The following is a 143,774-nucleotide window of genomic DNA, read 5'->3' on the forward strand; positions in this document are numbered from 1 at the left end:
AGGTTGCTTTGGCTGCTCTAGGTCTCCTGAGATCTTGTATGGATTTTAGTACTTTCTGCCAAACAAACAGAACAACCGTGATCTGGGGGGAGGCTGCAGGCAGGGGGAGTAGCATTGAGTTCTAACCCTTACTTAGTACAGAAGAGCTTAGGGTAGCTGGAGCCCCAATGTAAGGTATGAAGATGGTGAGTGCCCCAAAGGAATCCACAGGAACACTGATGGGAAGAATTCATATCCAGGCAGTGGTGGCGCACGCCTTTAATCCCAGCACTCAGGACGCAGACGCAGGAGGATTTCTGAGTTCAAGGCCAGTCTGGTGTACAGAGTGAGTTCCAGGACAGGCAAGGATACACAGAGAAACCCTGTCTCAAAAATCAAAACAAAACTAAGTCCAAGAGGAAGAACACACATTGACCTGCATATGGTGGTCCTGCCTGGGATGGTGAGGGACAATTAGAATCACTGAGGACTTTAGTGACATGCCTTTTAAGGATAACAGATACGAAAGATTGCTGGCGTTTAGCTGTAACTTAGAGACTAACTCTAAAGAAGAGATTTAATATTAACCACGCGTGTGCACTGCCTTCTCTCTTACACTCTTGATAGTAAGACACCAGCTGATCAGGCATGGACAGATTGGGGTGGAAAGCTGAACAGGCCTGACAGTTGGCTTAACCGTTTATGATGGAGCCTGGACAAGGCCACCCCCGACTCCCATTTCTAAAGCACAGGGGAAATACTGAAGCGATTCCTTTACCCTGGTTTCCTTCAAGACGGCAGCAAAGGAAGCAGCCAGCTTTCGGTTAAGGTGAGGAGCTCAGGACAGGGCTCAGGGTGGGACAGTTTCCTCACCGTGAATTCCTGTTCCAGCAGGCACAGAAGAAAGACGTGAGAAAGGAGTGAGTGGAAGACCGAACGCTGTCATCAGTGAAGAGAGAAGGTGGCTTCACAGCCACATTAGCTTCCATAGAACAGGAGTAGAAGAGCTCGCTGCAGGGAATCGGGGACCTTAAGGACCTGTGGTGTCAGGTTGAGCACCATGGAAACAGACCTCCTGCCTGTGTGTGTGTCAGATCCCCTGGAACTGAATCTGCTGCCACCTGGGTGCTGGGAATTAAACCCGGGTCCTCTGGAAGAGCAGCCCGTGCCTTGAAGTGCTGAACCACCTTTCCCGCCCCTGAAAATAGCATTTAAGGAAGATACGTGTGAGACAGCAGAGGGAGAGAACTGACTCCTGCAAGTTGTCCTTTGTCTTTCCTGTTAAAGGGACACCTTCAGACACTACCTTAAAGCAGAGCAAAGAAGAAAAAGGATTACACAGGAGTGTGAACAGCAAAAGGGATGCTCACTTGGGACCATTTCAAAAGCGTTGGCCACTGTGATGGTTTGTATATGCTTGGTCCGGGGAATGGCACTGTTTGGAGATGTGGCCTTGTTAAAGGAACTGTGTCACTATGTCTGTGGGCTTTAAAACCCTCATCCTAACTGCCTGGAAGCCAGTCTTCTAGCAGACTTCCATGAAGATGTAGAACTCTCAGTTCCTCCAGTACCATGTCTGCCTGCCTAGATGCTGCCATGCTTCCACCTTGATAATAATGGACTGAACCTCTGAACCTGTAAGCCAGCCCCAATTAAGTGTTGTTCTTATGAAAGTTGCCCTGGGCTGGAGAGATGGCTCAGTGGTTAAGAGCACTGATTTCTCTTCCAAACATCCTGAGTTCAATTCCCAGCAACCACATGGTGGCTCACAACCGTCTGTAATGGAATCCGATGCTCTGATGCACTCTTCTAGTATGTATCTGAAGACAGTTGCACTGTACTCATATAAATAACAAATAAACAAATCTTAAAAAAAAAAAAAAAGAGTCGCTTTGGTCATGGTGTCTGCTCACAGCAGTAAAACCTTAATTAAAACTTAAGTAAAGGGGCCTAGCAAACACAGAAGTGGGAGCTCACAGTCAGCTATTGGATGGATCACAGGGCTCCCAATGGAGGAGCTAGAGAAAGTACTCAAGGAGCTAAAGGGATCTGCAACCCTATAGGTGGAACAACATGATGAACTAACCAGTACCCCGGAGCTCATGTCTCTAGCTGCATATGTATCAAAAGATGGCCTAGTCGGCCATCACTGGAAAGAGAGGCCCATTGGACTTGCAAACTTTATATGCCCCAGTACAGGGGAATGCCAGGGCCAAAAAGTGGGAGTGGGTGGGTAGAGGAGTGGGGGGTAGGGTATGGGGGGCTTTTGGGATAGCATTGGAAATGTAAATGAGGAAAATACCTAATAAAAAAAAAACAAAACCAAAAAAAACTTAAGTAAAACAGTAACTAACTATAACACAATAACTAACACCTACATTAGTAGTCATTCTCTCTCTCTCTCTCTCTCTCTCTCTCTCTCTCTCTCTCTCTCTTACACACACACACACACACACACACACACACACTTATAGACAACTGAGTTAGGCATTCTGACTCTCCTGTTGACAACTCTCAAATTTTGAAATTATGGTCTGGTGTGTGTGTGTGTGTGTGTGTGTGTGTGTGTGTGGTATGCACATGCATGTGTATTTTTATGAGTGTCTGGAGTGTCTGAAGACAGCCACAGTGTACTTAGGTGGGTGGGTATGTTCATGAATACACTGCAGAGAGTACTGTGCTCTGTCACTGTCTGCTTTAGTCCTCTGGATAGACTATGGTCCACAAGCCCCACCCTCCCTCCTGCCTCTCACCCACTCAGCATAAGCACCTGAATTACAGACACGTGCACAATCAAGCCTAGCTGCTGCTGCTTTTCTTTCTCCCTCTCTTGTTTGTTTTTCCAATACCAGGTCTCACTGTGCAGCCCTGGCTGGCCTGGGACTTGCTTTGTAGATTTCTGCCTCTGCTCCTCAGCTGCTAAGATTAAGGTGTCTGCCACCATGCCTGGCTTCTCTGGCTATTTAAGTAGATGGTGAAGATTCCGTATTAGTTCCTCATACTCATGCAAGTCCTGTTACCTACTGAGCCATCTCTCCAGCCCAGCTTGTATTGTTTTTAGGATTTATTTTTATTTTTATTTATTTTTAAGATGTATTTATTTATTATATCTAAGTACACTGTGGCTGTCTTCAGACACTCCAGAAAAAGGGCGTCAGATCTCATTATGATAGTTGTGAGCCACCATGTGGTTGCTGAGATTTGAACTCAGGACCTTCAGAAGAGCAGTCAGTGTTCTTAATGGCTGAGCCATCTCTCCAGCCCTAGGATTTATTTTTAATTGTGCCTGTCTCTGTGGGTGTGTTCATATGAGAGCAGGTGTCCACTGAGCCACTGAGACCAGAGGTATCAGGTGCTCTTGGAGCTGAACTCTTGGGCAGTGTGAGCCACAGGTCATAGGAGCTGAACTCAGATCCTCTAAGCCATTTCTCTACTTCCCTCACCCATCTACCACATTTGCATTTTAACTGCTGGTTTTACTAATTTTGTGGGTTTCACCCAAATTCTAGTTTTGGAGGGTTTTGTTTTTTTCCCCTTGTGTTCTGCATGCTTAGCATAAACAGAATGAAAGAATTTCCCTCAGGCAAGCTTTGTAGTTTGCTGGGGGTCAACCATGTCAGAACAAGATACAGGCTTTCTTTTTTTCTTTTTGTTTTTTAAGTCAGGGCATAGCCTTGCTGTCCTGAATCTTGCTTTGTAGCCCTGGCTGGCCTCGAACTCACAGAGGTCTGCCTGCTGAGTACTGGGAGTAAAGTGATGCACCATCACTACCCAGGAGAGGCCATAGGCTTTTCTAAAACAACTGCTTCTCTCTTTCCGAGAAAGCCATCAGTATAGACCACGTCCCTGAAATCTAGTTAACTGCAGCTATCAGATCATCCAAGGCCTTGCCCTATCTAACCAGCTCCCTGAATCTAAGCAACCAGAGGGCTGGGCCAAGCTACCGGAAGGCAGCCCTGAGCAATGCCAGTCCCTTGTATTTGGAAGAACGTTGAATTTGATTTTTGACCATGGTGCTTTAGCAATTTAGCTCAGTATTTTACAGTGCTTATACCAACCATGTTTTAGATGCCCGTGCTCAATGGTCCTGTGACAGTCCTCCTGATAACCTTTCTATCAGAGGTTTACAGTGTCTGGGAATTGGAGGAGTGCAACACAGACCCTCCTGCATTAAAGCAGCTCCTACTCGGAGTGGCCACTGGCCGCTGGAAATTTGATTTAGGACTCAATTTACTGTTAAGGCCCATTGTTCTGTGTACAAAGAACAATGACCCAGGCTCCTTTTCCTTCTTCTTAAGCACTCTAGATTTCATACTATTAGAATGTCCCTCATTTTCAGTTCATTTACTTTCTCTGAATAGCAAACACACTTAGTCATTAGGGACAAAAATAAACACCCCACTATTTTGATTTTTTTTTCTGTGTTGGGCGGGGGTGGGGAGGTGGGCTGCTGGAGAGTGAATCCAAGCCCTGCTGGTGTAAAGCATGAACCTCAACTTTCAAGCTATGCTCCCAGCCATACAACTCCGAAACGCTGAGAAGTTTCTTCCCACTGTATGACTAAAATTTAATTAAAAAAAAAAAACAAACTATTCATTCTTCTCAACTTATACCAAATGGGGTTTTTTTGTTATTATTATTATTATTATTATTATTTTAGATTTATTTATTTATTTTTTCTATGTAAATACACTGTAGCTGTCTTCAGGCACTCCAGAAGAGGGAGTCAGATCTTGTTACGGATGGTTGTGAGCCATGGGTTGCTGAGAACTGAACTCAGGACCTTCAGAAGAGCAGTCAGTGCTCTTAACCGCTGAGCCATCTCTCCAGCCCCTTATTATTTTATTTAGTAGTAGTCGCAATAGTGTGTGTATACATGTGGAGTACTTGTGCCGTGGCTTATGTGTGAAAGTGAGAGGACACCTTTTGGAAGTGGGTTCTCTACACCTTGTTTTTGAAGCAAGGCCCCTCTCTGTGATGGTTTGACTGAGCTGTCCCTCACATTCTGGACATTTGTGTACTTGGCCCCCAGTTGCTGGCTGTTTGGGGAGGCTTAGGAGGTATGGCCTTGCTAGAAGAAATGTCACTGAGGGCAGGCTTTGAGAATTTAAAGACTGGTTGTTTCCAGTTAATTCTCTCTGCTATTTGCAGTTTGAGGTGTGAGCTCTCAGCTGGTCCTGCTGTCATGCCTGGAGCTTGCCACCACAGTTCCCTGTGATGTGATGTGATGTGATGTGATGGTGACAAACACCTATCTCTCTGAAACAGTAAGCCCCGGATAAAACCTTTCTATGCATTGCCTTGTCATGGTGTTCATCACAGCAATAGAAAAGGAACAGACACTGAGCAGGGATGGGTTACTGTTGCTGTAAAGAACCTGACCATGTGTCTTTTCTTTCTTTTCTTTTCTCTCTTTCTTTCTTTCCTTCTTTCTTTCTTATGTTTCCTTTTTCCCTTTTTGTTTTGTTTTGTTTGGAATACGGAAGGCTTTGGAACTTTGGACTGGATAAGTGGTTGGACACTGTAAGCAGAACTTGGTGCTTCATCCTGGTAGGGACATGGAAGACAACAGAGCTTGGAGCAATGCAAACTGTGGAGGCCCCACTCAGGAGGTTTCAAAGGGAAAGAATATCTATCAGGAAACACAGTTAGAGATCTGTCTTGTGCCATCTTGGCAAAGAATGCGGCTGCTTTCTGCCTGTGTCCTCAGGGCTTGCCTGAGGCTAGACTACAAAATAATGGATTAATTTCTATGGCAGAAGACATTTTGTTTTTTGTTTGTTGGTTTTTGGTTTTTTCCAGACAGGGTTTCTCTGTGTAGCCCTGACTATCCTGGCACTCACTATGTAGACCAGGCTAGCCTTGAACTTAGAAATCCACCTGCCTCTACCTCCCAAGTGCTGGAATTAAAGGCGTGAGCCACCACCTCCCGGTGGCAGAAGACATTTCAAGATGGCCTAATATTGACTCTGCTGTGCTGTTATTATAGTAAACACTCTTATGCAGGCCTACAGCGGAAAAGAGAAGTGGGCCAGAAACACAAGCTGTACAGTTTGAAGAGAAAAAAAAAGCACGAGGAAATTTAATGTTGCAGCTAAGGCTTGTGCTGAAAGAGATCAACCAGCTCTGTAGTGAAATAAAGCCGCCATTCTCAACCTTCCTGGACCTTCTAACACAGTTCATGTTGTCGTGACCCTCAACCATAAAATCATTTTTGTTGCCACTTCCTAACTGTAGTTTTGCTAGTTATAAATCACAATGTGAATATTTTTGAAAACAGAGGTTTGCTAAAGGGGTCGTGACCCCTGGAATGAAGGGAAGCCTGTACTCAAGGCAAGACTATACCTGGCTAGGCTGCCAACTTGAGGAAAGACCTAAGCAACTGTCTGCTCCTACAAAGGAACACCAAACTTCAGCAAGTGTCATTTTATAAGGGCTACACATCTAGCCCAAGTTGGCAGCTGAAACTGGTAATGTTGTCAATGTGTCCTGAAGGATACACGAGTCAAAGGGTTGTAGGATCTTCCTCCATGGTCTCAGAGAATCACGGAGACCAATGTGTGGCAGATGAGTCCCTGCATGGAGTAGCCTGAGAACTCATTGCATGAAGCTTTGGAAGGGAAGCCTGGTTTGCATTCTCCAGTGAGACCTCAGGCTATCAGTCCCCTCTCTGTTCAACCAGGAGGGAGGTCTTGAGGAGGCAAGGCAAGTGGTACAACCTCATACTTCTGTTTTCTCTTATGTGAAATAAGTTTTTACTTTTGATGGGATATGCAACAAGCTGACTGTAAAATTAATAACATAAGATACCTTAACATGTGTAACACCTCTGTTTTAGTTAGGGTTTCATTGCTGTGAAGACATCATGATCAAGGAGAGTCTTATAAAGGAAAACATTTCATTGGGCCTGGCTTACAGATTTAGAGGTTGAGTCCATTATCATCATGGCGGGTGGGCAGCATGGCAGCATGCAGGCAGACATGGTGTTGGAGGAGCTGAGGGTTCTACATCTTGATACACAGGCAGCAGCAGCAGACTATGCCACATGCTAGGCATGGCTTGAACATATAGGACTTCAAAGCCAGCCTCCACAGTGACACACTTTCTCCAACAAGGCTACACCTACACCAACAAGGCCATAGCCCCCAACAGTATTACTCCATATGGCCAGTCATTTCAACACACGAGTCTATGGGGGACCATTCCTATTCAAACCACCACAGCCTCAGATAAGTCTTTAACACACACACACACACACACACACACACACACACACACACACACAGAGTGATGGCTATTCCTGGTTCTCAACTTGATTGTATCTGGAATGAACCAGAAATGGAGGGCACACCTGTGTTCCAAATCTTGAGGCTAGAAGACAGGTTTCTGACCTGGATCTTGACATGGAGATCTTGAGGCCATGAAAATCTTAGGCCCAGGCAAGGTAGTACACGCCTTTAATTCCAGGAGACTGAGGCAAGCAGATCTCTGAGTTCAAGGTCAGCCTGGGACAAAGCAAGTCCCAGATCCAGGTGTGGTGGCACACAATTTTACTCTGGGCCACACCTTCTGCTGGAGGCCTACATAAAGACATTGGAAGAAGGAAAATTTTTTCTCCTTCACTTACTTGCAGTTACTTGCCAGCCCATCTGTTGGAACCTACTTCTACAGAAGACCAGCTGAAACAACTAGCCTCATGGGACTGAGCAACTACTAGGTTCTTGGACTTCCCATTCACAGCTGCCCATTGTTGGGTTAGTTGGACTGCAGACTCTAAGTCATCACAATAAATTCCCTTAAACTATAGGGACATTCCATAAATTCTGTGACTCTAGAGAACCATAAGACACATACATGCACCCACACACGCACTTTAGTTGTGGATCTCTTGTGTCTCTGCCTAGACTGGCCTCCAACTCCCAATATTCAACTCAGTCTCAAGTAAAAGAGTGCAGGCTGTAACATTGTATCTAATTACATTTTTCATTTCCCTTTCCCATTGCCTTTGTTGTTGTTGCTGCTGCTGCTGCTGTTTGAGACAAGGTTTCTCTTTGTAGCCCCAGCTGTCCTGGAACGTGTTCTTTACACCAGGCTCAAATTAGAAGATCTGTCTGCCATTGCCTCCAAAGTGCTGGGATTAAAGGTCTACGTCCCCATGCTTGGCTACTATTCCTAGTAATAGTTTCTTTTTCTCTAAAACAAATATCTTCGGTGTGTAAGTGTCTTGCCTGCATGTGTGTATGTGTACACTGTACGTGTCTGGTGCCCATGGAGGCCAGGAGGAGGAACTGGATTCCTTGAAACTGCAATTACACATTATGGGCTGCTGTGCAGGTGTTGAGGAATCAAACCCAGGTCCTCTGGAAGACCAGCCAGTGCTTTTAACCTCCAAGACATCTCTCCAGCCCTCCCTTTCTATACTTGATCTTAACCAAAAAACTTAGAATCACTTTAACCTCTTTCTTCCATTCCCTTTTCTCTTCGTCCCCATTTTCCTCTTTTGTTATGAACAAATCCAGGGCCACCAGTATCCTAGGTAAACGTTTTACCAACCGAGGTACATCTTCAGCCTCTGAGGGGTTGGGGGGGGGTATTGTTTATTTTGTTTTGCTTGTGTATGACTATCAGAGGATGATACCATGTGAGTCCCTGAGATTGAACACAGACTCTCAGTCTTGAGCAGATGCCTTACCAGCTCAGCCACTGGCCTTGATACCATTATTAACAATCATTTCTGGCAGCAGAATTAGCTCACGAAGCTATACTACTTATTAAAGCATACAGAGCAAACCACAATTCAAGCAGAGAAGCTGGTTTCAGAGCTCCTATTTTCTAAGCCCCACCACAAATGTTAGGCTACCCCAGGCAACTGCTTTGAGATAAGAGCTATAAACCTTTCTGACTATGTATTGTCCTACCCAACAAACAGTATACTGCCATCAGACAATGCCTGGCAGCAGAGTGCAAATGAAATTAGTTTTCCAAGGGCTTCCTAACTTCCAAAGAACACAGAGAGACATAACATCAGAGTTATGGGTCATGTAAATTGCATTTAACTCATAAAACTGATTATCACTTTGGCTTCTGACGTAGATTTCTAAATCAGTCCTCTTAAATTAACAGTGAGTAATCTGTTGTTTCTTGAAGTAACAGAAGACGTCAGAGTATTCTCGTGACTCGCTTATCAGAAACCATCCAGGTCACTCAGGAAAGTTAAAATGCTGACCTACATCCAGTGACACACACAGCCACTGAAATAAAATAGGGTGTTTTGAATTTCTCACGCTTGGAGTTGAAACTAGGATCTAGTCCCCTGTTTGCTATGCATCCTGTCTCCAGGGAGATGTGGGCCTGCCTGATGGCCAGTGCTTGGGACACAGGGCACCAAAAGACTGGAAGGCCATGTGACCCTATTGATCTGGTGTGTATAAATAAATACATAATAAAAGTATTCCTTATCCAAAGTGAAACCCCACCCAAGTAAAGGAATTACATCTATAAAATAAAGGGATACTCTCTTTACATATTCATTTCAGAGGGAACAGCCTTTAATCTGAACTTTATACTTGGCACAGAACTGTTTTAACAACCTTTACTTTTTACTATAAAAGGCTACTAATTATCTATGATATATGTGTGTATGTGTACATACATGTGTGTATACATGGAGATCAGAGGAAAACCTTCGGGAGTAAGTTCTAAATGTTACCTGTCACACAACACACCCTACACTTCATAGTCTCAGGTTGCCCACGATGACCTTCATTGACCTTTGCAGCTAAGGATGACCCTCAACTCCTGGCTCTCCTGTTGTTATCTCTCAGGTAGAGAGATAACTCATGCATCGATATCCCTATCAGATATTTTTTATTTGCTGGGCTTTTTTGCAGAAATGAGGAGCCAACCTGGGACTTGCACAGGCTAAGCAAGCAATGTTTTACCTCTGAGCTGTACACACTGACCTCCTGTTTCAAGATATGACTGTTTTACTCAAAATAGATGTATTATTTTGTTTCTATAGGATAGGGAATATTCTAGACATCTTCTTTAGTAATAAAACTCTGCATTATCCCCCTCCCCCATCAACAGGGTCTTGCTATATAGTCTAGGCTAGTCTTAACTTCTGGGACTGTCCTGTTTTATATTGCTATAACAAATGGTCCAAGATGGAGGGGCTGAGATCTAGTAAGGACATTCTTGCTGTGAGATCTCCTAATAGAATAAGGAAGTCTCAAGAACAAGAGGGAGGGAGTGGGGAACTGAACTTGCTCCTGTAGAAGGAACTCTTCTTCATAATGGCATTCATCCAGTTGCTTTACCCATAAGATCTAATCACCTCATTTGGCCCCATCTGCTAATACTGTTAAATCTGGACGTAAGCATTCAAACCAGAGCTCTTATTAGCTGAGTTTTTTTCTCAATTATTATTGGTCATATTTACTTATGTGACTGACTGACTACATGTGATTTAATAAAAATCACCAGTGATTTTATGCTTACCTATTTTTGGGTGACTTCCCTTTATCTTTGTTTTTTTGAGACAGAGTTTCTCTGTGTAGCCCTGGCTGTCCGGGGACTCACTCTGTAGACCAGGCTGACACTGAACTCAGAAATCCGCCTGCCTCTGCCTCACAAGTACTGGGATTAAAGGCATGCGCCACCACTGCCTGGCTACCTTTATCTATAAATTTATTCAATCTTTTCTATCTATTGGCACAAAGGCAAGTAGGTTTGAATCAATGGATCAGAATGACCTAAGTGTAAATGTAATTATGATTTTAATCTCCAGGTTCTCTATTTAATATTTCCACTGGCACTACCTGTGGATTTGTGTATGAGTAACCTGACTTGGCAGAATAACCCAAACCCCAAACCTCAAACATAATTAAATATGCTGTTCTCATTAGATAGTCATCATTCTGATAGTTCCCTACTATGTTGTCTATTTTAACCCGGTACAATTTTCAAGTTTCTACTGTGTTCATTAAAAGCTAACATTGTTCTTTCCATTTGAATACACATGGCTACATAGTTTCAATTAACGTTGCTGAATCCTTCCTGCTGTAAATGTTGGATTAGGCTATAGTCCAGTATCCTACCACTCAGAGATGTCAACATTCCTCACTTGAACTTCTGCAACCTCCTGCCCTCCTACTCCACTGAAACTGGGCAACGGAAAATCTTAAATAACCCTTCAGACCCTTTCTCCACTAATGACTGTACTTGGGTCTCACATGCAATTCCTGTCAAAACTCGGTTTTTTTTTCTTCCCACATTTATAATATTTTCTAAAAAGGAATTAACTCTCCAGATTATCTCTCCCAATGTCTTTGATAAAAAGTCAGACAACATGAGGTTGGAGTTTACCAACATCATTCCATTTGCTAACACTAGAAGCTCTTTTTCATCTTATTCCAGAAATATGACAACCACTCTGTATTAGACCGAACACCCCACTCTTAAATGACCTGATACTTCTAATTCTCTCCTTTTTGACCAGTCCTCTTTGCCTTTTCTGCTCATGTCCACTCTCCCTAGCACTTCTCTAGGTATTCTGCTTAACTTCCATCTCTTATACAGTGCAACATTTCAATTGTGTCTATAATAAAGGCTCCCAAGCTCACACCAAAGGGCTCTACAGTTCGTCATTTCCAGGGGACCACCTGAATTTGGGTTTCTCTCTTTTGAAAGGGGAGGCGCTCTCATCATCCAGGCTGAACTAGAATGTTCTAAAATGCATGGCAATCTTTCTGCTTTTTACTCCCTGTGCCCTCAGTGCCAGGATTACAGGCATATACCATCACATATGTCTAGGGGTTTTTGGAGGGGGAGGATGGGAGTGAGTATCACTATTGTTGAGAGTTAGGGTCTTTTTTTGTTTGTTTTGTTTTTGGGTTTTTTTGAGACAGAGTGTCTCTATACAGCCCTGGCTGTCCTGGAACTCACTCTGTAGACCAGGCTGGCCTCGAACTCAGAAATCCACCTGCCTCTGCCTCCCGAGGGCTAGGATTAAAGGTGTGCACCACCACGCCCAGCTGGGAGTTAGGGTCTTACTGTGTAGACTTGGCTGGCCTCCTGCCTTGGCTTCCCCAGTCCTGGGATTATATGCATGCATCAACATGCTGAATTTCTTAGTAAGATTGTGCTTGTTTCTGCCAAACCATCTATCTTCTTCTTTGCAATCCACTAAATAATCTTTTAAAACATCTCTCGCTGTGTGGTGGAATTCTACTGTAATTCCAGCAATAGGGAGGCAGCGTTGGGATGACTGGGAGGTCTGGGCTACATAGTTAGACCATGAATCAAATAAAACTAGCAGCCTATCATATGTACTTAGTCATATGTATATGACATTATGGGTACGATATTCAATATTGTCCCTATTTAAAATGTTTCTAGAATGAAGGGTAAGTTCTAATTCCTTCTCAATCCCTCCCTAATAGAACTTTTTATTTAATCTCCTTTGCAAACATGCCTCTAGAGTGGAAAGGGAAAGGCCACTCCCAGTTCTCCAGCCCACCCATTTCTGCCCTTTCTTTCATCTGCTTCCTTTGTCAGAATCCTGTTTCCCTGGAACATAGACCCTAGATTCACTCTGAACTGTTTCCTGGGAACTTTTCTCTCAGATGAAGTTATTTCTTCCTTCTACTTGGTTCCTTGCAGCATTTACCTTGTTATCTGCCAACAATTTGGTTATTTTATGAACATTCCATTTCTCCTGCTAGACTGTAAACAAAATGTCAAATGGTGTGTTCATGTGGGCAAGAGCCTCCTTGGGAAGTTGCTGTAGTCTAAATGGATCAAAAGTGTTAGAGACTGAGCACAGTGGATCATAACTTCACATCCCAGAACTCTAGAGGTCAAGACTGACATGAATTCAAGGCCAGCACGGGCAATATATTAACTTCCTATCTCAAAAAAGGAAAAGGAAAGCCGGGCGTGGTGGCGCACGCCTTTAATCCCAGCACTTGGGAGGCAGAGGCAGGCGGATTTCTGAGTTCGAGGCCAGCCTGGTCTACAAAGTGAGTGCCAGGACAGCCAGGGCTACACAGAGAAACCCTGTCTCGAAAAAAACCAAAAAAAAAAAAAAAAAAAAAAAGGAAAAGGAAAGGGGGAGAGAGGGATGGAGAGGGAGGAGGTAAGAGAAAGCTAAGACATGCCAAGAAAACTAGGGGAAACAAAACCCAGAAACTGAGCTCCCAGTTCCCGACTTGTAATACTCTCTACCTCTGAACCCTTCTGGCCTTACCAAACCTGCAAGGGCTCTTCCTTTCTTTCTGCCTTGGTGATTTATTAATTACTGTACCGATTACAAGATAAATGGAGTGAAAGAATGTGAAGGGGAGAGGGTTCAGGGTCTTACTTTAAAAGATCTTATGTTGAAGGGGCATCATAAATAGGGTACATACAAGACTGTAACCTCAAGCCCCTTAAGTTGAGGCAGGAGACTTGCTATTTGGAGGTCAGTTTCAGCTACAGAGAAGTGCCCTGTCTGCCTGTCCCTCCCCTTCATTGTGCTGAGTCTGGAGTTGCAAAGATTTAGCAGACTAGGACTGACTGCTAGTGCTAAAATGGCCTTTGTTTTTTTCCTTTTTCCAGACAGGGTCTCACTATGTCTAGAAACCAGGCTAACTTCGAACTCAAGAGATCCATCAGCTTCTGCCTTCTTATGCTGGGGTTAAAGGCATGCACCACCTCAACTAGCTAGAAAAAGGATTTTAAACATAAGGGGGCGGAGGAGGCTACATCTGTCATTTTACTTTGGTGGCGCACGCCTTTAATCCCAGCACTTGGGAGGCAGAAGCAGGCGGATTTCTGAGTTCGAGGCCAGCCTGATCTACAGAGTGAGTTCCAGGACAGACAGGGCTATACAGAGAAACCCTGTCTCGAAAAACTGAAGAAAAACAAAACAAAACAAACAAGAATAGAGAGAAACCCTGGTGTAATGGCACATGCCTTTAACAGGAGCACCTAGGAGACAGGCAGAGTTCAAGGCTAGCCTGGTATATAAGGGAATTCCAGGACAGCTTGGGCTGCACAGAGAAAGCCTTTCTGGAGAAACAAAAGAATAAAAAAATAAGAATGACTTCAAACGAGGAATGCAGAGGATTAAAGAGATGTGCCTTTAAGTCATGTAACTTCAGCAACACTGGCCCCGCTTTAATAGGGCTGGGTCTGACTGCATCAACCCTTTTTGAAAATGAAGACAAAGAAAGAAAAGCCACATTAAAAAAAAAATCTACTGCACCATATTGCAACATGCGAACACTGAGGAACATTCTGGTACGATCAAAGCCTCAGTAACCACACCAGACTGGTTCTTGCTGGCCACGGGGAACTCATTTTCATAACGGAGCTCCGCATCCCATGGAGAGGCGGGTACCTCTCCCTCGGAATACAGTCCCCGGGCATAGTCTACAGTTGTTACATAAACTAGTGCACCGAGAAAGCCCCGTGATGGCGCCCACCCTCCTCTCCTAAAATACTGGAGTCGGTAAGCCGAGGACCCAGGACGGTCCCGAAGGCTGCCGTCAGCATGGACTAGCTGCCGGCTCACAAAGCGGATCGTTGGCTGCTAGCGTGGCGCGCAGGCGCCGCAAAGGCGAGGGCGCGATCCGCTGGGCCGCGCGCCCTCTGCCCCGCCTCTGAAGCTAGCAGCCCGCAGGGGAACGGCGGCAGCGCGAGGGCGGGAAGCGAGCGCCGGGCCAGCACCTGCCAGGCCCGGTGGTCCCGCCCTTCGGCCCCCCAACTGCGCAAGGCTGTCCTTCCCCTTCCGCCCCTCCCACATTCCCCGGCGGCACAGGCCCCACCCCCGTCGTGCGGCCGACCGGCCGTCTGTGACGTCAGCAGCCCCCGCCCCCTGAGTATAAATACTGGCGTCTCTGGCACCGCCTTCCCACACTCTCTGGCTCAACTCTCGCCGCTGTGTTTCCGTTTTTCTCCCTGGTTGTCTCCTGCTCTGCTCTTCTCATCCTTCTCGCTCTGCTGCTCTGCGGAGTGACGAGGCTGAATCCTCTTCCCACCCAGTTCGCGCCTTTCGTCTTTTTCTCGCGCCGCTCCATTTCTCCAGTTCGGCTGCCGCCGCCACTGCTGCTCAGCTGGTGTCGGTGCCGCGCGTTTCCCCCACGTCCTCCCCGCAGCCTATGGCCCAGGCCGCCTTGGGTATTTCTGCTCAAGGTAACCACATCCCTCTTTAAAAATTCCGCCGAAAAAGAGAAGACGCTTTACCCGACTCTTTGGGCCGTTATCTCACGTGAGTACCGGACTTAGGGGCGCGGGAGGGTCCGGCGCCTGGGCTGGGCCACGCCGCCCTCGGTGTCCCCGCAGTGCCCCGCAGCCGGCGGCCTCGAACATGGCGGCCGGCGGCGTGTGTGGCGGCTGCCGGTGGCCCGGGCGGCGACCGGCGCCTCGCGACCCAGGGCGGCAGCCGGCAGCCGCGGTTGAGCGAGGGGGCGTGTGCGCGTGGGGCCGCGCTCGGGGGCAGGCTGGCGGTGGTCGCTGTTCCCTCTCGGCGGCATGCGGCCCCCACCCCACTCCCGTGGTGCATTGCTGTTTCCGGGGAGGGGGTCCGGCGGCAGCCTGGAGGGCTGGGGGTCCCATCGCCCTCTCCCTGTCTCAGTGCCTGCAGGGGGTTGTGGTGCGGAGTGGACGGGCTGCGGCGGCCCGGGCTCCGGGTTATGAATGGAGCGGGGCGGGCCTCGAGCCGGCATCTGGTGACAGCTGGGAGGAGGCTGGATTCTTGCGGGCGGGAGAGGGGGTGCGGAGTGCGCGCTCCCCCTCTGGCGGTGGAAAGTTGACCTCACTCGGGGCCGGCGGCGGGGAAGCCCCGGTGTCAAGTAGCAAGCCAATAGGCCTTTGGCCCTTTCTGGAAACCTCGGCGCTGCTGACCCGCCCCTGCGGCTCTCCTGATTGGGCCAAGTCGCTTTCACTTACCCCAGTCACCTCCTGAAGCCTGGAGATTAGTCACCATGGCTTCGTTTTCTGGTCCTCGCTGTGATCGCGGGGCAGAAAGAGGGCAAAGGGTAGGTTGATGCGGCTTATCGAGGACTCGGTTGGCTGCCAGCGGTTAGTTTTGTCTAAACGTTTTATGGTATTAAGTATCATGAACGTGTTGTTACTGGCTAAACGAAGCAAGCAGTCGGGGACACTGTTTACAGCCTCAGGTTGTTTGAACAGATTGAACTCAGTTTTGTGGTGGATATCTTAGGTTGTTCTTGTCCTGTGGTGTTTTACCATTAATATATGCTCAGCTTGGGTGAGAGCTGATTAACTTCCTCAGGAAAGGACTATGTGAACTAGGCCCGACAGGAAAGCAAGCTTGGTACCAATAAGCCCTGAGGAATTCACAATAAGTAGGAAAGGGTGTTTACATAAAATTGTAAGTTATAAAGATAAATGGAGTAATTAATTTATTTCTCTAAGGTATGATGCCCAACAATGAACTCAGAGTGGTACCTTCAATTTAGATTCCACAGCTAACATTTTACTCTACTTACCTTCCAGCCATCTTACTAATTCTGCATTACGGACATCAAAATGCTTCATAGCTCTAACTTGAATATTTCCATACATTAAATACAGTTCCATACTCTAATTTTTAGAAATTGGCAGTAAAATTCTCATTATTTATTTGTACTGTTTGATTAGTTTTTGTTGTTTGTTTGAGACAGGACCTCACTTGGTAGCCCAGACTTGAGTCTGATTTACCTTCCTCATCAGCCTGGTGCTAGGATTCCAGGCTCAGGACAAGTCTGGCTTGTATTTAGTACGTTTTAACAAAGTGATGCCAGGTGTTGTACACCTTAATTCCAGGAAGTTTTTGAAGCTAGCTATGGTCACATAAAGCAAAATCCTGTGTGCAAAGAAAGGAGAAAGAACTTTATAATCTAAATCTCTGTCAAGACAGAACATTAACACCCTCATCTAGCCTTCCTTTTTTTTTTTTTTTAAATCAAGGGACTTAAATGGAATCAATTGATATGCATGCTTTTGTGCAAAAGGCTTTTATTTAGCATATTTTTATATGTTAATAAATTGTTTCTGAGTAGTCCATTGTGTGTATATGTATATGCCCTATTTTAAAAAACATTGCTGGGCAGTTGTACATTCCTTTAATCCCAACACTTGGGGCAAGGCAGATCTGTGAGTTTGAGGACAGCCAGGGCTGTACAGAGAAATCCTGTCTAAAAAACAAAAAACAATTTTTTTTTTTTTTTTTGGAAAATCTGCAAAGATAGTAGAAACATTTGTAAAGATAATGCCAAGAGGAAAACAATTTTGAGGAGTGTCAAGGTAGAGCTAGATTTGTGGTTGGTCAAGTGCTTGCCTAGAATCTCCAGCCCTGGGTTTGATTTCCAGCACCCTATAAACCAGGTGAGAAGCACTCCTGAGATCCTAATCCTCAAATTGATTGTAATCCCAGCACTTGGGAAATGGAGGCAGGATTTCACCTCTTTGGCCACAGAAGTGTTTAGGGCCAACCAGCCTAAGGCTGCATGACCTTTCTGCCCATCTCCACCTCCTTCCCAATTTACACAGGTTATTCTAAAGGAGAGTAATTTTTCTTTCCTCTTTTTTCTTTTTTTCTTTTTCGCATATTCTAGACAGTTTCAAAACTGCACAACTATCCTGTAACTCACTCTGTAGTTCCAGCCTGGAACTCAAAGATCTGACTGCCTCTGCCTTTCAAGTGCTGGGATTCAAAGTGTGAGCCACCACTGCTTGGCTAGGAATTTGTTTTTCAGTATTGCCTTTCATCCACATTTCACGTACCCCTTCCTTTATACTATCTCCTCCAGATAAACATTTACATTTACCCTGTATGTAAATGTCCTTCTTACACTGCACCACTTTTTGTATGTATTAAGATATCTTCAAAATCAGGGAGCCTTCATTTCCTAGTAGTATCTGTGTTAAATGAAAAGGTTTAGTTATCACTGAAGAACATTAGTTGGTGTCTAAAGTTTAATGCCCTCAGTGTTTCACAGAATTGATCTTGGATTGCCATAAGCAGCAAATAATGGCTGTGAATAAAACAGGGGGAATGTCTTATCCACGATAATTGTTACATTCCTTAGGAGAGGTAAGAATGAGCTAATTTTCAGCATGATATAGGTTTGGTTTTGTTTTGTTTGAGACAGGGTTTCTCTATGTAGCCCTGGCTGTCCTGGTAGACCAGGCTGGCCTCGAACTCAGAAATCCGCCTGCCTCCTGAGTGCTGGGATTAAAGGCATACGCCAGCACCACCCGACCATGATTTAGTTTTTAAAAATTAGGTGTTTGAGGAAGTAGAAGGTTTTATAGATTAAAACATGGGAATTTAGTTTGTTTGGTCAAATGCCTGCATCCATGATGGCCATGAGTTCAATATATAGTACAGTAACAAAGTTGCTAGGTCAGTATATTGTTTAGAATCTGAATGTCATAGTTTTCACAAGTTGTTTTGAGATATCATCTCATAGAGCCTAGACTAGTTTTCAACTCCTAATGTAGGTGAGGCTGGTGTTCAACTCCTGATCTTTCTGCTGTTATTTCTCAAGTGCTGGAGATTACAGACCTGGGTCACACACATCAGTTATCAGCAACCCTGAATGCTTTTAACAGTGGTCAGTTTTCCTCACTAGGTAGAACATTTTTGCTTTGTTTAAAGTTTAAAGTTGCCTAGATCCTGTTTAAGTAGGTAATAGAGTACTTCTGAGAACCTACAAACTCTTGACCTTGTATATAGTTTCTAGTTTAGTATCTGGTTCCCTTTTTTCTACCCCCTTCTTAGGAAATATAATCAGGATGTAGTACTTTAAAGTAGTAACTACTGAAGCACAAATGATATATTTAGGTTGTATATATAGCACTTTGTAAATTTTAACCCCACTCAGTTAAACCATTATTGAAATGACCATTTCTAAAGCACTAAATTTAGAACTTTTTTTTTTTTGTAATATGATAAGCTTCACACTCATTTGCTTCTGGTGATAGTAAAATGAAATAAGTCTAGAGGGACTAGATATAAGGAGAAAAGCTATATAGACTTGCTCAGGGCTTTCCCAATTACTTTCCTTTTGGAGACAGGGGCTAATGTCTCCTAAGTTGGCCTCAGGCTCTTGTTTTTTTATAAAGCATGACCTTGAACTCTTAGTTCCTAGTTTGTTTACACAAATCCTGGAATTACAAAATATGTGTACTACCAGGTCTAACTCTTTAGTATTGTAGTAGGAATTTGCAGCAAAGGATAGTATGAACTTGACCAAATAGTTCCAAGATTTGTGCTAGATATTTGAAGTTTTTTTTTGTCATTTTGACCTTGCTATGTAACCTAGGCTGACCTTGAATTTAAATATTCTGCTTAGCCTTCTAAGTGCAGAGATTACAAGTATTTGGTACCATAAACAACTGGAATGTCACTTTAATAGAACATTATTAAATAAGCTAAAACTTACTTAAATCAACCTGTTTGAATTACAGCCTAATTTTTAAAACACAGAACTTTCTATTTTTCTTTATTTCTTTAGGGCGAACTTTCTGACCGAGTATACAACTACCCAGAAGGCCTAGGAGAAGTGCTGTATAGAGAGCAGTTCGACTTCAACGCTGAGCCACCTTGGGAACCTAGCTGATGATAGGGGGTTCCATCTCCTAACTTGTCCATGTAAGTGTCTTCACATCTGAGGAGGTAGGAATACAATTGAAACGCTGCTTCAGTGCTTCTCAGAACTTGGAACTCTGTCTCCTCTTCAGATTCTTAAAATTAATAAATTAAACAGGTTGGATAACAAGTGTAAGGTTATTTGTAAGGTAAGATTATATGTACTTACCAACAATAGAATCACTATAGCTTTGACTTGAATGCATAATGAATAGCACTATATTTAGTGTACTTCAGATGTTTTATTGAGGTCTGGAGGCAAGGCTCAGTGGTTATGAGCACTTGTGTTCTCAGCACCCCCCATGTTTGGTTGTTCACAACTGCCTATAACTGCTTAAGAGGATCTGACATCCCATCTTGACTTCCTGTCACCTGCATTACACATGTACGTTCTCATAAGCAGAGATGGACATACGTCCAGAGTTGAGTTGAAGTAAAAATAAAATCTCCCTCTCTCTTTTTTTTTAAAAGATTTATTTATTGTTATATCAGACACACCAAAAGAGGGCATCAGATCTCATTATGGATGGTTGTTGAGCCACCATGTGGATGCTCTGATTTGAACTCAGGACCTTTGGAAGAGCAGTCAGTGCTCTTAACCGCCATCTCACCAGCCCCAAAATCTCTTTTTAATTTTTGTTTTTTGGTTTTTTTGGTTTTGTTTTGTTTTTGAAGTGTCTCAAGTCAGTTTGCCTGTTGTGTTATCTTTCTTTTTTTCTTTTTAATTTTCATATATTCTAGATGGATTCTCTATCATTGGGAGATACATATTATACACATACAAAGGATATATTGTTAAATTTCTATAAAAATTTATTTATTAATGTATGTGAGTACACTGTAGCTGTACAGATGGTTGTGAGCCTTCATGTAGCAGTTAGGAATTGAATTTTTAGGACCTCTGTTCCCTCCACTCAACCCCGCTCAGTCCCTGCTTGCTCCGACCCAAAGATTTATAAATTATACATAAGTATACACTGTAGCTGTCTTCAGACACACCAGAAGAGGGTGTCAGATCTCATTACGGGTAGTTGTGAGCCACCATGTGGTTGCTGGGATTTGAACTCAGGACCTTAGGAAAAGCAGTCAGTGTTCTTACCTGCTGAGCCATCTCGCCAGCCCCAGTCCAGGTTTTAATATAATTTGGAGAGTGGATTTTGACTCTAGAATATAATTTCTCATATTCAATTACCTATTAATAGGTATAAGTATTGGCTGAATGAGAAAAGACTCAGACTTTGTAAATTGAATCTAGGGCTTCCTCAACACTATATATGTGCTGCATTGAGTTAACATTCCTCAGCATCAAAGATATTTTAGAAAATATTCCGTGTGTGTGTGTGTGTGTGTGAGTGTAGGATTTAGTGCTCTGCTTCTACCATGTGGGTTCCAGGTATCAGATCCCAGTCTTCAGGCTTGGCAAGAAGTGCTTTACCTGTGATACCATCTTGCCAGCCTCCTGGTAAAGCAAAAGATTCTGCCATTCTGTTTGGTAAGGCTATATCTTAGCATATGAGTGTGAAAACAATTTTAGTTCATTTTCCTAGTAATGAATATCCTGCTGGTCAAATGTTTTGCCTTTTTTTTTTTTTTTAAAGAGTTGTATATTTTATAATTGGTTTCATCTATTAAACTTGTAGAAACCAATGGTTTGAAAGATACTTGAGACTCCCAGCATACCACATTCCAGATAGTCAAGGATATCTTTTGACTACTTGATATTCTGTGCCTGGATTATTTTAAAACGCTGTGCAAACTATAATTTTCTCAGCAAGCTGGCTTAAGTTTGAGAGGCCTGTCTATCTACTTATTTGTTTGTTTATTATTTTTTAGAGAGTGGTTTTCTAACTAGTTCTGGCTGGCTTAGAACTGACTATATAAAGCAGGCTAGATTTGTGCTCTCAGATCCATGGTGCTATGCCACCATTTCCAGCTAGTAATCTAGTGCTGGGACAATGGAGATAAGAATCGTGGGGCTCATTGACTAGCCAGGCTAGCCTGAATGGAGAAGCTCCAGGTTCAGTGAGAGGTTCTCTTTGAAAATGTGGATGATTCTTGAGAAATAACACTTGAAATTTACTTCTGGACTCTATGTGTACACACATGACCTGCACATACAAATAATAGTTACATTGTAAAAAGTTAAAAATTCCATCTCCATGTTTCATGGAATTGAAATTTGGAATTTTGAGACTTAAATGGGTTTTACATGGGAATAAACAGCAGTATTAGAAAAAAAAAAAATCTCAGATGGGGCAGTTTCAAGTTACTCCTCAGCTTTAGTATAGTCAATAAGTATTCCTTTTAAGAAGAGTAAAATCAAGCCAGGTGGTGGTGGTTCATGCCTTTAATCTCAAAGTGCCTGGTAGGCAGAGGTAGGTGGATCTTTGAGTATTGAGGCCAGCCTGGTGGCAAAGATGGGGGTAGGGGGCAGTTATCTTAGGAAAACAGTAGATCATAGTAGTGTTTCTTATTTTGGCTATAATATAGATTCTGTTGAATAAAAATAGTTCCAAAGCCATGCAATGTATAGAGCCCAAGCATTAGGGACATAGTGGGTCAGGAACTCATGGCTTGTCTGGGCCACATGAGACCCTGACCCATTTGTTTCATGTTAACCAGTTGGGGTTTAGTTTTTACACGTGTGAGCTGGTACACGTATCACTGCACACTTAACAGAGGTTGGTGGACAGCTTGTGGAAGCCAAGCTTTCTTCCCCAATGTGAATCCTAGGTATTGAACTCAGGTTTCCAGGGTTGCATGGCAAGTACCTTTTCCTGGTGAGTCATATTCTCACTTTATTAAAAGATTTTTATAACAGATTTTAGTTAAGGTAGGGATGAGTAGAAATGACAGGTGTTCCAGGGAAGAGGAGAGACATACTCAAGTATGGGTATATACTTTTCAGAGGGTAGTAGCTATAAGGTTGAGAAAACTTTTTTTTTTTTTTTTAAATAGCCTTAGCCAACCAGGAACTCACTATGTGCACCAGGCTGGCCTGGAACTTAAAGCTCACAAAGATCAGCCTGCCTCTGCCTCTCAAGAGCAGGGATTAAAGGCCTATTCCACCAGACTTGGCAGTTTAAGAATCCACAGTTAAAGATAAACCTAACTCAATTTTTTTGCTTCATTAAGTATTGGACTTTGTATATTATTATTGGGGTACATTAGAGGACTGTTTTATGGCACCTGTTCTTTTGCTAATATTTACATTTGTTTATTGAGGGTTGGGTGTGTGTGTCTGTCTGTCTGTCTGGACATATACCACAGACTGGACAACCTGTAGGAGTTAGTTCCACCTTCCACCATGTAGGTCCTTGGAATTGAGCTCATGTTTTAGGCCTGCCCCGAGTTCAAACTAATTTGAGAGAAAAACTTAATCTGAATTTGTGCTGAGTTGAAGCTATTTTTATTCTGTTTAGTGTTAATGTTCTTGAGTTTTGTTTAGAAATAATATTATTACAGTGCACTAACTTAATCTCTTGTAGAGTGTTACATAATATCTAACTTGTACTACCTGATCTTAATAAATCCAGACATACATTGTTTCAAGGGTTTCCATTAGAATAATAAATATAGTGCCTTAGAAATACAGCCTCTTTTTATATGATAGTTGTGTCACTGGAATGGGAGTGAAGAATCATAGGATTAATATGCTGAACAATAACTGGAGAACTTTTGGAAGAACTTAAAACATTATCCTTATGGAAACCCTTGCTATTTGACTGTATGAACTGCATTTGAGCTGTCTGTCTCCAGTACTCTATTTGTATTTTTGTGCAGGTGTTAGTCTCTAGGATTGGACATGGGGTGGGTTTTCTTTTCTCCCTCTCCCTGGCATTTATTCATTTATTTATAATAAAAGTCAGGGTCTCACTATTGTATGCACTGGAAATCACTGCAATACTGCCTCAGCCTTGTAAGCATTGGAGTTACAGGCATATACTATTATTACACTTGGTTTCAGGATAAGGTTTTGAATCAACAGTCAATTTTTGAGCTAGTTCATTCCATTAAGTAATTTTTTGTTGTTGTTAATGTAATCGTGACTAACCTGGAACTTGCTGTATAGACCAAAACTAGCTTCAAACTCCTGGAGATCCACTTGTTAGGTATGTACTACCACACCCATGCTTTGCTCTGATAGTAGTGTGTGTGGCTTTATTGCTTGAGTAATTTTGAATGTCTATTCATGACATTCTATGGAGTTGTATTTACTTTTTAGTTTTTTGAAACACAGTTTAATTTTGGATTCCCTGTTGTCCTAGAACTGCTCTGGAAGAATTACTGTGAATGGAGTAGCATTAATAGACTTAAAACAGCTGTTGCTATGCTTTATCCCTCAGATTCCCTGTGGCTATGGTTACCTGTATGAGACATGTAAGATCATTCAGCAGCACTGAGTGGACTCTGGTTCCAAAAAATGGGGAAGGAATATTAGAGCAGAGGGTGTGTTGGGGAGTGCCTGGGTTAATTTGGATGGATACGATCAATATGAATTATATACATATGTGAGACTGTCAGAAAATAAATGAAACATGGGTTTGTTGTGCTTTTAGGCTATTGGGCATGGTGACACAGACCTTTATCCCAGTACTAAGGAGGCAAGGCCAGGTGGATTTGAGTTGGAAGCCATCTTGGTCTTAATAACAAGTTCCAGGCCAACCAGGGCTACATAGTGAGATTCCACTGTAGAGTGTGTGTGTGTGTGTGTGTGTGTGTGTGTGTGTGTGTGTTAGTTATATGAACTGTTAACAAAAGCTGTAACAAAGCACTATTCCCCTAAATTCCCTCAGGTTTTTTGACTATGAGGGGTTTTCAGTTGAATATTCTAGTTGGGTGTTTTAAGATCAACATTTTTAGGATACAGCGCTGTATGACATTGTCCTGTAGACTGAAACCATTATTAGCTGTATGTTGTAAGTTAAATTTTTTTATTTGGTTTTGGTTTTTTGGTTTTCGAGACAGGGTTTCTCTGTGTAGCCCTTGCTGTCCTGGAACTCACTTTGTAGACCAGGCTGGCCTCGAACTCAGAAATCCGCCTGCCTCTGCCTCCCAAGTGCTGGAATTAAAGGCATGGGCCACCACGCCCCATGTAAGTTAAATTTTTAATTTCTTGCTCATTACTGCAAAGATCTGTCATTAAATTGTTAAAAAAAAATATTTACTTCGGACTGGTTCAATGAATGGTTGAGTTGACAAGTGTTTAATCCCTGGAAGCCATATAGGATGGAGGAAACAAACTGACTTTGTAGAGTCTCCTCTGATGTCTACATGCCTACAGGGGCATATGCACACACAATAATGAGTAGAATAAAAGTGTATAGTTTCCCTTTTTGCTCTTTGTTTTTGAGCCCAGGTTATCTCTGTATTTGTACAGCTGCCTATCCTGTGTATGTAGATCAGGGTGGCCTCAAAATCACAGTGATTCACCTGCTTTGCTCTCTCTCCTGAGATTAAAGATGTGTGCCACCATATCTGGCTCTGTATTTTCTTAGCTCAGTATCATAACATGTCAAATTTGGTGTAAATAGAGTAGGTTGATATTTTCTACTATATTCTACATGGAAACCATAATAATCCTGAGATGGTCTTTTAAAAATTAATGATTTTTATCCCCTTAACTCCTGGAGTATATATGAATACATAATGGGAAAACAAGTAAAAGACTTAAGCTATTGCCATTTGAAATCCTCTGGTCCTAGTTATGTACCCTAGACTCTGGGACATCTTACCTAGTTTACCATTTAGTAGGATAGTGTCACTTGTACCAGATTATAGAGTCGCACACATCCAAACGGAAGGTCTACAATGCATGAGTATAATATGGTTGTAAAAGTCCTTTCATTTGGTCATTGAGATATTTTAATATTTGGTGCTTGGGAGATATGGTGCTCAGAAGTTTAGAATATATGTTGCTCGTGCAGATGACCTGATTTCAGTTTCCAGAAAGCATCTGTGGCTGGTTGCTCACAGTCACCTACAGCTCCAGCTCCAGGGCATCCCAGTGCCCTTTCCTAGCCTTCCCAGACACCTATGTTTATGCACAGACAGCTATACAATACACATAGGTAAAATTAATTCAGGGGGTGAGAGGTGAGGGCAACCGGGCTATTGCCCCTTTTTGCGGGGAATTCAAATTTAATTTTCAGTAACCATGCCAAGGTGCATTTATACCAACCTACATCTCCAGTTCCAGGGGATCCAGTGCCCTCTTCTGGCTTCCATAGGCATAGGTACATGTAGATGCATACAAACAATACAAACATAGACACATAATTTTAACTATGTAGTCCAGGTTGGCATTGAAGAGATCAGCCTGTCTCTGCCTCTCAAGTGCTGAAACTAAAGGTGTGTACTGCCAGTCTTTGCAAAACATAAATCTTTTAACAAAGTTTCTAAATGTTTATTGTGAATCATCTTATATTTTAAAGTAAGCTGTGTTCATTTCTTAATCTCTTCTTTCATATCTTCTGTTCATTCTTGTCCTTTTTTTAATGTTTCATGGAAATGTTTTTGTCTAGACACAGTGAGTTGTTTCATCCATAAAAAATGTTTTTAAATTGTGATTATTAGCTTTCCAGTTACTGTCTGTTGAGGCAAACCCTGTTCTGGATATCATGAGTGCTCTATCTATGGAGGTGGTTTCTGGTGCATTAATGGCGAAAGTACTGTTAATCTTTTTAGCACTCATTGGATATCCCAGCTACCTCCTTTATTTAGTATGTAGCTTCTTGGTGCCTTTTTCCTCCTGGAGGTCCTTATAGTGCAACCATCCTCTAGAAGCTGCTTCTAGTGGTTTTAGTCAGTTACTTCCAAACTTATCTTGTGTGGTAACATTTTTCTGTTGGCAAAAGGAATGCAGAGAGGAGCTTAGACACTCTTGTACATTTTTGAAGCTGAGTGTTGAGCCATCTAATGCTTACATGAAATACAGTAGAAATGCTTGTGTTAGGCATCTTTACAGAAACTATAGTATACATTTCAAAATATATTTTCATTTTTAGTGAGTAAGGGTCCTGTTGAGAAGTGATTGGCTTTATTAAGGTTGGGTTTCCTGTTTAGGTGTTTGAAACAATACTCTAAACCTTTCAGCTCTCCCTGTTCTACTTCCAGGGAGGTCTTCACTTCAGAAACCCAAGACTCATATTCATCCAGCTTGGTGTCAAGTGGGCTGTTGCTGCCAGGATTATCTTGTGATTGTATGAAAGATGTATCAGTTTCTTCTGAAGTGCAATCAACTCTAGAAGCCTTTGTAGCAGGTGTGTACCAAGACAAGTGCACAGCTGCCAGCAGCCATGACTCTAGAAGCCTTTGTAGCAGGTGTGTACCAAGGCAAGTGCGCAGCTGCCAGCAGCCATGACTCTAGAAGCCTTTGTAGCAGTTGTGTACCAAGGCAAGTGCGCAGCTGCCAGCAGCCATTACTCTAGAAGCCTTTGTAGCAGGTGTGTACCAAGGCAAGTGCACAGCTGCCAGCAGCCATTACTCTAGAAGCCTTTGTAGCAGGTGTGTACCAAGGCAAGTGCGCAGCTGCCAGCAGCCATGACTCTTGGGAGTGAGCATGAGGATTCAGCCACCTCGTGTAAGACTCCAGGGAACAATGTGTGGTTCTTTGGAGCCATTGTTTCTTTTGGCCACTTCTTCATGGAAAATGTATTATCAAAATCAAAACACCAATGTACAGGTGTAAATAAGAAATGTTACAGGTTTTTTTTTTTCCCAGCCATGAATTCAAAAGGAAATTCTTTACAACAGTAGTGTTGGGATTTCAGCAACACTAAATGAGCTTTTAGTCATACATTAATAGGTATTTAGTTGCTAAAAGTAGCTTTCAATATGGTGGAAAATAGAGAATACTTTTTAGAAATTGTTTTTTACTTTTGAGTTTCACTGTACCCTGTGCTCACTTTTAACATTCGGAACGGTCTTCCTGTCTTAGACTTTGTCCATGGCTGGGATTTTACAGGCCTGTACCACCACATCCAAGACAGTCTGTTTTTAGTGAAGAGAACTGAGAGGTTTGGAAACCAGCCCCTTGTGGATTAACTTGACGCTCTTCTCTCTCCCTCCCCCTCCCCTTTCCTCCTCTCCTTTGTTTGGTTGGTTGTTTGGAGTTTAGTTTTTGTATTTCTTTTCCTTCGATAGCTTTGACTGTCCTAAAACTCAGTATGTAAAACAGGCTGGCTTTGAACTCAGAGATCTGCCTGTCTCTGCCTCCTCCCATTGCTGAGATTAAAGGCATATTCTATCATACCTGGGTTTATTAATACCTCTTTTTTTTAAGATTTATTTATTTGTTTTATGTATGATCTATATGAGTACACTGTAACTGTCTTCAGACAGACCAGAAGAGGGCATCAGATCTCATCACAGCTGGTTGTGAGCTACCATGTGGTTGCTGGGAATTGAACTCAGGACCTCTGGAAGAGCAGTCAGTGCTCTTAACCTCTGAGCCATCTCTCCAGCCCCCTATTAATACCTCTTAAAAACAAAATATGTCTTTACTAGCAGTTAAGCAAAAATTTTGTCGTCTTTATGTATTTTTTTTCTAAAATGAAGAAAATTGCTTGGCAAGTAAAGTTGCAGTGTTGCAGCCAAGCTTCTCAACCTGAATTCAATGTCCAGAATCCATGTGGTAGAGAGAACTGACTCCTTCAAGTTGTCCTTGAACCTCCACACAAATACACACAAAAGAAGGTATTTTTTAAAAACTAAAAATTGAAATCAAGGAGTCCTGGAGTCTTTATTATACTTTTTAGGGGTTCCTTCAGTGAAAATAAGGTATAGTGGAGGTAGGAAAGGCAAAGGGTCAAGCTACCACGACTCTGCTTAACCCCTTTCCAATTGTTTGAAATACTGTGCTACCAAATTACTCTGAGTGTCTCAGGCTATCAAACTTAGAGCCAGCAGTCAACTTAAGGTTCCAGTGCTGCCTCTCCTTAGTACTGGGATTATGGTGTGTATTGCCAGGCCCTGTTGTTTGTTTGTGTCTGAGCCTCAGGCAAGCTAGATGAGCACTGTACCAGTTGAGCTATATCTCAGTTCTGCATCCCTCCCTCCAAGCCCAGTGACACTTTGAGTTTGTTGGCTTAGAGGACTATGGAAAACTGGTCTCCTGAGGATATATGTTGCATATTCTTTATCAAATCAAGTTTTTCTGGATCTAGCATGTACCTTTTAACTGTGTCAGTTACTTGTGTGGTAAGGCTGCAGGGCCTTATAACAGTTTTAAGATTGTAGAAGGTAGATTTGTTTTTGGTTTGTTTTGTTTTGGGTTTGGCCTTGGTTTGTGTGTGTGTGTGTGTGTGTGTTTGATTTCATGTAGCCGTGTCTAACCTTGAACTCACTGTATAACTGGGGAAAGAGCTTAAGCTTCTTGTCCTTCTGCCTTGGCTCCACAAGGGCTAGAATTACAGGCTCTTCAGCACCCAGTTTATGCTGTGCTGGGGAATCAAGCCAAGGCCTGGTGCTTCTTACTATGCTGAGAGCTTCAGTCTCCTGGGGAATGAACTTGACACCTACAGAGACTTTGTTGTATCACAATCTCTTACAAGAACTTTCTGTTATGGCTAGGGTTATGGAAGACAAATATGGAAGCCTTGATGCCAGGCTGCAAAAACAAAACATCAGTATTCTTAATATGAACTTTATTGTCCATATGTCCTTGACTCAGGTGTGGGCTTGTAATTTGTGGGGATCTCAGAAATGAAGATAAATACATCAAAACTTCTATAATACTGATTTAATTACTTTATTGTGCATCTTAGTGCAAGGAAATCAAATAGCATGTATCACATTACATTTGTTTTTGTGGATCTAGCTGTGTCATAATCGAAATGTATTTGAAATGTATTTTACCTTATTGGGGCAGGGTCTCCTTGAATAGATTAGGCTTCGGCCCTTGAATGCTCAGAGCTCAAGTTGCCTCTGCCTGAGTGCCAAGATTAAGGTTGTTTGCCAATATACCATCCTTGTAACAGTCTGTGTCAGGCAACCCTGTAGTTGCATCTAAAGCGACAATCCCATCTTACAGACGAGTGAACACTTTCCTAAGCACTCCTGGCTTCCTTCAGAGGCAGAGTACGCTTTGTTCGTATTAGTTCATTTTTATTCTTATCAACAGTACCATTCTTTGTCCACTGTTTTGGTTTGGTCAGTAAATATTTGAAATTTAAAAGGTGTTTGGTTGATTGGAATGATATTGGAGATTGATTGTTAAAGGGACATGAGAAAAATTACTTGTATGAATGGTAACAAGTATATATACTAATAGAGATACATATTGTTGCACATATGTTAAAAATTCATGGATAGTCCCATGATAATACTCTAGTAAAACTCATCCAATGAGCCTGTTGTTTTCACAAATACTGAGGATCTTTGAGCCATGATAAATTGAGGCTATTCTGTCTTTGAAAGGCAGAATGTTTACATTCAACATCAGTTACCTGTAGGGGTCCACAACCAACCCAAGAGACCCAAGTACTGCAATGTGTATAGTTTTTTTTTTTAAAGCCATGTAATGAGATTTATAAACAAAACCAAGTTTCAGATTATTTCAACTTCTAAATTCTTTCTTGTCCTTCAGTGCTGCAATTGTAGATATGCAATCCTACCAAACTTTTTAGGCTAAAGATCTTGATTATAGTTCTTTTAAAGGTGTTATGTGTATAAGCTTTTCTCTAGTGTATATATGTGCATGCCTTGTTCCTATAAAGGTCAGAAGAGAGCGAGCACTGGATCTTTAGAAACTGTAGTTGAGGATGGTTGTGAGCCACCATGTGGGTTCTGGTAGCCAAACCTGACTCCTTTTTTCTCCCCCTCCCCCAAAATGAATTTCCCTGTGTAGCAGTCATGGTGGTCTTGGAACTCCCTTTATAGACCACCAAGATGGCCTCAAAACTCCTCATTGCTGGGGTTAAAGTCATAATACTGGGCCAACTAAGAATAAAAGAGCTCTTAACTGCTGGGCCATCTCTCTAGCCTTTTAATTGTGTGTGTGTGCATGCGTGTTTTGGAAGGGGCTTATTAATAAATACAGCTGGCTGTTAAACAATCAAGTGATGTCAAATGTAATTGGAAGTTCTTTACCCCTACTTTTTATAATAATGACCTTGGCGTTCATCGTTTTCATTCTATTACTCTTGGTGCCTGATTGATTATATCCTTAAAATTGATGTTCTAGCTGGAGTTACACTGTTTAAAACAGGATCTATCCTAAATTCCAATCCTAGTTTAGCATCCTTTAGAGAATGTCTGTGATTTATATCCACTGTATATAATATGAATCTTATGGATAAACTCCTTGATAAGAAGAAAAACACTCTGTTTTAAGTCTCCATTATAGAACAAGATTTATTTTTTGAGCTGAATATAGTTGTTTTGGAAATGAATATCTTAGTGCCTTCCAAGTTGAAATTGAATGTTATTTCATGAAATTTCACAGTTACTACGACTTATTGACATTGTAAGTGGTTGATTTTGATGTAGCCAGAAAGCTAACATTGCTTAGGAGCCATTGAAATGGTATATATATTCAGGATAAAGGATCATCACTCAAGGTGGTCTCTAAAACAGGCAGTTGAAGGTGGGGTCCCAAAAGGAGCCAAGCACCTAAGAAAGTCTTGTCCATGTCTGTGTTATTTATTTTAATGTCTTTTGCATCTGTTGCATGAAAGTAAAATGAATCCTAAATGATATGATACAAGGCATATCTTTTAGATTTGTAACAAACGGAATTCTAACTATTGCATGGAAATACTCATTTAAACATTATTCAGAGCTGTGGGCACTTAAAACCAGGAGCCTCCTGGGATCTGTCATTGCTAGGCCAGTCTCTTAGGAACTGACAGGGTTATTTTCATAGGTCACTAGCTGAATTTTCCATATTCTTACTCTAGTTGCAGGTAAGCTATTTTAATTTGAAGTTAAGACCTAGAATAGCTGCAGATTGTCCCTTACCTGTCCCTCTTCCTTTACCTACTCTAGGGTGTTCTTGCTTGCCATGTGTGTACACATATGTTAAAACTGTCTCATTTTGTATAGTCTAGGCTAGCCTCAAATTCATGATAATCTCTTGCCTAAGCCCAAGTGCACCTCATAAGCTACCAAGTTAGCTATTAGAATACAAACATATGTACGTTTTTTGTTTTTTAAAGATTTATTTTATTTATATGAGTACACTGTAGCTGTCTTCAGATGCACCAGAAGAGGGCATCAGATCCCGTTACAGATGGTTGTGAGCCACCATGTGGTTGCTGGGAATTGAACTCAGGATCTCTGGAAGATCAGTCAGTGCTCTTAACTACTGAGCTATCTCTCCAGCCCCTATACTTACTTATATTTTTTATTTATTTGTTTGAGACATGCTCTCTACATAGCCTTGACTGTTGTGGAACTCACTGTGTCCACAAGTATCTATACTTAACTTTACAATGTTAGATCATGTGATCTATGTATGAGATTGTCTTTTTAGAAAGTTATATTGAGCTTACTTTAAATTTTTTATATGTTTGTTTTGTTTTGTTTTGGTGGTTTTTTGGAGTTGTTTTTTTGTTTTTGGTTTTTCGAGACAGGGTTTCTCTGTATAGCCCTGGCTGTCCTGGACCTCACTTTGTAGACCAGGCTGGCCTCAAACTCAGAAATCCCCCTGCCTCTGCCTCCCGAGTGCTAGGTTTCAAGGCGTGCGCCACCACGCCCGGCTATATCTGTATTTATTTATGTGGTAATTAGGGAGATAGGAATTTAAGTAACCAGCTAAACTCTTGACCTCCTGTGCTAGGAGTGCTGGGATTATATGCCTCTTTACCTGGCCTGCTTGTATGTGTAGACATGTGTTGCTACATAGATCAGAGGTCAACACTGGGTATCTTGCCAGTCACAGTCCATCTTACTTTTTGAGATAAGCTCTCTTACTAAATGCATAGCTCACCCATTATAGCTAGGTTAACTGTTTGTCCCGCTTTAGAATGGTATGCGTCCATTATCATGCCTGACTTTTCAGTGTGGATGCTGGAGATAAGAAGAACCCATGCTTACATAGCAAGTACATACTGACTAAACCATCTCCCCAACCTCCTCATTTAATTTACTTTTAAAATATCAAAAGTCCAGTGGCTTTGGAAGTGTTGAGTGATCACATAAATTCCTCACAGAATTGAATACTTGACAATTTTAGTGATTCACTCAATATATCCATGTTTTAATTACTGAAATAATGCTGAGTTTGATCGAACTTCTGTTTTGACAGTTTGTTGCATATTCTAAGGACCCAGACATAGGCTTGGTGGCCCGTCTCTTGTTTTTCCTGGTTTATGACTTTCGGCTTTGTGGAATACGGCTGAGATGAAAGGATTTATTGACGATGCGAACTACTCCGTTGGCCTGTTGGATGAAGGAACAAACCTTGGAAATGTTATTGATAACTATGTTTATGAACATACCCTGGTAAGTGTGCCATATTACTCAAGTATGATGTTGGTAATTTTCCAAAATTGAAAACATGGTTGGTTATGTTTCTCAGACACTGATTTGATTTAAAGAACTTGGTCGGGGTAACTCTTGCAGCTTTATTTTCATTTGTCCTTGCCAATATGTGTTGATAAAGTTTGATCAATTATACTAGTTACTATCTACTACCAGGAAACAAATCATAGAACCAGTTTATTGCTACTTTTAAATATTTATTTTCATTTTATTATAAGATTATTTCCATTTATGTGAACAGTGTAGCACAATTTTTCTTTGTGAAAGCCAGATTTCTTGTGTTTTCTAGGTTTCTTGAAGAGCTCTAAAGTTACTCTAGTTTTCAGTAAAAGTAGATTCTTGACCTTCAGTATACAAATATGACCACATCTCCTAGCAAACTTCACCTATTTCTCTACTTTATTATCAGCACTCTTGAGGAGGAGTGGCACTTGATGATGCTAGACACCACTAACAACAAAGCTCTTCATAGCATATTCTTAGGACACCTTTTTGTTTTTTAAAGATTTATTTTATTTATATGAGCACACTGTAGCTGTCTTCAGACACCAGAAGAGGCCATCAGATCCCATTACAGATGGCTTTGGGCCACCATGTGGTTGCTGGGAATGGAACTCAGGATCTCTGGAAGAGCTGTTAGTGCTCTAACCACTGAGCCATCTCTTCAGCCTGTTAGGATACTCTTAATTAAATTTTAACTTGCGTTTCTCATACCAGATAGAATTACTACTTACATCCATTCTATTTGACATTTAAAGTCATTGAATTTTTAGTGACAGTTTGTCCTCTACTCTTAACTACTTAATTAAGCATGGTGGGTATATTCTTTCCCATGTATCTTCTTCTCAGTGGTTTTTATTTTTATTTTTCTCTTTCATTATCATCAATAGACAGGAAAAAATGCATTTTTTGTGGGGGATCTTGGGAAGATCGTGAAGAAGCACAGTCAGTGGCAGAACGTGGTGGCTCAGATAAAGCCGTTCTACACGGTGAAGTGCAACTCCACTCCAGCTGTACTTGAGATCTTGGCAGCTCTTGGAACTGGGTTTGCTTGTTCCAGCAAAGTAAGTATTTCTCTTTTCCACTAAAAGCATTTTGAAATCACTAACTCCTAGACACCATTAAAACAAATACAAGAAGTTTGATGTTTGCATTTTAAAATAACTATTTAAATGGAGTCCTTTGCTACACTTAATCATAGGAAGTCTAAATTTTCAAGTGTATTGATAAAAGGGATGTTACCCTGGTGAAGTTTGGAGAAACATTTTTATCAATCAAGAATGTTTAAAAAAACATTATTTTTTTTATTTTAAAATTATTTTTTATCTGTGTGTTTGTATATATACCACATTGCTTACCTGCTACCGACAGAGGCCAAAAGCGGTTGTTGGAGTCCCTGGGAACAGAGTTACGGTTGATTGTACAGTTCCACGTAACTAGTGCTGGGAGTCAGACCTGGGTTCTGTGCAAGAGTAGCAATGTTGTTTATTGTTAGCTATGATAGTTGCAGCTTCTTTAATTCCAGCATTTTGGAGTTAGCTGCAGGTTCGAGAGTTCAAAGCTAGTCTTAGTGACATAATGAGTTTGAGCCAGCCTAGCATATGGGAACTCCCATTCTTAGGCGATCTACTCTTTTTCTCTTTGTACTTTTCTTTTGAGACAGCTCAGGATGGTTTTAAAACTCTAGGTAGCTTTCTGCTATTCTTATTCTACCTTCCGGGTGCTAGGGGTAGGTGCTACTACACCCTATTCGTACGGTTCTGTGACTCAACCCAGAGCTTAGAGAGGGTTTAACAATTGCGCTATAGCCCCAGTCCTGTTCTAAGAGACTTCTGACTGCAGTAAATATAACCTTTGAGATTGCTCCTATTGTGTCTTTTGTGAGGGTAGAAGACATGGCTCAGTAGTTAAGAGTGCATGCTCCTTTCCCCAGCACCCAGCAGGTCACAACCACCTACCTGTGACTCCAGCTCCAGGGCATCCAGTGTGCCTAGCTTCTGAGGTCACTTCTCCGGAGGGTGGGGGGGGTGGGTGGGGAGAACACACACAAATACACATATATAAGATTGTATTTTATTTTATTTTATTTTTTATTTATTTATTTATTTTTTTTTTTGGTTTTTCGAGACAGGGTTTCTCTGTATAGCCCTGGCTGTCCTGGAACTCACTCTAGACCAGGCTGGCCTCGAACTCAGAAATCCACCTGCCTCTGCCTCCCGAGTGCTGGGATTAAAGGCGTGTGCCACCACGCCCGGCCCTTTCTAGTCTTTTTTTTTTTTTTGAAGATTGTATTTTTAAAATTTACTGTATTTTTGTGTGGATTTTCACAAGTTTCAGTACACCTATGAAAGTCAGGACAGCTCTTTGATAGGTTCATTGTTAGGTCCAGGGGATTGAACTCAGGTAATCAGACTTGGCAACATTGTGCCCTTAGGCTGAGCTAGCTCACTGGTCCTATTTGTTTTTAAAACACAAGAGTAGGGAAGCATTACCAAAATATGAATTCTGTGACATAATATTGGTTTAATTAAAAGATTAAACTAATTTATGAAACAGTTTAGAAGGTATGTGCTCTTGGGTTCAGTCCTCAGCCTTTGGCAGGGGAAAAAAGGATAAAGTACTCAAAAAGTAATTAAAATTTTTCTGTTAAATGATTGTATTAATAAATCTTTTATAGAATGAAATGGCTTTAGTGCAAGAATTGGGTGTATCTCCAGAAAACATCATTTTCACAAGTCCTTGTAAGCAAGTGTCTCAGATAAAGTATGCAGCAAAAGTTGGAGTAAATATTATGACATGTGACAATGAGATTGAATTAAAGAAAATTGCAAGGAATCACCCAAATGCCAAGTAAGTGCATACCGAAGTACTTGAAAATGTTGTTGCTACTTAGCCCTAGTTTATCAAGCTATTGAAGGGGAGCAATAATGGCAGAGTTGGTATGTATTGTAACTTAACATTATTTGGAATTTTTGAGAAAGGTTGGCAGCATTTTACTTTCTGCCCACTTGTGATCATTTTTATGGAATTGAGATACACAGCGATACATTCTGGGATGTGACTTACTAGCTTATGGAACAATTCCATGGTGTGATCATCAAATTATGGTCAAAGCTCTGTTTGTTCCTAAAAGTTTATGTATGTTCCTAGAAGCTTGTGTATCTTCTGCCGGATTCAGTCAGCCTGATTTCTCAACTGTGGATTCTCAGCCTTCGGGGGTCAACTGACCCTTTCACAGGGGTCTCCTAAAAGCCCACTGGAAAACACATCTATTTACATTATGATCTATGACAGTTATGAAGTAGCATCAAAAATCATTTTATGGTTATGGTCACCACAACATGAGAAATTGTTGGAGCATTAGGAAGGTTGAAAGATAATGGTCTAACTTGGTGGCTTTAATGGTGTAGAAGCACTCATTACCCAGAAAACATTTGGATAAAGGTCTTAGGGGGAAAATTACAAGAAACACTTGTTTTTCCTCAAAGAAATATGCTCAATCTTCAGAAAACAGGCAAGGATTGGCTTCTTTGGCTCACTAGAAAACTCAAGGAACTTTGGTAATTTTAAAGGCCCTTATTACTATTTTATTGAAAGACATTGATGGCATTGCTGTTGAATTTTGGTAGATTCATGGACTGATGGACTTCATTTGGAAGTAATGTCATCTTTCATTCCAGAGCCCAACTGATACTCATGCTGCCACAACAGAGTTTTTAACTTGCTGCATTTTCCATAATCCCATCCTTGCAAGCTTCATGCCTTAGGCCCTAATTGCTAGTTTTTTCTCTATACAGGATTGTTTTTCATTAGGTTCACTTGATTCATCCATCGCTGGATTTGGGAATACTGGCAACATAATCAACATCCTTCCTACAGTCTTCAGGCTTCACATGTGCTGATGATGATGTAAACCAACTCTGCCCCAATCATCTTCCCCTTCTCTTAGGGTCTTACTACATATTGCAACAGAAGAGAATATTGGAGGTGAAGATGGTAACATGAAGTTTGGCACTACACTGAAGAATTGTAGGCATCTTTTGGAATGTGCCAAGGAACTTGATGTCCAAATAATTGGGGTTAAGTGAGTATAATGTTTTTTTAGCACAGAAAAGAATAAAAAACATGTTTCTTTTGTTGTTGTTGTTAGATAGGGTCTCTCTATGTGGTCTTGGAGTTAGCTCTGCAGCTGTGTAGATCAGGGTATCCTCAAACGCAGAAAGATCCACCTGCCTCTGCTTCCTGAATTACACTGTTATAAGTAAGGTTACATATTAGAGCCACAAAGTAATACAGGATAATTAAATCTGTTGGTTTTGATTTTGCAGTGCTAGGCATTGAACTCAAGCCTTTGCTTTATCAAGCTATACTACATACCCATCTCCCACACTGTCTTCCCTCTTATGGATTTTCTTTGTTGTTTTAAACAGTCTCACTGTGTGGTTCTGGTTGGACTGAACCTGAGTCTGCCTTACTTCCCACGTGTTGGGAGTGTTGCTGCATTGTGTGTGTCACCATCATCATTTGAATGACAGGAAATTCCTCCAAATTCTAATGCTTTTTAAGATGATGTTCAACCTATAAATTGTACAGATCATTTTGATGTTTCTAATGTTTTTTTGTTGTTTTTGTTTGCGTTTTTGTTTTGTTTTTGTCTCTTAATCTCTCAATGGCACTTCAGTAAGTCAGACTTTGGAGCTAAGTATGGTGATGCCTATAATCCCAGCATTCAGGGATTAGAGATGAGGATTATGAGTTTAAGGCCAGCTCTATCTACATGAGGTCTTGTCTCCAAAAGCAGGGTGGGGGCTGTAGGCTTTATCTTCCTTCCTTCCTTCCTTCCTTCCTTCCTTCCTTCCATCCATCCATCCATCCATCCATCCATCCATCCATCCATCCATCCATCCATGTGAAGAAACCAAGACACAGTTGGATGGTTTGGTGCTGGAGAGATGGCTCAGCGGGTAAGAGGACTGGCTGTTCTTTCAGAGCTTCTGAGTTCAATTCGCAGCAACCACATGGTGGCTCTCAACCATCTTAATGTGATTTGATGCCCTCTTCTGGTGTACATGAAGATAGAGCACTCATGTATATTGATTTGGTTTGGTTTGATTTGTTTAGGACAGGACCTTGCTCTCTAGAACTCTATTAGTCAGATGATTCAGGGTTCAGATGAAGGCGTTGTGATGCCATTTGTGTGATGGTGCTTGTTACTTTGTTACATACATAAAAGTAAGTCATATTTTAATCCGTGAACTATGACTGTTCTGTGTTAACTTTCTGTTGCTATCAGTTGGGAAGGAAAGGGTTTTTGGCTTATAGGTCCATCAAGGAAAGCTGAAATAGGGACTCAAGGCAAGAACCTGTATAGAGGAACTGAAGCAGAGACCACAGACCAATGTCTCCTGGCTTTCTCTCTGTGGCTTGCTCAGCCTACCTTACATGGTCCATATAAGTGACATTATTTATACTAGGCTTGGCTCTCCCATATCAATTAAAAGAATTGTGCCCCACAGATATGCGCATAGACCAATCTGATGAAGGCAATTTCTCACGTGAGGTTCCCTTTCCTAGGTAACTTGAGTTTATGTCAAGTTCAGGAAAAAAAAAAACCTAGCATGCTTTAGTAATTGATGCCTGACTTACTAAAATGCACTTTTGTTTAGAGTTACACTGTTTGTTTGTTTGTTTGTTTTTGGTTTTGGTTTTTCAAGACAGGGTTTCTCTGTATAGCCCTGGCTGTCCTGGAACTCACTTTGTAGACCAGGCTGGCCTCGAATCCACCAATCCACCTGCCTCTGCCTCCCGAGTGCTGGGATTAGACACTCTTGTACCAAATATTTGGTAAAGTTAAGAAGTATACTCAATAGTATCGTCATACTGAGTGATAATTGAAAGGAATTACTGAAAGTGCTTCAAAGCCATGCTTCTTTCAATTACTACCTTATTTCTTTCAGATTTCATGTTTCAAGTGCTTGCAAAGAATATCAAGTATATGTACATGCCCTGTCTGATGCTCGATGTGTGTTTGACATGGCTGTAAGTTCTTTAATTATTCTCCTGTTTTCAACCAGAGTATTAATTCATTTCAGAATAGTTTTTAACTAGTATGAACTAATTGTTGCCTAAAATTAGTATAGTACACACATAATTTGAAAAGGGTTTTTTTTAGATTTTTTATATATGTTTTGCTTGCATGCATGTATGTGCACCGTGTTTTATACCTGGTGCCCACAGAGGTCAGCTCCTGGAACTGCTGTAAAGTTGAGAACTGAACGCAGGTCCTCTGCAAGCAGCAAGGGCTCTTAACCACTGAGCCATATTTCTAGTCCTGCAATCCTGCATACCCGATTTTTATCATTTTATTCATTTGTTTATTTTATGTTTTTCCAAGCAGAGTTTGTCTGGGTAGCCTTGGCTGGCCTCAAACTCAGAGAACTGCCCACCTATGCCTCCCAGTCCTGGGATTAAAGATGTAGGTCACCACACCTGGCTTTTTGATTTTTATACTAGAAAGATTAAAGCTTCCATACAATAATAGTTTCAGTGGGCAAAAGGATGAAGTAGAAATTTAATGTCTTAAAAGAAAGCACAGGCAAGATCAAGGAGATAAAATAAATCCATAACATTTAATCTCTTCCTGATAGTAAGAATCAAAGAAGCTGAGTTTTGATAGCAGACATGTGCTAGTAACTTGAGTACTGAGAAAGCTGAGGCGAGAAGATAAGTTTGAGGCCAGCCTACATAAAGACTGTCTGGGGAAAAAGTGTACAGCTTGTCATAGAATAAGAAACAAAAAAAATTTAAAAAGAGAATCAAAGTTATTGTTATTACTAAAAGTCAGAAATATTTACCTAAGAAGATGAGATTTTTTTATTGTTTTTATACACATTGCAATTTGAAAAACTGAGGTTTTTTTTGGTCTCTAGGGAGAGTTTGGCTTTACAATGAACATGTTAGACATCGGTGGAGGCTTCACAGGAACTGAAATTCAGTTGGAAGAGGTAAATTTTTTTTCAGGGGTTGACTATATTGGGATAATCTGCTTTCTTTGCTACATGGTGTTTACCTAGATCAGAATTTTAATATGAGCATAAACTAAGGCCTCTAACATATCTGTCTTCAAAGTTCTAAGAAAATAAACAGGAAACTAGGCATAGTTACTTTGAACTAATATGAGCACTACCAAATCACAAAGCCACACGTTGATTTGCTGACGTGCTAAGCACCAAATTCACTCTCATAATCTAGGCAAATATTCAGCTACTGAGCTACACCCATAGCTCATAAAATGTATTGTTTTGAATTGTATTTTTTGTATTATATGTCTGTCACACATGAACCCCCAACTTAGTGACTACAATAGCAAGATGCATATCACTCCTGTCTCTATTCTGTGATGTCTAGAAGGGACCAATTGAAATTTTACTTTTCTGTTTGTACCAATTGAGTACAGTATTAGAATTGATTTTTTTTTTTTTTTAATTAATGCTGTTGTGACTGTTACCAAATAACAGTAAAAGCTTGCTTACTTGAAAATCCCTGCTTGGTTGGAATAGTTTTCTTGGGGAACTTTTAGTAGCTTTTCAACCTAGCATTCTATAATCCAGTACTGAAATTTAAATCTATAATTTGAATCTCATAGGTTAATCATGTTATCAGTCCTCTGTTGGATATTTACTTCCCTGAAGGATCTGGCATTCAGATAATTTCAGAACCTGGAAGCTACTATGTCTCTTCTGCATTTACACTTGCAGTCAACATTATTGCTAAGAAAGTTGTTGAAAATGATAAATTTTCCTCTGGAGGTAAGTAAGTTATAAAGTTTATACCTCATGTTTTAGATACAACTACACCACCTTGTGGTTTTTTTAAAAGCTTTTTTTATTGTGGTTTTGTTACATTCCTCTTGTACTGGGTGGAGAATCTACCTCTTACTTTACTAGAGTGCCAGAAAAATTCTTCAAATCTACCCTCAAGTCAAACCAACAGAAATTGGCCTGTGTCATTGTAGAAATAATGGCTTACATTAATAAAATCAATTATAATTTTCATTATGGAATAATCTTCCATAGAAAAGTTGGCTTTCGGGGCTGGAGAGATGGCTCAGTGGGTAAGAGCACCCGACTGCTCTTCCAAAGGTCCAGAGTTCAAATCCCAGCAACCACATGGTGGCTCACAACCATCCACAAAGAGATCTGGCACCCTCTTCTGGAGTGTCTGAAGACAGCTACAGTGTACTTACATATAATAAATAAATAAATCTTAAAAAAAAAAAAAAAGAAAAGTTGGCTTTCTCACTACTGTTCTTTTCTGATTTCCCTTTTTCCTTAGAATTCAGTCCAGGACCCCATTGCCTGGGGGTTTTTTCTCCTTTGCATTGTTTACTTTGATAGTTTTGAAGAGTAGGCTGTTTTGATTTGAGTTGATTCTTCATCTTGGTGGGGTGGGGTTCAGGAATTCCACTAGAGTTTTGGAATATTCTTACCAAATTAGGAAACACATAATAGTCTGTTCTAATATTGGTGGTTGTTATATTTGGGCTTGGGCAATGGGTACTTGACAAGTTTTGTATTATGGGGTTTGTTTTAAGATTTTTGAATCTTTATGTATACTTGTGAAAATGAGTATAAGTGCTAACAGGTTAGAGGTGTGGGATCCCTTGGTGCTGGAGTTCGAGGCAGTTGTGATCTGCTCGACGACAAGGGTAATAGAAGTTGAACTTTGGGTCCTCTTAACTGTGAGGCATCTTCCCAGGCCCCTGGGTTTTGCTCTTGTTTATTTAGAAACCAGGTCTTACTCTTGAAGTACAGGCTAGCTAGGAAGTCACTGTGTAGCTAAGTTTCTGTCTGTGTGATATGTTGGGACTGTAGATGTGGACCACAACAATAGGCCTCTGTATGCTTTATCTTCTGGTACATCAAGGTGTTTGGGGCCCATTGTTCTTTCCCAGTCTCAGTACTGGATTGAGTCATTTTCTCCATGGAGCCCTGACTTGTTTTCCTGGTGGGGAGAATTTAAAACCCAAGAAGGGAGTGTTGATTCTATTGAGAGTAGGATTCCTGTGTATCGAGTAAGGTGTGCTCATTTGTTGTTGTTTTAAATTCATCTTTTATTTATTTCAGTAGAAAAAAATGGGAGTGATGAGCCAGCCTTCGTGTATTACATGAATGATGGTGTTTATGGTTCTTTTGCGAGTAAGCTTTCTGAGGACTTAAATACCATTCCAGAGGTTCACAAGGCAAGTTTGTTTTTCCAAAATGTTTTTGGCAGTTTCAAAACAAACCAAAAAACCAAGCCTGCTGGGTGGCTGAGTGGGTAAGGCACTAAGCCATAGGGTCTACATGGCAACAAAAGAGAACTGATCCATGCAAGTTGTCCACTGATCTTCATTCATGCAGTCATGCATGCCTAAGCAAACACATATACATACCATACACCTTACAAATATACATACAGAGAAATGTAACTGAAATTTTTCTTTTTATCTGTAGGGACTTGAATAGAGGTCAGAGTCCATTCTCATTATGTACAAGGTCCTGAATTCAACTGTCATGAATCTCTACCTCCTTACACCTTGTCTGTTATATTCAGCATGTTTTTTTGTTTTGAGTGGTTTTCCTAGGATTCATGTTCTGGTCTTTTCAGTTTATTTTCTTGTTGTGGAGTTGATGATAATTGAGACTTATGCCTGATCGTTGATAAACTGAACCTGCTTTTTACTCATCTACTCAAATACCTTAAAGAATTTGACAGATTTTCTTTTTCTACAGAAGTACAAGGAAGATGAGCCTCTGTTTACAAGCAGCCTTTGGGGTCCATCCTGTGATGAGCTTGATCAAATTGTGGAAAGCTGTCTTCTTCCTGAGCTGAATGTGGGAGATTGGCTTATCTTTGATAACATGGGAGCAGATTCTTTCCACGAACCATCTGCTTTTAATGATTTTCAAAGGCCAGCTATTTATTTCATGATGTCATTCAGTGATTGGTAAGGTGATTTTATTGAAAAGCAGTTGAGATATATGAGTGACAGTTTAGATTTGCTGGTACCTTATATAACAAACAGATGCGTAACTTAACGTACTAAGGAAAAAACATTCAAGTGAGCATTGCATGTAAATTTCACAGCATGACAGAGAAAGGTAATAGTTTCCCTTTGTTTTGTTTGAGACAGGGTCTCTACATATATCATCTTGGCTGTCGGGGGGGGGGGTGGCAAACACACACCCCCGAGACACAGCTGTCCTTTCAGGATTAAGTCTACTGGAATTAACGGCATGTGCTATCATCACACTCAGCGATAGTTCCTTCTTAAGTTTCTTCAGCCTTTTTAATAAAAGTAGATAAGTCTTAGGGCTGTGGAGATGGCTGCCACACAGGCAGCTGAATTGGGGTGACCCTGGTATGGAATTGAGTGGTAAGAAAAAGGGCAGAAATGGGTGGACCCCTGGAGCTGGCTGTCTTGCCAATGTTTGAGTTTTAGGCTCAGGATAAGAGATCCTGTCTCCAAAAAAATGAGTTGGAGAGCAATTGAAGATACCAGAGGATGACTGCTGGCCTGGCACACAAGCACTAACACCTCCTGTCCCCTAGTAGATCCTCTTCCCCCTCCCCATTTTTAGTTTATCCTTGTGTATGACTGTGTGAAGAATGAGTACTATTCCCACACAGAAGTCAGATTCCCAGGAACTGGAATAATTCCAGGCTGCCCTGCCTTACCTAATGGTTGTAGGAAGTCAAACTCCAGTCAGTGTGTACTCTAAACCAATGAGGCATTCCTCCAGGCCACAAAACTCTTTCTAACATGGGTTTCAGAGATTAAATTTATTATCTATCAGGCTTATAAGTTTTTACCAGCCATCTCTCTGGCCCCCAAAATAGTCAATGTTTTAGGGGGGACTGGAAGACTGAAACTACCTGTTTCATTGTATTTGTGTGATTAAAGTATTAAAAGTATTTAAATTCTGAGTTTTGCTTATTTCTTCACAAATACAGGTATGAGATGCAAGATGCTGGAATTACTTCAGATGCAATGATGAAAAACTTCTTCTTTGCACCCTCTTGTATTCAGCTGAGCCAAGAAGACAGCTTTTCCACTGAAGCTTAAACAGGCATTAACGCTTCTTTAGATCTGAAGTCGCAGGTTAAGCTTGTCTGGTCTACATTCCAGTGTGGGGGGGGAAATCAATCTTTAATTCTGTTAATTTCTTGGAAACAAATTCATAGTAATAGCTATTTGGGACCAGACAAAATCAGCTTTCATCTATAATTCATTGGGGTAATAGGGGACTTAGATAATGTATCCAGATTTAAACATACCAGTTCGACCCACCCCTTAAGCGTTTAAAATAAAATATGCAACAAAATGGATGACTTAGTGGAGATGGAAGCCCATTAACTGGGTTCCCCATCAAATCGTTTACATACAAGTACACAGTTTTTATAATAAGGATTCCTGTTAAAAGTCTTGTAAAGTTGATGTCTTTCACCCAGATATATCACATGTGAGTGGAAGACCAGTGTGACTTCATTAGATATGTTTAGTGTATTTAGGATGTGTAAATTTGTGCTTTTGAACTGTAGTTTAATAAATGTAAAATTGCATCATAGTATTTGTTGTATTTGACCTAATGTAACCCTTGTATGATTGCAATAAAACTTTGTGTAGATTTTACTGTTTTTTCAGGCTAAAACTTTGGGAATGGGGCTAGCTAGCAAAGGTAGTTTTGAACTAGTTGTGTGTGGTCTGTTTTGAGGGTTAGTTTCTTTATAGCCCTTTTAAGTTTGGTTTGCCTCAATATACTTTTTAGTTATTTAATTAGTAATTTAAGTAAACGTGTTTGGTAATCATTGTGAAGTTGAGATTTATTATGGAGAGTTGATGTGCAGTAAGCATGATGTTTAACAATTTTAACACCAAAAAATGTTAATCCTGCATAAACCAATTGTAATAATAATAGGTGTTTCTGTATAGATAGGATGCATAGAGTACCTTAGTAAATCTTTGAATCACAAATCTTTTGGCTGATAGAAAAGATTTTATTAAACACTGAAAACTTGGTGGGAAGGGGGTAAGAGACTGCAGAGGGCTGCAGAACCCTAACCTTAAAGAAGGGCTATGTCTGTCTGTTTCCAGCATCCTGATGCCCCTTCCTTCGCACAGACATTTATACCCAGAGGGCTTTGGGGTGGTGAAGCACACTTTCTCACTTGTAATAGTATCAAATTGGAATTTTGTTGTTGTTGTTGATATTGGTTTAAACCTAGTCCCTTAACCTAGTTTCTTGTTATTTCCCATTCGTTCAAGCTTAGTAATTCTTCCTTCCTACTAAAGCTTGGTGGAGGTGGGGAGGATTTAGCATCACTAACCTGACACTGTTGCCAGGAATTTTGGCTTTGTTCACTGCTAGTGTGTTAGTCCTAAGTCTCAGAATCACAGTAGTAATGAGACAACTTACAGGGGTCACTTTTCCTAACTTACTCTATGTTCACAAGTGGAATTCCTGTCCTCCAAGAGGAAACGTGACTTCACTTTGGTGCCAATGGACAGAAGATTCTGCCTGTGCTACATAAAGTGTGGGATGCACTTGAAGAGCTGGATCTTACACCTTGATTTCAAGGTGGAAAGAAATTGATCATGAATCTCTAATTTCAAATCAAACCAGTAGGTGCTTAATATTTTTGATTTGAATATTGCCCACTTGAATATCATGGGTTCTATTAATAATGAGACTAACTAAGGACCCCAGTCCATTGTCATCTAGTTGTCCTTGGACTTTTTTCCAAGGTATAATACGGGGTTTTATGCAAAATTTCAAGCTACCATATGCATTGTTGTGGTCCAGAAATGCCAAAACTTAAAGGGTGGTACAACTTGAGTCCTTGGCTTGACTGTATAGGCTTGGTCTTTGTGGCATATCAGTTTTGCCATCTGCATAGGAGAGTGGTTGTATGTAACACAGCCCAAAATTGCTAATCTCACATGTGAATGATAGGTAAACTTAAGAATGTCTGTATTGTATTTGAAGACTTTTTGCCATAAATCTAAAGTCAAACCTATGTATTTCAATTTGGTATGCTTAAGGGTAATTAATGTAAAATCTTTTTATATGATATTGTAATCTCAGTTCAAATTTAATTGCAGATATAAAACCCAAATGATTTCTATATATAGTAAATTGAACTGTAAAGGTAACTTGTGTGTGATTCTGAATACACAGATAAAATGTTTTTATTCCTCATGCTTTACTTTGATGGCTTCTATCATGAAATAGACGTGAAATTTTATGAATTGATTTTGTGTATATTGCCCACGTTCTTTCAGAATCTGTTAAAAGTAAAGTGATCTGGGAATTGCCTAGCACAATGAAGCTTTCATGAATGGATATTCATGGGACCGCCTTCTAAAACCTGGGTGATGTTGAGTCTGCTAGTTGTATTGGATGTTGATGCTATTTAGTTTTTTTTTTTTTTTTTAAAAAGAACATAATTACTAAACGGTTTGGTCTGTTGAAATGAAACTCCATCCTCAGTTGTTTGTTACTGGGTGGCATGATAGGAATTCCATTCTTCCCAGAATACAGTAGGTTTAGACAGTGTTGTTTAGGGTAGTTTATAGGCTGGGATTTAAAATTAGAGGTAGACGTTCTTCATCCTGTCTGCTTCTAACCTTGCTTCTGGCACTGAACTATTCTAGCAGAGGCCAGACATCTAACCCTTCTAGACTGATAACACTATGCATAGGACCTAATGGGATCTAACAGTTGCTGAGGTTCCCGGTCACTGGGGATTGTAGTCACTTTGTCTGACAAATGGTTGAAATGACAGAAGTCATCGTGTATATACTCTTCCTTATTGCTCTGGCCTACTGTACATTGCTGCCAAATCGCTGATTTAACATTAACTTGGAAGTATTATCTGAAATTACAGTCATTTGGCTATGTATTGTTAGGGAGTGTGTTGCATGAGTTTGCAGTGCAGCTTTCAGAGTGAGGGTGAACCTGTCCAGGAATTAAAAGCTCTTGGCTAGATTTTGGGTGGTTGGTGTTTGTTTGACATGGTAGCCCAAGCTGGCCTGAAAACCACTGTGTAGCTCACACATGTGTAGTCACATCTTAGTTTCAGCCTCCTGAGTGAGATAACAGAAGATGTGTACTTCCTTCTGTTTTGGTTTGTTTGAAAAGTAGCTTTGAAGATGGCTATTCTCAACCAGTTTAATGAGTTCCTTTGAAGAAATTCCTGGAAAAGCCAGACTAGAAGACATCCAGCCTGTGCTATAACCAAACTACCCTTTTACAAGAAGACAGTGCCCGTGACAGTGCCCGTGTGTGGTGGGATGCATGCAGTATAAAATGCTGTGCATGTAATTCCTAGCCACAGAGAAAACAACCGGTGCTGCATACACTTGATGTCCCTTTAGAAGGCCTCAGTATGGCAAGATGTTCAGCTAAGCCACACTTCTCTGCTTCCACCAAGCCTGTGGCGTCAGCTCTAAATTTCAAGCCCCACCCCCTTAAACATACTTGGGTTCAGTAAGTTGCCCATTAGATGTTTTTCAGATAGCTGATAATCCTTGTATCTTAATGGGTAACAGCCAGAAGTATGACTTGTCAACTGGGGGGGGGGGGATCTGCCCTGGCAAATTAATTGGTGAACAATGTCATTATTGTGAAGTCTGCTGTTACCCACAATGGACCATCTGGCAGCATTCTTGAGGCCCAGCAGGATAAGAGGACTGGTCGGGCTGAAGGTTTGCCACTGTCAGTAGAGCACCCCTGCTATGAATGTTTTTTCCCATTCCACAAACTTGGGCTTGCCAGGTAGAGACAGGGCAGTGCCAGCTGTGCAGTTAAGGGACCTGCTTCCTTTCCTGTCTATGGAGGTCCAGACACTTTGGGAGGGGGGGGTCTCTGGGTCATGGAAGTCCACCTCAAATGGATGTCAGAGGCCTACTGTGGTGCAGCCTACATTAAAGAGCAAGGCCCAGGTAGTGAGACACTTCTCAAGGTGGATGCATACACTCAGTGCTAACATCTGGCGCCACATAGGCAATACATGCAGGGCTTTTAAATATACAAATACTCGGTTGTAGCTTTAAATTGTGGGGATTGAGGTCAGCCTAGTCTACACAGTGAGTTCTAGGACAGCTAGAGCTGCCCAGAGAAACCCTGGTCTCCACGCATAAAAACAATAGGAAAGAGTAGTAACTGCCATGTAGTGGGTGGTGGGTTAACCTTTGTGGAAGGATGTGGCTCACAGTGAATTGAAGTAGCTAATTTTTAGTTGTCTTTGACCGCCAAATCATGTAAGGTAGAACTAGGTAAGGGCATAAAGGTAACCTCTGTCCTCGGGGGACCAGCCTGGGCTACATAGCCATTCCCAACCCAATCATAGCTAACATAGAATGTCAACAGGAAGCAAGAGTGAACAAGTAAGTAGTAAACTAGTAAGCGAGGGGTGGCCTTTAAAAGGTATATACAAAACAAGCTGGGCGTGGCAGTAGACACCTTTAATCCCACATTCAGGAGGCAGAAGCAGGTGGCTAGCCTGTTCTACAGATTCCAGGACAGCCAGGTCTTCTCCCCCCCAACCCCCAAAAATGTGCATGCAGAGATCCTGTTGTAGGTGACTACTAGGGCCTGGCCCTGGGGCTCAAAGGGATATTTAGGTAGCGGCAGCTGATAATTCCGCTAGATGGCGCTCCCAGACCACATTGGGTACAGCACCTAGTCCCATGCCTTACAGGTACTTTGTAAAGTTGTTTTACTAACTGCCCTGCCTCCCATCCTTTGGTTTGTTCCATGTGGAGTGTCAGGGGCAGGAAGATTATGGTCTCACTTTCCTCTGCATCGGGAAAAGCACACTCCAAAAGTAAATTGTAAACAAAGGTTTCCCTTTAACCCGAGAGCTCGCTGGGAACTCGGCTGTACTGAGCCACAGGAGAAGTGTGGGAAGGTGTCAGAGTCTGAGACAATGTAAGCAAAGGCCTGACATGTGGGTTCTGGGGTCGGGGGTTGGGGTGGAGGCTTGCAAAGCAAGAAATAGCTGGCATTGTTCCTTGGGGGAAAGGGTGCTGGCTGATGAGTGCAGACAGACAGACACTGTGGACAGACTGTGGGACTGGGGAGAAGTCCATTGACTTTGGTGGCGCAGGCAAATCAGCAGGGTTTACAGGAGACCAAGTCTGACAGCATTTAGTCTGTTTCCCAAACTTTAGATGTTTGTTTCTCCCAAGCAGCTTTCTCACATATAAATATAGCTTCATCAAGGTGAGGTATGCCTCTCTGTCCTCCTTCCCAAGATGATTTGTTCTTTTGGTGATCCACATTTGCCTGTGAATTTCCCATTATACTATACTCTGTAAGGCAGTCTACCATTTAAAGGGTTTCTCAAGCCAGACATGGTGACATATATATTTAGTCCCAGCACTGAGAGGCAGAGGCAGGCAGATTTGAGTTCCAGGAGAGCCAGGCCTACACAGAGAAACCTTGTCTTGAAATATTTTTTTTTTAAATCTTTTTTTAGAAGGTCTCTTTTTATGTTGCCCAGGCTGGCCTTGAACTCGTGGGCCTAGGCCATCCTGCCTACCTAGGCTTATTGCATAACTGGGCCTATAGGCGCGCGCGCACACACACACACACACACACACACACACACACACGGAACCCACTCACTTGCCTCTTAGGTCTGATTTCTCTCTTACCATATTCCTCTTTCCTGTCCCCAGAGTTTTCTTTGCCCTGCCCACTTTCTCGTAGTCTTAATACCACCTGCTCCCTGTGTAGTCTCTGATAAGACTCTTCTAATCTACTGTCTTTCTGAAGTAGAGGACATAGGCTGCAGCTTTTTAAATATTCCCAGGGAGTTGTGCATGCTGGGCCAAGCACTGAGCCACATCCTCCACTTACTTTGAGTGGTTGAGTGCAATGTACTACCTTTTCTCTATCCTCTCCTGGTTCAGGGCTAGCAGGCAATGGGACACTCTGTCCAAAAAAAAAAAAAAAAAATTCTTTTAGGTGAGACTAGAACTATGCTCCGTGGAAGAGTGCTCAATTAGCATGTGCAAATCTCTGTGCTTAGCCTCCAAGGCACATAAATCCTGTGCTATGATGCATACTTGGAACCCAAAGAGGCCAAAGCTGGAGGATGAGAAGTTGAAGGGGACCCTTTACTACATAGTTAGGGCCAGCCTTAGCTACATGATACTGTCTTTGACAAGCAGCACATATGCTGACTGGGACCAGGAGCTTTTTCTGGGAAATTAGCAATTGCACTGAGATGTGAATGAAGACCCAGAGTAAGGTTAAGGGAGAATTCACTGAAAGAGCACTGTGTGTGCTGAAGCCCTGTTGTGTGTAGACTCGCAAGCATCATTAAGGACTCAGCAATCCTGTCTTAGAGACTGTTCCATTGCCGGAACAAAAACACCATGAGCAAGACAACTTAAAAGCCTCTAATTTGGTGCTCACCATTGCCGAGGGATAGAGTCCACATCCATGATGGCAGGGAGCATGGCAGCAGACAGGCAGGCGTGGCATTGGAGCAGTAGCTGAGCGCTCACATCTGAGAAGGCAAATGAGAATGGTACTTCTGAGACTTGAAAGCCCATCCCTAGTGACACACCTTCAACAAGGACATACATAGTCCTTCCCAGACAGTTCCACCAACTGGTAACTAACGAAGCATTCCAACAGACAGGCCTATGGATCCATTCTCATCATGGACGCCCAGTGTTAACTAAAATGGGGGTTGGTGTGTTTCAGAGCTGCCTTGTGGTTCTGTAGACTGGGAGTCTGGGGAGCCTGGCTAGGCTCTTCTGTTGGGATCAGATGGGAGGCAGAGAAAGGACTGCTTTAGAGCTAAGTAAGGAAGGTGAAGGAGGAGCTACAAGGAGGGAGTTTCTAGTTTGTGTAGCACAGTAGGTGACTAATGGCCTCCATTGCTGCTACAAATAACAGAAGAGAACGGGTTTAGTGGGAGTGCTAGAAGGAGGAGTAAGTCAGCCTGGACAATGTTGGAAGTTGGACTGCAGACTGTTAAGTCAACAAATTCCTTTACTATATAGAGACTAACTACCCGTAAGTTCTGTGACTCTAGAGAACCCTGACTAGTACAGAAGTTGGCCGAGGCCTCACAGACTTTGCTATGAGGAGCTGTGCCACACATGACCTTAGCAGCCTGAATTGCTTGCTTCTCATGCTCTATGTAAGAAATCATAGACCCTGGCCACTGAAGTGTTATGTAGAGAGATGTGCTTGCACCACATGGCTTTTGGCCTTTACACAAACCCCTCACAAGGCTGGGCACAAACATTCTCTCCATGAAATAGAGAAAAATGAGGACACATCAAAGGGTACATGAAGACATCCCCTAGAGGGAACTCGTGAAGTCCTTAGTGGATGTATATATACTGCTTGACGTGGCAAAGCTAGGTCAAGGACCTATGTCTCAGACCCAAGGACTTCCCCAAAGTCTTCCTCTGGTCCAAGTGCAAATGCTGACTATGCAGAAAACAGTCACTGTAGTCACCCACCCACCTACCCCCACCACGTTCACAAGCCTGAACAACTGTTCCCCTACAGAGACTACTCCCACTGAGATTAGCCATACCTGCCTCCTGGTTTAGCTGTCTATAGTCTATTCAGCTATATATAACCTATAAAGCCCTGCCTCGTTTGTCTGAGTAAAGTAGCTCCTTATTCAGTTGCATGCCACTGAGTATGATAAACACCTTGAGCCTCCAGGATCCTTCAGTCTATCCATCAGCCCAGTCCACCCAATCCCAGCTTGTCTGTGTGTCCATGTGTTTGCCCTTTACTCCCTCCTTGCCCTTACAGTTCTAGGACCCCACGCCATGCCAGAACCCCATGGGCATCTTCACACCTCAAGAGTAAAGTAGCAGCTAGCAGTTGCTGGCTTAGACGTGCTATTTATCAATGACCCATCTCCCATAAGTAACCAGTTACCTACATTCCTTATAACCAGGAAATACACTGGCTCACCATGCCAGACATGGATAGGTTTATTTGGTCTGTTAGTGCTGCACCCAGGATGAATAGACAACTGTTGATGTGTCCCTAGAACCCAAACAGGGCACCTAAACAAGGGCATAACAGAGGGAAAGATGCTTTGGGCAACCTTAAAACATGCAAGGGAAGCATAGCAATCCAAGGATGGAGCTGTGCACGCTGAGGGGGGTAGGGGGCATGGTGACCATCTTCTATGTGGCACGGAGTGACACCACCTTGATAAATGGAGGTCTGCCACATGAGCCCAGGGTGCCCCCAAGTGGCTGACGTGCTAGAGATCATTTTGCAGCATCTGTAGCTCGTATGTATGGGAGCAGATTATAAGCAGGTGTGGCATCTGTGTTGGGGCCTTTGCTGTGGGAGTGCAGATGCTATTGCCTGCACTAGCCTCTGGACTGGCAAGGGAAAGGAGGCTGAGCTGGAGGTGTCGGTGCGATGCTTTTATCCTTGGGGGTTCTTAGGATTGGGGGGTGGAAACAAATTAGAGCTGTGCTAAGCAGTCCTCCTTGGTATCCAAAATCTTAACCTATGGGAAGAACTGAGAAGAAAAGGTAGGCCCTCACTCAGGCCAAGCTCTCGGTGTGCAGACGGGACTTGCATAGCAGACCAGTACAGGAATCTATGACAACCAGGGGTGACACTTTAGGAAAGCTTTTTATTTTTATTTTATTTTGTTGAGACTGGGTCTTTATTTTGTAACTCTGCAGACAGACAATGCTGGCCTTGAACTCACAGAGATCCACCTATCTCTGCTTCCCCCAGTAGATAGTGCTGGGGTTAAAGACTTGCGCTGCCCAGCAGGAAGGAGTTTGAGCAAATGTGAAAGACCCTCTCATAGTTAGTAGGGCTGTAGGACCTGGGAGTGGATGGCATCAGTCTGAGCATGGAGCTGATGAAGAACCTATGTAAAACTATTCAAGTCAAGCTGAGGGGGGATTACTTTGTCTTTGATGGGCTGGCTCACGTGGGCTCTTGTGGTTTGAATGAAAACTGACTGAAGCATTTGAACACCTGGCTCCAGTTACTGGTGCTCTTAGGGAAGGTTTAGAAGGTGTGTCCTTGCTGGCGGAAGTGTGTCACTGGGGTTGGGTTTTGAGAGGACATAGCCTCACCCTACTTCCCGTTTACACTTCCTGCTTTGTGCTTATAGTTGACATTGTGACCTCTCTTAGGTTTCCAGCTCCAGTCACCATGTTTGTCTCTGGAAAAGTCTGTCCCAATGCACTCTTCTTCTTCTTCTTCTTCAAGCTGTCCTGGTCATAGTGTGTTGTCACAGCAACAGAAAGTAACCCAACACAAACATACAGACACTTGGTTGTCACAAACTGAAGTCCCCATGAATATCAGGGACTGGACACACTAGAGGAAGGACAGGATTTACTGTGGGGACTACATCCTCATCAAGTAGTGACTGGGATTTGGCCAGTCACTGGTCCTGGTAGGACTGTTTTCATAAGAGAATTAAAGAATGTACAAGCTGGTGCAGTGGATGGCTCGGCAGGTGAAGGCACTAGCCACCAATCTTGGCCTGAACTTGATCTCCTTGACTTACATGGTAGAGAGAAAACCAACCCCAGTAGCGCATCCTCTGACCCCTCACATGCACTGTGGCATAAAGGAATGTAATCTTTAAAAGCAATTTAACTCAGCAGGGACCTTGAGGACTGTGTGGAGCCGTTAGTGGCTTTGTTGAGTCCAAAGGTAGGTCACGTGCTTTACAAGGTAGAAAAGGCTCTGGCAGATGCAAATGACTTAGACTGGTATGCAAGCTGGGTTTATACAGAGCTAGAATAATAGAAAGGCAGGCAGAGTGGGTCACTCGAAAGCAAATATGGCAAGATTTGTGTTGAGTCAGAATTCCTAAAGAAAATTGTTGACAGGAAGCCAGACTGGACACTTGTGAGCCTCTTTTCCACCTGAGCAAATGTTTGACAGGGTTATCAATGATAGAACAGAGCACGTAATGAAGATTAAATCTCTGTGTATGCTGTGTTGGGGAAAGGCAACTGTCCTCCGATAGTAGGCTATGGACATTTCTCCCCTACAAGAAAATGTCCTGGGGTAGAGATTGTTCACCCAAGCCCAGGGCCTTCCCAGCAGCCAATGTGGCTCATGGAGAGGCAGCTGCTGGCTTATGTTGGTGCAGAGTCTATCAGATGCTGGGAACCTGAAGCCTAGCTCTGCTCTTCCTTCACACTGGTAGGATGTATAGAGCCAGCTTCCTGCCTGGAGCTCCTCAGACTTGGGGAGGCAGGAGGCAGGGCCTTAGGACATGAAGGTAGAGTGGCTGGTAGGGAACAATTGCATCTTACAGAGTTGAATAAAGTAATGCGTTCTACCATGCTGCCATACCCAGTGTTACTCTTTATAAAGATTGATTTTTATTTGTGTTTTAATTACTTTCAATTTTTGTTATTAAATCTTTTTATTTACATTGATCCCTTTCCCAGTCCCCCCCTCTCCCAGAGTTCTTCACCCCATCACCTCTCACCCCCCCCACCAACCCCTTATTTTTAATTGTGTGAGTTTATGTGCATCTGGGCATGGCTTGGTGCATGCGGTACCTGTGAGGGCCAGAAGTTGGATTCCCTGGCACTTCGGTTGCAAGTAGTTCTGAGCCACCTGGCTTCAGTGATGGGGCTGAGCTGGGATTCCCCTGCCAGAGCGGTGTGTGCTTAACTACTGAGCCATCTAACCCCCAGTCGCACCCTTTTGAGGAGACAATTGAGGCATGTGATGGGTGTGGTGGGCTCTTTGGTACACCCCTCCTCCCTGCACAGCATCTCCTTAACTGCAGGATTCCCAGCCAGAATGGCACTTGTTTGGAATGACAGGGGCTTTCAGACATCCTACTTACCCTTTATACAGAGATTTCATTGCAGATATGCTATAATTCCAACCTTTGAGTGTGCTGAGGAAGCATTGAAGATGTGCAGGCATCTAAAGAGGTAAGACATCATTTGGCTTAGCACACAGGATCAGACATACCTGTCAAACTCTTGCAAGTTTTAAGGATGGGTAAGGTATCGATGATATCTAACAAGGGTGACTGAGAAAAAAAACATATGTCGAGTAATGTAAGGTATTTAAATGCAGAGGGCGCCTTGAGTGGATAGGAAAGGCACACAGACTCACAGAGAAGTCATAAGATTAACTGAATGAAAATCCCAGAGCCGGGGATGGGGGAGTGGGGTGAGCTGGGTAAGCCCCAGAGGCTCCTGAACAATTTGAGATATCGCCATTCTTGCTGGCTGCATATGAGAACGAAGTGGTAAAACCTATTATAGGAGATATGGGATGTTTTAGCTGCATGTGGCAAAGCCAAGTTGGGACTGGGCTGGAAGGCTCTGCCCAAGCCAGCAGTCAGTAAGTCACACCACTGCTTTCCTTCAAAAGTCCATGCAAGCGTTCCAGTGCCAAGGTTAGTCCTGAAGGGAATCCAGGAGGCCAGGAAACCTAGGTTGGTCTACTGGCCTTAAAGTGGCAAACTGGGAGTGGAGAAGGCAGTCTGTCCACACTCCCAAACTCCAACCAAACTGCCCAGCACTAGACCACGAGAGGCAAGCTGAACAGCCGGGGCTGGGGGAAGCCTTGCTCACCCCATCTGCCTCTCCGTTGGCATGGAAGTTAGTGCAGGTCCAGACCCCAAAAACACTCTGGAAAACAAAAAAGACTTCTTTATTATAAAAACCCATCTGCCCTGAACTGACATGCAGCTGGTTGCTGGCACGTATTTGTCCTACTCAGTGTGAACAGTCATACATTCTACTGTAGAAATGGGGCGTGTTTGATTACAGGGTATTGTCCCAGAAAGTGCTGTGAGAAGGACATCTGTAGGTCACTATGAACAGTACTCCATCCTCATTCACCTCAGATTCTAGTCAACCTGGCTGGCCAGTGGGCCATTTTACTGTCAGCTTTGTAGGTGCTCACAACCAGGGAACCACATAGGAAACATTAGTATGGTAACAATAAATAAATAAATAAATAAATAAATAAATAAATAAATAAATACTAAAATTAAAAAAATGGTGATTCTAGCTGGGTAAGTCTTGATCCTATTTCTATAGAAACAAATGTTTTTTGAGCATCCACATGACTAAAAACGTCTCTGGATTTTTCCTAAACCAATCATCTAGGAGTGTCCGATGGCAAATACCTGCAATCACAGCACTCAGATGCTCAGGCAAGGAGGATCCAGAGTTCAAGGCCAGCCTGGGCTATATAAGACCCTGTATAAAAACAAACACATATAAATTTGCAGAGAGCTTTTTCTAGAAAAAAAAATAGGCATAACTTCGTCACCTTTCAAAATGTCCTGTAACACGCACGGCTCATTTTTTAATCTAGTTATTTTCTTCCTTTTTCCCTAAGATGATGGGGACCCTTCACCCCAGTTTAGGTCGACAGGGTATCTGCGTAGTTCCGAGGCCTTACCAGCAGAGGGCGCTGCGCCCGCGGGCTCGGGGCGGGGCTGGACGCGCTTTTCTCCCCAGCAACAGGGGCCCCGCGGCGCTCGGGGGCGCGGCCTGGAGGCTTCCCCAGCCCCGCCCCTCCCCGCCCTGGTGCCCCAGGAGCGCCCTGCTGGGGCGTTGCCTGCCTCCCGGCGACCTCGCCCCTGCCGACTGGGGCAAGGCAGGGCTGGGGACCACTCCCGTGCCTGCCCCCGGCGCAGCCTTCCCACCCGCTGGCCGGGCTGCAGCTGGCTCGCACTTTGGAGCCGGATGGGGAGACGTGACCGCAGAGACTCAGGGCGCGCCAGGGACGGGCGGGGGAGGTTGAGCTTTGGGGCACCTGGGGCAGTTCGCGTTCCTCGGGGAGGGGAAAGGGAAACGGGCGCCCCAGCTCCCGGCTCTGCGTACCCGCGTGCATTCTCCAAGAACGAGCCTTTAGTTCCTCTTCCCGCTTCAGAGCCTTGCCTGGGATGGGGGCCAGGCCACAGGTCCTGCCCACAGTCACTAGACGAGTAAGAATTATTGCACTGGACTAGATGGACTTCATGCATTGCAGTAAATCTGACGGTGGGGGCTGAGTCCCTCAATTTCCTAATCTACAATTTGAGAACCTGGACTATCCCGCCCATCCATCTACCCCGACCTGCAAATCCAAACACAGAGAGGCTTTCCGTCCCGGGGCGAGGCCAGGGTGGGGGCTTGCAATTGCCAGAATGCCTACCATCAGTTTCCAAGGAAGTCTAGCTCTAACAAGGCATTCCCCTAAGGACCTTGACAGTTCGCTTGCCCTCTACCCTCCCTACCTCTCTCACACCCTCAGGGAAAAAACAAATTCTACTGTGGGGTTGCTGCTTTTCAATCAATCACAGTCTTTCTTGAGTTCAACACCAAACCCCTTAGGATTAGGGACCTATAACCAGCAAAGCAATAAGTCCCAAGACCTTAGAGCCAAAGGTCACTGAGTTGTCCTGTTTGTCTTAATACTGGCTGGTCCCAGTTCCAGCTTGCCCATTTGCTGCCCTCCTAGGGTTAGTGCCCTCCTAGGGCCTGTTTCTTAAGCTGACAAACGGAAACCACACTGCTTGGTTGTGACCAGATCTGGGGCACATGAGGAACTTTCTCCGTTTGCAGACCATGAGTTCTTTCAATATTTATGTCAAGCAGTTCTTCCTATAGTGCTTGAGCCTTCACACTTAGTAACCAGTGTCCTCTGCCTTGCAGCAGAGCAGCCTAATTAAGCCACATTTAAATACGACGGTGATATCTTTAGCCCAGTGGACAGGAAGTGGGGGTAAACTCGGGGAAGCCTCTTGCCCAGATTGGGAGTCTCCCTAAAATTTCAAAGTTACTAGTAAATCAGGATCAAGGTAAAATTGTCCAACCCTGTGCTGAACACTGATGGAGAATTTACCGCAAGATTCCCAGCCCCCACCCTCTGTACCTGGTGCCTAAGTATGCATGGGGGTGTGACTTGACTGCCATTGTCATAGGGGGTTAACCCCCCAGGGAGGTTCACAGTTTATCACCGCCAGAAAGGCTATCTTAGGTGCCTTCCTGTTAGAACCTTTGGCCTCAGCAGCAGGGCACATGCCTCGCAAAGACATAAGTCACGGGGAGTCCAAATGTTCCTGTCGGCCTCCTAGCTCCCATACCATCTTACCAGAGATGAGGACTCCGAAGGCCAGGAGATCCAGCTCTAAGTTCCCGGCTGACACCGGGACTCACCTCAATCAGTGGGTCCATGAGACCACATTTCCAGGAGGGAAGTCTCATGCTACACCTGTACAGTTTCCAAAGCACCTCTAAATAATTCCAAAGTTCTGTCAGTTGAGAACTGATGGTGTAGGTCAGTACAGTGACCGAAGGACAGAACAGGAAAAGAATGTGAAGTATGGACTAAAAAGGATCGATCTGCAATCTGCATTCGGCGCCAAGTCATAAAAAGACATCCAAAGCTGAGGTTCCTGCAGCTGTGACTGAGCAGGGCGTGGGATTCTTGGAAGGGACCCATCTGGGAATGCACGTGACTACCTGCCAGGGGCAGTGGGCAGACTGGAGTCTGCTCCAGGTCCTCCTGGGGCACCGTGGTGATTCTAAGTGCCACATCTGTGCTGCTAGGCTGGAGCAGCTAATGCTCTGAGGTTCCGAGCAAAAGGGACTGCTTGCTGATTCTAAAATTTACCCTCCCGTTTCCCAGGGCGTTTAGGTGTCTGGAATGCCTTTCCTCCACCTGTCCACAACATTTCTACCAAAGCCCCCATCCTAACGCCAGCCCACTAGGGTTTCTGCGACTGTGTTCCATACAGACCTCCGCCCCTTCCCATGACTACTCTGGGTGCAGGTTATCCTATATGTGCATGCCTGTGAAATCCTATTTCATCTTGCAGTATTGCCCTACCTGGGGTGGAAAGCCTTGCACAGAGGAGCCTCAAGTATCTTTAGAGCATTTGTCCCAGTTTAGGACAGGGTGGACACCACACAGACAATCCCTCCAGATCCACACCCTTTTCTGAGAATTCTATGACCCCTGGCTGCATTTCCTGAGTGCCACAGGGCCTTGTGGCCAGCCATCATTGACAGGAAAGATCTGGAGCCAGGCTCTGAGCCAGCAAGTGGTGTCCACAGCCGCAGTGTAGCTTCCCTAGAGAGGGTTAGGGTAAGAGTGAGGCCAGGAAGGCACGGATCCAGTCCCCGGTGTGCTGCTGACAGATGCTCTGCTCTTCCCAAACAGACCTTCACGTCTAAAGACAGGGGAGCGAACACCAGCGACCTTGGGTAACATCCCAGCCAGTGGACACCTAGGAACAGTTCTGTCCGTCTGTCTCTGTGTGTGTCTCGGTCGCTCGCAGAAGGCTGCGCTGCAGGTGGCTCCAGCAGCTGCCAGCCATGCGGCTTCCCGCTGCAGTGCCCGCCCGCGCCCCAGCCTTTTCATGGGGGTTTTCCGGCTCCGGGCGCCCCAAAGCCACCCGGGCCGCGCACAGCTTTCTGATGAGTCAGCAGCAGCCCGGAGCCTCGAGCCGCTGCGGGCATCTGCTCCGTGACGCATCGTGAGTCACGGGCGCCCCGGCAGCCGCAGCCCGCCAGCTTCGCTGCAGCGCCGTCCCTACGGCGCCCACCGGGCCGGGCGCCCGCACCCGCACCGTGCATCTCCTTGGCTTCCCCGGCGCGGCCGGGCTCCAGGCTGACATCAGACGCTGGCCGCCAGGCCACCCTCTGAGTCAACAGTTTCCGAAGCGCAGCTTGCTGCCAGGGGCGGGGGAGAGCACAGCCTCCCGGGGAGGCGCGGTCCTCACCAGTCCGGCTCCGGCGGAGGGCGGTGGTGGGAGGTGGGTGGGGACTAACGGGGCCTTTACCAGAAGTCACGAGGCCGAGGGAGAAGGGAGGGCCAATGCCACCCCGCGGGGTAGCTGGGCGCCTTGGAAGCCCGCTGCCCTGGGCCACAAGCTGCAGCCCGCCCTGGGTGGCGAGGCTAGACCCGCCCCGAGGGCGGGAGGAAAGGAAAGGCGGGTCCTTGCTGGGAAAGGCCCCAGGCCAAGTTTCTAGAAGCAGGAAATGGACCGCCCTGGGAGACCTCTCTCAGCCCTTGGGTACCAGGGGACCACTAAGGCTGAGACTTGGCCTCCAGCCCTTTGCTGGGGTCAGCTTTGAATAAGGCCTACTGCTGGGGGCCTGGCCTTGCTTGTTTAGGATCATACCAGAAGGGCTGGGGCCTCACTCACCTTACTCTCTGGGTTGCAGACCCTGTAGTCAACTGGGGAGGTAGGGAGGCACCCTTCCTCAGCTAAAGGAGATGAATGTGCAAAGATAAATCGTTTCCAGGGCCCTGGTATTAGCTGGCAGGTGGCTTTCCTGTTAATCGGGGCAGTAATGCTATGAAGAAAGGCACGAAAAAGAAGAGAATTATGGGAATATGCAAAAAAAAAAATATCACTGGAGGACTTAATTCTCTATCCCAAAGCAAGTTTTCAAAAGCTGAGGGTGTGGCTTGGTGATAGAGTGTTTGCCTACTACAGGTCTAGTTCTTAGGAGTGTGTGTGTGTGTATGTGTGTGTGGAGTGGGGACATGGATTAAACTTTCCACTGAGGCCCCACATTTGTAGAATAATCTGGCCTTCCAATGGGTGGCAAGGCTAGGCATGTCTGGGTGCTTTGAGCTGCCCCTGCGTCTGCCCAGTAACCAATCGGAGAGGCGGCTCTGTGTCTGGGACGCACAAGGAAAGCAAACGAGCTCTGGGGACAGAAGATGACGCTTCGTGGTAGGATACTTACCCAGAAGGCCCAGAAATGGAACAGTCAAGGAAAAACCATGAGGAGCATGCACCTTCTGGAAGCTTCTCTAACTCCAGCCGTTTTCCCTTCCCAGGGCAAACAGGAAGGCAGGGTGAGGAGGAGCCAGGACACGGAAGACAGCAAATGTCTCCAGGTGCTTGGTTTGCCCCCCTACACCCGCAGCTCTAAGATCCTTCTGCGACCCCGGGATGAGTAAGACTGTGGGCCCCAGCGGGAGATCATTCTGAGCCTCTTTCCTGGATTTCACTTGCCGTTTTTCCCAGAGCCACCACTTAATGGTGCCAGTCTGGGGAGGGAGGTGTCTGTGTCTCCCCTTGTAGGCAGGAGTAGGACAGCAGCTGGGCTTTCAGAACCAGTCTGGATCTGTCCTGGCAATTCATCATTGATGTTTTGACAGGGACTGTGTGAGCTTCCCCTTGCCCTGGGTGACTTTCACCTAGACTCAGGCAGAGTGCACCTACTGGGTTTGGGCAGCCTTTTCCCCAGTGTGCTTTTCAAGGGTGGGCGGCTCATTTCTGACAATTCAGTCTAGTTGGAAATAGCATTGAACTAGACTTCTGGAAAGTGTTCCCCCATCCCTCACCCACCACACACTTCTTTTTTTTTTTTCCTGAAGAAGACTTAAGAATGGCAGCTCTTGGGAAACAAAGGTGTCTAATTTGCTGATCTGGGACAAGACGTGACATCAGAGGAAGAAATAGTGGCCAGAGATGGTCTGGAAAGTGGGAGGGGTCAAGGCCCTAGGCCTGTGGTGGCCCTTCAGGGAACATTGTGGGCTGGATCACTGAGGGTTAGCTTTGGATCAAGTGTAGGTGTAAGCAAGACTGCACAACTTGTAGCTTCCGCATTATCCAGGCTCAGAACCCAAGCTCTTTGGAAGCAGTTTCTCCCACTTCTGCCTTGGGCCCAGCTCAGGTGACACTTACCTACTCTGTGTAGAGCTGTTTGCTCCAGTAAGTTTGAATGGGCCTGAGACCTCCACCATGACTCCTAATATGTCTGGCTTGCCCTGCTGTGTTTCATGTTGCGAGAAGAAAGAACTTCATCTGTGCAGCTCAGTCTTGCTGGGCCTCCTGGAGGAAGTAAGTTAGCTGCCAGCTCTGGCCCCCTCTTGCCTCCAATCTGCCCTTGGAAGCATCCTTTGTGTCTGACAGAGCTTCCTGTTTGCTGTGACTGCTTACAAGACAACCTTATCTCGGCCTTTGAACCCCACCAACCCTTCCTTGTCTGATCAAACAGCCCAGCACTCTCCACTTCACCGTTGACCCCAGTGGCCAATCAAATCGGAGAGCTGGATGCTTACCTATGTAGTTGGATCCAGGGCAGGGAGCCAGTGCAGTGTAGCTGCACCTCACCAATACTAAGCCCTTCAGGAGCATAGGTGAGCCTGGCCCGCTGAGCTCACTAGCTGTGGTAAAGGGCCAGTGTAAGTCTACATCTTGAAAATGAAGGGAGGGTGGAGGTGCTACTAAATTTTAATTATAAGATTCCTGGGCCTAGGTTGTAGCTAACTAGGAAATCATGGGCTCAGCATGTGCAAGACCCCATCACTCCTATTATTATTATTATTATTATTATTACTATCATTATCATTATTCTATAATAATGATATGATAGTAATAATAAAAAGTGTGGTTGCTCGTATGCACAAGAAAGGGCTTCTCTTTTAAGAACAAGTGTGTTAAGGCTGAGATAAACTATGAGATAACTGGCCAGGCAGTAGTGGCACACGCCTTTAATCCCAGCACTTGGGAGGCAGAGGCAGGCAGATTTCTGAGTTCGAGGCCAGCCTGGTCTACAAAGTGAGTTCCAGGACAGCCAGGGCTATACAGAGAAACCCTGTCTCAAAAAAAACCAACCAAACAAAAAACTATGAAACAACTGAATTTCCTATAGTCACATGGCAAAAGTCTACATCACCACAGATGATGAGGGGATAGGTCTGCCTCAGAAGGGTTGGGGTACCTGCTTAGTGTTTGCCACCCCACTGGAATTCTGCCGTCAGACTTGACTAATGAAGCAGACAGGCAGTGTCCCTTCATAAACAATGGTTTTTGCTTTTCTGTTATTTTTTTATTTACATGGTGTCTTGCCTGTACTATGTGTAGTACCTTTAAAGGCTAGAAGAGGTGTTGATTCTCAGAACTGGAGTTCCAAACAGTTGTGAGCTACCTGTGGGTGCTGGGAACTGGCTTCTCTGGGAGAGCAATGTCCTTGACTGATGGACCAGCTCTACAGCCTGTTTTTGCTTTTTTAACTTGTAAAACAGAGATAATTTGTTTTACATAAAAGAGAAAACAATACTCTACTCACAGTCTTTGACCAAATGTTGGGATTTTCCACAATAACCAGTTCTCCAGCACCAGCTAGGGCACTGCAGTTAAAATTCTTTTCTGACACTGTCTACCAGGAATGAAGTCAGGTCCTATAAATTAAAGGCTCAGTATTATAAAATTGTGCCCTCCTTCAGATACCAATAGGAGACTCACTTCCAGAATGTCTACCAGCTGGACTATAAGATGGCCCCTTCTGAGGCGTGATCACAAACTCAGGCAAGCATCCGCATGTGTCTGTTTAAAGGGATTAAAGGGTGGGGCAAGGGTTACAAGGGACTCTCAAGACCACACATCAGGAACACAGATGAACTCGGGTGGAAAAGGTGTGTAGAGCTAAGTACAAGGAAAGAGATGGTGAATTTGTATGCCTTTGTTGACTTTAGGCCTGCAGCATCCTGGAACTCTCCCGTCCTCACTGTCCTGGGATTTCTCAGAGAGCCTTCACTGCCATTACAGGCTTCATTATTGCCTGTGTTTCCAGCTGCGACTGAAAGTCCCAACTTCCAATCATGGCCCGGACTCTCTGGAGAGCAGCTCCTGAGACTGCAAGACTCCTTAGAACAAAAGGCATTTATAGAACCCAGAAAATTCCCACATGGCAGGAGAGAAATACTGTCACCAATGCCATCCAGGAAAGGATGAGCCTTCAGAGCTTTGTGCTAGGAGCAAGGGACAGAGACTCTGTGTGTGTGTGTGTGTGTGTGTGTGTGTGTGTGTGTGTGTGTGTGTAAAAGAAAAGAAAACATGTGTTGTGGCATATATCTCATGCCTGGTGCCTGCAGAGGCCAGAAGAGGGTGCTGGATCCCCTGAAACAGGAGTTACAGATGGCTTTTAAATGCCAAGTGGGTTCTGGGAACTGAATCCTTGGTTCTCTGGAAGGGCAGCTAGTGCTCTTAACCACTGAGACATCTCTCTAGCCCCAAATATATATCTTGTAATATATATATATCTTGTGAGAACCACAGAAGTTCCATGATGGCCTAGTGGACATTTAATGATTGCTTAAAACCTACCCATGTGGCTGGGCACACCTTAAATCCCAGCACTCAGGAGGTAGAGATAGAGACAGAGGCAGGAGAATCTCTGTGAGTTCCAGGCCAGCCTTGTCACAGATCTAGTTCCAAGACAGCCAGAGAAACCCTGTTTTGAAAAATACAGCAAACAAACAAAAAGACCCGACAAAAGCAATTTAAGGACAAAGATTTATTTTGGCTTTTAGGGTGCAGTGGGTCTTGGTGGAGAAGTCATGGACCCAGGAAGAAGAGGCAGCTGGTCACATTGTACCCACAGGCCAGAAGCAGGAGCTGAAGGCAGCTGGTCACATTGTACCCATAGGCCAGAAGCAGGAGATGAGTGCCCCGGTTTGGGTGTCTCTCTTTGTATTCAGTTCAAGACCCAAACCTAAGGAATGGTGCTATCCACCTTTAGTATCGATCTTCCCACCTTAACTGGTTCCCTTTTAAATTTGGGGTTCTGGGAATCAAACCCAGAGACCCATGCATGCCAAGAAAGTGCTCTGTTACTGACCATGATGGAGGTAGGGGATTGTAGGCTTAGATTTTTCTCTAAGCCTGCTTTATTCAGGGTTCCTAACCTCTAAAACCTCCCTCCAGCCTTCTAGTAGACAAGAGAGAAGGTTAATAGGAAAGTGAGCTTGTGGACCTGTTTCGTAGTAGGTTCTTTGCAGTGATTTCACTTTTCATCGTCAGGATACCAGCAGTCAAGTCTAATAACAACCCCCAGACAGGAATCAGGAGCAGTGGCTCAATCCAGCAAAATAGCAAGACTCTACCAAATCAGCACAAACCAGCAGAAGCGGCCAGAAGCGGCTGGAATACCACAAGACGCTCTTTGGTGTGTTTCTGTCTATGAAGTGAAGACCAGTGGAGCGTTGTACAGTGTTGCCCTGCAAGAGCAACCTCTCACGGTTTATGAGGTTCTATTTATATTCTTCTCAAACATCACATGTCCTCTCACGTGTCTGGTTCAGCAAAACGTCCACTCATGGGACAGCTTCCAGAAAAACATCACGTGACAACTGAGTTTCCAAAGAAACCCCAGATTTCCACTTCAGGGGGTATCTTCAGGTCTAAGTTTGTCTAGGATGAAGAAGGCTGACCACATGGAGAATCTTTGTAAAGCCATCATTAGGAGACCAGCATTTGGGGGGGGGGCATTTAAAAATGGCACAACCTGGGCTGGAGAGGTGGCTCAGCAGTTAAGAACACTATTTTCCCAGAGGTCCTGAGTTCAGTTGCCGGCAACCACATGGTGGCTCACAACCACCTGTAATGGAATCTGATGCCCTCTTCTGGGATGTCTGAAGACAGCTACAGTGTACTCATATACATAAAATAAATAAGTAAAGATTTAAAAACAAGCAAACAAAAAAGAATGCCACAACCTGCTGTCCCACTCAATGCTCCCAGCCAGGGGCGCCCCATCAGACTAACAGCTGATGACACAGTTGACTATGGCCCTGACAGACACTAGGCAAACAAGAGCCAAACAAAGAAGGCTTTGATGTGTGAGGGGCTGTAAGAGCCTAACGTTCTACTACTGTGTCTAACCCAAGAGTTCAAAGGTGACATACTGACATACTGTTTTGTCTTTTTGTCTTTTTTTGGCAAAATCCGGTGTGGGATGTGGTGGGACTTGGTCCCCTGTGGCGTCCTGTGCCTGTGTGAGCAACACCATCACTCGGGGTTCTGCCTACAAAGGTGAAATCCTTTATCAGACCTTAAACAGGTGGTGGGCTGGCTGTGGCAAACACAGGGGCGATCATTCTGCTCCATGCTGATGGGGGAGCAAGCTCAAAGCAGAGCAGGCAGCCGGTGTGTCTACCAAGACCCTCAAAACGTGCCTCCCTCTTTTGTAGTGCTGGGGAAGTGAGCCTGGAGCCTTGTACAGTGTACTGTTTGTCCCTAGCCCACACACACATCTTTGGAATCAGTAATCTGTTTCTATCTAAATGAAGCAAAAAACCAAACCAAACAAACAAAACCCCTTAACTTTGCAAAGTAAGTTGATACAACAGGCAAGGCACAATGGCTTGAGACCTGTAATTGCAGGACTCAGTAGGTAGAAGGATCAGGAGTTCAGTGTCAGCCTCAATTATGTAGTGAATTCAAGGCTAGCAGGGCTACTTGAGATGATCACAAGGAATGGAGAAGCAAACAAGGCTGGGGGTTAATGTGAATAGAGCGTTGGGTTCAATCCCAGCACCCCCTAAAACAGGTATGCTCTGAACCACTTGGGAGGTAAAGGCAGAAGGGTCAGGAATTTAAGGGCATCTTCAGCAGGTCCAGGCTGTTCTGGACTACTTGGGACCATGTCTCAAAAACAAAACAAAACAAAACAAAAGAGCAAATATGCTAACAAAAATTTGATAATATGTTATGCACAAAGGTGGTTCATTTCATTAATGTTTAATTATTAAGAATAACTTTGATGTCCTACTAGGTAGGGAACAGTTATCAACATAAGGCATATCCACGTAATGGGGACATTGTCCAGACCTCAGAGAGACTAGTTTTAAAAAAGTATAAGAGACACTGGTATCAAATAATATATTTAGTGTGTTAGCTTTATTTAAAAACATGTAAAGAAACAACATAATGTTAACAACCCTGTGTCTACCTCCCTCTGAGAAGGATCACAAGTGTTCTGTTATGACACCTTTTAAGCTCACTACATTAATTATAATGAAAGCAGGAGAATTTGGTGTTATTGTAATGGAAATATAAATAATTTCTTAGAACGTACAGTCCAGGAAGGCTCCAGCTGGGAGCAGGGAAGCAGCTGTGGTTTGTCCAACTGATTCCTACCTTAGCTGCAGTTTGTACCCACGTGGCTGCTTGTTCAGAATTACCCATAATGCTTCATACAAATGCATGCCACAGAGGTCTCCAGACCTATTAAATCAGGATCACCACCCAGGGCCCAGGAGCTACATCTGTCTTGTATCCCTCCATTATGTGTGCATTTAGTATGAGACTTACTGAGTAGTCCAGACAAACCTTAAACTCTTGACCCTCTGACAAACTAAGTGCTGGGATTCAAGCCTGTGCCACCACTCTAGGCTTAGGTACTAGCATTTTAACAGGGTTTGCACATTTGTTTGCGACCCCCACCTCCCCACACCCTGTCATCCTACAGCTTGGCAGGCAGAGGTGGGAGGATCACTGTAAGTTCATAGCCACTTAGTGAGCCTAGCTTAGTAAGTGAGATCCAGGCTGTTCAGCATTACATAGTAAGACTGTCTCTAAAACAGAAAATAAAAAAGTTGGGGGAGGGGTGCACACCACAGAGAGACGACGGCCTAATGGGTTAAAAGACTTGCTTTGCAATCAATGAGGAGCTGAGTTTGTACCTCAGAATCATGTTAAAAAAAACAGGTGTGGTAGGGCACACTGCTAGCTCCAGCTTTGCAGGAGGTAGAGATAGGAGATGGGGATTGCTGGCTGCCAGCCTTGCTCCAGATCCTGTGAGAGACCCTGTCCTGAGGCAATAAGGCAGCAAGCAACAAGTGACTGCACAGGCAGCTGGCATCGGCTCTGGCCCTTCATATGCAAAGAGTAGTTGGCTCAATAAGAAGACCTTCCCCCAAAAGAAAGATGACTCCCACCCCATTGTGAGAGACTGTAGACTCTGTCCATTATAAGAGACTGTTGACTCTGCCCACTGTGAGAGGCTGTAGACTCTGCCCATTGTGAGAGACTGTAGACTCTGCCCATAGTGAGAGGCTGTAGACTCTGCCCATTGTGAGAGGCTATAGACTCCACCCATTGTGAGAGGCTGTGACTCTGCCCATTGTGAGAGGCTGTGACTCTGCCCATTGTGAGAGGTTGTGACTCCACCCATTGTGAGAGACTGTAGACTCTGTCCATTGAGAGAGGCTGTAGACTCTGCCCATTGTGAGAGGCTATAGACTCCACCCCTTGTGAGAGGCTGTGACTCTGCCCATTGTGAGAGGCTGTGACTCCGCCCATTGTGAGAGGCTGTGACTCTGCCCATTGTGAGAGGTTGTGACTCCACCCATTGTGAGAGACTGTAGACTCTGTCCATTGTGAGAGGCTGTAGACTCTGCCCATTGTGAGAGGCTGTAGACTCTGCCCATTGTGAGAGGCTATAGACTCCACCCATTGTGAGAGGCTGTGACTCTGCCCATTGTGAGAGGCTGTGACTCCACCCATTGTGAGAGGCTGTAGATATCCCACTCACTAGCCCTCCACCACTTCTACCCATCAGTCCTTTCTAAATGCTGGAGTGAAGATGCTGTATTCATCCTCTTCTCCCAGGCTGGATACCAAACCCAGGGCCTTGCCCATGGCAGCTGGAACTCAACTACTGAGCTCTAGTTCTCCCTCACATTCTTCCAGTTCCCAGCACTGCTTTGAAGAAATAAGCCAACTAATCAGATAAATCACTCCTTTTATCAAGTCAGTTCTTGGTGGGGTCTCTACAAAGGTGAGCGAGCATTCCACACGCAGGTAGTTGACACTTATAGACACTGTCATTATTGTCTTCAGATGGGGTCATGCTATATACTGTTTGGCCTGGTACTCACTAGTCAATCCAGACTGGCTTCGAACTCATGCAAGTCTCTTGCCACAGCCTCTGAGAACTAAAGTTATAGGCATGCACATGCACTCCCATGCCAGGCTTTAACATTTTTAAAACATCATCATCACCATCACTGCCATCACCATCGTCATCACCATCTATCATCATTATCACCACCACCACTGTCATCATCATCATCACCAACATTACCAGCATTATTGTGTGCGTGTCATTGTGGAGTTGTTTCTTTCTTTATGTGGGTTCAGGAAGGGAGCTCAGATCCATGGGCTTGTGTGCCAAGCAACTTTATGTGATGCTGAGCCATCTCCCTGACCCCTGACTTGCTTTGTTTCCCTCTCTAAACAAGAGCTTGCTAAATTCAACAGGTTGGCCTCAAACTTGTGATCCTTCTGCCTCAGCCACTCAAGGGCTTAGCTTAAGCTATGGCATGATGACTTTTAGTCAACCTTGAGGTTTCCTTTATTGAGTGACCTAGGGAATTGATACCCAGGACAGAAGGTTCGTCACTTTCAGCTGCACCCTGGCTTGGGACAGGGGTGGCCTAGAAGGACCCGTCGGCGCTGAGACACACTGCCTTGTTGAGACCCAGAGCAGCTATAACAAGCGCTGCGATGTCACAACAGCCACGCAATTAGCTGTCTCCAAGTCAGTGAAATTCAACACTGCAGAAGGGCAACAGTTCAGCCCACACTGCTACTTCCTGCTTCCTGACTTGCTCACAGCCTCTTAGGGGAAAGGGATGGGCCATCCTGGGAATGGCTGTGTCAGTACACATGTGGAGCAATCTGCGGGAGGGAGGGGTTAAAAAAACAAACAAACAAACAACTTCCGGCAGAAGTGGTCCAATTCCATCCCTGGGCTTTCCCGAAGCTCTTTACCACCCCACCCCCGCCCAGTCCCCTTGAGAGCATGCGGACTAGGCTCTGGTGGGGTGAAAGAGTAACAGCTACTGTTTGTGCTTAGTCTTAACCCAGCACTGGCAGGGGCGGCATCTCCAAGGGCTGGAAAGTGAGGTCTAGCCTGGGAGGTGTCTCCTGCACTGCTCTGGCAACCCCAGGCATCCAGCAGGGGAGAGGCAGGCGGGCTCTAAGGAGCAGAGGGCTGGAGGTCAAGCAAGTCCATCTTTCCTGCTTTGGAGAGTTGAGGGCAGGAGAAGGAGCCAAGGGGTTAGAACTCATCCAGGAGGAGAGGCACTAAGGGAAGGCCTGCATCTTCTCCACAGCCTGTGATTAACTCTCAGCAGACGATGCCGTGGGTTCACAAGAGGAGCCAACCGTGGGGAGGAAGACTGCCAAGCACGAGAATATTCTGTTTTTTTTTTTTTTTTTTTAATTTTTAAAAGAAACAAGAACAGTTGCAATTATAATTGTGGACCTTCAGTGATGGTGTCTCCCAGCAACAAGACAGATCCTGCTCTATCCCACCCTCTTCCCAGGCAGAGCGAACCAGAAGGTGTCACCTGTCACAAAGCAGCTCCCTCCCAGCCCTGACCTGGCTCACCTATGTCCTTACCTCTGCTCCATGCCCCCTCGCCTGTGGCTGCCCCCTGAACCCTGTTCTCTTTATGACAGCCGTCCTTGAGTCACCTCAGCCTCCAGCCTTGGGCTCTTTGGGTCATGGAAATCAGAGCCAGGCCTCCTGAGCTCCTGCCCTGGTAGCCTGGCTGTGCCCTGGGAGGAAGGGAGATACAAGAAGAGAGGAAAGGTGGGGAGCCCCGGGGTGTGGGAGCTTAAGGTAAGCAATGCCTGGACACCTGCCAAAATAAACAGGCCACCCCTGTCCCAGGCACAAAGGGCTCTCTGAGAGAGAGGTCACTCCCAGACCCATGTGGCATCCTGGAGGCTCATGTTTCTTAACATAAAACATGCCATTCCCAGTCAGGACTGGGTGTGGCTCATGCTTTGACTCCTGGTGGGCGGGGCTTGTGGGCTCCCAGTGACCCATCTGGATGGTGTTTGTCTGTCCTTGCTGACACCTGATCGGCACAGAAAAATGGGGAGAGGCCAGACAGCCGGTTTCTCTTGCAGATGTGGGTAGTTCTGGTGCCTCTGGACTACACTTTCAATTGTCTACTCCCTTCTCATCTCCCTTTGTTTGTCTGTCTGTCTCTGTCTTTCACTCATATGGGCACCCATGCATACTCAGAGTCCAAATGAGAGAAGATCTCTAATCAAACTACCCCTAAATCAGCCTTCTCTCCTGCTTTATACCGTTGTCATAGAGAAATTAAACTAGGACCCAGAGAAGTAGGCTGTGAACACGGAGTTAGAGTCTGTGCTCTCAGTAATGCTCCTCTGGTGACCAAGGAAACAGACCAGTCAGGAGGTTACAAAACCTTCTGTGGACCTTGTGTGGTTTGTGCTTTCAGGAGAAAGAGTTGGAACAAGGTATCTTGTGACTCCTCAGTTCATAGCCAGGTCTCAAAGCCACAAGAATGGGCAGGCAAGCACCAGAGCCACCTGCCACGCAGCTCTGATCCTTGATTCTTGTTACACGGTTTCTGAGGCCCTGATAATGTACCTCGGGAGTAGCTAACACAGTCCCTCCCTGGACCGCAACTGAGACAGGATCTTTGAGCATGGAGCCTCTGTCTCTCCAGCACGTTTGGCTGTATGAACTACAAAGACATCTAGTTATTGAACAGACCTTTCTTTTTAAAATCTTATTTATTTATTTTTATGTGTATGGGTGTTTTGTCTGCATATATGACCACATTATGTGTGTGCCCGGTGCCTACAGCAGTCAGAAGAAGGCATCAGATCCACTGGAACTGGAGTTACAGATGGTTGTAAACTGCCAAGTGGGTGCTGGGAATTGAACCTGAGGCCTTTGGAAGAGCAACCATTGTTTCTAACTGCTAAGCCATCTCTCCAGCCCCAGTATAAAGCTTTCTTGGGCACCAGCTATGGGCCAATAGACAAAACCTTCACTAGCCAGCCCCTGGGGCTTACAGTAGACAGGATGCAGTTTCTCCTTGTACTGGTCAGCTATGGCGCCTCTCACAAGTCCTCAGTCTGGGCCAGCCAGCACTCCTGTGGGCAGTAGCCAGCAGGGTCGTTTGCTGCTGAGGGCTGTTTGGGAAGATCTGTTCAGTACCTTTCTCAGTTCCGGATGCTTTAGGGTTTGGAGCTCCTGGGCTTGGGGAAGCATCACCTGACCTTGGCTCTACTTCACAAGGTGTCTATTGCCACAATGTTCCCTTTCTTTTCCCTTTCTCTCTCTTTCTTTGTCTCTTTCTCCCTGTCTCTCTCTCTCTCCCATCTCTCTCTCTCTCCCATCTCTCTCTCTCTCTCTCTCTCCCATCTCTCTCTCTCTCTCTCTCTCTCTCTCTCTCTCTCTCTCTCTCTCTCTCTCTCTCTCTCGATAAGGTTTCTCTGTGTAGCCTTGGCTCTCCTGGAACTCACTCACTCTGTAGACCAGACTGGACTCAAACTTGGAGATCTGACAACCTCTGCCCCCTGAGTGCTGGGATAAAAGGTGTGCACCACTGCACCTGCTGAATTTTTCTTTTTTAGAAGGACAAGACCAGTGGTGACGCATGCCTTTAATCCCAGCACTTGGAAGGCAGAGGCTAGCAGGTTTCTGAGTTTGAGACCAGCCTGGTCTACAGTGTGAGTTCCAGGACAGCCAGGGCTACACAGAGAAACCCTGTCTCGGAAACACAAAAAGGAGGAGGGGGAGGAGGGGGAGGAGGAGGAGGCCATTGCATCAAAGCACCTGCTAGGGGCCTCATCCTAATCTGATCATTCACTGATCAGATTTCCCTGAAGGGTGCCTTCTGGGGTGCTGAGGGTTAGATCGCAGTCTGCCATTTTAGGGGTGAACATAGTACCTTCTCTAGGAAAGCTTAGGCTGGTGTGGAGGAGAGTGTTGCCCCCAGGACACTTCAGTTTCTGACAAGGTCTTCTGTGAACGCCTCTGACTGGTGGAACCAGGTCACATGCGCGCTCCTCGCTGTCTTGCTAGCTGGGAATTTTGTGTCTGACTCCTACCTTGGGGAGGCATGGAAAGTACTGCGGGCTTTCCCCCAGCGCAGGAAAAACACTCCAACGACTCATCCAAACAAGGCACCAGAAATCCACTGCACAAGGACTTGCAGGTTTCTTCCCAAAGAGTCCCTCAGCGGGGGTGGGGTGAGACAGCAGCTTCGCCTTGTCTCCTCCTTGTGCTGTCCATACTGGAGAACCTGCATCTCACATTCAATAAGCACGTTCTATAAGCCAGACAATGTTCTGCCTTTATTATTTATTGGCTATTCTTGTGTGGTACATGTGTGGAGTCGCTTCTCTTCCTCCATCATCCATTTCAAGGCTCAAACTCGGGCAGCTGGCCTTGGCAGCAATCACCTGTACTCTCTGAGCTATGTCACTGGCCCAGTTTCTAATCTCCTGTATTGCCTTTTTTAATCCTTCTCTTGCCCCTTCCACAGACGACAAGACTGAGGACCAGGAGGACGAGGAACTTAACCTAACAGGTGGGAGAGACACATATGAATCAACAGTTCATGGACAGAGGAAAATGAGAGGCGGGGCCAGAACCCTCCTGGCCACTATTCATTGACAGGAGCGAGACCTGTAAGCTGCTGCCCTGCTGCCCCTGACTGGAATGTCCACTGTGCACCCCTAAACCAAGGCACTCTGTCCAAGTGCATGAGAGCCCTGAAAGGAGGAGGAGAGAAGGCACCGGAGGGGTGGGGGTGGGAGTTCAGCCTGGAGCCTCTGTCTGCGTAGGTGGCTGAGGAGAGACTACATCAGAGGGGTGGCTCCTGAACTTCTGACCCTGCTGGGTATTCACAGATGACTCCCTGCAAGGGCAGGGAGGGTCTCTTGCTGGTCCCTTGCCAGGGAGCTGCTATACACAGGGCCAGGCTGTCCCTAAGCCTCTTCCCTGAAGACCTAGGACAGGCCATGCGGCTGAGAGAAGGCTTTCTAGCGGAGCTGGATTGAGAATGTGGTTCAGGCCCCTGACATGTCCAGAGACAGAGACCTGGGACCCTGGTCTGTAGAGCTGAGTTTCAAGCCTTACTATGCAAAGAACAGAGCAAGCTGTCATGACTCTGTTTATACCAGGGACATCTGTCGTTCCAGGGAGTGCTGGGCTCACCCTAGTGCTTGACTTTCCAAAGGAAGCAGGGTGCATGTTAACATCTTGAGGTTGGGGTTTGTAGGTTACATTGTAGTAGCACACGTCTGTCCTTCCTTCCTCCTGTGTGTGCATCCCCCACTGAGGAGGGCAGGAAACAGCAATAAAGGGCCAGGCGTGATGGCAAGCACTCACAGCTCTGTCTGGGTTATAGGGCATGAGGGCTTCATGAGCCCAGCAGCTCAGACCTTGCCTGGCAGCATAGCTAGCATCATTCCCTTCAGCCTGATTCACAATCAGGTAAGACTAGAATGCCTTTCTACCCGCCAGCAGTACAGTCCACAACAACATACAGAAATAAGAAAGAGAAGGAAAAAGAAATTAACTGCTGGAAGTCTTTATTATAAACTATGAAATATGAAGTTAATAAAAAGTTGTAGAAATGTTTCCAAAAGTCAATAATGTTCCAGAGCTTTAAAACTGGATTAATTTCATAATAACAGAAGAATATTAATGTGTGTTGTAGGCTTATTCCTAAGTGTCTCCCCACAAATAAGCAGTGAAGAGGGGCATTTATAGAATTTGAAAATAAAATGAGGTCCTGCCTGAATTTCCAGCCATCCTATTACATTTGAATTCTTGATAAGTACCAACCCCCTTTTAAACATATGTCTCAGCCGGGCGTGGTGGCGCACGCCTTTAATCCCAGCACTCGGGAGGCAGAGGCAGGCGGATTTCTGAGTTCGAGGCCAGCCTGGTCTACAAAGTGAGTGCCGGGACAGCCAGGGCTACACAGAGAAACCCTGTCTCGAAAAACCAAAAAAAAACATATGTCTCAAATATTTCATGAGGTGTGTACTGATACTAAAAAGTTATTTTTCTGATGCTCAACTTTAGTCAGCTATCCTGTATTTCTGTTTGCTCTAACAGGTCACCTTAGGTCTGTTCTTGAATCCATCTGAGACGGAGTAGGCAAAGGAGTGAGATGAAGCAGCTGCTGGGCAGACCCTAAGGACTGCAAGCCTCTGAAGCTGGCCCCAGAGCTGCCACTTGGGGCCCCCCCCGGGAGGCCCCATACTTCCTCTCAGAGCAGCATCTCCGTGGACGGAGCAGGCTGGCCCCGCAGCTGCAACAGGGAGCCTGCAAAACACCTTCAAACAAGTCAGAAGAGAGGAGTAGGTGAGCCAAGAAATGACCCAGTTGACAATCATCACAGGAGAGGCCCGGCTGCATGTCCTAGTACACCAGGCCTGATCACAGGTGCCTGGCTCCCTCGGACATGGTGGGCCAGCCTTGCCACCTACGAGGTTAGTGCCACTAAGCCACATCTCCAGTGGCCCAGTAATTCCAAAGCCTTGCTCTGACCTTCCCTTCGGGCCCAGCTGTTCCGCCCATCCCCCACATTCTCCGGCGCTGAGGTCATGGAAACCCCACCCCCACCCCCACCCCACCCCCACCCCCGAGGGGAGGGCACTGCCAGACTGAAGTGCCAATGTAGGGAGATTAGCTGGGTGACTGGTGGCTTGTGTAGCTGTGGGTTGTGGGTTGAGAGAGAGAGAGAGAGAGAGAGAGAGAGAGAGAGAGAGAGTCACCTAGGCTCCCTAGAAGCCAAGCAGAGAGTCTAGCAGTCTCTCCAAAACAGGACCGGGGTTTCTCCGAGGACTCCTCTACCCTAGCGTTGTAGGGCAGATCCTCTGGGCCTTCCTGCTCATGCATCGCTGGGGGGGGGGGGGGGATGGGGGAGCTGCTCCAGGTCCTCTCTGGTGAACAACAGCCAGGAGGGGGGCCGGGGGCCGGCCTGCCTGGGAGGAAGAGAAGGAAGGATGGCTTGGCAGCAATGCTTTTAGATCCATTCTAAAAGATGACAAAACCAAGACACAGGAGTCGGGGCTTTCCGTAGTTACCAAATAGTCTGGCTCAGGTCGCCCCAACACTAGAAGCTCGGCCTGTGCCATTCCTCTTTGTTGCTCAGGAAAATTCTGGTTTCCCTCAGAAGGAAACACCTCCTGTCAGCTCTGTCAGGCTATATCGTTATGTCCTCCCACCCCCACTTCCACAAGTTGGTCTATAGCTGTGACATTTCCACTAGAAAATAATGCTGACGGAGACCAAGCATACTTGTGTGCGCACACCAGCAACTCTGTTGGTCCCTCAGCCGTCCTCCCACAGAGCGGGTATACTCTGCGGGCTAGGCTCCAGGGGGTTCTGTGTTGATGACCTTCCCTCCTCTCTGCCCTTGGGGAGTCTCATTTGAGAAATCTTGGCAGCCTGATGACCAATTCCGTAATCTTGTTTATATGATCAGCTGGGTTTGGTAACATGCCTTCATGGTATCTCCCCGAAAAGGGACTCAAGGGGCTGACCTGCCTGCCCTGTGTCCTCTTCAGTCCTTCATGGAAGGATCAAGCTTCACCCATCTTTCTTGCACTGGGATTGCTCAGTCTCTGATGCCCCTGAAACCTCTAATGACTATGCCTCCTCTAAATTATTCCTCACAATTGATGGCAAGAAATTTCTGGTAGTTCTGTGTGTGATGGAGAGAGACTGAGAGAAGGCTCACTCAGAGATAGGGGAGGGGGGAGATAGCAGTCTGGGGGGGGTTACTCAGAGAGAGGAGAGGGGGTAGGGAGCAGGCTGTGGGTGGGTGAGGCTCACTCAGATAGAGGAGAGGGGGTAGGGAGCAGGCTGGGGGGGGTGAGGCTCACTCAGAGAGAGGGGAGGGGGTAGGGAGCATGCTGGGGGGGAGGGAGACTCAATCAGAGACAGGGGAGGGAGGGAGGGAGCAGGCTGGGGGGGGGAGGCTCACTCAGAGAGAGGGGAGGGTGTAGGGAGCAGGCTTGGGGGGGAGGCTCACTCAGAGAGAGGGAAGGGTATAGGGAGCAGGCTGGGGGCAGACTCACTCAGAGAGAGAGGAGAGGGTTGGGAGCAGGCTCAAGGGCTTCCAGTCTCCTGGGGAGATGGATACAGGAGGTGACAACGGGAGCCAGGGCCTCCCAGCCCAGTTTGCTTAGAGTCTAGTCAAAGGAGTGTGGGCCACCAAGCCAGGGCCAGTGCTGCAGCACCTCCCAGGCTGAGGGTTTACTAAGCAGCACTTCTCCCATCAGCAATAATTCCCTGTCCCTCTAAACACCCTGCCCACACAGAGCCTTCTCTTACAGTGTAGATTTAGAGCCAGATACAGAGTTCGAATCCCGGCTCTGAAGCTTGCCAGACTTGGAAACATCACTTAATTCTTTCTAAACCTCCAAAGTGGGGTTCTGAGCACCAGCTGGCTGGCTGGCGTGGGGATTATGCCGAAGTCATGACAGCTGGCTGTTTGTCACTGTTCCTAATGTGATGATGTGACAGCTGTCTTTCTTTATCTCTCCTCCCCCATAGTCAGCTGAGTCTCTGTCATCCACAGCCTCAGCAGCACGGAATCCTCAGCAGCACCATCCAACCAGCAAGGTGGTGGTGAGAAGGCAGAGAGAAGCAGAAGGTTCCCATGTAAACAAACCAGAGAACATGGGTGACCTCCCAAGTGATTCTGAGGAACACTGTTTCCACAGAGGAGAGAAGGGAGGGAGGGCCTCCGGGAGACACAGAGTCACAGGACAGAGGCAAAGGTTCAGGTCTCTGATGGGGCCTCCCTTGTTCTGACCCTACAAACATGTGGTAGAGACCTTATTTTGGAAAAGGGACTCTGAAGACATGATTAAATATTTCAGGCTGAGAACATCTTGACTTCTCTGGGTGAATATCAAGTTTAGTGTCACGTGCCCTTGCAGGAGCAGTATAAGGGACTTCACCGGAGGCAAAGCTTTGAGCTAAGCCACTGTGAGCCACAGAAGCTGAGCAGGACCAGAGGGGGTCCTCCTGACCTGACATGCGTGTTTGACCTCTGGCCCCCAGAACACAGAGACAATTTTCTATAGTTTTAACCTTTCAGTCTGGGGCTTTTGTTACCATAGCAACAGGAAACTAACACCGATTTCCACTGCCAGATCCCTTAGAAAAGATCTAGTCAGCTTGGGGATTTACCCTGGTTAATATTTTTGTCAATCTGACACAAGGTGGAGTCACCCGAGAAGAGGGACTCAGCTGAGAGAATGCCTCCATCAGACTGCCAGTCCAGTGTGAGAGGACCCAGCATAGCCAGGATAGTGCCACTCCAGGGCCCATGGCCTGAGCATCCTAAGCAAGCAGGCAGACGAGAGATGGGACAGCCCGTGTAAGCTGTGTTCTTTCACAGTCTCTGCTTTGGTTGCTGCCAGAGCTCCCAGCCTGACTCCCCTTCGTGACGGACATGAGCTGTAAGGAGGAGTGAGCCCAGTGTTTTGTGTCATTGTGTTTTATGACAGCAAAGGGGAGCAAACTGAGTGTTACAACCCAAGAACACAGAGTGGCTGAAATGACAAAACACTCAGTTCTGGAGGTCAGGTTGGTGCAGGGCATGCGCTCCAGGGCATGCTCTCACGTAGCCTTTAGATGCTGCATGCGCGCAGGCAGCTGACTTGCCTTCTCCTTCACTTTTGTCTTTTCTTTGAATCATGGTCTCGTTCTGTAGCCCAGGTTTGGCTTCGACTACATTCTTCCTGCTTCTACCATGACACACTTGCCACTGTGTGTGTGATGTCAGAGGACAACTTGAGGGTCAGTCCTCTCTTTCCCATGCATGGTTTCAGGGGTGGGGATGGGGACTTGAGGTTTGGCAGCAAACACCTTTTCCTGATGAGCCACCTACCTTAAGGAACTTGATTTAATTTATTTCATTAGTGTATATGTGGGAGTGTGGGAGGGTGTGGTGTGTGTGTGTGGTGTATGGTGTGTGTGTGTGTGGTGCATGTGGGATGTATGTGTATGGTGTGTGTGTCATGTGTGTGTGGTGTGTATAGTGTGTTTGGTGTATGGGATGTGTGTATATAATATGTCTGTGTGTGTGGTGTGTGTATGGTATGTGTGTGCATTGTGTGTGGTGTGTGTTATGTGTTGGTGTGTGTGTCATGTGCATAATGTGTATGTTAGTATGTGTGTGTAGTGTATAGAATATGCCTGTGTGTGTGGTGTGTATATGATTTCTGTGTGTATGTGTGGTGTGTGTGGTGGATGGTGTATGTGGCAGATATATGTGGGATATATGTGTATGGTATATGTATCATGTGTGTGGTATGTATAGTGTGTTTGATGTATGGGATGTGTGTGATGTGTGGTGTGTGGATGTGGTGTGTGGGTATATGGTCTGTGTGTGTGTGTATGGTGCATGGCCTGTGTGTGCTGTGTATGTAATATGTCTGTGTGGTGTGTGTATATGTATGTGTGTGTAGTGTATATGTGCGTGTGGTATATAGTATATATGTGTGTGGTGTGTATGTGCATGCATGTGGTGTGTGTGGTGTATATAGTGTGTATGTGTGTAGTGTGGTGTATGGTGTGTATGTGGTGTATGGTGTGTATGTGCGGTGTATGGTATGTGTAGTGTGTTTGTGGTGTGTGTGTGTACAGGCACATATGGATCACTGTACACGTGTGGAGGTCTGAGGCAGGCTTTCAGGAGTCAGCTGTCTCCTGTCACTCAGCAGCTGGGATCTAACCCAGGCTGTCGAGCTTTTGAGGTAAAACCTTCCTCACCAAGCTTCATGCTGGACCAGCTGTGGCACCATCCTGGACGGGTTCTCTGTTGTGGAAAGGAGGTCTCAACAGCAACGGTCACCACTCCATCTGATCCATCCTTAGCCAAGCACAGACATGTCTCGCCTTATAATCAAAGCACTGAAGAGTGGAGGCAGGAGAATTTCTCTGTCCAACCAGCCTAGAGTCCCAGGTCCCCAAAGCACAGTGAACAGCTCCTCAGGCAAGTACCTGAGGTTGACCTCTGGCCTACACACACACACACACACACACACACACACACACACACACACACACACACGTACCATCTCAAACTGTCTCCAGACTCTGGGAATGTGACTTCTTTATAACCCGATTCCAGGTGATCCTGTCTGAGGATCCCTTCTGGCCTTGCTTTCACCAAGGCCTGGCAGTGAGTTAGTGCATTTGCATTGAATTACTTTGTAGGGCTGCTTGTTTCTGAGTGCTGCTGGCTCCGCTGCCCCAGACCCTCCTCAGAAGCATAAGTCTCCAAAGGTGCTCAGCGCTGCCCCCCACACAATCACTTTCCCACAGAGGAGATTCTGCAAGCTGAGAGATGCATATGAGCTAATTATCTCAGCTATAGGGGAGGGAACTTCCAGGACAGGAGAGCAAGACTGTCCTCTCTAGGCTAGCTCAGCAGCCTGGTGCTGCCTCTGACTATGCTTGAGAGGCCGTGAGCCCTGTCCCAGGGAAAATGGTGGCCAAGTCACAGCTCTGGCCTCTGCTTCCCCTTATGCGCCTGGAGAGGAGGCGGGGGTCTCTCAGAATTTGCTGAAGAGAGACAGCAGATCGCTAAAAACCTGCTCCCAGAAGGAGATGGAGAGAAGGCTCCGCAGTTAAGAGCAGTCGCTGCTCTTGCGGAGGATCCTGATTTGGTTCTCAGCACCCATAGAGCACCTCACAAGCCTAGGACTCCAGGTCCAGGAGAGTCCATACTCGCTTCTGGCCTCCTCGGCACTGCAAGCACGTGGTGTGTGCATATACATGCAGTCAGAACACTCACATACATAAAAATAAATACTTTTTTTTCTTTTTTTTGGAGTCAGAGTCTCACTGTATAACCCTGACTAGTCTGGAATTCACTGTGAAGACCAGGCTGGCCTCAAGCTCACATAGATTTGCTTGCCTCTGTTTCCCAAATGCTGGGCTTAAAGAAATTCACTACTACGCTGGGCACTATATGTGTGCGTGTGTGTGTGTGTGTGTGTGTGTGTGTGTGTGAACCTGCTTATAAAATTCATCTAGGGTTACAGTGTGACTCACTGGTAGGCCCTACCTTCAGCACTACCCACACAAAAAGCCCTCAAATCCCTCCCCACCAAACCACACCAGAAAGTGGCCCAACATAGATGGAAAAACACACAGTTTAGGGGTAGCTCTGTGGATAAAAGCACTTGCCATGCAAACCTAGTGACGCAGGTCCTATTCCCTTCCCAGGGCCTTTCCGGATGGAGGGAACTGTGGAGTTGTCTTCTGACCTCCACATGTGCACATGTGCACAGTGGCCCCTCCCCATCACACAAATACAAACAAAAAATAAATATTTCAAAAATGTGTAATGCTTAAAATAATAATATCCTTGGGTATGGCAAATAAGAGCAAAGTACACTGGGATATAATGAACACTTTATCAAATGATGTTAAAAAATAAAAAAAATGAAACTGATAATATCCCTAAGAGATTTCTTTTTTAAAAAAAATATTTTGGAAGAGCAGTCAGTGCTCTTAACCTCTGAGCCATCTCTCCAGCACCCCCCCCCCAAAAGATTTCTAATTGAATCTCATTCCTAAATTTGGATTGCTGCTATGCTCAGGTTAGATGTCACCACAAAATGCTCTTGTGCTTGTCTGATCTTCACACCATGACCAAGGCCTTCACTGATGGTGTTCTGATGCAGCTGGGAGAAACAGGCCAGCTCCTGGGCCACTTTACTCTTTCTCGGTGCAGCTTGCTAGGGCAGACAGCTGGGCAGGCCAAGGTCCACGGGACAGACGCTGTCTGATTCAGTGCAGCTCTGCTGTTCCCAGCAAGGAGGCAGGCTGTGCAGTGTGTGTGTTCAGATTGGGTGGAGAGCAGTGTAGCTCAAGGCCTTACACCAGGATCTCTGTGGCAAGAAGCAGTGCTGTAGAGATTGCTTTAAATCCTGACCTAGGTTTCTACCCTGCTTGAGTTCCCAGATTAACACACGCGCGCGCGCGCGCGCGCACACACACACACACACACACACACACACACACTGATGATAATTTGTTTTTTAAGGAGACAATGAGCTAGCTGAGCACAAGAATCATTGCTCTTGCTTCCTGGCTGTGGACACATGTGCTACCATCTGGTCACTGTGCCTTCTCTGCCATGCTGGGTTGTGCCCGCACCCCCCCAGGGCTGTGAGCCAGAACAAACCCTTTCTTCTTTAAGTTGCTTTTCCCAGGTGTGCTGCTGCAGAAATGAGACAAGTGACTCAGACCTCTTCCAAGGCTCCCAGAGGGCTGAATCAAAAAGGGCGCAACGTGCAGGGTCTCAGTGTGAACACAGTGGAACTCCAGGTCACACTCAGCTCTGATGAAGGGTGTTGTGTGATACTCAGCAGTAACGGCAGGTGCTGGACACACTAGACAGATGCTGTGCATGGGAGACAGGGCTGCAGCTTGGTTCATTAAGGTGTAAGGACAGAGATGGGACACTCCGTCCAGTGACTTCTGCTGCTCTACAGTGTAACTGGGTCCCAGTTCCTCTACCCTGGCATTGTACCTCAAATCTAAGGCTCCCCACTGCCTGCAGGGACCATTCCCCCACTTGTCCACTCACCCAAACCTCAGTACTCGGGGTGACACCTTGAACCCTACATTTTCTGTGGTAAGATACATATGAGGGGCTGGAGGGATGGCTCAATGGTTAGTAGAATTTATCACTAACCAGAAGACCCTGGTTCGGTTCCCAGCACCCACATCAGGTGGCTCACAATGCCTGTAACACCCTAAGGTTTCTTCTTGCCTTCATGGGCATCTGCACATGGATACACATAGACACACACATAAATAAAACTAAATAAATCTTTTTAAAAACATATACGAAAGGTACATACAGCATTAAATCCACAACCATAGCCATTCTTACAGTTAACAACACAGTGATATTTAGTTCATTTACAATGTTATATGACCATCTAGTTCCAGAATATTTTTCAACAATCTCCAAAGGAGATCCTGTGTCTGCAAAATAGCTATTCCCCACAGTCCCTTCCCCTAAGCCTTGCCAATCACTAATTTATGTCTCCATGGAATTGCCTATTCTGGTATTTTTTATTTATTAAACACACATGGCTTCTCTCACTTAACATAATCTCTTACATGGCATCTAAGCTGCAGTTTATTCATTTATGACTGAGTATCATTTCACTAGATAGCCCGTATCGTGTTTGTCCACCCAGCAACTTGGATTGTCTTATACTTGGGCTATTATGAATAATGCTTCTAGGAGATTTTTAAAGGCATGACAGTTACATGGACTTACTAATGCATTAGCAAACTGTGCCCTCCCCCCAGCCTTGAGCAGGCTGCTCAGACCTGGCTTGCCAAAGTTGCTAGCCCACCTCGGGTGGAGTCTTTGACCTAGGTAAAGTCTATTGTCCTGCCACATCTGCAGCTTTCTTCCAAGATGCCACTACCTGCTGAGAGGCTGAACCTGTTTTCCTGACACTATCCAGACAAAGCAGTGACCCTGACAAAGCATAGAGAGCCTGGCTTGGTGGGGGATGGGTTCCCCCTCCCCCCCATAAGCTCAGACTCATAAGTAAACATTGGCCTTGATCAGACTTGTCTCGTTATTTCTCTTGCAGCCTTTCCCATCCAAAACCTCATCTTCCCTTTCAGGAACCCAGTATAACCTGTGGCTGCTGGCAGCTACAGATGGCTCTCGATGAGTGGCCTAAAAGCAGAAAGAAGGACTAAGGGGTACATTGTCTTGGTGGGGCTCCACAGAAAACAGAAGATGTATCCTGCATGGTAAGCAACACACAGCATTGTTAGTGCTACAAATTTTATCTTTTGAAGGCTGTTGATTGCAAGGGTACAAAAAGGCTAGACTGAGTCAGCGTTGGCCCAATGCTGATATCAACTAGGGGTTGATAGTGGAAAATGGGACTGGAAAATTCTAAACAGGCATTTGTCTGCAGTCAACAACTGCATCAGGTGGGAAAAATAAGGGTAAATAAAATAAAAGGAGTAAAAAAAAAAAGGAGATGCGGAGATGCTAGATAGACAAATGACATGAGAGAGAGAGAGAGAGAGAGAGAGAGAGAGAGAGAGAGAGATATCAGGAGAGAAGGAAATGATTTCAGAGCTCTCCCAGGGACAGAAGGATATTGGGAGACATCCTGTTTTCTCTCTGGTCCCTACAGGAGACATCCTTAGTTCTGGTTACATCAAGTCCTCTACCCTCTCTGAATTGTCTGTGTTTGGTGCACCAATCTGTCCATGTGTCAATTCGTGTCTGTTTTTGTTTCGTTGTCTGAATGACTGTTGTTCTATGTTTCATGTTGAAAAGAAAAAAAAATAGTTAAAACTTTATCAGCTGGCTATCCATCTCTTGATTCAGTCTTAGTTTGCACAGTGGAGGCTGAATAAGTTGCCCAACACCCATAGCCAGGAGTCCAGCACAGCAGGAGAGGCCCTGCTGAAAAGCTACTTTTAAAAGGAGTTCTAAGGCAAATAAGTTAGTTCTAAGGCAAATAAGTTAGTTCTAAGGCAAATAAGCTGATAGTTGTTTTTTTTTTTTTCCTAAAAAAATCTCTGCAATTGTGATTATTGGTTTCAGCAAATGACAAAGTGTTTTTCCTCTTGAAATTATCTTAGAAAAAGTAAAAATTATTTGATTGGTCTAATTTATAAGATTTGTGTAGCAGCTTCATTTGGTATCTGACTGGTCTTAATGGTATAAATATGCTCTGCATGTCTTGGTCATAGTGTATTGGCTTATAAGTTATTGGGTATGATTAAAAAGGTGTAACATTGGTAACAAGAAAGTTAGCTTAAAACTGGTAACTCAGGGCTAGAGTCATTTTAAACAACAACACATGGCATGAATCAGCCCAGGAAACTAGGCCTCTAAGGATATTTCTAAATTGGGATAATATTTTATGTAATTCTTATCCTAGAAACTAGACTTATAAGAGATTAGATTTAAAACAATGTCTCTTTAATGAAGCATTAAAAGTTTCACTGTCATACATTAATATGTACAAATTGGCAGCCAAACTTTGTAACATGAAAGTGATGTTTCTAGTATTGATTTTTAAGGAAAGTAGATTGTAAAGTTATGGATATATTCTAATATTGCAAAAGAAACTTAAAAATTATGATCAAAATTTCCAGATTCCATTGATTGCAGTTTGCAGTTTGATCGCAAGCTTAAGATTTTTAACTCACGCATTTATTGTTAATTAGGATGATTATGTAAGACTCTGGGGAGCCTTAGCTTGCCAGGGACCCCCTGAGTGAACCACTTGGAGCTGGAATCTATGCAAAAAGCAAGAGGAATTTATTGTTCCAGTGCACTGGGATCCCAGACCCAAAGGAGAGGTGGTGACCACCAGCACCCCAGTTGGTGAGTTTTTATACGGTTTCCAGGGGCAGAATAGAGCATCAGCAACTAGGCACAATATGATTGGCGGAACAGTGCACCCTTTAAACTGATTGGTCTTTACGAATGAGGTGACAAGGACTTGTCCCTTGTCTGAAGGTGAACAACAGTCAGTCCTGCAAAATGTGTCCCCACCCACAGGTGGGTTCCCGCGCTGTGGTCTGAGAAATGTTAATTAGCCTCTCCCTTCTGGAGAAGGAAGTGTTTCATGATCTCGCCAAAGTTCCTAAGCTGACCTTTTCATCCCCCTTCTCTTTGTGCATGCTTCAATCATGAAGCTATTGTGTATAGTTATGCAGCTCATATCCCTGTTCCTCTGTACTTAGCTCTAGAAATCTTTGTTTCAGGACCATCAACTGTACCATCACCTAGGTAAGCTTTAATAAAAGCAACTAAGAGATTTAGAATGTAAGGGCCAAAGGTCAGAAGCAGGAACAAAATGATCAGGGGTCCCAACAATGGAGAAATCAAGGTAGTAAACCAGTGGGAGCTGTTAAACCAGACTCGAACCAGTCCTGTTTCTGTTCTCTCTTCTGCCTGGCTAACCCTTCTCTCACCTTGGCCACTGAATCTTTAACTATCCCCAAAATGGTCTCTAGTATGTGTTTTCTGATGTTTCACGCATACAGGTAGCATAGAAGAAATTCTTGGCCCCCCTAACACTGATGGGCCTGCTGCTGGCTTCTCCCATCTCAGCGATACACATATATGCAGGTTTCTTGCAGGACACTTCAATTTTGGTTGTCCGCACCCTAAGCCCCACTCTCTAAGGCCACTTCTGGGACACAGTTTAGATTTACAAGTCCCTCGTCCCCCACATTCAGGCAATCCCTCTCCCCGTGTCTCCAGGCAGTGACACCCCATAAGTCAAGGTACACCACTTAATTACAGAGATCAAAGACAGGGTCCAGCCACCAGGTACAATGTGGGTAGTGGACCAAGTCACATCACCAGTGTCTGGGAGCACCTGCCAAGTCACCCTGGTAGGGTTGTGGGGGCTGCCGAGGCTTAGTGCCAGAAGATACACCATAGCCGTCTAGTAGTTTCTCTGGCCTTGCAAAAGGGGGTTGCTTGGGTGTCTGGCTGCTATCTAGTAGGTGCTGATCGGATGTGAACCCAGGCAGTTACTCCATCCACTTTAATGGAGGTCAGGGTAGTCAGCAACACCAGGAACAGTTCTTTGCTTCTGAGTGTTCAGCACAGTGTCTCTTAACAAATACCCAGTCTCCAACTTGGTGCTTGTGTGGAACCTCTGGGGTACCTGCATTATACAAGGCACTAAGTGTAGGCCGCAATTCCATGTGACTGACCTGGAAAGCTTGCAATCAAGCTATAAGATCCTTGTCAGCCTGAAAAGTCACCCTGGGGGGTCAAAAGCTGGTGTCAAGGGAGTGGGTGTCCCATGCAGGATCTCAAAAGGGGTTAGGGTTGCCAGGCGGTGGTGGCGCACACCTTTAATCCCAGCACTTGGGAGGCAGAGGCAGGCAGATTTCTGAGTTCGAGGTCAGCCTGGTCTACAAAGTGAGTTCCAGGACAGCCAAGGCTATACAGAGAAACCCTGTCTCGAAAGACAAAACAAAACAAAACAACAAACAACAACAAAACCAAAAAGGGGTTAGGGTAAAATGGTAGGGGGTTCAGGGCCAAGGGGAGCAGCACCAACCAGTTCGAGCCAGTCTCCAAGGTCAATTTAGTCAAGATCTCTTGTAGGGGTTCTGTTGGTTCTGTTTATCTTCTCTACCTGCCCTGAGCTTTTGAGACAATACACACAATGGGGTTTCCAATTAGTCTCCAATATCTCTGCCAATCCCTGATTTACCTTAACAAACAAAAGCAGGACCATCGTCCAATCCAATTACCTTAGGCACTCTGAACCTCTGGAAATTTTTCTTCTAATATCTCGTTAGCTACCACAGTAGCTATTTCCTGCTTGGTGGGGAATATCTCAACCCATCCAGAGAAAACATTTACAAACACTAGAAGGTATTTGTAACCATATCTTCCTGACTTAACTTCTGTAAGATTGACCTACCAGTAAACTCTAGGCTGTTTCCCCTAGATCTTTTGACCTGTTTACTCTTGGCTGCATAAGCATTCACTTGCTGGCATACCTGACACTATTCTACTATCTCTCTGGCCAGAACTTGAAGTCTATTATATATACTTTAGGTCCTTTAACTGCTTGGACATGCTTTTTATCCCCTAAATGAATCCATCGGTGTATTTGGCCTAGTAATTCTTTTGCTTGCTTTCTGGGTAGTATAGTTTTTTCTTGTGTGTGCCATTGTCCTTCCTTCTCTAGGTAACAGTTGGTATGGTGACTAGCAATCTGAGGCCTTTCTTCTTCTATATATTTTAAGTGAAGCCATTCCTAAGTCCAGTCCCATTTCCCAGCAGGTGTTCCTTGCAGGCCCATAACCAGGAGAGGCTCCTGCATAGCCACTTGATCTGCCTGGTTATTGCCTGGTTATTGCCTCTTCCCTTCTGACGTCTTGGGCAATGGCTTCATCACATCCAAGATTTCCTGATTGTTTGTTTTCCCTCTGATGTGAGCAGTCCTGGGCTGCTCCTCAGCTAGAATCTGCTGGTAGTCATGAGTTGGCAAGTCAAGGTTGGGGTCAGGTAACAGAGTGGCCTGGTTGAGGGCCACTAGTGATGTGAAGGTCACCTGATCTGAATTTAGCAACAGAGTCTGATAATGAGTCATGCAGGCGTTGGTCAGGCATTGATCCAGGGGCTGGTGAACAATGCTCTCCAAGGCATGTCACAGTCAGGTTTTGCCCCAGAGTCTATTTATCAGCACCTAGAACCGCCACTGCCACCATTATCCATAGGCAAGCAGGCCACGCATCAGTGACAGGGTCTAATTTCTTTGACAAATAGGCAACTGAGTGCTTCCAGGGCCCAGCTGCTGAGTAAGCACCCACTTGGCTATCTCCGTGTTCTCAGCCACATAAAGGTGGAACAATCTATTGGCATCATGCAGTCCTAGAGAAGGGACCTTGAGCAGAGCCTACTTAATCATGTCAAAAGCCTGTTGCCCTTCTTCCTCCGTTTTTAGTCAGGGTGTAGAGGGGGTGGGGTGGGGCAGCCAATTCAACAAACCTTGGCATCCATAGCCAGCAGAACCCAGCCCTACCTAGAAATTCCCATGCCTGCTTGGGCCTTTTTCTCTGGCTGATTTGGGCCTTCTTGGCTGAGGCTATGTGTCTCAATCCTCCCAGCTCCTCCAAGAGGCATTTAGTCCCCTCTAGACAGCCCTCCTCAGTCTTGGGCCCCAGGTTTCTTCACAGGCAGGAGCGGAGTATTCCAAATCAATTGGCACTTCCACAGGATCCCTTGCTCCAGGAACCTGGTAATGTGGGGCCTGATTCCATCCCAGGCTTCCCTCAACGTTGGATATTGGTACACAGACACTGGGGAGGCTTGGGCTCTGAGCTCCATATGGATGTGGGGCCTGGTTGGTGGCCCTCCCCATCCCTGCCATCTCAGGCTGTGCCTGGGGAAAGGCCTTGTGCCACCAGTCTAGGTTCTGGCATGCCCTGTCCAAGGTCTCAAACAACTTATATTCATCCTCTAGCCTGAGAGTCAGGACACTGTAGGTTCCTTCCCTGTTGCTTTTCTTTCTTTCTCTGCTCGTTTTCCTCCTCTGTCTCCCTGTTATGGTATACTTTCTCAGCAACCTGCACAAAATCCCTCAACGACTTATCCTGTCTTTCTATCCTCTGACACTTTTTCCCGATATCTCTATCTCTACTAGCCTGGTCTATAAAAGCCATTGTCACAGTAGTTTTATGCTCTTGGCTGCTGGGGTCATAGGGTGTATACTGGGGCTCTAGAAAGGGAACTCATCTGGTCTCTGCTTAACCTCGCATACCTTGGTCAACTTTGTGGGTCATCATGCAGCCCCATGCAGCCCTGCCAGTGGAGTCTGGTGGTGGACCTTTAGGTGTCCCTTACCTTTTGCCATATTAAAGTCCCAGTCAGGTCTAGTCAGGGAAAGCCTGCTGTCCATGACAGCCTAGTCAATTGATGGTGCCCCTGTGTCTGAGGGGGTATTCTTTCTGGCGTCTGGCTTCCTGCACTATAAATAAAACAATTTCAAAGACATTAACCGACCCTTAGTGGGAGAGCCACCATGATATCAGGGGAGGTGGCTCTCAGACTTTGTGCCCCCATGGCGGGACCGGGAAGTTGGGGGCCTCCTCCTGCTTCTTCCTCTGGTATAGGGGGGTGCAATGGCCCCAGTTCCATATAGGCTGAGGAACCAATACTGGCACTGGCAGGGCCATGAGGGCAAAGGTAGGGAGATATGGAGAAGGAGGGTCTTAGAGCAACAGGTCTGCTGGTGAAGGATCTTGGAGGATCAACTTCTCAGGTCTGGATCTCTCCTCCCGTGCTTTCTTGTTCCTGACAGCCAGAACCTGTGAGGTAGTTCTTGGGAAAGAAAGGCTTTTATTCATGAGGAGGGGGTCCTCCACTAGATTTTTCCAGGTAACTATATAGGGCACCCTGGTCTGGGTGCTCCAGGGATCCTGGCCTAAAGATTCTCTCCTTTCTTGCTTTGATCACCTGCAATTCAAAGATCCCTACAGGTGGCTATCCTACTCTGAAAGTGGGCCATTTGGAGGACCAGAGAGTAACTAACTTGTTTTTCAGTCTGTCCAATATCCAAAAAATGTCCATCAGTCTAAGTCAAAGAACATAGAATGAGACACCAGCAAACAGAAAAAACAATCAACCACACAGACAGCTCAACCCTGCCATGGGTGGACATCTAGGTCCAAGAACACAGAAAAAGACAATCAACACACAATTTGCCCCTTCCATGGGCCCAGTTACAGACACCAGGTGCTCCTGTGCATACGGCAGAAGTCAGATTAACCAGGTTATAGCAAGACTCAGGCTCCCTCCAGGGAGGACTGAAGTGTCCTTCAGCTTCCCGGCCGCACCAGACACCTTAAGCTCTCTGAACCTCCCAACGCTTGCAAGCAAAAGTTCAAACAGACTTACAGATTCAGACTTTGATGAACAGAAAGACAAACAGGAACAGTGGTAAAAGCTCGAGACCTCCGATTCACTGCTCCATTGTGTTCCCACAGGAGTCACTTCCCGGCCAATGCATCAAATGTAAGACTCCAGGGAGCCTTAGCTTACTGGGGACCCCCTGAGTGAACCACATGGAGCCAGAATTGATGCAAAAAACAAGAGAAATTTATTGTTCCAGTGCACTGAGATCGTCCCAGATCTGAAGGAGAGGCAGTGACCACCAGCACCCGGTTGGCGAGTTTTTATATGGTTTACAGGGGCAGAATAGAGCATCAGCAACTAGGCACAGTACGATTGGTAGAACAGTGCACCCTTTAAACTGATTGGTCTTTAGGGAATGAGATAACAAGGATTTCCCTTGTCTGAAGGTGGGCAACAGTCAGTCCTGCTGAATGTGTCCCCACCCACAGGTGGGTTCCTGCCCTGTGGTCTGAGAAATGTTAATTAGCCTTTCTCTTCTAGAGAGGCAAAGTGTTTCATGATCTTCCCAAAGTTCCTAAGCTGACCTTTTCAATTACAAGAGTAATCATCTTATGAGAATGCTAATGTAGCTCATGGCAGCCATCCCACCATACAAAGCAAAGACAGACTTATCTGGATATATTCGTCTTTGCAGAAATTGGACTCTCATACAATCAGTTTGGCTATGGCTGCTGCCTTGCAGGGGACTACAGTAGAATCAATGCTTTCACAGCACTGAGGTTATAAGGAATGTTTTAACTGTAAGTCATCTTAAGAAAGACTGTCCAAAAATTAGAGGCATAGACAGACGGTCAAATTGTTCCCCTGGAATTTGTTCTCACTGCAGGAGGAATAATCTTTGGGATAGGACTCAGGTAGTATGCTCAGTTTAAGAAATATTTATGGGCCGGGCGTGGTGGCGCACGCCTTTAATCCCAGCACTCGGGAGGCAGAGCCAGGCGGATTTCTGAGTTTGAGGCCAGCCTGGTCTACAAAGTGAGTTCCAGGACAGCCAGGGCTATACAGAAAAACCCTGTCTCGAAAAACCAAAAAAAAAAAAAAAAAAAAAAAAATTTATGGGGCTGGAGAGATGGCTCAGTGGTTAAGAAATATTTACATTTGAGTTAATGCAAAGCTCAGAGCAGCCTCAGCGAGGCTTGTGTGGCATTTTTTTTTTTTTTTTTTTTTTTTTTGCAAACCCTGCCTAGGGAAGTTTTTGAGACCTCATCTCTCCTTGCCTCCAGGGAATTATTTTTTTAAGCCAAAACATTATTACAGACCTATCCAGGTGTTGTACAAAATAAAGTTTAAACTTAAGATTTATGTAAGGACAAGTAGTGGTGGTGCATGCTTTTAATCCCAGCACTTGGGAGGCAGAGGCAGGTGGATTTATGAGTTCAAAGCCATCCTGGTCTACAGAGTGAGTTCCAGGACAGCCAGGGCTACACAGAGAAACCCTGTCTCGAAAAACAACAACAGCAACAAAACGATTTATGAAAGGTCTATGAGGCTGTGGGACTTCTAAAGGCATTACAAGCTGGCTGCCTATTCCATTTAGAATTGTTATGGATTTAGAAGGTTGTTTTTTGCTTTGCATCCTGATAATTGTAAAGAGTTTGCTTCTAGTGAGCTTGTGATCATTAGAAAGTTTTGCCTGTAGATATGGCTAATAGCCTTACATTGTGTAAGACAATTGTGTGTGTGTGTGTGTGTCTGCTTCAATACAAGAAGCTAGGACTTTGAATCTTTCAGTGTATATTGCTTCTTATATGGAAAGTATTTTATTAGCTAATGCCTCTGAAGGGAAGTTTACTTCAAATCTTCGCTCTTACACAGTGAGCTTTAAAGTTTTGGGGAGTAGCTGTTGCTCCAGAAAAGATTCAGAGGCAATATCTTTTCAATCTTTAGGGTCTCAGTTATATCCTAGAAAATTTGTGGCACAGAAAACTTGAGAAGGAAAAGATGATTTGCTTACTTCAAATGATTTTCAAAAGCTTCCAGGAAATGTTAATTGGCTAAGACCTCACCATAAGCTCATCACAGGAGGACTTAAGCCTTTGTTGGATGTTATCAAGAGTGATGCAAACTCACTGGTGAAAAACAAAAGGCTCTGCAGAAAGTAGAGGAAGCTTCTGTAATCGGTTGTTATCAATTATAATCGATGGTAATCCGATATTAGCTGCCTATTCTAGTTAGTGTTACTCAATGTGCCCACAGCAATTCTTTGGCAAAAGAGAACATGAATGCGGATTCATCTTTCTTCATCTCCAAGTAAAGTTCATCCTAGTATAATGTAGAATGATGCTGTTGTGCTGTTAATAAAGAACTGTAAGATACAATCATGAAGGTATTTAAAAAAAGAGTCTTAAAAACCTGACGAGACATCTGTTCCTTTTTTCAAACAACAATTAAATTGGTTATTGCAGAATATTGATGTTTGGCCTATTGCATAGCAAAGTTTTTAGGTAAAATTGATAATAATTATCCAAAAGGTAAGTTGTTAAAAATTGCTTCTAGGGCTGGTGAGATGGCTCAGTGGGTAAGAGCACCCGACTGCTCTTCCGAAGGTCCAGAGTTCAAATCCCAGCAACCACATGGTGGCTCACAACCACCCGAAATGAGATCTGATGCCCTCTTCTGGTGTGTCTGAAGACAGCTACAGTGTACTTACATATAGTAAATAAATAAATCTTTAAAAAAAAATTGCTTCTATGCATGCTTTTGTATTTTCTGTAAATTTTATGCATGCATACATCCCATTAAAAATACATCTACTGTATTTAAAAACAGCCCTTCTATGGGAGAAAAGTATATGTGATTGGATCACATGTTTATTCTTTTGTGTTTTCTCCTGCTTCGGCACAGATAATTAAATTGTGTGCTGTAGCCAGTGTTTTGAAATGTTGAAAAATCAAGCTTTAATTTGTATACTGAAAGCCTATATATATGTAGGCTTACAATTGCTTGAAATTGTTCCTTTTTTAGACACTGCTAATTCTCAAAATTGCAATTGTCTATGCATATACAACTCAAGTTAAGAAAAAATACTGTTCCTTTAAAGGACTGTCTTTAGGTATTGTGGAACTTTAAAAACAATATCTTCTTAAAAACAAAAAGGGGGGATTCTATCCCTGCACACATTATTTATATCATACTTTTTATTTAAAAAATTTTTAAATTTGAATGCCAAAGAACTCTTTGCTGAGTGCCTTTATAGTATCCTACAATTAGGCATACTCATGCCTAGGTGAGATGGAAGGATCCACTTATAAGTATATGGCATGATCCTGATCAGGTATTTAATATAGGGAAGAGGACATGTTTGAGTTTTTTTCATAGAATGCTGGAGGAGCTTGCTAGCAGCCAGAGTGATTGGTGTGACAAACTGACACAAAAGGATAATGCTGACCTGTGAGCTTGCTGAGTGCCCTGACAATAGTGATTAAAGGAAGAACACTAAATTCAAGACTTCAAAGCCCTAGCCAGAAAGTTTATTCAAGGTCCATGTCTCATGCGGCTTGCTAGTTAGGAGGGCTTTTTGGACTTAGAGCAACGAACAAAGGCTGTAATGTCATCCTAGGAACCAACTAGCCATAAAGATAGGGAAGACATACAAGAATGTCCGGACTGGCCTGGCGCCTCCCTCTCTCCCACCCTTCTGACCTAAGTTAAATGTTAACCAGATGCTCTGCTGTTATCTCGATCTGCATGTACAGTCTGCTGATGTTTAAATGGACCAATCATGTGAAACCGCACCAATTCCTCCCCCAGCCCCAGACCCTTTTCTATAAAAACCCTTAGCTTTCAAGCCTCATGGTCGAATCCACTGTCTCCTGCGGGATATACTTTTCAACCCGGAGCTCCGCCATTAAACTACCTCGTGTATTTACATCAAGACGGTCTGTTCGTGATTCTTTGGGTGCACGCTGAATCGGGAGTTGAGTGGGGGTTTCCCCACAAGGTTCTTTCAGTGACAGGAAAGCTGTATTGGGTATATGTTCTTGACCCACCTTTGCTTGCCTCTGTCCCAGATTAGACATGCTAAGCTGCCTTGTTTCAAGCTCTTAAACCTTGTGGGACAGAGAACATAGAGACTGTGGAAACTGACTTAGAAAAATTCATCAAGAGGAGGAGTTATGATGACTCTTCTCTTTCCTTTAATGTGACAGTTATTCTGACTCAATCATGGACTGGTCTAGAAATAAATCCAATATTGGAGATTCCTATTATGAAGATACCTAAAAATCTTTATCAGCCAGCAGAGTTAACTTGGAGCATAGCCTCCACTATTTACATGAGAAGTAACAGTTTTTCTGTTGATTCTCAAAGCCACCTCCCCAGCTCTGAGAGTCCAGACTTGGGCCTGATCATTGCTAATTTACAACTGAATTGAGTGCCTGGAACTTCCTCACAGATAACCTTAATCCTGTTGCTTTCAACCTTGACTTTGTGTTTCAAGCAGTTCGGTTACCTCCATACAGGCTGGCTTTCAGCTAAGCATAGACGGCAGTGATTCATTGCTATGAAGAAATGCATTGAGTGCATATTGTGGCTTTGGTCTGATTGGGAAAAGGGTGTGCAATGAGGGTCTGTAGCCAAAGACAGACCACTGCTCTATGGCTTATTTCAACCTAAGACAGAGGCATGTGCCAATAGGCTGTGTTTGTTCATAATAAACACTAAAATGCAGTGTTTGTGCAAATAAACAGAAACAAGCTGCATGTGTGCTCTGAGATGGGTCAGAAAAAGTCCAATTAGATTCAGTCCTAAGACAGGCACAGCCACCAGCCACCATAATTCCCAGGCATACGTAAATTTTATGCTCCAATCTAGCTATTTTTAATAAATAAAAAGGAAGGATCTTCTTGCCACAGCTGGCTAGCCCACCTACGGTGGAGTCTTCAAACTTAGGTAAAGTCTATTGTCCTGCCACATCTGCAGCTTTCCTCCAAGATGCCACTATCTGCTGAGATGCTGAACTTGTTCTGACACTATCCTGACAAAGTAGCGACAAAGCGATGAGATCCTGGCATAGAGAGGGATGGGCTCCTCCCCTTTATAAGCTGGGACTCAGAAGTAAATATTGGCCTTGATCAGAACTTGTCTTGGCTCGTTATTTCTCTTTCAGCCTTTCCCATCCAAAACCCCAGCTTTCCTTTCAGGAACCCAGTAACCCGTGGCTGCTGGCAGCTACAGCATACATTTATTATTTGTTTACTTTTTGTTGTAATATGTGTGTGATGTACTTGTGTAAGTGCGGGTGAGGGCATGTGGTGCATGTAAGGAGGTGAGAAGTCAGAGGCAGCTCTCAGGAGCCAGTTTTCTCCTGCTGTGAGTTCCTCGTATTGGACTCAGGTTGTCTGGCTTGTGTGTTAAGCACGTTCATACACTTTGTTTAGTGTGCAATTTTTGCTTGCATCTCTAGCTTAATACCTCACAGTCTGCATTTAGGTGGGGGGTTTCCTGGGTGTCATGTGATAACTCTACATTTAATGTATTGAGAAATTGCCACACTGTTTTCCAAAGCACCTGAAGCATTTAATCCCAAGAACAAAGTATACAGTCTCAGTTGCTCACACCCTCACCAGCATCTACTGCTTCTCAGTATTGTTTGCAGTCCTTGGGATCCTTGCAATCCAGGAAGGGCCCTGTCTGTACCTGCTGAGCAATCCATGCTCCCAAGCTTCATTCCTCCATAAAAAACCATTATATTCATCTGCATTAGTTAACTAAGTGGGAACAAAATAATATCATTTTGTGTGCTGGGCACCATGTCAATTGCTGGTAGGCTGCAGAGAACACAGTAAGGGCCCTGCTCTCATGGAAGCTCTGTTCCAGTAGGGATGACATAGGACAGGGGAGACAGGAAACTAGACATGGGAGACTGGGTGCCACTGGATTGAAGCTGGGGAAGAGCTGTTCTCCCAACACGGAAAGTGAAGACCTGAGGCTGCAGATCTACGGCTATTTGGGCATGGCTTCAGGGGGACATGCATACATGCGTGCATGGATGTGTGCTCCACTGATGAATACAGAAACACTTGACCAGTGGTTTCCACAGTACTGAGGACACTACTTCTTCTTCTCTCATCAACCGTTTAGGGACCAGTGGGTCCCCTCTTCCTTCCTTTGCAGGGTGTTTGTGGACCAGACTCATGAAGGTCTTGTGCAGGAAATCACGGCTATGAGTTTGAGAATGCAGTGGCCATGCCATGTCTGGAGATCCATGCTCTACGCCTCGCTCACCTCCTCTGCTTCTCGGTCTTTCTCCTGAGATGGTGCTCAAGCTTTGGAAGGGATGACACAGACACCCCATTTTTGGCTGGATACCGGCATTTTTTTTATCAGCCTTTGTCGTCACTGCTGATCACTGTGAAATCTCTCTGACCAAAGCAGCCAGCAGCACTAGTCTATGTGCATACATAGAGTGATTTAGAAGGCTGTCTGACAGACCCATGTCCATTTAGCACCAATAACAGCAGCTTCCCACTAGAGCTATGATCTCTCCAGTCACAGACTTTTGGCCAAGTTTACAGCCCTACACATGACTTCCCACCTGTGGAGTGGGCATCAATCCAGTCGGTTTGGGCACCCCTCTCTGGCACCACTGTTGCACCTGCAGGCCTATCTCACCTGACTTCTAATGGCTGTATTTTAATGGCATCCATTGGGGGATCTGGCCAATAGATTGTGGTCTGAACAGACTCTTGCTTCTTCCTGAAGTGAGTTCCTTCCACAGTTTCAGAACTTTGAGTATGAGTCTAGGAATTTGCCTCTCTCAATTCCCACTTCCCTTCTTGTCAGGCGAGCTAATGCACACCAGAGCCTAGGAGCTACTATAACCAGAAGGTAAGCAGCTTGCTACCACTGGATGGCAGAGCAGGCAGGATCTTGTTACCTGTTTGTGCTGGCTGAGTATCCCTTGGCTTGATCCCAGTTTCTCAGGGCAAACAGACTTGTGGATCAGGCACCCCTGTATGCCAGGGAGAAGGTGGGGTGGACAGTGCCCCACCCCTTGCCTTGCTCTACTCTGTGGTCCACGTGGTGAGACATCTGGCCCAGTGGCTTTTACCCTAGTGGGCAATAGACTGCGTTCTCATGCCTGTTGCTTCCTGGTGAATGCTGTCTGGACAGAACCCTGGGCTGGGAAGCTGGCCTAAATAGATTCAAGTTCTATCAAAAGGTTTTCAGACAGGCTGGGTACTGACAGACGAAGTTAGGCAATATGTTTGTAGGTCTCTGGATTTATTGTCGCAGCTGTGGTTAAAACTAGTAAGTCTTGCCAGGCGGTAGTGGTGTATGCCTTTAATCCCAGCATTCAGGAGGCAGAAGGCAGGAAGCAGAGGCAGGCCGATCTATGAGTTTGAGGCCAGCCTCATCTACAGAGTAAGTTCCAGGACAGCCAGAGATACACAGAGAAACTCTGTCTCCAAAAACCAAAAACCTAAAACCAACCAACCCAAACTAATAAGTCTCTGATGGAGGCATGAGCTCTGAGAAATACAGGCATCTTTCCAGCAACAACGACTCCCTTCATGGGCTTATTTGAAGCCCCCCACAAATACTCTGCCTGGTTTACAAGGCAATTCATAACACCCCATGACATTAGTTCCAACCCAATATGTATAACTCTCAGGGTTCAAGGACTATAGGCAGAAGCCTTTCCCTTATGCTCTCTGCCAGCCCTCACAGGACTGAGTCTATGGGAGGAGCAAAGAGCCAGATAGAAGAAAGTGGAAATCACAAGTGTTCATCTTTATAGAAATAGTCATCACAGCAATACGACTTGGACCAGCAATGTGGCTCAGTGGTTAAGACACTTGCCACAAAGCTTGATGATTTGATCTGTGTACAATCCCCTTGACTCACAGGATAGAAGGAGAGACCTGACTTTCACATGTGCTCTGTGACATGCATGTGTGTGGATACATGCATGCATACATACACACAAAATAAATATCTTCAATAAATCTTTTTTAAAAATCAAAATGGGTTGAAAGGATAGCTTAGCAGGTAAGAGTGGTTTCTGCTCTTTCAGAGAACTTGAGTTTAGTTCCATCCTCCTTGGGCCACACACAACCGCCTATAACACCCCTTTCTGGTCTTCACAGGCACTGGCACATACTTGGCATAGACTTATATGGACATAGACACTCACATAAATAAAAATAAAGGCCTGATATCAGGGATCACACCTTTAATGTCAGCACTCAAAGTCAGAGGCAGGTGGATCTCTGTGAGTTCAAGAACAGTCTGATCTAGATAGTGACTTCCAGGGCTATACAGTGAAACACTGTCTCAAAAATAAATTAGTAAAATAAAAATATAGATATAAAATATAGGTAAAAAACAGCTGGGCATGGTGACTTACACTTTTAATCCCAGCACTGGGGAGACAGAGGCAAACAGATCTGGGTTGGAGGCTAGCCTGGTCTACAGAGTGAGTTCCAGGACAGCCAGGGCTACACAGAGAAACCCTGTCTCAAAAACCCAAAACTAAACCAAACCAAACCAAACCAAAAACAAAAACAAAAACAAAAACAAAAACCCAACATCAACAGATCCATTCACCCATAAGCCCCCAGGCACACATTACAGCTGAGGAAAGAGCTGTGGTTCATTTCCCCAACAAAAAATAACAAGGAACAAATTAATACACCATGTTTCTGTGTACATTTCTAGGCCTAAAGGGTCCATTAAAGTGAGCTCTTCTACCTAGATTACTCTGAACAAATAATTTCAGCTGTTAAGAGCCACAATCAACATAACATATAACTTCTATAAAGGTTATGGTGATCCTAATACCCGTAATAAAACACGAAGCGCAATAGAGACAATGAGCACTAATGGCAGAATCTGGTGGAGCTCCAGCTATGGGACAGGCACAGTGCTAAACACGATGCATGGATTGTTTCATAACCTTAGGCGAGTTCATCTTCAGAATCATTCAACCAGGGAAGTAACACTCCTACAGGTGGAGAAATTGAACCTGAGAGAGTTGGAGGAGCTGAAGGGTATATACACGGCTCCATCTTTGGCTCTTTGACTACTCCCTCTCAAGTGCCCTAGAGAAGGTACTGTCATATCTGATACGTGATGGGGGGAGATGTTGGGGATTAAGTAAAACCAGCATCCAATGGCCATTTGGTCGAGGAGACTAGATATGTTTCTTTAAAGGCAGGGTCTCATGTAGACCAGAATGGCTTCAGATTCACTGAGGTAGCTGAGGGCAACTTCCAGCTCTTGATCCTCCTGTGTCCACCTCCCAAATGCTGGGGTTTGTGTGTGCTCCACCGTACCCAGTGAGAAGATAGGACTTATACCCAGAGAGATGTGGCTTCAGAAGCACCCTTCAGCCTTTGGGTATGCTTAGGGATATTGTCCCAATGAAGCCCAGCTCAGACAGACTTACATGCATATATGTATTCATGGTGTCAATATTTACACTGGGGCAAATAATGGCAACCACCTATATATCCATCATGAGCAGTCACACAGTCTGGGATGCATGCTTTCTAGTAGGTACAAGCAGATATTAAAATGAACAAGCTTGATTTTGTATTTGCTGATGTGGAAAAACATACATGAAACAGCAAGAAAATAACATGCACAGTACAGTACTCTTTAGAAGTGCAAATCCACCATTTGCACAGCATGGACATGACCTTGTGTCTAATATTCAGCACCATAAAGAAAACAAACACAAACCATGAGTATGCATTATACCCAAGGTACACTTGGGCTAGGTGATTTGTTTTGTTTCGTTTTTGTTTTTTGTATTTTGAGACAGGGTTCCTCTGTGTAGCCCTAGCTATCCTGGAACTTCTCTCTATAGACCAGGCTGGCCTCACATTCATCAAGATCTGTAGGCTTAGATTTCCCAAAACCTAATTGAATAAGACTTCTTAAATGCTTCAGCCTCCCTTCTAGCCTACTGACCAAAGTTATGGAAGAAAGATGTTTAGTAGGACAAGGGGAATGTGGACCTGTTTAGAAACCATTCTTTGGGGGCAATCCCAAACACAAATCAATAGTGGCAGTCCAGTCCAATCAGCAAACACCAAACATGAATCAGTACCAGCAGCTTGTTCCAGAAGAAACTGCGAGGCTCCACCAAATTGGCACAAGTCCGAGGAAGTGGCAAGAAGCAGCCAGAATACCAGGAGGAAGTTCTTTGACACGTTTCTGTCTATGAAGTCATGAGAAGTGAAGACTAGGAAGACCAGTGAAGACCAGTGAAGACCCCTGAAGATCAGTGAAACATTGCAGGACCAACCAATCTAAGAGTGTCCTTCACTGTCTATTGGGTTCTACTCATATTCTTTCCAAATATCATGTGTTCTCTCAAGTGTCCACCTCACTAAAACATCTTCTTATAAGAGTTTTCAGAAAAATATCACATGATACAACTGAGTCTCAAAAATAACCTACAAATTTCCACTTCAGAGGTCCACCTGCCCCTGCCTCCTGAGTGATTGGGATTAAAGGCACTTGCTACCAATACCAGGTGTGGACCGGGAAAACTTCAATAAAAAAACATATTTATAAATTTTGAGTTGAATAAAGGAAACACACAAGTCCAATGTAGTACCCATGAGGCTCCACTACCACTGCCAGACCCAGGAGCAGGGAGGGCTGTGCAGAGGAACATCCTCATGGGTGTTGAACCTCTCAGTAGAGGGCTGCAGTCACTCACCTGGGACAGCTAGAAAAGAGATGGGAGACTGATACCTGCCTCCCTCTCTCTTTCCCTCCCTCCCTTCTACCCTGACTCTATTTACAAACCCAGCCTGGAGACCAGGAGGCAAAAGAACCACGTTGGTGAAGGTCAGCCTTCCTAGGGCACAGGGTGCCTGGGGTGAGTGTGGTTCTAGAGGCAAGTAGAAAATGTCCAGCCTGATTGTAAGTCTTGGAGAAGACTCTGAGAAGCTTGGTGTGCTGTGGAGTGAGCAGTGTGAGGGAGAGGCTCTGGTGTTCTGCTTGTTTCTTCTGTTGTGTGACTCACAACAGCAAAGAAGCACAGCCTAGGATGAAGCCATACCAGGCTGGTTCCTTTCTTGCTCCTGAATCATGACACCATGGGGGACCTGTGGGTAGTGCTCCCCAAGTGGTTCTTGATCAATCGGAGGGACCAATGACTGAGGATGGGGCAGGACACTTGCACAGGAGAACATGGAGAATCGAGAAAGAGGAAGGAGAGAGTAGCAGCAGGAAATAAAACCCCACGGCCACGTGAGTTTTCATATGGAGTGGCCAATGGTCACTCTACCGGGGTCATTTAGGAGTGCCCAGTCATTGAGTTAGCAAAGGCATTTTAAGATTAAATGGTGTGTGTGTGTGTGTGTGTGTGTGTGTGTGTTCATTGGTGTATCCAAGGAAATCTGGGTGGGGGCTGGTAGTGCAGTTCCCCCACCCCCCCAAAACATAAAGCAGGGTAGCAAAAACTACATGCTACAGGTGGTGTGCAACCCAAAAGGTGAGAATCTACTATTAATTTAGGAATTCTCAGATGATACATACACACACACAACAATACAGTTTAATAGGGGGGAGACTTGTTTCTCAGCTGAGCAGAGTGAGTCACCTGGATAGAACTTGAACAAAGGAACATGGGGAGAGCCTTGGGCCCAGAGATGCTGGGAGCCCCTGCTGTGCAGAGAGACAGGCCATGGCTCTAAGGCAGCGAAATACAAACAACAAAAGTGGCCTGCTTTTATCAAGGATGGATTTTTAAATTTTGATTTAATTGTTTTTAAGGATAGAAGAGAATACAGGTTTTGCCCAAGCCATGTGGGAATGTCTGCCTGCAGTTCAGAACTGATGCAAGAGCTTACAATGAGATGCAGAGAGACAGTTGGTAGACCCAGCAAATATTAAGCTCCACAGAAGAGAGAAGTTAGGGAGAATAAATAAACATTTACCTTAAGGAATTGTAAAAGTCTTCCCAAGACAATTTCTTGGGATCTTTGAACATGGTCAACTCATGAGATTTCTGGGACTTCTTTTCCTGGTACAACATAGATAGAGCCTGAAAATAAGCGTATACAATAAGCAGAAGGAAATTTAATTAAAGTTAATTACAGAGGAATAAAAATATTGAGGCATTTGATCTTAAAAAATTAGGTCAAAGGCAGGGCATGGGTCACCTAGCCTATCTCAGACAGTAGAAATTTAGGCCTTGAGAATTATATAAAGAGAGAGCCTGGAAATAGGCCCATAGGTACGTAGGCAGAGATGAATATTAAGCTCCACAGAAGGGAGAAGTTAGGGAGACTGAATGAAAAAAAAATGCCTTAGAGAAGATTTGAAAAGATCTGGCAAGGACAATTTCTCGGGATCTTTGAACATGGTCTACACGTGGGATTTCTGGGATTTCTTTGCCTGGTATGACAGATAGAGCCTGGAAATGGGCGTATATAGTAAGTGTACAGAGATATAAAGTATTTGAGATTGGTGGTTATATTAAAATTCCTCTGGGAGAGAGATCAAGCTAAACATTTAGTGATTTTTGGTTACTGGATGAGAGACTTGTTATTTTGGAAGAGAGGCTCTGTGTTTGTGTTGACAGGAAAGGAGAAGAGGCTTTGGATACCATTCAGAGTCATGTGGATCAGATATGATGGAGGAGACACCCTGAAGAACTAGAAAAATTCAAGAGAATCAAACAGGACAGGTAAAGATTCATCATGCCATCCTTCACAAAAGTGAAGATTTATTACAATTGGTTTTTAATAAAATTAACTCATAAAAAGTCAGCTGCTGGGGGCTGGAGAGATGGCTCAGCGGTTAAGAGCACTGACTGCTCTTCCAAAGGTCCTGAGTTCAAATCCCAGCAACCACATGGTGGCTCACAACCATTAGTACAGCAACAGTGTACTCATATACATAAAATAAATTAATACATCTTAAAAAAGTCAGCTGTCTTTCATCTGCTCAAACAAGGAGCAGAATTTCATCCTTAACTGATCTGTGCACCCTACACAATCCATACAAAAATCTTAGTGGTACTAAAATTTTGCTTGTGAAATTCATAGATTACGGAATGTACAGCTCTGACAGGACTCATCCACTGGAGGCTGAACTGACCTGCTGTTCCAGACCCCTGCTTCCTCACACTAGCCAGAGACTTGCTTCCAGAACAGCTTTAGGGCTGCTGCTGATTTCAGGTTGTCTTTCTTCATCCAACCTTTTAGATGGATCTGGTCAGAACTTCCATCAGGCGCTGAGTCTTCCAAATATACAGAGACTGGGCAACAGATGCTAAAACTAGCCTTCTTAAGTCTAACCAGTTTTTCTAATTTTCCTATCCCTCCTTGCCCCTTTAGAAAATTTCTTGTTGCCGGGCGTGGTGGCACACGCCTTTAATCCCAGCACTTGGGAGGCAGAGGCAGGTGGATCTCTGAGTTCGAGGCCAGCCTGGTCTACAGAGTGAGTTCCAGGATAACCAAGCTACACAGAGAAACCCTGTCTCGAAAAACCAAAAAAAAAAAAGAATATTTCTTGTCACCCATATTCAGCAGGAAGAAGCTATGGAGAGTCGTCAGCCCAATTCCCTGGGTTTGGATGTCTGGTAATGGTTATTTTACAAATTATAGATAGGTTGCCATTTTAAAGGATAATTTGGAAATGATAATAATTTTGAACAGGGAGGAAAAGAGGTAAGATGACTTACTAACTTTTATCCTTATCAAAATATTGAGACACAATTATCTCTTTTTTTTTTTTTTTTTTTTTTTTTTTGGTTTTTTCGAGACAGGGTTTTTCTGTATAGCCCTGGCTGTCCTGGAACTCACTCTGTAGACCAGGCTGGCCTCGAACTCAGAAATTTGCCTGTCTCTGCCTCCCAAGTGCTGGGATTAAAGCCATGTGCCATCACTGCCCGGCCATAATCTATTTTTTTTAAAGATTTTTATTTATTTTTATGTGTATGAGTCCACTGTAGCTGTACAGATGGTTGTGAGCCTTCATGTGGTTGTTGGGAACTGTATTTAGGACCTCTGCTGGCTCTGGTCAACGCCACTCACTCTGGTTGCCCCTATTCCCTCAGTCCCTGCTTGCTCCAGCCCAAAGATTTATTTATTATTATATCTAAGTACACTGTAGCTGTCTTCAGACACACCAGAAGAGGGTGTCAGATCTCATTACGGGTGGTTATGAGCCACCGTGTGGTTGCTGGGATTTGAACTCAGGACCTTTGGAAAAGCAGTCAATGATCTTACCTGCTGAGCCATCTCACCAGCCCAGGGTCAACATAATCTTAATTGACAGAAATCCATATAATTGATATAAATTGAAGTTGTAATTTCTAACTTTAGTATAGAATTTATATTGATACAGATCTAATGTTTTCATTGGTGTGAAGTTTTTGCAATGATACAAAATTTGAGATTAAATGTAGTTGCTCTTAGATAAGCGTTGTACTTATGCAACTTATTTAAGAATACAAGGCTTAGACCCGTCCTTCTAATAGCTGCTATTACAAACTGTTTAAGATCATTAAGTATTACAGCATTTAAATATAGCATCATAGTATTAAGATTAATTTCCAGCAGGTATCCTGAAATTTTATTATTTACTTATTTCTATATTATTTTTAGGTTTTACTTTTTTTTTTAAAAAACAGGGTCTCATGTAACCTAGGCTGGCCTAAAACTTGTTATGTTTCTACTGGTCACCTTGACCTCAACTGGTCTTCCAGGTGTAGCCTTCCCAGCACTACCTTGTGCACCACTTCAGTCACTGGCAACTTCTGCCACCTCTGGCAAAAATCTGAACAGAACCTACCATCTTGAAGGTCTTCTCCCTTTGCACCATAGGCGTCCCAGAGGTGAGGACTGACTAGGCAGCCAACCCAGAGTCCTCTTCTGGAGATAGCTTCCCTATGGAGCCCAGATTGAGGAGTTTGTTTTTCATGGAGTTTTAAAGTAGACTTTGGAGCTATCAGAAGCCAGATTTCTGGCTACAAGCGGGAGGTGAGAGCAAACCCACTCGCAGAGTGGGTAAGGAAAGACTGAGGCCAGAGGCGCCTCATCTCCTGGCTTCTGAGACACATCTGCATCTGCCTTTCTGTGACTTGTTGTGGACAGCTGGGTTCTTTTGTCACTTCCATGGAAAGAGGCTTGAGTAGGGCAAAACTTTTTTGGGTGCCTCTGGTTTGAAGTGTTCCCCAGTATCTATCCATCCCAGAAACAGGACATCATCAAGCCATTTGGTGTATCCTACACAACGTCTCTCAGACATCAGCCCACAGCTCAAGCATCTGCCACTCACCTCAGGACTATCCTGCTCCTATGAATAAAGGTACAGACCGCATGGCTTGCCTTCCTTCTCTTTGGCCTACAAGGCTGTGTACAGGCCTGGTCTCTATGCTCTGGAAACCAGACTCCTTCATCTTGAGTGTTAGCTTGGGCAGCAGCCCCTGCCCCTGCTGGGTCTCTGTACCCTCAGAAAGCCAGATGTGAGAGTAGTTTACCAGAGAGTAAGCAGAAAAAAGTTTGAGAATGTTTCAGTTTCTTTAAAATTCTATGCATTGGCTTCGTTACTTGGCCTCTATTAAATTTCTATGGTTGACCACAGCTGAGTAACTGAATCAGGAGAACAAAGTCCTTCTGGAAAGAGAAACAATGAGAGGAAATCCAACCCAATGGGGACTTGCCGGGGAGCCCCACTAACGTGCAGAAGCACAGAGTGGAGAGGAACTGACCGGCACCCGTGGGGACAGTGGCTGGTAATGACCTGCAGGGTAGCTTCCTGCCAACCTGTGGCTCACCTCCAAGCCCTTCATTCAGTCTTCCAGGAAAGGCTTGGAATATTCTTCTGGGCATGGGGCATACCGAGAAGGATACTAGGAGGGGGTAAGCAAAAATAAAGGGCAAATGTCAAGGCTAGACTGGCTGTCCCAAGGCCAGACAGTTGCACCAAACTCATGGGCGGGGGTTTCAGGCCAGTTGTAGGTGTGGCTCTAACTTGAAGGAGTAAGCTGACGTTGAACTTCTGATGTGAAATGCAGAGAGGGCACGGGGGGCTACCAGACTGCCTCTGAGCCAGCTTGAGAGGGTGGGGAGGAGCCTGAGAGATCAGCAGAAGAATCTGGCTCACCTAGAAATGTTCTGGAAAGCCTGGAAATCTGGGCAGATACCCTAACCCTTGAGCCAGGAAGGTGAAAAGACAGACTTGCTAGCCAGGCAAAGTTGCACATGTCTGTAATCCAAACACTTGACACGCAGAGACAGGAGGATCACTGCTGCACAGTTGAAGGTATCTTGGTCTAAACAGAGTTCTAGGCCAGCCAGGACTACTACATTATAGTAAGATCCGGTCTGAAAACAGGCAAGTGAACAAACCCTGTTGGCCAATAGGGCAGAGTACGTCACACTGTTCTGGTGTTTCTGTGAGCTCTAAAGTCTCTCTCTCTCTCTCTCTCTCTGTATGTGTGTGTGTGTAGGGGGTGGGGGCTATGTGACCTAAATACTGGGATTACACCACACCTATTCATTTTTAGAAAATGTGTTCACTTTTGAAAGCACAAGAGAAGCACATGGCACCAGAATGAAGGGATAGTAAATGCACACTGCAAACTACATCTCTGTCCTATCCCTGACCCCAGCCTCTACACCAATCCTCCCAAATGTCCCCTGTGCCACCTGCCTATTCTCAGATAATCTCCAAGGATTTGTCCTGATTCAGTGTTGATCAATGGCTCTGGCTTCGCCTACACACACACACACACACACACACACACACACACACACACACGTGAGTTGATGCTTTTCAGAGTGTAGCTCTTGGCTCCTCTCAGAAATACCCCAGCCTGAGGCCCAGGCTGCAGCGTGGGGAGATGAGAATGTGGGGAACAGAAGCACCTATCCGAGGAGAGGTGAGTCCCACGTCCAGTGAACCTAGATGCAAATCCTTGCTCTCCCTCTGCCCAGCTGAAATAACTTGGGCAATTCAGAGTGTCCCCAGCCCAGAGTGGTCCGTGACTGGGGATGGAGCTCAAGAAGAACTCCCGTGCTGGGCAGTTGGCCATGCTTAGCCATTGCTAAGCTGGGGGCTGTAATAACCATTGAGCTAGCTCTAGACATCCTGGGGTCCATGTTGGTATGCAGATGTGTACTCTGGTCAGAGGGAATTTTGACTAGGGTGTGAAAGTCACAGGCCATTTGCCTTGTGTGTGTGTGTGTTTCCCACCACTGCCTAATTGTAAGCAAGTCACTGGGCATCGTGGGCCTCAGTTTTCTCTCATCTGTGAGAGGTCAAGCTTGGTCTCTATTGTCTTTAGGTCTCTTCTCTGTTCACATACTAGAGGGTGAGCTTTGCCTCAGGAAGGTAAGCTGGGTAAATGTTTTCTTAGCTGTGACCTTTGGGGGAAAGGATGCATGTCAGCAGGAGCCTGGAGCCACCTCTGCTTCCTGCTGTGACAGCAATGGGCTCCAGCTCTGCCTCTCTCAGGCCATGCCCAGCGTCCCCTTATTCCTGCTTCCCTTAACACTCCTTTTTCCTTGCTCAACTGTGGCTCCCAACAACAGGGCTGCTACCCTGGGGCTCTTGCTTGGCCCAGGAAAGGTCCTCAGGGGGGGTGGGAGGTTGACTCTGAAGGAGGCCCAGTTGGGTGAGGCGTGGTCTGTAGACCAGATCAGCTCAGGCTCCTGAGGAACAAATGGCAGTCCTGGGGGATGGGACAAAACCTACTGCAGCAAATCACTGCCCATACCTGTCACCCTGGAGCTTGGCTCCAGGCTGCTGTTGTCAAGAGGAGAGAGGGTTGCTATGTAAACAAACACTCCTCTGGCTGGCAGCTTCTGGGCGAACCACAGACCTGAATTCCTGTTTGACACAGTTTGTGCTCCTCCAGGCTGTGAGGGAGAAACTTCCTGGCATGCTGGAGACTCTGAGATGCCTCTCCGAGAAGGGTCACCTCGGCCAGCAGCATGACACGAAGAGAGAAGTATCAGGCAGCGCTTTACTGTCTGACTATGGTGTGGACTGGGGAGAGGGCTCTGCCAAAAGAGAGGCACTGTGTATTCCTATGTACAAACCAGAAGTTCAGCAGGCGTTAGCTGGCATGTGGGAGGTCTGTCCCTGGTACTGCACAAACCAGAAACAAGCCAGCAAACCCAAGAAAGCAATAGTTGTTCATGACCATTCCCAGTGGGCAGCAAGTCGTGGGGCAGTGAGCTCAAGCCACACTGTTCAGCAGCTCCCATGGTCTCTCTAGCCTGACTTCACAGTTTCAGGAGCTTGGGTCAAAAATGCTGGTCCATACAGTCAGGCAAGGAGGAGCCAGGGCATGGTGTTGGCAAAGGTTGAGCTTCTCCAGAGTAGCGTGACTGGGAGTTTGTGGCTTCTGCGATCCCCACACAACAGTCCCTAACTTCCCCAGTTCCAAGCTGTCTCCTAATGTCCATGTACTCCATGGGAGGGAGTCTCAGCCAACTTCTGTCTTTATAGAAAAATACTCTGGGGCCAAGTCTTCAACATAGGGACATTCAAGACCCCTACAGCACCCTACATCAGGGGCCTCTCACTGGGTCACACCTCACTTTCTATGGCCCGACAAAATGAAAGAGGACCCTGAGGGGCCCTTTTTACAGGGTTTTAGTGCTTTTGTCTATTTCTTAGTATTTCATTCATTAATTAAACTTACATTTTATCTATCTATCTATCTATCTATCTATCTATCTATCTATCTATCTATCTATTTGTGTATATGCATATGCTGGGCACGTGTGAAGATCAGCAGCTATGGTAATCCATTCTGTCTTTCCACTATGTGGGTTCTGGGGATTGAACTCCGGCTGTCAAACTTGGTGACAAGAACCTTGATGCTCTGAGCCATCTCACAGGCCTTTAGTTCTCTTATTGGGGGAAGGGGCCAGCTGTCCCGTCTGTTTAAACCAACCCCACCCTGGAAAGAGACTGGCAAGCCAGCCTTGCGCAGCTGGGGAGGAAAACAATGTTGATTTGGGAAGGAGCTGTGGGGGCCTTCAAGGATCTCACACCTGTTGGATCACCAAGATCCAAGACAGTCTGAGCTCGAGGAGTTAGGGGAAGATTTAAGAGCAGGTGGCCTAGGCCTTTGAAAAATGACCCCAGCTTCCTCATGTCCACACTGCCAGATGGAGTTCTTTCCCGTTCTTTCCAGTGATGAGATCTCCCTAGAGCATCATGGGGGGCTGAGGACCAAGCCACAAAGATTCTGGTGTCCAGATCTCTGGAACATGGTAAAAGGGGCATTGCAGTTGTATTTCAGGATCTGGGCATGAATTTTCTTAGACTGCCTGGTGCAGCCAACATAGCCAGAAAGCTTTTATATAGGAAGAAGGAGTTGTGAGAGAAGCAAAACTCAGACATTGCTGGCTTTGACAAAGGAGAGGATGGCGAACCAAGGAACATGAGCTGCTTGTAGAGGCCAAAACAACTTGAGAGGACAGACCATGTCACCTGGGTTTCTGGAAGGAATGCAGTTCCAGGTGACATTGGGATTATTGGGCTTCTCTCCTGCAGAACTGCCAGAGAGTAAACTTACATTGTTTAAAGTCAGGAGTTTGTGGTAATTTGTCACAGCAGTGGCAGGAAGAAGACAGAAATGTGAAGAAGAAGAATATTGTCTCCTATGTTTGGCGGCTCTTGGCTAATGGAGTCCATAGTGAAGCAGCTGTGAGTCTGAGTTCCGAGCATGCTCTGAGACCCAGGGTGGCTGGGCTCACATTTTCCTCTACTGCTTTGCACCTCTGTGTTCTCACTTGCAAATGCAAACAATGACAATACACTGTGAGTCATTATCCAGTGATTCAATGCACCAATAACATTCAGAGAAGTGTCTGGCATGCTGTAAATTCTATGGAAGTATGCCCCCCCCCCCCCATTTTGTTTGTTTTTTTGGTTTGGTTTGGTTTGGTTTGGTTTTTGGAGGGGGGATATTTTATGTGTATGTACATAGTCTGCATGCATGTCTGTGTGCCATGTGCATACAGTGCCAGAAGAGAGCCTTAGATCCCCTGGAACTGGAGTTACAGACAATTGTGAGGCTACATGTGGGTGCCAAGAACCCTGAGACTGTCTTCCTCCTTCTCCTTCCTCCTCCTCGTCTCTCTCTGACTCCCCCCCCTCTCTTCTTCTTGTGACAAGGCTTCTGTGTAGCCCTGGCTGAACTGGAGGTGGCTCTGTAGACTGTGCTAAAGTCAGAGACCGGCCTGCCTCTGCCTCCCATGTGCTAGGGTTAGTTCTGCACCATGCTCCCGGGGTTTTTGTTTCTGTTGTTTTGTTTTATTTTGGTCCAATGCCTAGAAGATCAGAGAAGTACAGATGCAACCTCAAGCCAGTCTTCACTCTAGAGTCTTTTACAATGGTGTCTCAGCCTGTTCATGCAGCCACAGCCAGTTCTTATTAGATCCTCCCAGCTCAAAGGAGAACCCCAAAGGTAGCAATATGTTCAGTCCCAGAGGAGTCATGCCTGCCTTGCATGTTTCGGGGCAGTCCTACTCACCTTCAGTTGGCTGGGGTTTGTGATGGGCGTTAGAAATCAGTAAAGGCCTGACAGTGGAGTTTTGGGTGCGTTTCATTGTGGTGTGTCAGGATGACTGATAACAACTTGCTAGTTGTGTCTGACAGCACAACTCTTCATCCAGGGGAGAAAACCATCACGAAACTGCCGAGGAGCTAGAGAAGGAAAGGGAAGGCTCATATCCAGCACTCAGAACAGCCATGGCGTTCAGAGCCAGGAGACTGCAGACTTGGCCTGAATGGAGATCACAGCTCTCTGTTGATCACACCCAGAGATTCCCAGCAAACTCCAAAACCACTGCTAAATCTCAAGTTTGCTCTTCTCTTTGTTCTTGCCCATCTCTCAGGACTCTGGTTGGTGAGATTTGGCAAGAGATTCTGGGATTTGTAGTTCTCATAGATTCAGCCTCCGAGGGTAAAGAGAACAAGGGCAGTGATGAGTTAGCAACCGCTCTTCTGAAAAGACCATCCTTTGCAACCTGGTCCATCCAGTCACTCATTTGCTCACCTGTTCAATGTATGTCTAGAAAGATCAAACCAAGCAGATCCATTGCCCCCTGCATCCCACTGGCTAGCATGCTGCTGGGTCAATGGGAACCACAGTGTAGTGGTTTGAATACTTACAGCCCCCATAGACTCATGAGTTTGAATGCTTGGTCATAGGGAGTGAGTGACACTATTAGGAGGTGTGGCCTTGGAGGAAGTATGTCACTGTGAGGATGAGCTTTAAGGTTACATATGCTTAGGTTATGCCCAGCCACACAGTCTCCTGGCTGCTGGATTTAAAGGTGTGCGCTACCACACTTACCTCTGGATTCTTAAATTTTTTTTGAAATGGGTTATTGTTATATTGCTTAAACTGGCTTTGAACTGGGGCTCAAGCAATCCTCTCTAATCAATTAAGTAGCTATGACAACAAGCATGTTCTATTATGGGCTGGTTAGTTTTTATTATCAACTTGACACAACATAGAGTTGCCTGGAAAAGGGAGCCTTAGAAGAGGAATAGCGCAGATCAGATTGGCCAGTGGCCATGTCTGTGAGAAATTATCTTGATTGATGATTGATGTGGGAGGGCCCGGCCCACTGTGGGCAACACCATTCCTAGGTAGGTATGCCTGGCTGTATGACAAAGCTAGTTAGGACTGAGGGAGGGGAGGGAAAGGTCAGAGGGAGGGCAGGATCTTTGCGGTTTCTGCTTCAGGTTCCTGCCCTGACTTCCCTCAGTGATGGCCTGTGACTTTAAAGTGGGAGCTAAAGTAAACCCTTTGCTATCTCAGGTTGTTTTTGGTCATGGTGTTTATCACAGCAACAGAAAGCGAACCAGGACATGCCACACATTTTGAACTCTTTCCTGACCTAAGTTTAAGCATTATTTTATTAAGGTTTGAAAAAAACAACAACAGGGCAGGCAAGCTGTAAATTATCCAGCTGCCAGGAAAAAATGGTGGAGGATGGGAGTGAGGGGTGTGTGTGGGGGGGATGTGGGGGATGGGAGGTTGTCAGCAATGAGGGTTCAATGAGGGTTCAAACCCCAACTCTTTTACAAGTTTTCCCTTAATTTTTCTGTGTTCTAGTTTCGTTTTGATGCTGTACTAAAACATTATGGCCAGAAGGAGTTTAGGAAGAAGAGAGTTTATTGGGTTTATGATCCCAGATGATTGTTTGTCAGTAGGGGAGTCAAGGCAGAAACTTACAGGCAAGCCTGCTTGCTATAACACACATCACCGCCCACCAAGGAACTCATTCACAGCCAGGAAATACAGAAGAAACCTTCATGAGTACTGCTTGCTAGCTAGCCCAGAGACAGGCTTATTCTCAACTAGATTTCTTAGACAGTTTATGACTTCCTGTCTAGGGAATGGTACTGCTCATAGTGGACTAGGCTCTCTCACATCAATCAACAATCAGAACACGCTCGCAGAGACATGCTCACAGGCTGATCAGGTCTAGGTGCTCGCTTAGTTGAGGGTCTCTTCTCAGGTGACTCCAGGCTGTGAAAAGTTGACCTTTAAAGCTAACCAAGACAGCATACTAGGTCTGCCTTTAGGGTTTCTCTATCCCTGTGTTTATACCAAATATTCGATATTAAATCATTCCCAGGAAATATTTGATAATTGACTATCCCCCCAAACCACCACAGGACTCTATTCTCTCCTGCCTGTCAGATGATTTATCCTAAAACCCTTTTTAGGCCTCTGAGAGATCTAGATTCCTATTTTATCTCCCCATCATACATGAATTCAGCCTCGGACGGCTTCCAACTGGGTTCTCTCCATAGCCAGTCTCACTCACAGTGCTTCAAGCTCCTTCATCCACGGTGACTCAGCCTGCGTGGCTATTGCTAGACATCGTTACTCTAAGCCCTAGTACAAGCTCCTGAGAAGTAGGTTTCTGTTCCCATGGTTTATCACATGCCCTCTCTGCAGCCACCCTCTGTCTGCAGAGCAGGTCACATGGCCCTCCCTCATTCATGAACAGCACAATAAATTGTCACCAGCCTCTGGGATGGTGATAACAATATACCACAGTGCCAAGTGGCTTTTAGTTTACAGGTTTCTTTGCTTCGACTAAAAAGTCCTCACTTTTTGGTACCAGTATTTTTGGTCATTGGAGGATTTTCAGTCTCTGTTCTCTATCCCCTGATTACTGGTGGTCCTGTTTGCATTTCATCCAATGTCCTCCATCTTGGCCTGCCTGTCTTTTCCCACTTTATTCAACCTCTTCCAGGGAGGGGCTTATGCTGGCATCAACTGCTCAGCAAGCATCTACATCCAGTTGGCTCCAAGTGAACACTCTAATTGACCCTTGCCACGTCTCATCTGATTGGCCCTGTTGTGGCAAGGATGACACCACGTTATGAGAACACCTATTAAGATGCTGCCGTCTCTTCCCTCAAACCCTGGCTCTGAAAATTTTAATCTAAGTGTCCCCATACCTGGGTACCACCTCCACTTGGACACATCTCAAGTCATGCAACCCATTGCAGTAAATCTCCAGTTGCTTTGAAGTGGCTCTCTATCCCATGATTTGCCATATGACTGCTCTGAAATTGCCCTACATCCCCCCTGCATCTTTTTTTTTTTTTTTTTTTTTTTTTTGGTTTTTCGAGACAGGGTTTCTCTGTGTAGTCGTGGCTGTCCTGGAACTCACTCTGTAGCCCAGGCTGGCCTCGAACTCAGAAATCCGCCTGCCTCTGCCTCCCGAGTGCTGGGATTAAAGGCGTGTGCCACCACGCCCGGCTCCCCCTGCATCTTAAAACTGGCTTAAAAGATCAACATCCTGAGTCCAGCTGCTGGGTTCACTCTTAAATCAACCTGCTCCTTTCTTCTCCAGCTGGGCACTGATTCTTACTGGCTTATAATCATCTGGCACACTGTGCACAAAACAAACAGAGACTTGGTTTCCAAATCTGGACTCAGTCCCTAGTTCCTGGTGCAATCTCAAGCAAATACTTTAGGCTTCAGTTTCCTTATGTGCAAATGGACAATATGAGTGTTAGTTCATGCAAAGGTCCGCCCTGGAAGCCAAATGGGAAAATGGACATTTCACTTGATGGTCTTGGGATAACTGGAGATCCACTTAAATAAGTAATATGCTACAACCTCACTCCCAGAACCAGATGAATTGTAGGTGGATATAAAACTATCAAAGCATTAGAAGAAATATGCTAAAATTGAGAATACCTTTCCCAACATGATATCATGAAACCTAGTTCTTATAATGAGTTGATTGATAAATATGATTATGTGAAAAATTAGGCTCTAAATAATAGCACCAAAGGAAGTAGGTCAGAGGTAGAGCACTTGCTTAGCATTTGTGAGGCCCCAGGCTTCCGTCCCCAGGACTGGTGAAAAGCGAAACCGAAACCAAGAGTAAACCTCACTAACAACAAAACTTTTCTAAATAATGAGGGAAAGAAAAAAAAAAAAAAAAAACTACACACACACACACCAGAGAGACAGAGAGAAGAGAGAGATGAGAGATTAGGGATGGGATAGTATGGACTGAGGTCTACCAACTGGAAAAAAAAAAAAACTTCTATATAAATGACAGTTAATGTTGCATTTTTTTTTTCCAGACAAGGTTTCTCTGGAAACCTGGAAGTAGTGGAATTCACTCTGTAGACAAGGCTGGTCTCGAACTCAGAGATCCACCTGCCTCTGCCTCTGCCTCTGCCTCCCAAGTCTTGGGATTAAAAGGATGAGTTATCACTGCCTGGCCAATGTTACGACTTTTTTAATGCTATGTGAAAGGCGTTCAATGTTCACTAAGAACAAATACTATTGTAAAGAAAACAGATCAGCTTGCTTTGCATAGTCAAGAGAAAATGTAAGTGTGAATATGGGCTGTAGATGTCACTCAGTCAGAACATTCACTTAGCTTTAAGGAGCCCTGGACTTATCAATAGCACCATAGACATTGAGTAAACAGACAGAGGGGTGACCAATCTCACAAATAATCAAAGGATACAAAGGAAAAGAACATGGCGGTAGAGAATATCTTAGTTGTGCTTGCCTACCAAGCAAGACCTTGGGTTTGAACCCCAGGCCCAAGATATCAAAAACAAAATCAAAGCAACAAAAACAAACACCAATAAATGAAGTATCATAATGATAAAGATTTTTAGAAAGCTGTTGACACCCAGTATTGGAAAGAAAATAGGCCTTGTAGGACACTGTTATTGTCATAAATTATAATAGCCTTTGGGAGAAGACATTAGGCAGGATCTACTAGAGCAAAACCAAACCAAACCAAACCAAAACAAAAGCCCAGCATTCCCTGTGGCCATTACCAGAAACCGATCTTTTCTTCTCCCTCTCCTTTTTCTTTTTGAGTCAAGGTTTCTCTATGTACCTCTGGCTGTCCTAGAACTCATAATGTAGACCAGACTGGCCTTGAACTCAGAGATCTGCCTGCCTTTGCATCTCAACATTTCTTAGAAATAGATCTGTAGGGGGCAGTGGTGGCGCATGCCTTTAATCCCAGCATTTGGGAGGCAGAGGCAGCTGGATTTCTGAGTTCAAGGCCAGCCTGGTCTACAGAGTGAGTTCCAGGACAGCCAGGGCTACACAGAGAAACGCTGTCTCGAAAAAAGCCTAAATAAATAAATAAATAAATAAATAAATAAATAAATCGATCTGTATGTACTTGAATAATACTCAAACACCTTCAAAATGCCCCCTTCAAGTCTAGCTTTGCTCTGGAATTCTGTCTGTGCTACTCCTATTTGTGGGTGCCACCTGTCTTTGTGTTGGGCGCCACTTGTCCTTATGTTGGGTTTTTCCCCTTCCTGACAGCACTGCCCCATCTTCTCCATTTGGCCTCCACTCCTTGAAGTTCCCCTTCACCAGCCACTTGGACTGATAACTCAATTCTGGATCTGCCAGCTCTGACCCCCAGCCTGCTTTACCCTCAGTACTGTTCTCTGAGTTTGTGTTAGTTCTGGAGCCATCTTGCTGCCTGCCTGACAGGGGGAGGGACTTGTTCTGACACTACTGGCTCACAGCTCCACAACATTAGCATGTGCTGTTCACAAAGCTCTCTCTCTCTCTCTCTCTCTCTCTCTCTCTCTCTCTCTCTCTCTCTCTCTCTCTCTCACACACACACACACACTCCTAACAGGTTCTCACTTCTAAAGCTTCCTGACATGAGTGCTATGCTCTGTAGCCAACACTTTCTTTTAATTTTTCCTTATTGTTTTATTAGGTGTGTGGGTGTTTTGTCTGCATGTATGGGCATGGAAGAACACCATGGTTTCCACGGAGGTTAGAAGAGGCATCCGACTCCTTGGAATTGGAGTTACAGGCAGTTGTGAGCCACCATGTGGGTACTGGGAACTGAACCTGGGTCCTCTGAGATAGCAGCCGATGCTCTTAACCACTGAGCCATCTCTCCAATCCTTTCCATGTTCTTCTAGTGCTCAAGCCCTTCTCTGACCTGGAATGCTCTTTTTCCAAATGAAGTTTCATCTGTGATCTAAGTTTCTTTTTCATAGTACTTGCTATGTAGCTTAGGCTAGCCTTGAACTCATGGTGATCCTTTTGTCTCTGCCGTGCAGGTACTGGAATTATAGGCATCCACTACCATGCCAGACAAGATTGCAGTGTCTTACAATGTGAATGTACGAAGATTACTGGTGTTCCTTTAGCTGCATAAATAAATCCAACATGAGTGGACTCACAGTGTGTTCTAGCTACATTTGCAATTGTCCCCTCCCTTGTGTGTGTGTGTGTGTGTGTGTGTGTGTGTGTGTGTGTGAGTGGAAGAATGTTTGCCTAGCCTGCCGAAGGCCCTACATTTGATGCCTAGCACCAGGCTAAACAATCCGTCTAGAGAAAAGTTTTTGTGTGAAGGGCTGATGCCACTCCTGTGTTGATTCATTGGGATCAAGTGTCAGAGAACCCTCTATGGTGACCATAGAGATGACCAGGGAGGCAGGGAAGATGAGGACAGATTCCCAGAAGGAGGGAAGGTGTGGGTGTGGTTTCTGGGCAGATGAAATCATTCCTGTCCACTACCCCTGCACCTGCCTAGGACTCTGACCAGACCTGTTCCTCCTGGCCCGAGTCTCACCCATGACTCAACCTGCTCCTTAATCAGACATTGCTCTACTTCCAAGCCTCTTCTCTCCAGCTGTGCGGTGTGCCTGTGTCTCCACCTGCACAGCCCTCCACTGCTGCTCTGCTCCTTCTAGTGAGTGGGTGCCTGTTCTTTGTGGAGACTACTTCTCAGGGGCTGCCAATCAATTTTCTTCCTCAGAATCCTTCTCTTGAGGGAAGACGTCCCTGAGACCCCAGAGGTGTAACCTTGACAGCAGCTGTCTAGAGATCTCCTGGTTCCTCCTCAGCCATTCTGTCTGTTTCATGAGTTCCCAACCAAAAGTGATCCTTGCTGCTTTCTATCATTCTGATTTTCTTCCCTGGATGATTCCTGGGTGGTTGTCAGTTTATCTTCATGTGTCCCGCCCTCATGCATCATGATTCAAGGCCCCGAGGTCAGTCCCTAGCACCCCATGAAACCAAGTGTATCTGTGCACACCTGAAACCCAGCTCTTGAAGGACAGAAGCGGGGGGCCCAGAAACTTAAGATTATCCTTAACTACATAGCACATCCCGGCCCCCACAATGCATTTCTTTGACTTTATATGTATGAGTGTTCAGTCTGCTTGTATGTATGTAGACCACATGCAGGCAGTGCCTGAGGAAGCCCAGAAAATGGCCTTGGATACCCATGTACTTTAGTTATGAGTGGTTGAGCCACCCTACAGGTTCAGGGTACCAAACCCAGGTCTTCTGCAAGAACAGCAAGTGCTCCTAACCACCGAACCATCTTTCTAGCCCCTTACTGGCTTTGGTTTTAAGACAAGGTCTCGTGTAGCAGATGCTGGGCTAGGATTAGGGTTAGGGTTAGAACTGGGTTTTGTAATTTGGAACCCAAACCTTTTAAGTCGTCCTGCCTTCCAATAGAGCCTGGCAAGGAGTTTGTCCAGCCAGGGCTACCCTTATTTCCAGCTGAGGCCAAGGCCTCTCTTTCTAGCACTGGGTCACAGAAGAGGCTGTGCCTGGGTTCTACAGTGCTCACCCTGGCCCTACAGGTGTGAGTTTTCCCTCAGCTCCACTTGCAGTGGAGGACGGGCACTCTGCCATAGCACCTGGGGAGAGCTGCTTCTAGACTAAGCTGCCCCCTGACAGGCAGGAGCACTTCTGTTTACTGTGACTTATGACAGAGAGTGCAGCTTGATCAACAGAAGCCCACGGTCTCAGGGGACTTCTGGAGGCGCTGGAGACGGAGATGGCTGACAGGTCAGTGGGTTCCTCTCAGAGGCTAGGGTCTAACTCAGTTGCATGGTTCTCATGAAGGGCCCAGCACTTTCACGCACTCTGGCTATCAAACAGAGCTCTACCTTCACCCTCACTCGTGTGCTGTGTGTGGTCTGTCTGTCTGTCCATTCGCCTTCCTTTTCACAAGGACACAGTCATAGCAGATTAGTCCCTGCCCTAATGACCTCATTTAAACTTGGTCATCTGTAGAGACTCCGTTTCCAAATAAGGCCACAGTCACAGAACCTGGGAATTTGGGTTTTGCTCCACACCGCTCTCTCCTCCTGCTGGCATGTGGTTTGCTGTATGTCCCCCTGAATCCACACTTCAGTACCTCTGTGCTTGGGTCTAGGAACTTTTACCCATCTGTTACCGGCAGCTTTCTTCTCTCTGGGCTGAAACCATATGCTGAAATCAAACCATGCTCTAAAACCCACCTGGGCCCAGCATGCCGACCAAATACCCCCTCCTCCCCCACAGAAAAGCTTTCCTATCCCCATGTGACTGCAGCCTTCCAAACTCCTTGTCACATCTGGCTCAGTTCCCCTCCGTTATTGATTTGCTCTTGTCTGCCTGGCGTGTATTTGTCTAAAGATCTTCACCATCCATTCAATGTTAGCTTATGTTTAGTGCAGATGTTCTGCATATCAGACACTCTCCTGGCCCTGCGAACAAAATTCACACAGAACACTGCTCAAAGACTTGTCTGTATGGATCATCAGAATGTTTGCAGCGGCAGCAGCAGAGGGACCCAGCACGGCCCAGCAACACCACATATGTAAAGGAAAGGGGGAGTTCTGAGCATGAGTTCGTTTACCCTCTGCATCTTGGGGTGAAAGGTGCCTCTTACATCCTGGGTGGTAGCACAGGCTGCCTTGTAATGTTAGATATAGGACTCCCAGTAGCCCTGGCCTCACACTTAACTCTACCACTTGTAGATACTGACATACTGGGGCCAGCCTCATCTACCTTGTAGATAGTGATTAGCTGTGCCAGTCCCATCTACGTTATTTGCCAAATGGAGTGCTAACAGTAGCAAAAATCCAGGACCGCTCAGCATATCTTTGGTAAATCAGATCCAGTGCTGGTGAACACATACCCAGGGCCTCAGTACTAGGGAGGTGGAGGAAAGATGATTAGGAGTTCAAGGCCAGCCTGGGCTGCATAGAAAATACAAGGCCAGCCCTTTCACAAACAAAGCAACAAACAAAACTACAAAGGAATAAAAGCAAAGCAAAGGGACCACTTAGGACTCCTGGGGTTTGCAGGGGGAGCAGCTTGTGTGGGTGGGTGACTTGGGAGGAGACTCACAGGAGAAGATAGCACATGGGGAGCGGGGAAGGTGTGGATACTGGTCGTCTTCCCTGCAAGTGTGGCTTTCTCGCCTCTCCTGTCCCAGAGCTTGTCACTGCTTATTAAAATGAATGCAACTTTTGGGTCCAATTCCCTCCAGGGTCAAACTCGCTCTTAAGCTGGGGAAGTGTGAGCCAGCAGTAATGTTCAACAAGCTCAGTCCAGAGAGATGCAGGGCAGAGGCCCCAGAGCCTGCAGGGGAAGTGGGTGAGGCTCAGCTGAGGAGTGGGGCTCTGGCTGTCTACAGATCCTGTCCTCCTCTGTCCTCAAGGAACCGATGGCTGTGCTGAGGCTGGCTGAGCCTCAGAACCCTCAGCAGCTTGAGTTCAGTCGAGGAGGTGAGAACACCTGAGCCCAGGACCTGCTCAGTGTGGGCAGGGGAGACCTGGAGGGCTGCCACTGAGCCGGAGCCAGCTCCAGCCCTGCAGCTCCGGTGCTGTGCATTGCCTCTTTCTCAATCCTCTGAGTCAAAAGTCCCGGAGGCCCTGTGGCAAGCAGCAGTCCTCCTGAGTCATGTGCCCACAGCCCTCTCACCTGAGCTCTCACCTGAAAGAACCCAAACTGGTTTCTAACCACACCCCTTCCAGCAGGACAGAACTCTGTGCCGGGGTCACAGGGCAAGCTGGAGGTCAGAAGCACATCCCTTTGTTCATCTCCACTTAAGAAGACCTGGGGCCGGGCGTTGGTGGCACACGCCTTTAATCCCAGCACTCGGGAGGCAGAGGCAGGTGGATTTCTGAGTTCGAGGCCAGCCTGGTCTACAGAGTGAGCGCCAGGACAGCCAGGGCTACATAGAGAAACCCTGTCTCGAAAAACAAAACAAAACAAAACAAAACAAAACAAAACAAAACAAAACAAAAACAAAAAAAAAAAAGAAGACCTGGGGATAACGCTGCTTGTGTCCTGGGTGGCTCGCTGGCGGTTGCTTGAGAACATGTCTTGGAAAATACAGACTCCAATTTAACCCTGACCTTTTGAAAAAGAAAGACCCTGATTCCCCTCTCCCCACCAGATCCAATTGATTTTATTTGGACGTGATAATTTTGTACAATATGGTACTAATCATAATATGCCAGACCTGGTAGTACCAGCTTGTAAACTCCAACTACTGGAGAGGGTGAGGAGGGACGACCACAAGGCTTGCCTCTGCTCCTCTGAGCTTAAGAGCAGGCTGGACAACTGCATGAGAAACTCTGTCTCAAAAAGGGGGCAGGGGAGCAGCTGATGAGATGGCTCAGCAGGTAAAGACACTCCGTGGTGGAAGAAGAGAATTTGCTGCTGTGTCTTAGGTCTAACCTCTACATATGTATCCCCATACCAATAATAAATAAATGGAAAAATTAGCTTCAAAATAATTTTTCAATGGCAAAATGCTGGCTAACAAGTTTGAGACTCTAGCTTCAATCAATGTCCAATGCTACAAAATAAATAGAAATAATTATTTAGAACTGACACAGCTGTTCTCTTTTGCTGGAGTTTCTCCTAAATGTTCTGCTACCATCATCCACTCTGCCCCTGGCCTGACTGAGCTGGTACCCGGTCAGCTCAGCCATTCCCTGGGAGTTTTCTATCAATCTTGTATGGTTTGAACCCTAATCCAGAAATAAAGTAGGAAGCAAACAGTAGATTTGTCTCTTCCTGGGCCATCCATAGCTCTGTGACCTTTGGGTCTTTGGGCCTTTCCATTGTTTATCACCTAATGGTGGTTCTTATCCATCTTCTCAGTGTAGGTGTGGGGGTCTGCTGAGATAGTGTGTGGTCCTCTGGACTCATGAAGAGCTCTTCAAGAAGGAGCTTGGCCTTACAGATGGCAAACTTACCAGTAAAGTGTGTCTGGCTAAAGATGGGTGTGAGATCATAGTCAAACCACGAAACCAGGACACTCCTTGGTGGAAAGAAAAAGCTAATAATGAATATCTGTCAAGGCTATCTCTCCCCGGGACAGAGAGGAGAGCCAAGGGGCATGGGAGCTCTGCCAGTTTTAAAGGGCGCAGGTAGCTGCCAGGGGGGAGCCTGCTAGCTGGAACTGTGTGCGGAAGGGCTGGAGCTTTGATCTGTCGCAGGCTTATTTGGGTTAATAGGGAACTGGAAGGTAGGGAGCTGGAGGGGGCTGGAGGGGACAGATAAGAAAGGAATGGCTTTTCCTGGGAAACAGAAGCCCACTTTACATGGTTTCTAGGAATGCTGACCTTCAGTAGCAATCCTTCTGTTTGCCTGGTCAGAGTCCATCCTGAGCTGAGCCCAGACTGACATTTTGGGCGTGGGTACCTAACATTCCAGCCTTTTGTTGAGGATAAGGGACATCAATAAGCTCTAGCTTCGTTGAGCTGGGCAAGACAATGTTATTGGGTTTTCAGGAAGGCTGGACTGTCTGTCAAAATTGGTGTGTGTGTGTGTGTGTGTGTGTGTGTGTGTGTGTGTGTGTGTGTGTGTGTGTGTGTTTAGGTTTGTGATGGCAGGAGAGCTGGGGACATTCAGTCAGAAGTTTCTGTTTTACTGACTGGTGGGTAATTTCACTAATTCTATCCTGAAGGAACCTGAAGAGACAGGGAAGAATCATTATTATGAGAAGTATAGATATTAGTGGACCCAGGATGAGAAGGAGTCAGGGACCCAAGAAAGACAAAACGAAGAGAGGCCTGCTTTGGAGTTGGCCTCTGGAGGCTATAGTTTGTAAGCTAGTTCATTTAAGTTTTTAATCCTCTCTTCTACTTGGCTGGATTCATTCACACAGTAGCAACACTCCTCAGTGAGGGAGAGGCAAGGGCTTCCCTTTTCAGCAGTCAGCAAGTCCAGGGCTCTTTGGTTTTGCAGGGCTACAGAAGCAGGAAAGGTAAGCTGGTTTAGCTGTAGTTGCTGGGCTGAGGTTGATTCCTGGATAGTGTCTGCTAGCTGGGTAGAAATTTACTGAGGTAGATACAAACTATGACCCAATCTGCCTGTGGTCAAGCCTGTAGGAGCTGCTGAGGCTGCCAGACTAACTCCAGCCACAACTGGGAGAGCCACGGCCCATCAGTTCCTGTATTAGACTTGGAGGAGACTGTAGAACTCACCTTTGGAAGTGACAGAATGGGGAAGCAAGCAGCATGAGTGGATTTGTCTCCACACTGGTAGAGCCTGATTGTCAGCAGAATAGAGTTCCTTCTGGGTTGAGTAAGGTTCCTGAAGTTGAGATGTTAGTTTGTGCTGATGAAGGGCAGGGCTAGAAGGAGCTGTCAAAGATGCAGAGAGTTAGAGGTACAGGAAGTGATGAGGGAAGGGGGAGGGGAAGGGTGTGCCGGCTATAGAGCATGGAGGTTAGAGCTATGTGGGTAAGAGGAATAGCCCCACAAGGGATTATAGTGAGGAGCACAAGGAAAGTGTGCAAATGAGTCAGGAGACCCATTGTTTCTGCTTATGTGTGGAGAAGACACAAGATTCACTTCGAACAGCCTTCCAGAAGGCTGGGTTGACAGAGGTCTCAGGCAGCTTAGCCTGCAGGATGGATTCAGATTTTCTAATAGCTCAGCTACACCACTTATAGAGGTGGTTGGTGCTTTCTCACGGATTCTAAAAATAGACTTAACAAAGTTAGCAAAGGCAAAGATGCTAAACAAATATGACTGTGAAACGGAGTAGACGTTAGGAATTTATAAATCTTATTTATCAGATATGAATTATTTATAAAACATATATTGTTACTTAACAAAAATTTCTAGAAGGCTAGTGTTGAACAGTTAGCAGAGACATAAGCAGTTAGGTGTAAATCTCGAAGTCTGTCTTTATTCATCTAAGTAGACCTTAATCTGAGGGTTTTTAATCTTAAAGTTAATCTGAGTATAACCTTAAAATTTTATCACCATATTAAAACCTATACCAATCCAAAATATTTTGAAGACCTTTTGTTGTTTCCTTAATCTAAAAAGGAGAAGTAGAGGACTCGGTAGAACTGAGAAGTTATACCAGTGTTGTCTTAGTTGGTCTATGTTATGTGGTTATCATAGATGGTGGTTAAGTCATATGACATGTACCTGTGAACCTTAGTAAGGCTGTCAGCCTACTAAGCTGGCATGTGGCTATTATTCAAAATATCTATGTTTCTGTAGAATTGAATCTAAGTTACCTATACAGTCTAAACAATAGTTGAATCATATATAATCTGTTAGAGCAAATTAAGGTTACCTATCTATAGAATTTTTTAAAATTCTAAGCCTATTGTATAAATTTTAAGCCAAATTTTTGTTAAAGATTTTATAGATTCTCTTTAACCATACCCAACAAACTTATAAATCCTGGGACGGAGTTTACAGCATAGTCTTAAGAGCTCAGATGTAAGAGATCCCAGGATCATCTGTTTGTGAGGTGGGTTGTTGATGTATGAGAGAGTTTGAAAATCAAATGCACAAGTCTTTGACCATTGGTCTGTACTGAGGACAAGTTGTTTGTAGTAGTAAAACCTGAGTCTAAAGGGGAGAAATTATATAAGCTTCAAGAAGGAGCAGAGAGAGAGAGAGAGAGAGAGAGAGACAGACAGACAGACAGACAGACAGACAGACAGACAGACAGACAGACAACAGACAGAGAGAGACAGAGAGAGAGAGAAGGCCCAGATGGGCTTGGGCCTAGTGAAGCTGCAGGGAGACTCTGCCTGAGGGAGGAGAGGCCTAGGTAGGCTTAAGGAAGAGACAGATCAGGCAGCCCTGATGGGGGAGAGGAAACTTTAGTGGAGACCTGAGAGTAGAAGCTTCAAGACTGCAGGTGAGAGCTAAGATCTCTTAGCTTAGCAGGAGTGCAAGAGGGAGGAGCTAAGAGATAGCTTAGTAGGACTGCAGTTTCTAGGGGGAGGCAAGAGAAAGCTAGCTGAGGTAAGGTGGATAAAGTACCATCCCATCAGGACATCCCAAAGCAGAATGGGAAACTTGTCAAAGAGAAAAATGTTCCAAATCACAGAGGAAAATTGTCCCTTCCCATATGACCTGGGGACTGAGGAGGAACAGAGGAGCTTCCTGGCACACTGGTGTGGCTTTTATAGTAATAGTAGACAGAACAGGTAGCCCAGGGTGATACTTACCCAGTAGACTCAGATGAGAGAGCAAAGGAAATGGGAGATGGTGTCTTTAGTAAAGATACCCAGAAGGGTGTAGCAGGCCAGGGCCAAGAGATGCAAGACGAGTGGCCAGGCTGTGCCTTGGGAGGGAGTAGAAGGCTCCAGGAGCCACAGAGACACTCATAGCATAGATGAGGAGAGAAAGAGCTTCCAGAGTGGAGAAGTAGCTGAGAAGATGGACTCTGGAAATCGGGATCAAATTGGATAGACGAGAGTAGTCAGCAGAAACTAATGACCCCTGCATACCTAGGAGAGCCAGATCAGCAGCTTGGATAGGAACCCATCTATGCCAGTCTCAGGTTTCAGATCAGATGAATGAAAAAAAGAAATCAAAGGAGAACCTAGGTATGCTCCTAGGTGGAGGAGAAGGTTTATTGTGGATTAAAGGGGGAGCCTCTGCTCCCAGAATCATCTGGGAGAGTCCAGAGTGAGCATGGCCCTGAGCTGGCCATGTGAGTAGAAGGGGGAAGGAGAGGGGAGAGCCAGGAGACCAGGAGGGTAAAGGGTAGACCAAAAGGCTGGGTAACCAAAATGGCTGGATTATATAGTAATGGGCAGCTGGAGGAAGGGCAGCCCAGCTCCTGCGTTGGAGAAGATTAAGGTAGGGGATAAGGTATGCAGTCATACCCTTTAACAAGTAGGGACCAATGGATGCTGGGAGAACCTGGAGGCCATGTCTGCTTTGATATATTAAATAGGCACCTCAGCTATCCATTTGCCGTGTGTTTGAGAACCTAACCATGAGCTTCCATTTGTAAACAAAGCACAGTCAGGATGAGACGGGGGAAAGTAGAAAGTTATGGATTTTTTTTTAGATTTATTTATGTATTTATTATATGTAAGTACACTGTAGCTGTCTTCAGACACTCCAGAAGAGGGAGTCAGATCTCATTAAGGATGGTTGTGAACCACCATGTGGTTGCTGGGATTTGAACTCCAGACCTTTGGAACAGCAGTTGGGTGCTCTTACCCACTGAACCATCTCACCAGCACAGTTATGGACTTTTGTAGGTATGAGTTTCAGGTTATTCTAGCCATGAATGGGGGCGGTGGCCTGGGAAGGAGTGTAGCAGGGTTGGAAGGAGAGCAGGAAGATTCAGACTTTCTAGGAAGGTGATGTGAAAAAAATTTAAGCCGGGCGTGGTGGCGCGAGCCTTTAATCCCAGCACTCGGGAGGCAGAGGCAGGCGGATTTCTGAGTTCGAGGCCAGCCTGGTCTACAAAGTGAGTGCCAGGACAGCCAGGGCTACACAGAGAAACCCTGTCTCGAAAAACCAAAAAAAAAAAAAAAAAAAGAAAAAAAAAAGAAAAAAATTTAAGAAAGTCAGGGAACAAAGTTAGAGAGACTCTTGTGTGATAGAAAATTCTTTGAGACAATATGGTGAAGAGGGACATACACAGAGAGAGGGGGAAGGAGGGAAAGAGAGGAGAGAGAGACAGAGACAGAGAGCACAAAGGTGAGCTGCTATAACAGCAAGAGTGAGGGGCTGCACTGTAGAAGGTCGCCTACATACTGGATTAACTGGCTGGGAGACTGGTTGAAAGAGGAGGTCAGTGTTTGGAGCCTAGTGGAAGAAATGGGGCTATCTCAGAACCCTTGGAGGTGGATAGTCCCAGTGAGTTGAGACACTGTCCCTGTGTCAGGGTCCTCCCAGGTGAAGGCAAAGAGCTCATGAGTATCTGGTGTAAGGGAATGGTAAAGAATGGGTTCTTAAGATTCTAGGATGGGGAAAAAAGCTAGAGGAGGGGAACTGAGAAAGAGTGTAAGGTTAGGCACCATTGGCTATATCGGAAGGACAACTGCATTAATAATCCTGAGGTCCTGGACCAAGTGGTACGGGCAAGTAGACCTGAGATACCTTTATTAAGAAGGTGTTGTTTCATAGGCTTTAAGCCTTGTCTATATTTTAAAGAGATATAGTACTGAGCAACAGGGCTAGAAGGTGGGGTCAAAGTAGGATCTTAATGGGGGATGATTGGAAGCCACCGAGGGAGTGGGGTACCCCAGACTTTTGGATCAAGAGTGCCAGGAAGAGGGCAGGAGGGGGCATTCACGTCAGCTGGTCAGCAGGGAGGAACTTCAGAGGTTGGAAGGGGAGGAAAACTCCAGAAGGAGTTGGTTGAAAAGAAATGGAAAATTTAGCCATGGCATCCCTGCCCAGTAATGGGACTGGGCAGCTAGGCCAAGTGCTCTCATGGTCGTGAAGGAATGGAAGAACGGGCTTGTAACCCTAGGCTGGTGGGGCCAGCTGTTAACATCTGTCACAGAGATCTGAGAAAGGTAGGTTTTACTGGAGCGAGCAAGAAGTATGAACCATATAACTTCCATATCAATGAACAGTGGGAGAAACTTGCCAGATTGTTGTACAGTTAACCTGGGCTCTTCTGCGGCAATCTCAATGGTTTTGCTAGGCTAGAGGCTAAGGAGAAGCTCCAAGAGGCTTTCCTGTGGAGGAGGAATGTGGGGGACTGACCTACCTTGGCAAGGAAAAGAAGGCCAGTGAACCCTACTGCATCCTACCTCTCCGCAGTTTGGGCAAGGTCTTGGCAGTTCTCAGCATTGACCTGGTAATTCCAGTGGCCCAGGGAACCGTCACAGCCCCCACAGGGTAGGAGTCATCAGAGAGGCTGACTTCCTCTGTATGGACATGGCAGCTGCCCAGACTTTCCTTTTCCTTGGGGCTTAGAGAAAAGAATAACACATAGGTCATGCCCGGTGAGGCTACAAGTCTGGGCGAGGCAGCTGAGTTCTTAGGTGACTTAGACAGTTCATTGGAGAAAGAACGAAGGCATTTTTCTACCTGGGAGAAATCAGCCCAGGGCTAAGCCCTGAGGCAAGGCCACTTCCTTGGGGGGGATGAAGGCCCTGCTGTTCAGGAGCTGCCAGAGGCAGAGGAGAGTAGTCAAGGTAAGGAGCCAGCTGGGAGGGTGCCAGTGGGTGAGGCTTGGGTGACACCCTCAGAGGGTCAGGTGGGTCAGGCTGAGGAGGTGCCTGGGTGGCGCTGCGTCCTCTAAATCAAAGTTGAAAGGGAGGCAGGCCAGGGCTCCAGGTCCAGGTTACTGTTGGGAGGAGGTGTGGCTTTTGCCAGGAGAATCTGGTGCGCGCGGCAGGAGGAACAGGTGGAGGCGCACAGATGCTGAGGACATCTCAGACCATTCCCCTATGCATTGGCAGAATTTAAGAGCGTGAAGATTAGGAAGTTAAATGTACCATGTGGGCTGAAATATGTCAGAGAGATGCCCGAGATGATGTGATGGGGCACTCAAAAGCACGGAGGGAGGCTGCCTGACAGAGTGGCACAATGTCCACTGCAGATCCAGTGAGCAGGAAAGACAGTAGGCGGCTCTGCACCCAATGTCTCTCCAGGTCAGATGTACAAGAGGGATGTAAGGAAAGTTTTTTGTTTGTTTGTTTGTTTGTTTGTTTGTTTTTTCGAGACAGGGTTTCTCTGTATAGCCCTGGCTGTCCTGGAACTCACTTTGTAGACCAGGCTGGCCTCGAACTCAGAAATCAGCCTGCCTCTGCCTCCCGAGTGCTGGGATTAAAGGCGTGCGCCACCACGCCCAGCTAAATTAATCCAAACTGTCAAGGCTAACCCCCCCTCCCCCATCAGAGAGGAGAGCCAAGGTGTGGGAGTCTTGCGGGGGTTGGGGTGGGTGGGTGGGGTGGGGAGCCTACTAGCTGGAACTGTGCTGGAAGCCTTTTCTGGAGGTAGGGAGCTTTAGGCAGCTGGAGGGGACAGATAAGAAAAGAATGGCGGTGGTGGCGCACGCCTTTAATCCCAGCACTCGGGAGGCAGAGGCAGGCAGATTTCTGAGTTCGAGGCCAGCCTGGTCTACAGAGTGAGTTCCAGGACAGTCAGGACTACACAGAGAAATCCTGTCTCGAACACCCTTCCCCCGTCCCCCCCCCCCCAAAAAAAAAAAAAAGAAAAAGAAAAAGAAAGGAATGGCTTTTCCTGGGAAACAGAAGTCTACTTTACAAGGTTTCTAGGAATGCTGACCTTCAGTAGCAAATCCTTCTGTTTGCCTGGTCAGAGTCCATCCTGAGCTGAGCCCAGACTGACATTTGGGACAATGTCAATGTCACCACCCTATTGGGCATTGGGACCTAACAATGGGGAGAGTTTTTCATGTTAGAATGGGGGACAAGTCCAGGAGATCCCAAGGTATCCTGAAAGGACTGGCATTCTGTGTCAGATTGGGAAAACAGGAATTTCAAAATCAGATTGGAATTCTCTTCGTGGCTTTGCTTCTTAGTAACTGCAACTTGGTAAGTCCCCCGATGCTGTGGGGCAGAAGGCGGCACACAGTGGGGCTTAATAAATGTTTTCTCTTTTCCCCTGAAATGGGAGGCTGGGCCCAAAATTATGGGTCACAATTTTGAAGGTGAATCAGAGTGGCTAGGTCATAAAATTAGAATTTTAATGTATTTTGTCGCCTGTGTCCCATTCCAGTTCAAGTGATTGCAGAATCTCTAGGGCGGGGGTGGGGTGGGGTGGGGCAAGCTCTGGGGGATGTTTCCAGAGGTGCTGAGCTGTTCCTGAGATCAGCCAGCCAAGGATGGGAAGCAAGCATCTGCCGCTTTGCTGGCAGGTCCCAACTGGCTCCTCACACACTGGGCCTCATTCCCTGGCTGGGAAGTACACATCTGAGGTCACAAGCATATATGTGCCACCAGTCTGATGGGACCAAAGCACAACTCTCCTAGGAACGGATCTGTGGCCTCTCATCTTCCTCAAGTTCCCCACTACGAATCCTAATCCTGTCCTCTCAGTCACTGCACATTCGTTGAGGAAGGCCTATTGTGTCAGGAAGAGAGGAACCACCCTCATGAAGGTCCTGTCAACCAAGCTGATGGAGACTAAGGAGGGCAAGAGGAGGTTGCTCTCTGCACTGCTTCGCTTGTATGGCTTCATTCATGTTACTCACCTCCTGAGGCCTCAGGCATTTCATCAACAGCAGGAAGCTGACCACACCCTCTTCTGACTCTACTGTAAAACCAAACAAGTGATAGAAGTGAAGATTCTGCACATAGTAGGTTCTCAGTCATTTGTCAGGAAGGAGATCAGTGCCCAGTAGTTGTGTGAGCCAGGCAGGAGCAAACTTTCCTCTTTTTTCCTCTCTCTCATTTCTCTCCATCATCCACGTGTAGTGGTGAATTTGGGCTACACCACTTTGTGCTTCGGCAGGTTGGGCTTCCAGCCACCCACTCAGGGAATCTTTGAATCTGCAAATGAAACACGCACACGTTAATTTTAAAATGCCTTGGCTGGTTCAAAGGCTAGGCAGTTCTAATCCTCTGCCTGCTCCCCCAGGCCCAATCAGAGGAGTGGCCAGTAGCCACCCACTTGAATTCTTGTGGCTCATTGGCTCTCTCTCCTGAAGTTCTAAATCTGGTCTGGCTCCCACCACACCATGGCAATTCTCTGTCCCTTCCTCTCTCAGTTCCTAGCCCACACCAATCTAAAGGTCACACCCTGTCTCTCTTTACTCAGCCATTAGCAGCTGGCATCTTTATTGATTGATCAAAAACCAATTGGGGACAGTGTCAATGCAGATTCCCCATTAAATCAAAGAACTAGAACCAATCCCAACATCTACTCTATCATCCCATCACTCCATTATTATCCCATTATCCCATCACCACATTATCCCACTCCGTTATCCTACCCCATCATCCCACTCCATCATCCATCATCCCTTCCCATGTATCTGCCATCTTTTTTGTTTTCCTTCTTCATGCATTTTTTTCCCACTTGGACTCTCTTACTAGGTCACTTATTTTGAACAATTCTCTGTCTCTGCCTCTCTCTGTCTCTGTCTCTCTCACCAGTCTTACTATGTAGATCAATAGTCTGGCCTCAAACTCATAACAATCCACTTGTCTCTGCCTCTGAATGCTGGGATTAACAGCACACACCATCATACTGCACCTATTCTGAAGAACTTTTAGGATCTTGCTCTTAATTTTAAAAGTACAAAATCAAAATTTATTACTCTTGAATCTTGAGAGGTGTGTGTGTGTGTGTGTGTATGTGTGTGTGTGATTAATCCTCCCACAGCACAGCACCCAAGGTTGTACACAATAGTGTACAGACTTAACTCTGTTTCATACCACAGAGTGTATGTGTAAGTGTGTAAATGTGAACTCGGCGTGTCCTTCACTTGGTTCTGTTACCCGGTAAGGCATCTGATAATCTGATAACTGTAGTGTCCAGGTCATTGTTATCCAGTGAAGAGGCCAGAGGTGTGGGGCCTGGGAGCTCTGACTGGTCTCTTGTGCTCCTTTCAAGGCTTCTACCCCTGGGCCTGCAGTGAGAGATGCAAACACATCAGGCACTGGCTTTCATCAGAGCAGTGGAGCACCCATCAGTTTGTGTTTTCTAACCCAGGTACTGAAGGGTGGCATCCCTGCCCAGCAGGGGTTAGGAACTGTTGTTATCTGGTGTGTTACCAACAAGGTCTCTCTCAGCATCTTCAGCCTAGCCACCTAACCTCAATTCTTTCTGCCTTCCTATTCACCACACCAGCAGGCCAGCATCTTTGTTAACCCCCATGCCCAGGTCTGGATGTCGGCAGAAGAGGGTGGGATTAGCCAGACTTCATCAGGAACTCACAGGGGCATCTCACCTGTAGCTTCTGTCTGTAATAACCATGCAGACCAAGTAGGAGCTGATGCCTTCTTAGAGGTTCAGATCCAAGGGCTCAGCTAATGAGTGTTCTGTGAATTAAGTTTCCCAGGCTGACAGATGCTCACAACTTTCAGGGTTTTGCTGCTAACCCTTCTGGAAAAACATTCCCCTTATTTACTCCCTTGTTGAGCTGGAGGGTTATAAGCCCAAATATTGTCATCCTGGGGGGTGACACTACCTCTGGGCTGGAGTCGGTTATCAGAAAGAGGCTCCTTGACAATTCCACCCCTGCTGATAAAGCAGGAGGTTCTCTGGCCTGACCCGCGCACCACCCAGGCAGGCTCACAGAGAAGCAGCTTCACTCACTCTCTCAGCTCTTTTAACCTCTCAGCAAGTGAGATGCAAGTTCAGTCACAAAGGTCGCCCTTTAAGAGCAAAGGAATGCTTAAGTTTGCTACTAGCTGGAGTCACAGAGCAAAGGCTACATATGCAGAAGGCTAGCACAAGAAAGAAGTCCTATGAAGTGGGCCAAAAGGCCAGAGCAGATGCCAATGAGAGGTTTGTGAGGTCCTGACTCTTGGTTCAGGCACCAAACTGGGCCTCAAATCGGGTTGGAGCAAACTCTACTCTGAAGGTGAGAGGCAGGGCAGGGGCTGCTTCTGTAGGCCTGGATGTTGGGCTGGATCTAGCCTCCCACAAGCCTCAGTCATTTCTCAAGCCTGAGCCACACCCTATGGGGACCTTCCTCCTCAGAGCCCCAGTACCATAAACAAGGAGACCTGTAGTGGGGTGCTGCACGGCGCTTCTCCATGACGCAGAGTCTAAATAGCCTCCTGTCATCTCGATCCTAGATACTGCTGTAGGAATTAGGGTCTTCTTTTACAGATGAGGCTCATCCACTGCCCAGGGCTGCCTTCCCCAGTTATCAGAAGCGCTCAAGAAATCTGAGACCCTCTCCTTTCCTTCCATGGGTTGATGGGATTTTTGTGTGTCCAGTCAAAATGGGGCAAGTCTATGCACTTGAGAGGCCTCCTCACACATGCCAGCTTTCCTCTCCAGCCCAGGAGAAGGGCTGAAGCACAAATGAGGCCCCCCTCAGTATCACAGCTCTGTCCCCGCACCCCTGCCTCTCGGAACACAACTCAGTCTCCCTGGAGATTTCAGCCTTGCCCCCTTTTTACTCAAGGCCACTTATTTAGCCTGCTCAGCAGGAGACTATTCGATGAGGCCACCCTAATGGGAGTGAGTTCTGGGCCTCCTCTTGCCCAATCAGGAAAGAGGCATTCCCATTTAGCTCTGGTCCCTGTACTAAGAGGAGATAAGGACTACTTGCTTACTGTGTGACCTCCCCTGGATGACACAACTTCTCTGGACTTCAGCTTGCACAGCTCAACGTGAAGAGGTTCAACCTAGCTCCTATGATTGTGAGAAGGTTCATGAAAGCAGTGTGTGGAAAGTGACTCCCTCCCGTTCCCCAGAACAATGGCAATTCCTGCCACCATTGACTTTATTACTCCTGCCTGCCTCTTGAAATTTCCACTCCCAGCTGGCTTGGGTGAGTGGGCCCTCCCTTTCCGAAGGGCCTGGCTACTGCTAGACCAACCAGCTTCAGTTCACACCCTCGTGGAGTCGTGCAACCCAAGTTCTCCAGCAGCATTCCTGTTCCCTGGAGTCAGAGAGCTGCCAGGTTGGCGTTCAGGGCGTGGCTGGACAGGCTGAGGAGGGAGGGGAGCTGCAGCTGTGGATCTGTCAGGACATGGGTGAGGCCAGGGCACAGACTTGCCCAGGCCAAGGACAGGAAACAGGTGGCTTTGCTGAGGCCCAGACAGGGCGGAGTGTTGGGAGGCCTATGTCTAGGTATTGGAAGGCCAGCAGGATGGAAGCAGAGATGGGGTGGAAGCAGAGATGGGGTGGAAGCGCAGGAATGGGGTGGAAGCAGGCATGGGGTGATGCTCTTTTGAGCCCCACCCCATGCTGGGGAGGGAGGGCTCAGTGCTGAATGCTGAGTTTGGGTATGTCATCTAGAGCAAGATGACCAAATGATTCCACACCATCTGCCTGTTACAGTACAGGTCCTGTGGCACGCCCATGTCAGAATGGAAAGCTTTAAATAAAAAGAGAAAGGACTTCAGCTTAATCTCCTGCAGCAGCCTTAGGTGGTGGGCAGCCCTGAATTTAGGCTTTTAGGGAATGCTGTTTCTCTCCCATCTAATAGATGTACCAGACCCAAGGATGTGCAGAGTGGATCTGGTCACAAACAAAAGAGACAGGACTTGTCACCAGAAATCCCAGAAACCCTCTACCACATGCCTGCTGCAGAATACTGTTCAGGCTCACCATCACTTTAAAAGTAGGGCAGTCACCAGACCCAGTGTTGGATTACTCTCCAATGCAGCAAGAGAGGACTGTATGTTTTTGCTGTTAGATCATAACTCAACATTTTACTACTTCGATATAGTCATTTTTCTTCACAATCTTATTACTTTGTCTCATGAATTTAAGATCAGTGTTTCGAGAAGGGCCATGGCTTCCCAAGACAACCAAAGGGCTACCCAGGAAAGCCAAGAGGCCTTGGCCCACTGTTGTTCTGTTGTTTGGAGCTCGGCCATCAGATGTCGACATTGTAGGAATGAGGAATGGTGCAGAAGGCGGTAAACAAATTCCGTGTGTATCGTGTATCGGGCCGAGCTTCAGGGCTGGCCTCTGGCCGTGGAGCTACAGTCAGTTGAAAGAGGTGCTGGGAGAAGCAGTCCCCAATTGGCAGGGATGTGCTGGCAAGATGCAGTTGCTATGGGAGGTGAGGGAGGGCCCCGGCCACCAGCAGCCATCAACATCGGACTTTTCCCTTGCCCACTGTTCTTGACACTAACTCCATTCCTTGACCCTAACTCCACTTTTTTCTGTTTATCTCACCCACTTCAGGGCTTCATCTCTGCTCCTGCCCCTACCTCAGCCTAGCCTTGTCAGCCTCAATCAAGAGCCCTCCCCACCTTTGTCCTTTCTCCCCTAAGACATTCTTCCTTTCTGTAAGCCTAGATGCCCACCATGCCTCTTGCCTCCTAGTTCCCTTTGGCATCACGATATCACTCCTGTCAGTATGGGGGATGTTAGTATTTCTCCCTTCATCAGAAGCCATCTCTGGACCTCACCTCTCCAAGACTCGTGTCCCCTCTTTGTGTGTGTCTGCAGGAACATTCAATAGGAAGGATGGTCATTTTTGTTACCTCATGTTCTTCCCCTCACCCCACTTTGACCTGTTCCTATTAGATCCTCTTACTCTACAGAGCAAGTCACCAGAGACTACTTGCTGCCCCAGTGGCCCTTTCCCCAATCTTACTTTACCCAATGGTCAGATCCTCCTTCTGGGGACACTGAGCTCTCTTCATCTGTCATTTTTCCCCAGTGTCACATCTCACCTCTAGATGCTGTCCAGCTTCAATGCCAGCCCTTGGACATCTTCCCTGAATGGCAAGTTCAATGGATAACTCCCGATTATGTTTATCTGGCCTAGCCTCTCTCTGGAAGATCAGCCCTGTGCAGCAGTACCTGGCTAGCTTGGGAAGCAAGCAGAACATGCTCAAATGTGATTCCTACCCATCTCCCCTCTTGTAGGCATTCCCATCTCCCCAGTGACTTGAACCAGAGACTCCAGCAGCACCCTTCCTCTCTTCACCCCTCACAGCCCTCTTCTCATCATCTGTATCTTCCCCCTAACCTAGATCTAGGTCATTTTCACCCCTGCATGGCCAGAAGCTTGCCTACACTGCAGTCCTTGCCTACCCACATTCTCGAGATAGTCCATAACAGGTCTTTCCTATTCCACTCTGGCCCTCCTTCTCACCTTACCAGGCAGAGCACTCCTGAAGTGGAAATGGGATGGGTCACTCTGCTTTCTGCCCTCCAGGAGCTCAGCTTCTCTATCTGAGCAAAGGAGAAGTCTTCACAATGGTTTGCAGAGCCTGAATCACCCACTCCTTGTCACTTAGTGGATCTTCTCTCACTCATGATGGTCTCATCTTTCCATTGTACTCCTGTCTTGGGGCCTCTGCAAACCTGGTTCCTTCTGTCTGGAAGCCCCTAGATTAGGTGGTTATGTGGGTCTTTCTGGGTTATCCCTTCTCCCTTGACTACTCCCGCCCAGCCTCTGCAGAGGCTGGGAGGCTTGAGGAATCAGAACTGAGGTATTCCTGTTGGCCCTGGTCCCTCCCACCAACTGATGCTGAAGTTGAGTCCTGGCTGTCTCTGCAAGGCAGTGCCACCTTTGCTGATGTTTGCTAGCCTGACTCTACCGAACTGGACTGCTGGGGTATCTGTGAAGTGTTTGCTAGTGGATCAAGCTGCTGCTGCTAACCTGTGAACTGAACTGTGGATTTCCAAGCAACACAAATGGGAGTTTCTCCAAAGAACCTTTCTAAACAGGTCCACTTCCTCCATATCCTTTCTTTCCCACTACCTCTAGTGTGTGGTGGGTTAGAAGGGAGGTTAAAGTGTTTAAGAATCATCATTAAAAGTAGGCTTTGAAAAAATTAAAGATACACGTTTCTGGGTTAATTCACTAGATCTAAGTATCAGCTCAAGGCCTCACAGCCACACAAGCCTCGCTGGGCTCTCCTAGTTTACGGCTCTGGAATTCCTTGTTCCCACTGAGGGTTCCTAGTTTACCTCTAGCTCCTCTTGGATCTTCACTTCTCCAGAGCCCCCACTTGTTTTCATAAGGCAACTCAGGAGGCTGGGCTCTTCAGGCCATCCCAGCAGTTGGCATCTCTGTTCCCACCCGGACCACAGCGTCTGCCTCAGCCCAGCTCACCAAGGGTGTGAGTATGTGTATGGAGCGGTTACCCAGAAAACGCAGACAAAACTCCCACAGAGCCTCAGGGAGATCTTTTTAAATCAAAGCCAGGATGTGACAGTAGTGTCAGGGTTTTTCTCTGGTCTCACTTTCTCTGCCCTCACGCAGCTCAGAGCCTCTGCTGGCACCCTCGAAAACTAACATGAGTTACACAATGAAAGAAGCCAGTGCCCTCTGGACCACCTCTTCCTCTCTCACATCTGCATAACCAGATCTTAGGTTTGTCAGACAATAAAAGTCCTGGCGGTAGCTCCCCAGTCAGTGGACTCTTCCCGCGTGAGCTATGTTTAGGGGAGTCAGGCATTGACCTTAAGCTTCGGTTGGGGAGCAGTGAACAAAAGCTTGTTCACTGGGTAACATTTTGGGACAAACATGTTTTACCTCATTTCCTATACCCCAATCTCTGAGGGGCCAACTGAAAGGTGCAGAAAAAAATGAAACCAGAAATAAATAGGACTTCTCAAGTTTGGCCAGCATTCTGTGTCTTCGAATGGGTCCTCTCGGCCCACTTCCTGTTGTGAGCCCCTGTGGGAATGAATGGAGAGCAGCGGCCTCTTAGGCACACTGGACTGAGATGCTGTGAGCTGAGACTGGAGCTCAGGCACTGCCTTGGGATCTAGCTCCTTTCTGTGCAAATCATATACACACAGTGCTGGGGGAAACTGGGCTTGGAGGTGCCTCAGTCAGACACAGCTTCAGTGCAGCATTTCTTTGCAGACCAGGTTTGCTACTGGGCATGTTTTCAGGCTGAGGGTGTGGGCTCTGCATGAGCTAATTTCTGGAGGACTTCAGGTCTAGAAGGAGATACCAGAAAACACGCAACCTCCCTCTTTCCAACAAGACACTGAACAGCAGAGAGCCCAACTCCCACATCTCCAGGTTACAGCTGCAGATATATTTGTCCCCCAAATGCACTTTAAAGTGTGCATATTTTTGCTCTCATTGAAGAAGTAGGATAATTTACATAATAATTAGTAGTTCTGGCATCTCTGAATGCCGTGAAGATAGGGAGCACTGCAGGCTTGCTGTCCCTGGAGCCCACAGTACTGCCATGAAGAAGAGGGTGTCTACTGCAGCCATTCCCACAGTCTCCTTTGGCCTCCTTGGTATCACCTGTCTGGCTTCTGTAAGCTTTGGAGCTTTGAACAAGTGCTACCGATGTTCTTAACATTTTGACGGCTGTAGACCGAACTCCCAGAGTCTAGGCTAAGTTTGGCTCAGTGAGTAAAATGGAGATGTGTGTTTGAACCCCCAGCATGCACATAAAGCTAGACAGGGTCACCTGTGTCTGTAATCCCAGAATTCCCAAGGCAAGCAGGGACAGGAGAGTCCCAAGAGGTTCAGAGGCCAGCCAGTCTGCTGTACTCAGCAGTGAGCAGCACTGTAGCAGGGAAGGACTGATATCCGAGCTGGTCTTTTGATCTCCACACATGCGTTGTAACATCCATTCGTCTGCAGACACGTATAGTGGCTCGCACTCAAATAGTTTAATTTGTAAAGACATTTATTTTATGTTTATAGGTATTTTGTCTGGGCATCATATGCCTGAGGAAATCAGAAGATGTCAGATCCCTTGGATTGGGAGTTACAGGTGATTGGGAACCACCATTGTATGCAGGTGCTGGAAAGCAAATCCAGTTCCTCTACAAGAGCAACAAGTGCTCTTAACTGCAGAACCATCTCTTCAACTCCACACAAAGATTTTAAAAAGAGAATTCAGGGAGTCCAAGAACTGGGATGAACACAGGTCTTCACCGTCTCCACTGTCTGCTAGGACAGAGCATCCCCCATTGTGAGAAGATCCTCTCGTCTCAGGGAAGAGTAGCTTCTCTGATCCACACCTGGAGACATCAGACACTTGCCTAGCACATCCCAGCTTCGCACACCTCTCCACATGCTGCTTACCACGTGTGCTCCTTCATCAGCTGTATTAAAGGATACCACAGGCTGGGTTTATAACATGGTAATAACCATGCATGGTAAGAGAGAGGGGGGCCAGCAAGATGGCTCAGTGGATAAGGGTGCTTGCCACCAAACTTGAAGACCCAAGTTCAATGCCCAGAACCCACAGGGGAGGAGAACACTGCCTCTTAAATGTTGTCTTCTGACTTCTACCCTCCCCTGATGAATGAATGAATGAATGAATGAATGAAGAAAGAAATGGCTTTCTGTATCATATGTTCCTTTCGTAATCCTTGGTAGTTTCTCTTATGCTTTTATAAAATTGTTTTATTAACATATTTAATTATACATAGCAATGGGCTTTGTTATAACATATTCATACATGTATATAATGCATTTCAACCATATCCCCCCCCATTATTCTCTTGTAAAAAAACAGAACTAGAAACATTCTAAACATGTATATACTAATTTTAGATAAGGCCTTGGATAACCAGGCTAGTTCCAGAGTTGGCACAGCTGGGAATGCCACTGAACTTCTGCTTCTCTTGCCCGCCTCTGCACACTAAGCTTATTTTGTGCTTTGACCATGCTAGGCAAGCATTCTACCGACTGAGCTACACCCCAGCCCCTATGTTATACCTCACCCATTTCCCGGTATCTGAGAAAAAGCTCGTATACTTCTTGGATACCAGAGAGATCCAAAACACAAAAGAGGGCTCACATCTTCCCTGGGAAGAGAACGTAGTTCTAGAATCTTATGGAGAATTGAGTCAGGAGTTGAGCTACACTTCCCGTGAAGTCCCTTATTGTGTTGTAGTTTCAGACTGTACTCCCGGTCCATTTCTGGGTCAGTGAGGTCTCGCAGAGCACAGAGGACTTCTGCATTCAGTAGCCTGAGCTAAAGCTGTAGTCATTCTCTCCTTCCCAAGGTAACCTCAGTATGAACTGGGAGGAAGGAAGCTGGGCTAAGGGCTCCTTCCCCGCCCCCCAAGGAAGGAAGCTGGGCTCAGGCTCCCCACCAGGCGCCTCCCATTTTTCTCAGACGGGGTTTGCTGAGCGCTGACTCATTATCAACTATCCTGCCTGGCCTGGTGCACGCCCACGACCTGCCCTCCTTCTGAATTCTCTGCTGCTTCCTCCCGGGCTCTTCCCAGGCGCCTGGCAGCCCACGCGCGCATCACCCGTGTCCTCACCGTGCCGCCTCCCCCCATCCCTCTTCTTTCTCTGCCAAATCCGGAAATGTGTGGTCTCCCTGCATGTCTTCCTGAATCCGTGCAGCGCCCACTCAGCCTCCCCCTCGTCTTCCAATTCCTGTGGAGTTTACTGAGATCTGTCCTCAGTTGTGAAAGGTCAAGATCAGCCCTTCCTAGCAGGGCAGGTGGCCCAGGGCTTCCCACCCCCTGCTCCACCCTGCTGCCCTGCAGCTGCCTCTTCCTGGAGATGGACTTGCTCCCTCTCTGGTTTCCATGACACTGCACTTTCCCACGTCTCCTCTCCTCTGGGCTCTGACAGCTCGTTTCCTCCCTGGCATCTCCTTCTCCCAGCTTCTCTCGTGGGTGTGCCTGAGGGCTGCCCTTGAAGTTGTCTTCCTTTCTGTGCATGCCTCCCGGCTCCCCTGCCTGCCCTCCACCTCCACTACAGCTGCTCTGCTACCCACGTCCCAACCCCGCATTGCCAGCGTTGCCAAAATCTTCCTTCCACCCGTCCTTGCCAAAAAAGAGTGTTCTAAACCACAAGATTTAAGACTGATGATTCTACAGGTGTTGAACCTCTGTGTACCTGGTGGGGTGTCCCAGGGGAGGCTTCAGTATGCTCTTGGGCCCAAGCTAGCTTAGTATTGTTAGCTCCGTGAAAGGCTAGTCAGCAAAAGGTTGAAGGCATTGCTCTGTCCCACTCAAGCTCACACCCCTGCTATGACCCCAGGCAAGTTCATTTATTTGTCCCTCCATTCTTGAGTTCTGACTCAGTGACGGGTTCTGATCTGCGCTGCATGTACAAATGGGAAAGCAGTGGCCCCAAACGCCTGGGACCACTTACACTGCCCAAACTAATGTTAAGACGGGACTGTGCCAAGTCATAGGAGAGAGAGAAAAGATGCTGTGAGACCCTACCACAAGCCACTGTTTTCGGGGAAGCCAGGGACAGCGTCCTTGAGGACTTGGCACTTAAACTCAGATCCTGTCACAAGGTGTGACAGGTTGAGTTGGGCCCCTAAAGATGTCACCATCCTAATGGGTAGAATCTGTGAGTGTGATACCTCAGGTTGGGGGATGGGGCGGTGTGATTGCATTAAGGGTCTTGAAATGAGAGGGATCTTGAATTATCTGAGAACATTGTGGGGTTGGGAAGGGAGGATGTCTTAGTTCTATTGCTGTAAGGAGACACAAAGACCAAGGCAATTGTTATAAAGAAAAGCATTTAAATGGTGGCTTAAGCCCTCAAGGTGGCATGGTGTGTGTGGGTGTGGGGGGTATGTGTGTATATGTATGTGTGTGTGTGGGTGTGTGTATGGTATGTGTGTAGTGTGTGTTTGATATGTATGGTTGTCTGTGGTGTGTGTGTGTAGTATGTGTGTACGGTGTGGTGGTGGTGGTGGTAGTTGTGGTGGTGTGTGTGTGTGTGTTATGTGTGTAGTGTGTGTTTGATATGTGTGGTTGTCTGTATGTGGTGTGCGTTTGTGTGTGTGTAGTATGTGTGTATGGGGTGGTGGTGGTGGTGGTGGGGTGTGTGTGTATGTGTGTGTGGTATGTGTGTAATGTGTGTTTGGTATGTGTGGTTGTGTGTATGTGGTGTGTGTCTGTGTGTGTGTAGTATGTGTGTGTGTAGTATGTGTGTATGGGGTGGTGGTGGGGTGTGTGTGTGTGTATGTGTGTGTGGTATGTGTGTAATGTGTGTTTGGTATGTGTGGTTGTGTGTATGTGGTGTGTGTCTGTGTGTGTGTAGTATGTGTGTATGGGGTGGTGGTGGTAGTGTTGGTGGTGGTGGTGTGTGTGTGTATGTGTGTGTGTGTGTGTAATGTGTATTTGGTATGTGTGGTTGTCTGTGTGTGTAGTATGTGTGTATGGGGTGGTGGTGATGGTGGTGTGTGTATAGAGATAGAGACAGGCAGGACCCAGATTCTACTTTTATTCCATCAAACTTCAAGCAGGTCTGGGGATATAGCCTGGGAGTAGGATGTGCTGCCTGGCATGCACAAGGCCCTGGGTTCAATTCCTAGCATGGGAAAACAAGTTTCAGACAGTGACTCACTTAGACAATCCGTCCCTCTATGCTGCTGACTCTTCAGCATGAAGCAGTAGCCTCGTGGGCTGTTGAGAGGAAGTGGAAGCATGCACCTTTTATTAAGGGTGATTACCATCCAGGCTCTGCAGAGCCCTGGGAATTCTGGAAGGTTCCTTGGGTTGCTGAGGAGGGAACCACAGAGCAGGAGGTGGGTTCTACCCTGATCAGAGCAACTGTGCTACAACAGTTGATACTCTGGATGTAGTTGTTGCCCAAGATATGTTTGAATAAACTTATGTTTGCTTAGCTATGAGGAAGTTTGAAGACGTTGCTCTTGTCTGCTTCAGCCTCCTGCAGTCTGGGTATGGTGCACACACCTGTAATCACTATAGTTAGGAAGATCAAGCAGGAATCTTCAAGTTAAGGAAAGCCTGAGTTACATAGTGAACTCCGAGAGGGGCGGGGGTGGGGGCGGGGGGAGACACAGAGAGAGAGAGAGAGAGACAGAGAAACAACACGACGATAACAAGAAACCCTGGCACCCAAGTGAGCTGTAGAGGCCCAGTGCCTCCCTCCTTTGGGTCAGCGTGGAGCAAAGTTTCCCTCTTGACTCCTTGAGTCATTTGTGGCATGCATGCCTGACCTGCATCTTGCTTGTTCTGTGTCAGTCTCCTATGGGATACCAACGTCCTCCGGGGCAGGAATTCCCCGCTCTGTTTTCTGCAGTGTTCCTTGTCTGCCTGGGTCACATGACCACAGCCGTCACCTGGAAACCTTCCTTGACTCAGGCGCTCTTCCTTCACATCCATTTCTGCCTTTCATGTTTAACTAGAATACCCATAGCTGGCTCTTCAGGTGTATATTACTGTTTGTAAGATGGGAAGCGGTGACATCTGCAAACGTGCAGCTTCACGTCTGGAAGGGACCACACAGCAAAGAAGGTTCTAGAGGTGGGAAGGTGAGAAAGTGAATTCTTCCCTCAAGCTTCTAGAAGGAATACATCCATGTTGACCTGTTTCTGAAGTAATAATGGTAATAAATCCATGTGCCTCAGGCCACTGACTTGGTAGTCATGCGCTATAGTGGAACAGGGAACTAATGCACTGTTAGAGGAAAAGCAGGTATGGGGCCAAGTGGGAGATGGGTGAGTGACCTAAAGGTAGTGTGGCCAGTGCGTGCATGCATGTGTGTGTGAGTGTGTGTGTGTCCCCGTGTCTGTGTCTGTATGTGTGTATGAGTGACTGTGAGTGTATGTGTCTCATGACTGTGTGTGTGAGTATGTGTGTCTTTGAGTGTGTCTGAATGTGTCTGTGAGTGGGTATATGTATGTGTGTTTTTATTTGTATGTGTGTCACTGTATGTGTCTATGTGTCTCTGTATGTGTCTGTGGGAGTGTGTATCTGTGTGTATATGTGTCTGTGAGTGTCTGTGAGTGTCTCTGTGTGTGAGTGCATGTATGTATGTCTGTGAGTGTGTGAATGTGTGTATGTATGTCTGTACATGTGTGTCTGTGAGGGTGTGTATGTATGTATGTGTGTGTGTGAATGTGTGTATGTGTATGTATATATTTGTGTGTGTGTGTGTCTGTATGTGTTTGTTTATGTGAGGGTGTGTGTGTCTTTGAGTGTGTTTGTGTGTCTGTGCATGTGTGGCCTGTGTGTGTGAGTGTTTGTGTGTGTGAGTTTGTATGAGTGTGTGTGTGTATGTATGCATGTGTGTCTGTGTATGTGCATGTGTCTGTGAGTGTCTGTGTGTGTGAGTGTGTGTCTGTGTCTGTGTGGATGAGGAGTCTGAGCAGTGGTGATCACCTGCCTGCACTGGCTTTAAACTACTTGGTTTCCATTCTGTCTCCCACGTCACTGCTACAGTTCTGGGGCTGGAACAGATTCCGTCCTCCGTCAGCTACGCCCCCTCCTCACTCTTCTCCTTAGTTCCAGAATAGCACATCCACCATTGCAGAGTTCAGCTCTCTCTATTTGATTCTACTCGACAGCCAGGGCCTGCGCATCCTCCTGCACCTCATGGTCTCTACCCTGTCAGGGCCTCCACAAGGCTCCTATCGTAGGTACTATCAAGTGTGGCCTCCAGGGTCCTGTGAGTATGAGTGCTAGCTGCCCTTTCCTGGGCCTACACCAACACCCCAGCACCAGGTTCCATCCAGCTATAACTGATTGATCCAGGCCAGCCACACACACATGCACACATGCACACATGCACACATGCTCTCTCTCTCTCT

General features: G+C 45.6%; 1 protein-coding gene and 1 long non-coding RNA gene across 8 annotated transcripts; one reads left to right on the plus strand and one right to left on the minus strand.

The window, feature by feature from the left end:
- The first annotated feature begins 14,860 nt into the window (after positions 1–14,860).
- On the plus strand, positions 14,861–46,401 carry Azin1 (antizyme inhibitor 1). 3 transcript variants are annotated; one of them, XM_029469718.2, is made up of 13 exons: positions 14,861–15,232; positions 19,488–19,624; positions 26,738–26,883; positions 32,871–33,067; positions 33,997–34,170; positions 35,784–35,956; positions 37,056–37,190; positions 39,064–39,145; positions 40,036–40,110; positions 40,752–40,914; positions 42,232–42,347; positions 42,880–43,094; positions 44,102–46,401. In XM_029469718.2, the coding sequence occupies exons 4-13, from the start codon at positions 32,966–32,968 to the stop codon at positions 44,211–44,213; spliced, it is 1,347 nt and encodes a 448-aa protein (XP_029325578.1). In that variant the 5' UTR covers positions 14,861–15,232; positions 19,488–19,624; positions 26,738–26,883; positions 32,871–32,965; the 3' UTR covers positions 44,214–46,401. The 3 variants fall into 3 exon arrangements, with proteins under 3 accessions (XP_029325578.1, XP_021039041.1, XP_021039044.1); XM_021183382.3 differs by lacking the exon at positions 26,738–26,883; XM_021183385.3 differs by lacking the exon at positions 26,738–26,883 and having other exon boundaries at positions 42,235–42,347.
- On the minus strand, positions 37,086–59,833 carry LOC147000783 (uncharacterized). 5 transcript variants are annotated; one of them, XR_015045620.1, is made up of 7 exons: positions 58,314–59,833; positions 56,997–57,092; positions 56,294–56,366; positions 55,734–55,790; positions 54,992–55,074; positions 50,575–50,668; positions 37,086–37,358 (listed from the first exon to the last, which is right to left on the minus strand). It is a non-coding gene; the product is annotated as an uncharacterized LOC147000783 (long non-coding RNA). The 5 variants fall into 5 exon arrangements; XR_015045621.1 differs by lacking the exon at positions 37,086–37,358 and adding an exon at positions 48,926–50,088; XR_015045622.1 differs by lacking the exon at positions 56,997–57,092.
- Between the last annotated feature and the right edge of the window lie 83,941 nt (positions 59,834–143,774).

Source organism: Mus caroli, unplaced genomic scaffold (assembly GCF_978045245.1).
Source record: "Mus caroli unplaced genomic scaffold, Mus_caroli_1 scaffold_16, whole genome shotgun sequence".
In the NCBI taxonomy this organism is placed as follows: domain Eukaryota; kingdom Metazoa; phylum Chordata; class Mammalia; order Rodentia; family Muridae; genus Mus; species Mus caroli.

Excerpts from the sequence above, each read along its gene's own strand:
- Azin1 (XM_029469718.2), top strand. The coding sequence starts at position 32,966 with ATGAAAGGATTTATTGACGATGCGAACTACTCCGTTGGCCTGTTGGAT. Across the intron at positions 35,957-37,055 it reads AGGAATCACCCAAATGCCAA|GGTCTTACTACATATTGCAA; the intron begins GTAAGTGCATAC and ends CCCTTCTCTTAG. Across the intron at positions 39,146-40,035 it reads GATGTGTGTTTGACATGGCT|GGAGAGTTTGGCTTTACAAT; the intron begins GTAAGTTCTTTA and ends TTTGGTCTCTAG.